The 142,793-nt window shown below is 43.2% G+C and overlaps 1 protein-coding gene across 10 annotated transcripts; it reads left to right on the top strand.

Annotated features, from left to right (window-relative positions):
* The first annotated feature begins 49,209 nt into the window (after positions 1 to 49,209).
* AGPAT3 (1-acylglycerol-3-phosphate O-acyltransferase 3) lies at positions 49,210 to 138,316 on the top strand. 10 transcript variants are annotated; one of them, XM_032100997.1, is made up of 10 exons: positions 49,542 to 49,818; positions 88,014 to 88,134; positions 118,597 to 118,823; positions 123,128 to 123,297; positions 123,480 to 123,641; positions 125,078 to 125,231; positions 125,639 to 125,741; positions 128,311 to 128,386; positions 130,538 to 130,736; positions 131,372 to 138,316. In XM_032100997.1, the coding sequence occupies exons 3-10, from the start codon at positions 118,646 to 118,648 to the stop codon at positions 131,458 to 131,460; spliced, it is 1,131 nt and encodes a 376-aa protein (XP_031956888.1). In that variant the 5' UTR covers positions 49,542 to 49,818; positions 88,014 to 88,134; positions 118,597 to 118,645; the 3' UTR covers positions 131,461 to 138,316. The 10 variants fall into 10 exon arrangements, with proteins under 10 accessions (XP_031956896.1, XP_031956888.1, XP_031956893.1 ...); XM_032100996.1 differs by lacking the exon at positions 49,542 to 49,818 and adding an exon at positions 66,503 to 66,888; XM_032101000.1 differs by lacking the exons at positions 49,542 to 49,818; positions 88,014 to 88,134 and adding exons at positions 66,503 to 66,888; positions 68,133 to 68,248.
* The last annotated feature ends 4,477 nt before the right edge of the window (positions 138,317 to 142,793 follow it).

Here is a 142,793-nt window from a genome sequence, read left to right as displayed (position 1 = left end):
GCACTTCACAGCTGGGTCCCAGGTGCTGCAGGCAGTGATGCAGCATCAACACACCCAGGTGCCTTCTTCAGCCTGGGCTCCTGCAACTGGGGGTTTGAGCTGTGCTGTTGACCAACAAGGCTGTTTGAGTGCAAAAACCAACTTTACTAATGCTAGTAAAGGTTGAGCTTTGTGTATAATATTTAAACATGGTTTGCTAAATCACTACTACAAAAAAAACCCCAGGTGCCCTTGCCAGTAAGAGCAAACACAACCAAGTAATCTAAGGCACACTTTTAGAGGTCACCTGTGTTATTCCCTGGATCTGAATAATTCATCAGTATTGTTGAGGATTTTTTACCCCCTTGGCACAATTCAGGTTCTTGCAGCAGAGAGTTAAACAGCAGCATTGGCTGCAACAGAGGTTCTTTGGATGGGTCAGGGTGACAGGGGTAGGGAGAGACGAGGTTTTCAGGCATGTGGTGAAATTTTCAAGTGCTCTGCTGGTTAAATACATACAGTTCAAAGCAGCTGGGGGGTGTGGATCCAGTGCAGGGCACCCCAGAGTCCTCCCTTCAGCTGGCAAGGAAGCCTATGGGGAGCTGTTTCAAGGAGCTGATGTTGCTGGAAACCACAACTAGCCAAAAACGGGATTGCTTTTCACCTGTATCAGTGCCCTGAGTCACCAGGCTGCCAGGAGCAGTGCAGGGGCAAAGGGCTGAAAGGAGGGCGTAGATATTCAAGAAATAGCTTAGGACCTTGTAAAGACAGATAGTGAGGTTCTCGCTTCATATAGACAGCTAAATGGGGTTAAGAAGTTGGTTGTTCCTGCCCTTCCCTTGGGACCAGGGACATGGTGATTTTGGGATAATTCTGGAGGAGGGAGCTGACTTGTCCCCCAGGCCCTGCCTTTGCAGAATATTCTTAGAGAGCCTGGGTGGAGCTGACTTACCCCACCACACTCCACAGGGACTGTTTTATCGCCTGTTAAATGATTTCCTGCAGAGCAGAGGAAGGCATGAAATAATAATGATGCAATAGCTGAGAAATAGTGCAGCTGCTGATTTGTTAGAGAAGTAGGAAATGTTTGACTTCACCTTTGCCATGCTAAAGTGCTCTGATGGTGGCCAAACCTGGGCTAACCAGCCCTGCAAAGCACCCTGGCAGGTGGATGGATTCCCTGTTTTGGTCCCAGTGCTCCAGGGAGAGGGAACTTCTCCCTCTGTGTTTCCCTCTTCCCAGAGACACCCCAGGAACCCCCCAAATACTGGGCTGCTCTTCTCTCTGAGGTGAGGGGTGCTCCTCACTGTCTGAGCTGGAGGGTTGTGGATAACCCCAAGAGGCGCCCACCTGGAAACTCAGAATTGTTGAAGGTGAGCAGGAAAAACCTTTTGAAACAAGGGCATGGTGCACTGGAAATGTGCAGGAAAATATCCACAGTGTTAACTGGACAAAAATGCAAAGAGAGGAAAAAAAGGCAGTTTTAAATGGAAAGAAAAGTCTGAGCTTCTTTCCCAAATGTTCAAAATAAAATTACCTTTATTGTGGTGTGTTTAACAGCTGTGGAAAATGTAGCAGGGGAGTTATTTGCATTTTCCTGGTCTATCGTGGTAGTGCTGCTCTTGTACCCGGGCTCAGAGCTGCCATCACTCCCTCCAGGCACCCCAGCTGGGCAACTCTTCCAAAGCAAAGCAGGACAGTGGAATTCTTCCCTCTGTGCTAAAAACTGTGTGTCCAGGCCATCCCCACCTACCCCTTCTCGGCTCCCTCCCAAAGCCTCTGACAAACCCTTGAACTGAAGCTGGTGAGTTTCCCAGCTCAGAGTGAATGACTCTCCCCAGCCATATGAGGAAACTGCCCCAGACTAAACAAAATTAATCTAAAAATGGCCAATTGTCACTATAATAGAGATGCAGAAACACAGGACAAAACAGAATAAAGTAAAAGGCTCCCCTCCTTTTGAGAAAGCTCCCTTGAGTCTGTGTCAAATATGACCTTGCTGTGTAAAGCTTGCACGTAGTTGTCTAAATCTTCAGCCCCCATGGGAAATCCCAATTCCTGGATGGTGCTGCTATGGCAGGCTGGGAATGCACATGTCTCCCCAGGGTGCTGTGTAGTCAAGAATTTCAGGTTGTACTTCAGCGATTAATGGGCCTTATCCCAAAGTGCTGATTTTGAGGACACAGGAGGGTCCTGGGTGCTGTCCTGAGCACAGGAGCTGCAGTGTAGAATGAGGGCTCTGGGGAGGAAGAGAGCAGCTGGCTCTTGGAAAGCCCTTTTATCCTTTTTGCAGCCCTAAGTGACAATTTTAATCAGCTGCTACACAGCCTGTGGGGGCTTGTAAAAGGCCAAGGAAAGGCTGAGAGAGAAGATCTGTAAAGTGGTTCCCATTCTAAAATTTGGAGACTCAATCCAGAGCATTAACTTATGACCTCAATGATTATAAATTGATTTTGCTCTTAATTTATTATTAAATTACTAGGGTTGTCTTCATCTTTTTTCTTGAAGGCTCTTACCCCACCTCCGAACTGTGAGGTCAGCCTGGGGAAATCTTTTATAAGCCCTGGGGAGGGAAGAGGGAGCAGCCAGAAATGATCCCAATTTACTTCATCTTGCCAGTGCCTGTGTGTGCCCATGGGAGTTTCTTCACAGGCTCTTGTCGTTGTTTTGATCGTGAAATCACCCACACCTTAGGTTTGCCAAAACTAACCCTGACAAGCTTCAATAAACAAAGCCAAAGGGAGTTGAAGATTGGATATCTGGGATATCAGATGTATGACCCTTCAGGAATGCTGGAGTAACCAGAAGACACAGAGGAGGGTAAAGGCCTGGAAAGCTGGAAACTCCCTGTTTGAGAGAAAGATGATAAAAGGACTAAAGAAGGTGGGCCAGATTAGCATGAAGAACAAGAGATCAGGACACCTTCTGGAGGTCTCCAGCCCTCAGGTTTTCCATACTCAGAGGATGGTCATCAAAAGCTGATGACAAGGCCTGGGATGAAATTCCTCACTCCTCAAGGTTCCACCCTCCCCTGTTCAGAAATTCCAAGACATTTGAAGTATATCACTGAATTCAAGGGGAATTTTTAACATGAATATCTTTACATATTTAATCCTTCATACATATATTTCTCTTTTTTTTCCTTTGTGTGTGTGCATCTGTTAATTGATTTAAATCCATGTAGCAAATATAGTATTAGCATTGAGATCTCAGATCTATAATTAAATCACTATTGTGACTGCAGTAAATCCTATTGATTCACTCCATAAATGTTTAGTCAATGATTAAGTGCTGCTAAATCCTTTAGATATAAACTGTTGATGAAGTCTGAGACTAAGATTGGACCTAGCTCACCTAAGCTTTATCAGGGGTTTGGAAAGCAAGAGGGTCCTCTCTGATCAGTGGGAGGATTGCCCTTAACCTTTTGCATCTTCAGTCTGTGTGTAAATCATTCTCAATCAATTTTAACTTGATTTTCCTTTGTGTGCTTCATCGGTATAGTAAGCAATGGAGTCACCCTTGCCACTGAATTTTGTTAAGTCCCACTTTTACAAATTCATATTTAGCCTGCTTCTGCTAATACCTTTGATGGTGAAACGTTGAGCAACCTGAAACCAATAATGCATAAAAAATTGGCAGAGTGGGCAGGATGGCAGGTGATATCCCTGAGTCCTTAAAAAGCATGGAAGGAATCCAAGTCCTGAACCCTCAGAAGGGTGGACTTGTGATGCTGGCATGATTGGAAAGCTGTGGAAGAACATCTGAAGGTGGCCAGGGACCACATAAAGAAAGGAGGGAAACAGATTTGTAAAATGTTAGGCAGCCACCTAACAGCTGCTTGTCAGTTCATGAAGAATGATACTAAAAGGGAACAGGACCTAAAGGAAGAAATAGAAGGCAGGAAAGCAGCTGAGTTATCAGTCTTTGAAAATTGGGCAGCTGCAGAAACAGAGGAAGAAAAGGAGAAAAAACGAAAAGTTGGAATGGAAGCTTGAGGTGATGAATATGGGGCTTCCTGATCCCCCAGACACTGCACAGATCAGAGAAATAACATCCCCTGAAGAACGGGGTGGAAACATGCAGGGTGACCCTGAGAATAATAAAATGGGGGAAGACTGAATATAAAGGCAAACTCAGTACAAAGACAGAAGAAACAGCTGGAGCTCGGGGTGGAGTGGGGGATCACACCCAGAGCCCCACCCCATTCGATCTGATAGCCATCAGGGTGATTTCCTGGGCTGGCAGAACAGATAAACTGGAGAGAAGAGAGCCTCTGCCCATGCACATGAAATCCTTGAGTGAGCTCTCCACAGCTGGTACAAATGCTGCCTGGATCCAGGCTGTGCATGATATTCCCTCTTGATATTCCTGTCTCAGCAAATGTGGATCGTGACATGCTAAAGGCGTTAATTAACAGCCCCTGCTGCGTTCAAACCTTCACTCCGGGGCCTCTGCTGGCTTCTTTCTCATCCTTTGTGGGATACTTGGCAGCAAAAAACTCCAGTCCGTTGTTCAGCACAGCCTTTCCCTCATTCCTGAAATTCCCTAGGTTTGTTACCTTCTCCAGTAGTAGCCCCCAATGATATAATAACATCCCAGAGGGGTCTCAGCAGTATTAGACAGTGTCATGGAATTGGGAAAACAATTACCAGTCATGTTCCCTGGGTTTTGCTTTTATCTGTCAACAGAGAGCAGCATTAATGCTGTTCTTTGTCCTTGTAATGTTGATATATTCTGAATTTAAATCTGAATTTTTATATTCCTGCTCTCCCATGGCCACCCTCCAGCTTTACCAGAGCAAGTGTGTATTTTGGGGCAGGGATTTGAAACCCTGTCACCAAGCAGGTGCCCTGATGTGTATTGCAGCTTCTCCAGCCTCAGAGGGGTCCCTGACTTTTCTCCTTGTGCCATCACCTTTACCCGTTGAGGATGCATTTGTTGGCAGGCACTGGTAATTCCTATAAGGAGCATTTGATCTTGTTATCCTTGAGTCACCACCACCCAATTTACTGTAATTCTTTAGTATTTCCTGAAATCTCTTATTTGATCTTCTCCACATACTCCTCTCTGTGTCCCAGTACTCATCCCTTCATCCCTTCACTTCTAATTCAGTGATATTTGTCTTCCCTCCTTTCCCTGCTTTGGATCCACAATGAAAACAGAGAGAAGTAGAGGCTTTGTGAGTTGCTATATTTTTTTGCCCGTTGTCATTTTGAGTTAAAAAATAGCCACAGCAAAGAAATGGCAGTTTCTAATTTAGAGGTAATTTGCTAAGGAAAAAAAATAGTCATTGGTGCTGTTAAATGTTAGATTTGTTATCTGTTTAATTACTGTTAGCTGGGTTTCTCGAGGACCTCATTATCTAAACATCTGGTTTTAGAGATGCAGTTCTTCAGATGCTTCCTGCAATTATCTAGCTATGACAGAGAACTTACTAACATATCCCAATAATCAGTGCAAGGAAAGTAAATTCCTTCTGTTCTGTAAAGCCTGAATGATTATCTGGGTAAAAGACCACAGGATGGGAGCACTCCCTGCCTGCCATGGGACATATATTGCTGTTTGCTCCTTCCTTAACATAACGCTGGGCTGCAACTCAGGCAGGCTCCCAGCCTCTCCCAGGGTAACCAGAATCTATCCTGCAATGTAAGATTAACTACTTTCATCAAATCTCTAAAAATCTAGGCATTTTAATCACCTTTCCCTCAAATCTCAAACATAAATGATGGATGAGCTTAATTTCTGGAGTCTGTAACAACTCATCTCACCCTTTTATACCTGGAGAAGATGGGGCTGTGTTGGGGAATGAAAGGACAGTTTTAGTTCCTGCTTTTCCATCATTTCACCCTGGGAAGAAAAAGGCCCTTTCTCAGCCACATCCTTCATATGCTGAGAGCCCTGTGGCTGCAGACAGTGTCAGGTCTGCAGCTCCTTACCATTCCAAGGCTCTTATTTTTGCATTGCTGTGGTCACCCCAAGGAGCTGGTGAGTGCTGTGAGCCCAAATCAGCTCTGGGAGGCTTCTGGCAGCCTGAGTGTTACTGATAGGCTTTGAAGCAAGAAGCCCGTGGTAACCTGAGCAGACACAGCCCAGCTGTCAGTGCTGGCTCCCCTTCTGCTGGTGTGAGTGTTTGTGTGCTGGTCTCCCTGCTCCATCTTCACAAGCGGGGCTGCTAATTGCCTCCTGCCACTTGTTACCCAGTGAATCCTGACACCTTTCTCACCTGTCTCTTGGAAGTGTAGTTTTGGGGGCTATAGTGAGAGACCATTTTGACATCCCAGGGACTATCTGACCCTAAATTAATTAAAAGTACTTTCAACTCTACCCCCATTTTAGCAGATTTCCAATATACTTTAATGACCTACACCCTCTAACAATCATCTCACTTAAGATTTAATTTACTAGAGGAACTTCCTTCAGAATGCTAATATGGACAGAAGAGAACAGCTTTTAATCAGAGCTGTTCATTAGCAGCAGTCAGTGTGGCAGGTAGCACAGGCCACTGCTCTGCCTCTTGATGCATGTGCTCATTAACAGGGGAGAGCTTAGACCTTTTGTCTTCAGAGTCTTGTTACAGACTGGATGGCTTCCTGACTTAGCATTCAAACCCCGTTATCCAGGGTTTACTGGCCCAGCTGGGTTTGGTCCACTTGATGGGCTTAGTTAAGGTAAACACTGAGGATTCTAACTTGCTTTCTGCAGACCTTTTTTTAGCTGAGTATTTCTTGGAGGTTGGGATGTGTAAGTGTATGTACGTGAAGGTGTGAAAAGAGGTTGAACAAGGCTTTGTGACCCAAAGAACAAGCCTCCTGAGAGGGGCAGGAATGCCAGCTAGAAGATATTTAGCATGGCTAGCAGGAAAACTTGATGACTTCTCCATCGAAGCAGGACTTTGTGTGGTTTTGTTAAGAAATAAACTGATATCAAAGTAATCTGATGCTGGCCTGCCTGCCTCTCTCCTCACACCTAGAATAACCTGAGCATCTCATTTGATCAAAAAGGACAGCAGATGGGAAAAAAACCTGGAGTGTTGGTTCTATCCAGGAGCCTAATAGCAGTCTGCTTTATTCCCTGATGAAACCCCAAGCCTCTCCCATGGTACCAGTCAGGGAAATGATGCAGAGGCAATGATACACCCACATCCAGGAGGGGTTCTTCAGCCAGCTGAGGATGGTGACTGCCACTAAGTGATTCAGGGTTCAGCTGGGGGAAAGGCTGCCTTTTACAAAAAAATTATCTTTTCCAACCAAAGATTGCCTCCTCCCCCACAAGTCTGCAGGAGATTTTTTTTCAATGTGCTCTAAACTCTTACTGTGAGAGCACAGACTGGGCACTGTGTGCCTGCAGGGGGACAAGGGGAATCCAGGTGTCACTGGAAATTTTCTTTCCTTGTAAGAAATTACCTGGGCTTAAATACCCAATGAAGCTGCCATGAAATCTGAAGCATTTATCAGAAGAGCTCAATTTTTTACCCCAGGCACTTCGAAATGAGGAGATTAAAGTAAAAGGTTTTGTTACATAAAATGAAGAGTGCTTTCAGAACTAGTTTCAAGGTACATCAGCTACTTTGGAAGAGTCCTGTTGTGTTTCTCTTTTTTTTTTTTGGCCTCATAAGAACTCTTGATGACCTAGCCCTGGCTCCATGGAGAGTGGATGTCTCACCCTGCTCCTGCTGGCATCCCTGCCAACCTCCTCAGGGGAGCAGCTCTGCTCCACCACAGGGTGACCTGCAGCTCATCTGCAAGCACAGACCAGTGACTTCAGCTGATCCAAAACCATCCTTCTTTTTATATCCCCTGCTTCCACAGTCTCGATAGAGGCCTGCCAACCACCAGAGCTTTGTTCACCTGCCAGAAACCTCCCGTCACTGCCAAGTTGCCCACAATGATCTTCGAAGGCTCAGCCTGCCAGTGGTGCCTCAGGCACAGTCGCAGAGGCAGCACTGCAAAAACCTGGCAGCTCTTACAACAGGACAGCCTGGGCAGCTTCAAAATGCCTTTTTCTGTGACCTCTGGTACACTTAACAACAGGTCCTCTCATCAGTGTGCCCAAACGTGGGGTTTTTTTCTTGTTTTGTTTTTTTTAAAAAACCCAGCCCATGTGTTTTCTCTCAGAGCAAACCATAAAGACACAGAAACCCATGGACGGCTGTTCACTAGGAAATAAAAAAGCTTCATCAAAACTGCTTCTGCTTCTGCCCCCATCCCCTCCCCAGCCCACCCTTCTCCCCTTCTGTGCCCCAGTGCTACTGAGGCTGCCAAAGTTGTGAAGCTCAGGGTTGAGCCCAGCCCTGCTCTGAATAATGCCCAAAGAATGGCATTTCCAAGAGCTTCCCCCGGAGCCTGCACTGCACCTCACTGCATTTCACCTGGTTATGTTATATAAACATGGATTATTCTCTGTCCTCTGGAGTAAAAGGGGCAATTCCCTTCCCTCACTGCCAGGCCATACTTTAAACACCTGTGGGGTTTTACATTTCTGCTTGGCCAGGTTAGATACCTAGGAGAGGTCCCTCCTCATCAACCCCTGCCTACTCCTCTGACCTTTCTTTGCTTATTTCTGCATTTTCACACTATCTGCCTTCCTAATAATGGGGTGCCTCTGGAGAAGGAGGTGTCATCACCAGGCCATTCACACAGGGACACTCTTCCCTCCTCCTCTCCCATGGGATGCCCCTGCAGAGCATCTCCAGTGGATGTGAACGAGCAGAGTTTATGGCAGTTCAATCCCCAGCCTCAGACACAACAGGCTTAGTTCATCACCTTGCCACATGGCATAAATCTGATGAACTAGTATTCCCTCACCTTCCCCCCCGCCCCATCTTCTGGGTCCCTAAAAGCATCTGACTGAAAACAGAGGTGCTTTTAGCTTGCTAAAGGCTGGCTGGATTTTTTTTCCTACTTGGAAATGAAATATTGGTGCTATTATAATCTGGCATGGAAATCTGCCATTGGATTTAGTGGGGCCAGAATGTTGAGCTGTATTTTAATATGGTTGAATTGTTTCAATGTACAAAATTATTTTTCTTTTGGAGGAGAGCTAGCTAAGTGAAACAAATCTTGTGCTTTAAGAAGTGAACTGGTCCTGTGTGCATATGTGGTGCATATTGGACAGCTGGTCTTTCAAGTGTACTGTAACTATAAGCTGATATCAAATCTCTTATACTATTCTTATAAATTCACCTTCAGCTCTCCTGAGGGATACCCAGAACAAAAGGTAACTGTTCTCCTAAGATTAAAAGTGTGTATCTTAGGAGAGGTTTTTGCAATACACTTAAAAGAAGAAAAAAAGAATGTCAAAACAAAACAAAAAAATCAAATTACCCTTTCAAAACCATTTCCTAACTTCTGATTTAACAGCAGCACTTTCTTGTCTTTTGAAGGAGAGGGTTTCTCCCCTGACTTGACCAGGAAACTCTGCATGAGTGTCTGTAGCCACAGCTGCACAAAACTGACTTGTTTCAATGGATGCTGGTCTAAACAATGAAAGAGCAAAACTGACTGATCAGGTACAGGAATCTTCGTATAATTAACTGAGAAAATTCTACAAAATGTAAGAATGAGCTATTTTCTGATACTCCTTTCCATTACTAAAATATTTGGCAAGGTGAACGGAAGCCACATGCATTTCAAGTGACTTCCAGAAAATTCCTACGTGGTTGTTGGAAAAAACCCATGAGAGCTTCCTTGACTGCCAAAAGCAAACCTGGGCCCAGATTCCCTGGAGCAAACAGCAAGCTCCAGCAGCTGAGCTTCTTGCATGTAGCTATCAGCAAACAAGGCATGAGAAAATAACCTGTTTGCCAGACTTTCTCTAAGATTCTTCTTTTTAATCTCAGGTAGGAAGTCAAGGAACATGTGAGCAGAGTGAGTGAGTCACCCTCATTGACCTTGGTGGTTCTCATCCATCCTTTGGGGTACTCATTGATCTTGCTCTGAGAGAAAGGCTACACAAGTAGTGCTCTCCAATTTATTAGAGCTATTCCTCTGACACCTTTCCCCAGCACCAAAATCAATGGAGTAGCCACAGATAAACATGCCTGAAGAAACTTAAAAGGCAGGACTAAAGAGGAGGGCTGCAGAATATATTTAAAGAAGCTATTTTTTGCCATTAAACCTTGAGGGCAAGGAAACAATTATTTGGCATCCTGTTTTTCCCTGCTGTGCTCCTTGGTGGGCAGCATGCAGGAGGAATAAGGTTGTTTTTTCATCAGCATAGAGCTCAGCAAGTGTTGAGCCAAGCTTTGATTAAAATAGCTGCGAGTTATTTTCCACACAGATCCTTTCTCCAGTCTTGGGCCTGCACTGGCTTCCTATAAATGAATGAATTATTCCCTCTGTCCCATGCCAGGAGGCCATGGCTGTGCACAGAGAGTCAGGTCACGCACGCCTTTTAATCATCTGTGACTGCCAGCATTGTCCTGCTTCCTTGGGAAATGATATCTCACTATGAGCACGATACATTTGCTATGGCTGTGCTGGTTTTGGCCGGGGTAGAGTTAATTTTCTTTGCAGTGGCTGGTGGGGGGCTGTGTTTGGGTTTGTGCTGAGGCACTGTTGATAGCACAGGGGTGTTTCAGCTGTTGCTGAGCAGCTCTCACACAGGGCTGAGGCCTTTTCTGCCCCTCAGCCCAAGGGGGGACACAGCCAGGACCCCAGGGGTGTCCCACACCATATGGGGCCATGGGGGAACTCATGCCTTCTGATCAACAAATCAGTGTGATTACACAAAAGCTTCTTATTGTTTAAAATACATTCCACTCACACATCTCACAACTTTGACATCATACCCTACTTGTACACTTTGCTTACTTATACATTCTACCTACTTATACATTCTATAACTTCCACATATCACTCTACTTATACATTTTCTTACTTACAACTTTTACCTAATACAGTACTTATGCATTTTACTTATACTACCTATACCTGTTACTCTACCTATACATTTTACAACTTATCCATAATACAGTACATACACATTTTGCAACTGCTGTGCATGAGATTTCACAGTGCTTGATTGGTTTCTCTATTTTGTCCAATGAGCTCTGCACACACTTTTCTGACAATATGATTGGTTTTAATCCAGTGTGGCACAATCTTTTTTTATCTATTCCTTGCTCTCTTGGTATTTAGTTTTTCAGCTTCTTTCCCAACTCAGCACAGTTTACCTTTCAGTCCTTGATGAATTCCTGAGGGTTCTAACAGGTGGGGCTCCTGATCCAGGCAAGCAACATCAAGATGATGACAGCAATAAAACCCATCCAGTGATCAGCAGTCAAGTTAGTCCAGGAAATCCAAACAGCAAAGGACAAGAAACATATAGAAACCTATCCCACCTCTCTCCTCAAACCTTCAGACTGGAGCTTAAAAACCCTCTTGGGGCTGATGTGCTGCAGCTGAAGGTGGAAGGCCAGGTGAAGCCAGTGAGGGTAATTCCAGCCCACTCTGAGGGCTCTGGTAAAAATAACTAAAAATGCTTTGGCTGGGGCTCACAATCAAGGTTCAAATACTTTACAACAGTGCCATGCTCAGGATATAGAGCTGGGGGGAGAAGGAGGAAGGGGGGGATGTTTGGAGTGATTAATTTGTCTTCCCAAGTCACTGTTAGCTGTGATAGAGCCCTGCTGGCCTGGGAATGGCTGAACTCCTGCCTGCCCATGGCAAGTGGGGAACGAATTTTGTGTTTTGTTTTGTTTTCATGAGCAGCTTTTCCTGTTAAACTGTCTTTATCTCAACCCAGGAGTTTTCCCACTGTTACCCCTCCAGTTTTCTCCCCCATCCCAACACAGGGGGAGTGAGCAGGCCACTGTTTTGGGACTGCAACAGACTCCACAACTCCTCCTCACTGTGACTTTTGTCCCTGGTAAGGCACAATGAAGCTACCCTCGACATTTAAATCCCAGCATCTGGGAGAGCCTGGCACACACTGCAAGCCCATGGCCTTACAGTGTAGCTCACACTATTTTAAATCACTGAATACTGACTACAACACTTAAAAATAGGGAGAAAAACATGGGAGTATCATCTTTTTTGTCCTTGCAGTGCCTAGTGGTTTTTTGCCCTAATGGTACCCACCTTCAGATCCTCTCTCTCCTACCCAAATTTTGAGGCATTTAGGCAGGGTTCCCACCATGACAAATGTAACAGGTGTGTTCCTAAAGAGCAACCTGCTTGTCTGCATTTACACTACCTCGTGTAGTGGTCACCGGTAAATTCCAAATCATTGTTTTTTCTTTCTTTTCCTTCTGCCTTCTGTTCTACCTCCTGATGCAGCACAGAGGGCCTGGGACAGGAACTAGTCACAATTCAATCTCCATCCCCTGCTGTTCATACCTTGCCTTTGTGGCAGGGAACTTGTAATGGACGAGAGGGAAGGGAAAGGAATTTGTCCCGTTGGAGAAAATAAAGGAAAAAGACAAATAAGGAAAGCACAGACTGGGGCTTTGACTGTCCTGGCTGTGGGGCATCTGGGAATGTCCTTTCAGAGGAAACCTGTTTCCCAATGGGGGAAACTGTAGAGGTGTGTGGGAGTAACTACCTCCAGAAGTAGTACTGATTTCATTTGATAAACCTCTTCGTTTTTGGCAATTTTGGGAGGGAGGATGAGGAGGTGTATTCCTTGTGCTGATAGGATGGTTTTCAATATCTGCACTGTACAATTTCTGACAGGTGAGGACAACATTATGGTCATGGCATGCAAGCCAAGCAGTCAGGGGCTGACCAGCAGATTCCTGCTGCAGATGCTGGACGTGTCTGTTTGCATTCCTTGGAGGATCATAGTCAGTCCCTCAGTGACAGTCCTCCAGTGAGAGCTAGAGAATGTCAGTAACATATTGCTAAAAATCACTTGTGCTCTAGTAAAAAGTATTTCCTTGGCTCTTTGTCTTTCTGAGACATTCTTCCCCCTTCATTTTGTCTTATTTTTTTTCCTAGATTGGTTGGTTTGCCAATTTTCTGTTAAAAAAAAAAAAAAAAAAAGAAGTTGAAAGCAAAAGCTGTTAGTTCCAGAGTCAGTTAACTGGACAAAAAATTGTTTGTCCCTACTCTTTAGGAAGGTGAATACAATATTCCAAGAACTGAGTGAGAAGGGCATTAAGTGAGGTATGTGGAGACGATGAGTAGACGGTTTCTCACTTTTTTCTTTTCTTTTTAGTTATTAAAATGCACCTGGAATACCAATATTCCAAAGGAATGTCTCGGGAAATGACCTTGGGAAATTTGAGATGGGCACAGGTACATTCAATAACGAATGAAAATTCATGCTTTTACTTATGCTCTTTCTTGGGAATTGAGATGGGAAGGCATCTGTAGAAATAGCTGGAATACAGATAACACTGGTAGCTTGTTTAACCAACTTCAAGCAGGCATGGAATGTGAAGGCATTGGATTTCAAAATTTTATAGTTGAAATCATCACATCTTTGCATATGTTTTGTATCCCCTGAGTCACTCCTATTTTTCAAACACACTATGAAATTAAAAATCCTCCAAATCTGTGCAAAGTCTGCTTCAGTCTGGGGACGATGTAGGGAAGAAGGGGAATGAGGAAGGGAGAGGAAAAGGCCTGGGATAACATCCAGAACTATTTGGCTACAGGATTCTCCATCTGCAAAAAGAAGAAAAATGTGTTTCCAAAGTGAATAGCACACAAAATGCTGAATGAAGTGAGCATAAGAGGCTCTCTCAAATTAACAGTTATTTGGTGAAAGGAGTCAGATTTTTCTGGGCTGAAGTGAGCTGGAATGCTAAAAAAGCCTGTTGCCAAATATTACATCTGGAGAACTGCTGCTGCATATTTTGTGGTGATCTTTACTAAGGTTCCATGGCAAGCTGCCTCCTGCTGTGAAGACTGGGATGCTGCCCCAAAAACTGACTATAAAAAGATGAATTCCAATGCTCACAGTCAGGTTTTGGGGTGCTCTGGGCACTGAAAGCAGAAGAAAAATAGTAGTTGCCCTCATAGTCAAAATATGGGTGTATTTTATCCTCCAAGACGTGCTGGACACAGTGCTGCTGAGCAACCGGTTTTCACAGGTCTGCAGAATGGGGGTGTTTATGTGGACATTTCCCACCCTAGAAAAGATCAACATTGCAAAAAAAAAATAGTGAATATACCCTAAATCACAGAGTCTACAGCAAAGCTCATTGCTTTTGAGATACAGAGGTCAGTTCTAGAGATGCAAAAGTCAGAAGAAGTAAGTTATGTTTCTCCTTGGGAAGTGTTACTGCTCCTAATCGCTATCTGCTGCTTTTCTCTGAGGGGCAAGAGGCTCATAAAATGAGGCTGTCCCCCAGGCTTTTATTCATAAAGCTCTGTACTGTCTTCGGTTTTGTCTCAAGATACTTTCCAACTTCTGGCCCGGGGGTATGGATAAGAAACAATTCCTGCCTTTCTCAGAGCTCTCTATAGTTTTATTTTAACAATGAAGCTTCAAGCACTGCCACAGCAGCTGCCCTGCCACCCCACACCATCTCCAGGGCTGTGCAAGGAGGTGAAGGGGGAAATGGGGAGGAAAAGGAGATTTCTGGAGCAGCTGCCTTGGCGTGGCTCCCTATCAGCTGCGCTTGGCAGCCTTCGGATGGGCTCAGCCGCAGACAGCAAGAACTGGAGAGCACAGTCTGAGCTAAAACCAAGGGGACAGGTATCCTTCTCATTGCAGGGTTTGGACAAAGCATTATTTATCTCAGGAAAGTGCTGGGATGAAGCATGCCCCCCACTAATGGGGCCAGGCAGAGCAAAGGCTGCAGGATTCATGAGGCTGTGTTTTGGCCAGCTTCCCCTCGTGGCTCCGCTGAAAGACAGAGGCCGTGGCAGAGCTGCTGTAATTGGTGCACTCTTGAAAATGGAGAGGCTATAAATAGCCAAACAGAGCTGGAAGTGGAGGACATGTCAGAGTTGGGGTTTTTTCTTCAGTGCTACTTGTGATGAATAGAATACTAATTAGTTTGGAAAAAGTATTATTTGGTTAGAGAGTTCAACAATTGTAGTGTACTGCCTTACTTTTATTTATCTCCATCCAAAAGTCTCTTTGTCCCCCTTTTCCCTGATTTCCTGATCTGTTGGTATGGATCAGCTGCCTATTCCAGGTGAAGTGTCTATTTTAATTGCCCTGGGTTTGTCTCCTGTGTCCCAAGTGGGTCCTTCCCTTGCCTCTTCCTTTGTTGGTGCTGTGATTCTGTGTCACTTGGGGTGATTTTAATGGTTTATGCTCCCCTCACAACCACAGCTTTATGATGCAAAGCTTAAGATGTGAGACTTAAAAATATATATAAGTTTTGGTGTGTGGGGGGGGGCATTTTTATTTAATCAGCCTCCTTATTTTTATTTCCTCAAAGGGTTGTAACATTTTTTCCAGGTTTTCATCATTCATTTCAGTAAAGTGAAGGTTTGGCCAGTCCCTGGCTTCTCTCTTTCCCTTTTTTGTGTTCATGGTGCCTCCCACCTGTCGTTGATGGACTCTCAAAAGTACATGCTAAGAGCCATGAGGTGCCTCAAACAACTCCCTTGGTGGCCCCAGAACTGCTTTGTCTTCTTCTAGCCTGGCTTCTCTCTCCTCTGCCAGCACATTCATCCTGCTACCCACCAATCCCAGTTAATCTTTTTACTCCTGTATTAGAGTAATACAATGAAAGGGCAAAGAAAAATCAATAAGAAGGTCCTCACAACCCATCAGTAAATCAGATGAGAGTCTCAGCAAGGCAGTGAGTAAAGCGTTTAACAGACTGTATGAACTTCTTCTCCGGAATTAAAAACTAATGGGAAATAATAACTGGAAGACTCTAAATTATCTGTACTTACGTCTGGCCATAAAAATGAAGATGTGAAGGAGACTCTTTACAAGGCACTTGGGAGGATGATGGCTTGGGGAGGGAAGTTAAACATCTTCCTACAATTAAGCAACCCCCTCACTGCCAGGGCGGGGACAAGCGCCTCTCTGGGGTTAAAATTTCACCACAGGAGAGAGGAAAGCTCAAAAGCCTGGAGAAAGTCCTGCTTCTTGTGGTCTCCAGGAGGTCCCTTAGCAGATTTCTTCTGTGCTGACAGAAAGTTCAGCCTGTCCCTCCACACCCAAAGCCATGGCTGAGCTGTGGATAACACAGATCCATGAGAGCTCTGAGCTGGAATCCTCACAGGGAGTGTTTTTTCTTCGTGGAGGTATTTCTGTTATAGGATGGGTGGGATGAGAAAAACTCACCTCAGCTCAGCTCCTTTATTTCTCCCCCTTCTTCCCTCTTTCCTCCCCTGCCTTTTTTTACTCTATAAAAGGCAGTCATTTCGCAAGCTGTGGAGGTCACACAAGTGTCTGGACCTGAAGGATGAATCACTTCATTATTGGACAGTGAAAAAAAGTGTTAAGGTGCAGGTTCAGCTCCTCTGTCTCCATAGAAAACTGTCTTATTGCCAACTTTTGAGATTTTTAATGAAATTTTATGAGTCATGATACTTGCTGGCAGACATGACCTAATCTCAGTCGTTTATAAACACACATCCCTTCATGTGTTTTTTCCCCCATACCTCTCCTCACAATAAGGAATCATTCAGAGGAAACACACAAAAATGGATTCCATGTTCTGCAAAGTCTCTTTTGCCAAAAATGAACTGGACAACGAGCAGATGACTGGCCTTCAGGGACAACTGTCAGATGTGTTTGGTGGCCTTCTCTCATCCTGTGTGTGGCCATGGAGCGTCACCTGCCTGGAGGGATGTTGCGCTCTCAGCCAGGTGCGATGTGACCACAGCAGCGCCAGCTCTGAGCTGGTAGTGCTGCTCCTCGAGCACAACAACCACATCACTCGTGTGGTTCAACCACTCTGAGCTCTTGCTGAGTTTCTCAGGGCCTTCTGCATCCCAGGCTGAGTTTGGTCAAGGCCAGCTAAGAAGCCACATAATTTAAAGGGCGTTACGTGCTGCAGTACACTGACCCGTAAAAAAGCCTGAATTCTTCACAGTTTGCAAACTTGGCTGGGGGAGGAGAAGGGGGAGGCTGACATTATAATTTTGTGTTTATTCAGCCCCTATTGTGGTGGGCTTGGGTCAGTGGGAGGGTCACTGCTGTGGTGGTGACATGGAAGGTGAATAATGGTAACGTGCTCATGACGGCATGAGCAGGCTGACACACAGGCGAGAGGCGACAGATGGTGCACAAAACAAGTTCCTGCTGCTGGAGAGAGAGTAATCTGTTAAAATCTGTAGGGTTTGCCGTCTAAGGGTAAATAATATGTTTTTACCTTGGGGCAATGAGATCTGGCAGGATAGCAAGTGCTGTGTGATCATGTCTCTGGTGTTAAGTGGGGTTCCTTGGCTGTTTAATTCTTTTTATTTTTCACTGACCCAACTCCAGGGAGATTTTCTGACTGAGCAAGCACTCTGACTCCTGTTTAGGATAAAGACCTGTCAAACCATCAGCTCTCCAGCTCTGCTTGTGTCCCTGTCATGCAGCTGCCCGTTTTCCAAGGCTCTGTTGCTGGGAGCACAGACCTTGGGGGTACAGCTCTGCTTTGTGGGCTGGTGGTTTTCATTCGCAGCCCATTTTAAGGATACAGCATGAGCTGTATCCTTGCTCTGCTTCTCGAAGTGACTGATTTTGCCCAGGTCTGTGCTACTAACTAATAAGTAACAGCACAGAATTGTAACAGCTCACACTGCAGGAGCCAGGCACTGGCAGAATGCTCCCCAGTTTTTTTTAGATATCGGTGAGCAAACATCCTGTAGCTCTCTCCATTTACCTGAAGACCTTTCCTGACCATATACAGTGCTCAATAACATCCCTATTTGAAAAAAGGAAACCAGAAGCAACTAAAAAAGATGGGTCTGAAGCTGATTAATTTAATGAGGGCCACAGCAAGGAGCAGTCACAAATAAAAAAACCCCAAATCTTAATTATCAAAACCACGAACAGATAAGTGCTGGCTTTTCTATAAAGCTGGAAGTACAAAATTTAAATGGCTAGAGGCTCAAAATTAAAATGGGTGGATTTTTAAATTAAGATATTGATGCAATGGACATACCACAAACTTGGAAAACAAGCTGAGCCATGGGATAGCACAGTCACAGGCTGCAACTAATAAAGAAAATGCAGATTACTTTGTGCTGTTCTGTGTTTAAAAAAAACTTGGCGTCAAACCAGGTAAATAAGTCATCTGTGGCACACAGGTAACGAAGAATCCCTGTGGTTTGAAATACTGTGCCTAAGAGGGAAGACAGAGGGATGCTCTCAGCCACCTGACCGGGCTGGTGACCTTGACTGAGAAATGGCAAGGGCAATGAGAAAGTGGGAAATGGCAGAAAACAAAGGAGGTTGGAGGTCTCAATGATGTCCTGCAGCATGGGTGAAGGTTATGAGAAAGGATGAGGCAGAGATTATATTTGCAGATGTCATAAAAAAGTGCTTTTTGCAGCACCTAAACAGGGAACACAGCTGAGAAAAACCAGTGCCTGGTTCTGACTGAGCCATGAGCAGAGAATTGTTGTGGACAAATGTCACCCAAACATTTTAGCAAGGTGACTGCAGCACACTCAAATGCAGCACATCCACAGGAAACAAAAAACCCCACAAAGACCCCAGTGCAGAGCTTCAGAAATGACAAAAATGTGCAAATGAGAAAATATTTTAGAGATCAACAGCACATTTAGAAAAGGTAACATGCATGCAGGTGTCATAGACACATTTAATGACATTGGAAATACAGAGTAGGGATATATTTTGTGTTCAAAAAATACTTTCAAAGTTAGGACAGGTAAAAAGCAAAGTAAAAGAAACCACAGGAAAAGAGTTATTTTACAAAACAGAGGGGAAGGTACAAATGACAAAAATAGAAGAGAGTACATGTTCTGGGAAAGGAAATGTAAAACCATTAAAAAGCAATGAGTAATGAAAAGGTTCTTGCTAGCAGCACATTAAATGCATATAAGCAATAATAAAATTTTCAAACATGTCAGAAACAGAAGGTCACAGTCAGAAACTCAGTATAGCTGATAAATGAACAAAGTGTAAAAGAAAAGCAAAGCAATAACAGGAATGCCAAATGGCTTGTTTGTCCTGGTGTTTGTTCCCATCTAGGAGGTCAATGGAGTTGCCATACTGAAAACTTTAATTGGGCAAGTCTGATGAAAGGTCTCAAACTGAAGTGACATTAAAAGCCTTTCTGAAGCAAACCACTAAAACAGATAACAACAGATCAACAGGACCAGATGGCACTCACACAGGAGCTTCAGAGCAGCTCTGATATGAAATTGCCAAACTATTAACTGTGGAGAATAACCCACTGCTGAAATTGGCTTTGCTTAAATTAGCCTCAAGGTCAGAGGAAGTGGGACACATGATGCCCACCCCTGGAAAGGTCCCCAGAAGAACCCAAAGAACTTCATACACATAACCTTGGTTTTCATTTTAGGGGGATTTGTGAGGAGCATTATGAAAATGAAAATTAGTGGGCATATGGAGAAATACAAGATAATGGAGAAGAGTCAGCACAGCTTGGAAACCACGGCTCATAAATCTGTTTTTAAGGTGTTTTTGAGAATCAGCATGCACACAGATAAAGTTGATCCAGTAAAGTTCATGTACTTGGATTCCTCAAAGCTTCTGGGGAAGTCTCTTCCTTAAATAAACTAAGTTTTCATAAGGATGAAGGTTGTCTTGTGAACTAGCAACCAATTTAAAGACAAGAAACTAAGGGCAGGAAGACCTGCCAGTCTGCACAATAGGACAAGGTCACCACCCAGGGTCACTCAGGGATGTGTGGTGGCCACATGGCAGCTCCATGGACTCATAACTGACCTGAAAAAATTATTGGAGGTGACAAAACTTGCCCAAAATTTCAGTGACTTGGAGTAATCAAAATGAAAACTAATTGTGAAGAGTTACAGAAAGATCTCATGGTGCTGAATAGCTTGAGAATAAAATAATGGATGACAGTGTTACCAAGTGCAGAGGAGTAGACTTAATTTTAGTGCACATAACTCTACATGCACAGTGGTGGGCTCTGAAGAATTGCCACTGAAGGAAATGATCTTGGTGTTCAAGAAAGTTTCAGCTAAACCCACAGCAGCTGTCAAAAAGGTAAATGGATAATTAAAAACCAGCAGGAAAGAAATGAGGGAATGAAGTGGGATGTTTTGCTGTTCTGTAGACCCACGATGTGCTATCATTTTGAAAGGTTCATGTTGGGCTGCTCATGGCGCTACGGGAAAGATGTCAGGAGAACCAGAAAAATCAGAGAAAAAAGGTGCAAAGCTGGTGAGAGCTTTGAAGCAATTGCTGTGTGAGTAGAAATGAAAAATACAAGGAGAATTCAGTCTGATAGAGACAGCTGGAGAGGGAAGGTATGACAGGGGATGTGAAATCAAACACACCACGGAGGAAACAATAAGGAGTGATTACTTGCTCTGCCTGTACTTGGCAGCTGCTGAATCATTCAGTGCTGCTGCCCCTTCACAGAGGAGTGGGTGAATTTGTCAGCCCTTTGCCCTGAACAAGGGGGAGCAGCCACTCACATCCCTGCTGTTGGAACCCAAAGTGCAGGGAATGTTTCTCTGCCTGTTCTGAGGGATCCATCCCCCCAGGAAAACAGTGTTTTTAACCTTTGTCCATGGAGAAAGCTGCCAAGGCTTTGGGATGAATTAGAATCTACAAGAGTGTGAGTTAGGTGGTAGTATAATATATGGTTTGTTACAGGGTGAAAAATTTAGAGTTTTAGGTTTATTAATATGGTAAGTAGGTGAAGGCAAGATGGAGGATCCCTGTGGTTTTTCAAGTCTCTTCCTTCTTCTTCACCTACTCCATTTTCTGCCGTGTTGGTAGCACAGAATGATTGGTTAGGAAATGCTGCAGGACAGGGCTATGTGAATGGACAGTTCATTTGGCATTGGTAGGAAAGCAATAATAATGTACATTCCTAATGACAATTGGGTAGTTTACCTTTAAAAGGGCCTTGAGTTTCCTGCTTTTTGTCTTTTGGTACTTGCTCTGCTTCATGCTATGTCGGTGGCATATGAATTACTGATAAGATACAATAAACAACCTGAAGACCAAGGAGATCCAAAAGTCCCATTCGTCTCTTACTCCTGGCAAGGACTTTCTCCCCCATCCAGGGAGGACATGTGGGGGTTGAGAACCCAGACACCTGCACTCAGAGCATCCCACCCAGACAAATTTACACCGTTATTCCCAGCAGGAGTGCAAAGGTCATTTTTGTTCTCTGGTTTTTTTTTTTCCTCTTCTTGCTTTCACTGGGGCTGTTGAGTTATGAAGAGCACTGTGACCACCACAAAGTCATGGTTCACAGGGTCACCACTGATTTTCCTGCATATTTTCAGTGTGATTTCTACCCAGTGAGGAGAGAACACAATTTCTAAGGAAAAGATTTCATCTGCTCAAAGTATTTCCATTACAATATGTGCTGGAGATTGCCTCCAGAATAGCAGATCTTTTTGTTTGTTTTGTTACAGTTTAGTGGTTTATGACTCTTATTAAGCAAGAACAGTAATCTGAAACCCTGTTTGAGCAGAGTGTCTGATGGCATTTGTGGTCATTGGATGCTATCTTGTGTAGTTGTGAAATCAATGTTTCTTTTTTCACAGTTTGGGGGGGGGGGGGGTTCATGCTGCAGGTTTTTTTCCCCATTCAGGAACATTTTATTTGTGCTGCTTCAACCTCCTGAAATCAGATGAAGATTTCCATAGCTGGAAGGGATGAAGCATTGTTGTGTGAACAAAACAGAGATTTGAGCAACTTGGTCTAGTGGAAGGTGTCCCTGCCCATGGCAGGGGGGTTGGAACGAGATGATCTTTAAGGTCCCTTCTAGCCTAAGTCATCCTCTCTCTGTCCTTATTTTTCTTTACTCTGAAAAGTGCCTTACTCATTCAGGACTCTATTCAGATCAGATCAGCACGACTCTGTGGGGGCTGAGGCTCTGTTCAGCTCAAGGGAAGGCAGACTTGTGCCATTCAGTGCTGCAAACACTTGGGAGTCATGTCCAGGTCCAAACTCAAATTTTCAGGCATTGACTGATGCTCACGATGTCTGACTGAGGATAATCTTGGGCACACAGAATGCTGTGTGCATGATGACAGGAGTAAAGAGCAGTCAGAAACAGGTGGGTTCCCAAGATACACTGCAGGTTATCATTTAAACCAAGTTTGGTTTGAAATCTCAAATTTCAGTGCTGGCTCTTAAGAGCTCTGTGACTTCAGATGTATCCAGGGTAAAAACTGTGGGAAGCTCAGAATCAAAAATAAGTTTGACAAGGAGATTTTCCTCCAACAATTCTGTGAGTGTTTGTAGCCACACTGATTTTTGGTTTTTGTATGTTTTTTTCCTCAGAGAAGTTATAGAACTCATATAGTAATATGATAAGAAATTAGCAAAGCTGTATGAATGAGAAGTAGGGGACCTTAAGTCTAATATGTAAAACATAGAGAATTCTCAATAAAAAGTAGTTGTAGAGAGAAGAGAGAAACAATTCAGTTTCAGATGAGGTTTAGAGCCTTTATCCAGAGCTTTATCTAGGCCAGATTTTCTTCACAGCAAATACCAACACAATTACAGCAGTACAGAAAAATCTCTTTAGAATGCCCATTGACAAGGAGAATTGACACTGATTGTGCAGTAATCAAATCTCTCCTGATGGGAGAGAGTTTTTAAAGTCCTTGCCAGGAGTTCCAGAGACAAACGGGACTCTCTTCAGAGAGTCTTCAGAGAGTCTTTGCTGCTTCCTGATAGTTGTTTATTAAGTCTTATCAGAGAAAAAGAGTCACTAGCGTGATCCAGACATGGCACAAAGCAGAGAATGCAGGAGAAAGCCCAATTATCAAGATTTACACAGCCTTTTAAAGATAAATTAACCAATGGTTACTAAAAATGTACATTATTTTTACTTTTCTACCAATTATTCAGTAACACAGCCAGGAACTGTGGAATTCTTTGTCCAATCATCCCAAACTACTTTTACTGCAGAATATGGAGCAGTATAAGAAGAAGAAGAAGGAGGTTTGGAGAACAACAACAATCCTCCATTTTGATGGGGTTTGCTTTTATCTATTTACTACATTAACAAACCCAAAACCTCTAAATTTTTAACCCTGTGACAATCTTACATAGTAGTCTATCACCTAATTTACACTAGTGCAGTTTCCAGTTCTCCTCTAAGAATAGGCAGTTTTTTCCAAGGACAGAGGTCAAAAGCTGTGTTGTTCAGGGGGGGGTGAAACCCCTCAAAACAGGCAGAGAAATATTCTCTGCATTCTGGGTTCCCACAGAGAATCTTTCCAGCTTTGCAAACTTCACACACAGTAAACCACTGGTTTTCACTACAGTTCATTATAAGAGGACTACAGACCAAAGTGACCCTCAGAAGATGCACTCCTAGGCCTGGTAAAGGACCTTAACCTGAAGAAAAAATCTCCATATGTGAGGCAAGAATTAGGGTTTCTCGCAAAAAAAGAACAACAAGGAAGGTGCTGTCTATGTAGGTGCCATGTACTTGTAAAGTGAGCACAGGAAGAAAATAGTTCCTCTGCTACAGGGCAGAAAGGACAGCAGTGGGAAATTATGCTGTGCATGAAGCCAAATCACCCTAGGGATGCAGGGAAATGTTAGAGTGAGTTCTGGGGCTTCGCTAGAGAAGTTCCAAGGAATAAATATCCCCAGGTTTAGACCTGGATGAAGACAATTGTCTCTCTAGCTTTGTATGGATTAACACTACTAAGATCTGTTGTTAACCTGACAGATTTAGGTACATGTTGGTAATTGTAGTAGGATCCAGATATTCTGGGAAGTGCAAATGAACCTATTATTTCCAACACAGCTACTGAACAAATTGTGTGGATACATTGAAGTTTTGATTTGGTAAAAAATGAGAATATTGTAATACACTAGTTTTAGAAATTAACTTGGGATCAAATTATTTCTTCAAACTAAATGAAAGGAACAACAGAATTATCAACAGTGCTTTTGATTTTAACGGACAAATCTTTGTGAGGTTGGCTGTTGTGGCATGCTTAAAAGCTTAATTGGAGGGTGGCCTTTGAAAGTTTTTGCATCTTTTATTTCATGACAATGAGGAGTTTGGATCTGGGTAAATGGGGAAGGGTGTTTAGGAAAAGGCTAAGGTCAGCAGGAGAGAATAACATGCCCAAATGGCCAAGAATCAGGCTGAGATAGATGTTGCAAAGGATATTAACAGAAATAGTAAAAGAACCCAAACAAACAACAAACCAACCAAACCAAACCCAGAAAAAAACCCCAATATTAAATACTTTTGGCATCAGGAAAGTGAAGAAGTGGGTCTGTCACATGGTGAGGGCAGGATGGAAATAAATACGGCCACTTTGTCACCAAAATGATACAAATATTTTGCTTTTGTTCTCAGAAGAACCAGTGAGGTATACAAACAAGAATAAAGCAGGGTGACTGGTGGGAATGGGAGCAGAAGACTGTCATTTCTCACATGAAAGCCAGTTAGAAGTTGTTCAGCATGCTTATTTCCAGGAAATGTTGGGAACAGTGGTGTCCGAGGTAGGTGAAGAAATTACACACAAACTCTGAACATCCCACCTCAAGGCAAAGGCAAAACAAAAAGAAATTATCTGACCTTGAAGTGCACAGGACTTGAGGTGGTTCAATCCAGCAGTGGGCCAGGTTGAAGGAGGAACTGGGATGCTTTTAGAAGTGTTTTTAGAAGGCTGGAAGAATTTCTTCCAAGAGTCTTAGTTTTTGAGAACATAGTGCTTCAGGAATCCTCCATGCAAGAGACTAAAAGCTTTGCAGAAATGTTTTACCATTGCTTCACATTTGACTTCTTTTTTTCACCAGTTTGAGACAGCTCTGGAGAATAAATAGCTGTCAGAACAGGGGCCACACCACAGAGATCACCACTGATCTGTAAGAGCATTTACAGCATGAGGTTTTATGGTTTGCATTCACATGTTGGCAAATGTGATAACACAGCTTTTTCCTCTTCTAGAAGGGAGGAAAGCAGTCCTACTGTTTTGCTTACCTGACTGTATCAGGCTGGTCCTGCTGGGTCTCAAGGTTCCTGCCTCGTGTCTCTCTCACTGGGTGTTATCCAGCTCAGCAGGATCTTGAAATGGTTCTGCTTTTCCATAATATGCAGCAATGCCATCTATGATTTGCCTCTGCTCTGTTCTTTGGGGTTTTTTTAAAATCTAAATAAGGCTATTCCCCCTGCCCCACACCAAAGTTGTTCATTTTCTAGGCTTTAATTAATTCCTGATGCATTTTAAAGAAGACAAATTATCTGTAATGGAGAAAACACTCTGAGGTTATGTAATGAGTCTCTCTCAATTTTCCTTTACCTGAAAAAAAAACCCTTATCTTCTCCACAGAGAAGATAATTTTACAAATAATAGTGACTTTTCTGAGGTGCCAGTTTGATCACAGATGAAACCCAGCGGGTATAAAGGGAAGTTTTCTGTAATGGTGATGAGAGCTGGAGCAGCCAAGTACTCATTTTCTTCAGAGAACTGTGTGTGGCTTGCACAGATTCTTTCTGAGCAGTATTCTGATAGTCTTAATGTTCAAACTGTGAAATGGCCAAATTGTATAAATCAGTGGTTTCAGACCAGGTCACTGGTGGCTGTTAAAAGGTGTTGAGATTGAATGGGTTTGGTTTATTTAAAGTAAAATAAAACATGCACACACCAATGTCTTTTAGTAAGTGGAAAAAATCAGCAGGGGAAAGGGAAATAGGTGCATTTTAGTTTTGCTGGAAATAAAAGACCCTGCCCAGGTGCTTGTTTGGTTTTCTGTTGTTTGGTTGGGGTTTTTTCTTCCCAGAAGGTGAAGAAGCCTTTTAATTAAAAAATACTGAGCAACACCTGTGTGAATCTCCACTGAGAGAAAACTGATTTGGGTTGCAAATTAATGTGGGATATTCTGTTGCTCTGTGTAGCACAGGGAGAGGAGGGAGGCAGAGCATGTTTTGTTCTGGATCTTTAAAGTCACTGATCCTCTGCCATACAGATTTTCCTGCAGATCAACTGTGATTTCTACAACAGCAAAGCTACCAACAATTCAGCTGCAGAAAACATTCTGTCCAGATTTCTCCCATTTAGCATCCAAACGTTGCTTGGCAGCTTAAAAAAAAAAAAAAAAAAAACCAAGAAGAAAGAAAGAAAGAAACAAAAAACAACCCCTCAGACACAGAAGATGTGTCTCTCATTGTATCAGCAAGCCCACATCATGTCTCTGGTATTTTGAACAAGCAACTTCCTCTTGTGTGGGTTTGCTAACACATGGTGTAAAACAGTTGCAAGAAATAATATATCTGTGCTATTATTCCAGAAATGTGAGTGCTGAAAGGATGATTCTGTCTTTCGTGGCTCAGAGAAGTTCTCACCTTCTAAAAGTTATTGGAGAAGCACAAAGGTTTTCTTTTTTCCTTCCATACAACATGAATAATATGTATGGGGAAAAGATCTCAGTTTAGCCAGACAGGTAAGAGCTGCCACAGGTGACTGCCTGGTCCAGAGTAATAATAGGGATTATGAGGACTCAGTCCCTTTATTGTGTAGCTGAACTATTCCATAATTTACACAGGTTCAGATAAAAGGAGGTAGAAAAGCCTTCAGTTTGCAGAGGCATTATTGGCCAAGTTGAGCCGTGTCTGTAGCCCGTTTTTAATAATACATACCAATATTTTCTACTGAAGTGACATATTATCACACATACATTATAAATATTTGAGATGAAATTTGAAAGTCACCATGTTTTTCAGGGAGGCCCATGACAGTTGTGATAGGAATACTCCTTCTCAGCAGAGACAGGAATTTTCAAGGCCAGAACTTGTTTCTGCAAAGCCCCTGGCAAGTAAAGCCATAAACCATTTCTTGCTGACTACTGTGAACTGTAAGTTTGCACTTACACAACCTTTCCCTTAACCAGGCTGCTCACATTTCTGCAAGCTTATGCTGGTTGCAGACCAAATAGCAGCTGAATTATTTGTCTCTTCTTACCAAAGGGGTGGCAGATGGGTTGGATTCTACACAGTCACAAAGCAAACCTGGGAAAAAGTTGGGGTCAAATCAGGAGGCTTTTTCCCTGTTCCTAGTATTTTTATTTTAATGAAGCTGCAGCACAGATATAAAGCTTAACATCCCCCAGCAGCCACACAAATAAGGATTTGCACAGGTGATTTTCTGCCTGCACTTTGGCTCAGCTCCTCACTGCTTTACACCACTGGGCAGCAAGGAGATCCCTCAACTTAGGTTTACAGGAAGGGCAGGAAACTGCAAGGTCCCAAACCAGTCATGGAAGTCTTCAAGGGGACAGGGAGGGATGGGGAGATGGCACAGTTCCAGCAAAAAGAGGAGAAAGATGGTTAATTCTGGATCATCCAAAGGCAGGAGGGAAGAGGGGAAGAGCTGTGAAGAACCCAGGGAGCTGTGGGTCACTCTGGTGAGCAGCAGGGCGTAGCACAGTGGATTTTGACAGTTCTGAGCTCTGCTAAATACCTTTGCCCTGCTCCAGCTATGCCTTGACTCTGCTTTAACTCCTTCATAATAAAAGCTCTTTCATGCCTTGCATTCACATATGGGAGGATGCCCAGGAAGATGGTAGTTGTGTCTCTAACAGCTCTGAATTTCAGCTTCCTGAAGAACAGAGAAGAGCCACTGAATCTATGATTACTTTGTACCTATTAAGTGGAGAAAAATGACTGATAGCCAAATAAAATGAGGTTCATGTCTGATATGAATGGGATATCGGAAATGACATTAAGCATTAGTAAGAATCAGGCCAAAACAGAGTAGGCACTGAACACCAGAAGGGACTCTGCAGAAATGCTCGTTTTGAAGACAATAAAAGAAGGTTTCAGAGGGATTTGACAGGTCACAGCCTGATGCTTCAGTCATCTTGATGGAACTCTGGCTTCTTGCTGATCTGTTTTTTGCTGCTGTCAGCAGAGGAAGGCAGGAAGGGGAAGTGCTTGGGAGAAAAGGATCACTCACCTCATTGCTGTGACACTTCCCAAACATGGTGGTCTATAGCTGGGATCAGGGAGAAGAAGTAGGAACAAGGGACACAGCTCACCCGTTCCAGTAAAGCAGCAGGAGGAGGAAGAGAAGACCTGGAAGATGAGAGGGATGGATTTGGGAAGCCGCCAATCATTAAACCCTTTCCACCTGTTCAGCTACTTCAGATAAAGATAAGTGCTAATAAAAAAAAATCAGCTGGTAAGTGCAATCCTTTCAGGAGCGCATAAAACTATGAGTGAGGGGCAAGCTGTGAATAGATTATGTCTCAGAGCTATGAACCTTTTTATTTGTTTGTCTCTACGCTTTTGGACGAAAGCAGGTTTTGCAGGAAACCAGAGCAGCAGAACTCAAAGTGATGTCTGAGGGAGATTCAAGGGATTTTTGCACGGCAGATTTTGCCCTCTACACTCACAGCCTGTTACAGTCATGCACAGGGAAGCAGAAGTGTGAGTTCAAGCAGTTTGGCCAAGGATCAATTGTGTGTAACGTGGAGAATAAGAGGCACAGGCGGCTCCTCTTCATTGGTGATGGCCAGTTGGGTTTGGATTGGCCTTTAACACCTTTTGGAAGCCAACAATTATGGTATGACCCATTTGCCTCAGAATTTTGTTAATTTCCTTCTTCATGACTGCTAGCAAACCTTGCTGTGCTTTGTCTGTGCATCCACGTTTGGGGATCCTTAGAGGTACCTGTAATACTGCTGCCCTCATCCTGTGGGATCTGCTGTTGAGGAACCATCTCAGCTGTGCTTTTATCTGAGCACAGACGTTCTGGTCTTGGCATAAACACCTTCATTAGTGTGTCATAGCCGTCTGCTGGACCTTGGGTACTGGCAGAGGCTTTTCTTTTAACCCTTCTTTTGCTGGGGTTTTTTTCTGGTGATTTCAAAAACACATTTCCATTCACGCTTTGTTCCAACCAGACTTACTTATGTTACAAATCTCCATGTAGGAATAACTTCTCCTTGGTGGTAGAGATGCTGTGTACATTTGGTTTCCCTACCACTTCCCAGTAGATGTTTTAAGACGTCCCTGGGCTTTTTGTATTTTGTGGAGGTTTTTTTTGGTTTTGCGTTTTGGTTGGTTGGTTTGTTTTGTTTGTTTTGTTGGTTCACTGGTTGATTTTTTTTCCCCTGGTCAAGGGTAATCACTTCAGTTTCAACCAGTGATTGCAGTGGCTCTGCAAGCCAAGCCCTCTCAGCCTTTCTGCAGACTCTGTGAGGAGAGTTTGCTCGTGCTCTGAGCTGTAGTGCTGAGCCTGAGGTCAGGCTCAGCCTCTCAGTTAGGATTATTAGCTTGGACACAGCATAATGCTGACAAAGGCTCTGCAGTTTGTCTGCCTTTGTGCACAAAACCCTTGGTGGGAAAATTCCTTGAAAATGGGCAGGAATAAGGAAAGTTCAGGGTTTGCAAAAGGACAGCTGTAGTGAGGGATTTTTGTATCTTTCCAGGGCCTGAGATGTGTAGTTGTGTCTTTGCCTTTGTCTGAGAGGGCTTTGCTGTGGTTGTACGTGGAGGGGGCAGATGGGCTCTGCCACTGCTTCTGCTCAGGGCTGCTTTGCCCCTGCCTCTCACAGCTCAGGGGCTGCAGCTGTGAAGGAATTCTTGCATCTTCATTTTCCCTTCTTTTTTGTAGGAAGTGACCTGTGCCTGTATTAGGCTGGTGTTTACCTCTCTGAGCTCTGAATTCAGGGCGTATCAGACACTTCCTAGCAGTGGTGCTGGTTTAAGCATTACTGCCATGAACTCTAATGTTCCCATGCCTACCCCCATTTTGCCTTTTTTTTTTTGCCATTTCTTTTCCCTGCAGTCAGATCAGCTTCCAGTTTCTGTCTCTCACAAGGCTGTGAGGACACTTGAGTCAGCCCTGCCTGAGGGGCTGTTACAAAGGGACAGACATCACATCGAGGGCAGCTTGTGCAACCATGGCCTCAGAGATCTGGCAGTTTTGGACCCTGCAGCTTTAAAACAAAGAGGAGAGCAAGAGAGCCAAAAGAAAGCCAGAGATACTTGCTACATGATGTCCCATAGGCTTGGGCCTTGGTGTTGCCTGGTTGTACCACCATAACTGCGAAAACCCCACTGCCTTCTCCACAGGTCTCCCAAAGACCATGAGATCACACTTTGTTGGGATATGGTTAGAGGATCAGGGGCATGGATCATTGATAGAATTATGGGATCAATAAAAGAACTGTACAAGCAAGAGCCTGCAAGCAAAAGGCCTGTGTGAGAAAAACCCTCCATGAGAAAATCCCTGTGTGAAAAACAGGCCTGGGAACAAGAAGGGAGTTTGAGAAGGTGCAGCTGTGGAGATAAGACCTGGAGGGAGGAGGGTGAACACTGAATTCTTTTAATCATAACATAACTGTAGAAGCTTGCCAATGTAAGTCCAATTATGCAGAAGCAGAAATGCACTTTGATAAGTTTTAAGCCACTTAAGAGTTAACAAGCTGGTATACTATATAAGTGCCTTTGGATTGCTAATAAAGGGAGCTTGCTTTTATCAACCACATTGGTTTGGACTGCAATTTCTCCTCCCACTGGAGTCCATGGACTTTTTTTTCCGACATCACTTGTCTGCCAATTTCCCCCTCAAAACCAACCAGTTTCACCCAAATTTGAGAGGTGACTTGAAGGCACAGAGATAGTGAAGTTCCTATGTGTGTCCTCCTCTGGGAAAGACTGCAGCCTGTGCTGGCAGTCACTGGGTGTGTTTGACCTGTGGGAGGGTCAGTCTGTGGTCAGATGCCCAAACAATCAGCACATCTGTGGCTTGGGACTGGCCACAACAGAAACTGCCCCTCACTTAGTACATGGGAAGAGGTTGGAGGCAGGATGTGCACGTGCATGGGATGCAATAGTGAGGAGATGCGAGGGGTGCTGGAGAAATCAGAGAAAAAGGGTGAATTGCAGGAGACAAAGGAAGGTAGAAGGGGATACTGTGTGAAGAGCAGAGATGTAAGATGCAAGACCATAGAAGACTGAGCTTCCTCAGCTCTGCTTCTCTCAGAGCAGTGTTTATTTTCCTTCATGTCAGCTCAGGGAACTGCAGCCACACAGCCTGTACCTCATGGGGATGATGACTCAGAGGCGTATTAAAATGGAGGTGTTTGGTCTCTAGCACTGCCAAGATTTGCTACATGTGTGGAGGCACCATCCTAGCTCTTGCAGAGTAGTGCTTGCCTTGCTTGCAGTGGAACGGCAGATTTGGAGCTAGAAGCAGGTGCCTGCATTTTCATCTTTCTTAGGACACTTTGCTACATTAGGAAAAAGAGATTGACTTGTCAGGGCTTGGGCAGGACAGTGTGGGTATAGAACTACCACTGACACAACTTCATAAGAAGGGAGTGATGAGATTCTGTTGTCTGTTGGAGAACACAAATTATATTTAGGAGAGCAGCCTTAGAGAAGCCTTCTAAAGGCCTTACAAGAAAGCTGGAGAGGAGTTTTTCACAAGGACATGGAGTGATAGAACAAGTGGGAAAGAGGGAAGTTTAGGTTAGGTATTAGGAAGAAATTCTTTGCTGTGAGGGTGGTGAGGCCCTGGCACAGGTTGCCCAGAGAGGTTGTGGACAGGTCATTTTTGAAAAGACTGAGTGTCACTGTGGGTCGTTACCCAGTCTCCACTCCAATATTTCCTGTTGATAGCTCTTTTCTTCAACGAGTTATTACTCACTATAAGCAGTACAAATTAACGCTGCAGTTTTGACAATGAGTGACCTGCTGAGAGTCAGAGTCAAGTTTTTTGCAGTATAAAGGTTCTTGCAGCCAACAGGATGCGCAGAGAGAAATATTACAAATGTATAGAATATGATACATTGCCTGCACAGATTAACTGGTCTCCAGGTAGCAAAGATATTTACATTTCTTATCGCCACTGTTGTGTTTTTATGACATCCTGCTCAATCTTTATAGCCTTACAGCAATTACTGCCACTGCTTTAGAGCTGAGGCTAATGAAATTCTTGTGGTGACTTCCACCACACATAACTCACCACAAAATTAAGCTGGACATTTATGGAGTTATAGAATCAGTGCTGTAAATAAGCAGAATTTGGAATGTGCACGTGTATTTTGCCAAACTAGGTGAACTTACTCATTAGAAAAAGAAAAAAGCAGTTAACCAGTCAGAGAAATTACTTGAATGCAAAATGATTTCGATGCCAAACAGGCAAAGTGTAGAAATATAATCTTGCTCATTACAGCTGCAGTCCTTGCAGTTCAGTATGATTTTCTAGCATGATTACTCAAATTTGGGAATATCTGCCACCAGAAAGTCATCAGCACAGGTATGCAAAAGACGAACATATATCATCCTGACATCCATCAGTTTTGCAGTTTGATAACTTTGGTGCCCTCTGGGGTCCTCTGATTTCAACAGTACTTCAGTATCTCCTGGCAGGAGGATGGCCTGTGCTGCCTTCTCGGGGTATTTTATTTATAGTCTTAGTGCAAGATCTTTTTGAATTAACAAATTCATGTATGGCTTTTACTCTCAGTATATTACAAAACCTCATTCTTAACACAGCAGTGTGATAGTAGGGGGGAAGCTCGTTTCCTGGACATCAGAGCGAAGGCACCAGATGTACTTGTGGGAAGAGTCCACTGTTTTTAGAAGCAGGTCCATGTGCAGCCTAAAAAAAACTGAGACTTGTGACCCTCAAGCATAAAACCAAAAGTCAAGCCAAGGTTTGTTTAGATTCGAGTTGAGTGTTACCTCTGGAAAAGAGGAGACACCAACAATATCCCACCATTGGATTGCTTTCCCTTCACTCAGCCCCACAAAGGCAGTGGAGAGATATTACTGGCTTCTGTAAGGCTATGGTTGCACCTGGGAAATTTATCCAAGCCATAAGCTCTCTGCAGTAAATAAAAATAAATGTTCTCTGCCCCTTTTAGCCTGTGTATTTCAAAGCTACTTTGCAAAGGAGGGAAACAATATACATCTATAGCAAAATGAAGGAAAATAATCCCACAACAGTGAAATTTTTCAGATACATTTTTCCTTTCCTCTTGTGACTGCATTTGAAAAGCAAAGCAGGGAAATTCTCTGAAGAGCCTTGAATAAAAGCCAGTTTTAAGGCAAAATCCTCCATATGGATCTACTGGGTTGTAGGCAGCGCAACCCATATTACCCTCAGAAGAAATGTCAGAGTAACCCCTTCATAGCTATTTAGCCCTCCCAATTAAACCCTCTGCAAGAATATGCATGAGCAACCTTGTGCCAGGCATGTTAAACTCTAATGTGTGATGCTGCAATCCAACAACAGGCTTACATGAATATTATGGAATTATTATTTACATTGCAGTAATTCCCAGGTACTCCAGTTGAGAGCAGAGCCCCCATAGTGCTGCTCAACTGTAGATTGAAGTTCAATTTGGGCCCTGGAGAGCAGATTTCTGAAGCTAAAAAAAGAGTCCCTGCTGCTGTACAGAAGGAAGTTTAATTGCCTTCTGCTTGGGTGTGCTGCATTGTCCCTGCCGAGGGTACAGCCCAGAGGAGCTGGGACAGAACAGGGATAAATGCCAAGGGCTTGGGCTGCCTCTGTGCACAAGCCATGTGCAGTTCCCCACCCTTTTTAATATGCTACAGCAATCTTGTCCCACATCACCCACCGATTCCTCTGTGTCCTCTTTGAGCCTCCCTTCTAGGGGTTTGGACTGGTTGATCTTTAAAGGTCCCTTCCAACCCAAATTGTTCTGTGATTCTGCAGCTGCCCCATGTGTGTTCATGGGTTACCCTCTCTTTATCCATCAGCTCCCAAATGCAAGCTCTCCTACCAAGGCCTCCTCCAAATAGGACTCTGTGCCTTGCCCACAGTGGGAACCCTCTCCAGCTGATCCCTTTCCCATCAGAACTCCTTGCAGTCAGGATTTTCTGGCAGCTGGGGCAGGGGTTCCCATATCCCTGGGAAAGAATGGCTCATACCCTAACAGCAGCATGCCCTAGGGGCTAAGCATCTAAGAGACAGGGTTGGTGCCTGGGGCAAGATTTGGGGCAGTGAGCACGGAGGAACTTGCCCTCATCAGCACGGACAGCTGCCAATCACCTATTAATTGTGCAGAATGAAAAGCAAATACCACGAAGGTATTGCCCAACAGGGCCTCACCCTGGGAATCACAGCATTTTTAATTGAGACAGAAAAAGGGGAGTTTGACTTCACTTTTTTCCCCCCCTCAAATTCCAGAGAGCTCAGACATGATTGCTGACACAAGCAGTAACCCCACTGTTTAAATGATAAGTTAAAGCTCCAGGGTTCAGCAGTCAGGGCTGCTTAGAAGCACCACAGTGCTTGATTTTGATTCATGTGAGCTTTGCAAATGGAGCTGGTAGAAATGTCTTATTCCCTCTCCTCTCCTTGGCTGTTGATGTGTAATGCTGTAAGCAGATTGGTTTGATGCAATCCTGGGAGATGAGAAAAAAAGATATGTTAGAAAACATCCCAAAATACATCAGAGTGTAGGGTAGACAACGAGCTCCAGTTTGATACAATGGATGGAAATGTTCCTTCTCAAAATCTGACTGCGGTCACATCTTTGTCTGAATTTGTGAAAAGTGCATCATTTTTATCTTCCTAGGTGACATGATAGCAGTTTCACTACTGTCCCAGCAACCCAGAAAAATCCTAGCTATGCTTTTGGCACTGCTGCTGCTTGCTGTGGCTCACACAAGAGCTGTTCCACCAGTGTTCTTCACAATCAAAGTTAGAAATAATTCTCTCTAAAGAGAAAAAAATGTTGTCACATAGAAAGAGATTTAATTAAGCAATGGGGGTTTATTTATTTTTGTTTCACCCTTTTTTTCCTTATTTTTCCTTTTTTTTTTCTCCTTTAGGAGATTTTCTTGGAGAAACATTTTCTTTTTTTTGTACACAATTTTCCTGGGGGCAAATTGCTGCATTTAATTTGATTTTAAACCTGCTACACAATCAATAATGCCTCAAGTCTGGAAGCAAATCTCATGGAGAGTGACTTCAATCTGAGATTTCAGATCAGTATCCCTAAAATTCAGATGTGAAATCCCTTCTTCAAAAAAAACCCCAAACAAAAGCAATTAGCTTTTGACCTAAACCATGTTAAGAAGAAGGCTATTTAGGTTAGTTAAGAGTGGCCAAACTCTGCTGCTGTTCTGAAAAGCTACAAAAATAAGGTGTGGAAATAACCTAAGGAATTCTCTCCTTGTCTTGGTAATCTATTTTTATATGTGGACATATAATTTATATCCCAGTGATGGTCACTCATATTTGCCCAAACCCTTGGGCTCCAGACTCTGTAGCAAAGTTCTTCTATGTGCCTTGGATGGAGAGGGAGAATAGGGGCAGAAATGTTCTTTTATTGGATCTCTGCTCTGATTTTTTAAAAATTAAGGCAGATCCCAGAGAGGTTCACCCTGTGACTTTGCAGTGCTATTGGTCCATCTCAGTGTGTGGCTTCATCACCCACAGGAGGCCAGAGGTGTGTTCACTTATACCAGGTCTGGATTAAGCGACTCTCTGCTAAAACTTCTCTTTTTCTAAACCACCAGATGTGGAGCTTTTGGAATTCTCTTCACCCTTTGTCCAATTTCATCAAAATTCTCTTAGTGCTCACATTATGGTCTGTTTAGCCCAGACTGTCAATTTGTGACTGGTGGAAATCTGGAAGCAATTCTTGCTTAGTGTAAAGTGCCAGGCTTAAATCCAACATTTGATGGATGTGACAGTTAATTTCAACTGCAGATATTTCCCTTTGTATTTTGAATCATTTCAGTTTCTTTCTGTTTAGGTATTCTTGAGAAAAATCTCTCCAGAACATTGCCATTTTACTGGTGCTGCTCTGCATAGCTCTGGGTCATTTTCTCACACACATTTGTGATTTCAAAGTGAGGATCCCATGAGGATGCCATGCTAGGGGGCTACCAATATTTTGACAAGCAGTTCCCACCAAAATTTACTCCTTTAACTTTCTGATAAACCCTGCTAAGCACCTTGAAAAGATGAGTTTGCACAAAAGAGGGATTTGCAGATTATAAATCACATGGAGTTTTGATTATGTAGGGTGAACATGTCTACAACACTTTCCCAAAAATCTTGTTAAAACCACGTATTTTAGGGGGGAAAAGACCCCAACAAAACAACAAACAAACATAACTTTTCGTTTTTTAGTTTTAATTTTATCAGAAGTAGGAAATCCACCATAGCCATTGATACAGCTTTCTAATGGATTCAAGAAATGGGAAGTTCAACATTAGTGTAGCTTGGTAATAGTCACCTACCCTCACGTTTCAGACTTCGCATGTCATTTTTAGTTTGAGTTTACAGCTTCATCTAGACAATTGGACTTTTTTGTTTGGTAGGTGGAAGAGCCCTCACTAATCAGATTTCTGGTCCCCTGTAGATAGATATTTACAACCTATCATGTAATTATCACTCTTTCCTTATTAAGCTAAACAGGCTGAGCTACTTAAGAAATCCCAAATCTCATTTATTACCCAGTCCATCAAGTGCTGATTTATAGAAAAAAAGACATTCTTCCTGTCATGCCCTTGGTGCCTTGGTTAAATTTCTCTTCAGACATGAATTTTTGCTAAACCAATGTTTATTTGGTGGTTCTTCTTTGCCATTAGTTGTTACCACGTTGCCCTCCTGAACAATTCAGTCAGGTTTACTTCCTCTGGGGACAGGTTCTCCTTCAGCTGCAACGAAGCCACTCTGACTGCACAGGTTTCTGTCTACATGCAAGTTGGAGCATCAAAACTGAGTCCCTCATTTGCTAGGTGTGCATGGCTTCCAGAGCTTGTGGCTGTCTGCACTCCTGTTCCTAACTCAGAAATTATTTTCATTCAGTAGCCTCCAAATTCCTCAAAACTCCTGAAATTTTGCAAATGTCATGTGAGGCTGATGTTGGTATGCATCAGTGGAGCTGAGTGGCCTTGGAAGTCTGTGTGATCTGAATTACACCACGAGGCTCAGCCCCAGGAGATGGAGAGCAGGACTTCTGTGGTCCCTGTGTTTGTCTTGGGAAGGATATTGGTTTCACCGAGTGAACTCTGCAACACCAGTCACCTCTCTTGGGTGGTCAGATTGCTGGTTTGAAAGGAGATGTCACTATCTCACAGTTTCTTGCAATCATCAACACTTCTATCCCACACCACTTTCCTCTGTTTTTGATCAAGTGTCTCATCAGTTATTATTTGCTTCCTGATAATGACTTCTGGCTGTGCAGAATTCCCCAGACCACCTTCCCTCAGCATGTGGGCCTCTGGTCACCCCCACAAGACAAAACACCAACTTATCCCTTTGGCTGCTGAGGCCACTTCCCTGCCCTCCTCTCCTTGTAACTCATTCCTCTGCACCTTGAATTTAGGAGGACATTGGCGCTCAGAAAGCATCCTCTGCCCTTGCATTTAATGTGGACTTTATCTTGATTTTAACTAGTGGGTGAATTTAGGGAAATGGCAACAAAACTGCCATATACCGTGTGGATTTACTGTAAATATTTTTGCATATTTTCTGACAAATTATAGGATACAACACTACCATGAAAAGTGCTTAGTGTAGGCAAAATGGAGAAGAAAGAAAGGGAGAAGGGGGGAAATTTTCTGTGGAGGGAGTTGTACTGGAGAGCTCCTTGGAGCTGCCTCCTGCACAGCCTGTGCTGTGTCATGGCAAGGCAGAGATTAGAGCTGCCACTGCTTGACACAGCTGCACAACCACAGCCAAATCAGAGCTCTGATTGCATCAGCTTCACTTAATTCCACTTCTTGATTTAGGGGAAGAGGAAGCAACATGAACATGACATTCCCTTCCGCTCCCTGACAAGGCAATTACACTGTATTAAGATTTCTTAAGACCTGTCTTAATTGTTTCTGGTTTTCTGGCTGTAGTGCTGGGTTTTGGTTGTTTGTTTGTTTGTTTTAAGAGAAGCTACCCTTAAACCCTTGACTTAATAAATTCAGACTACTTTGAACAGCAGATTTTGCAAGCAGCAGCTGTAAAATTTAATGCTGCAAAGGCAATAGTTAAGTGTGTCTATCAATTACGATCATAAATGCTTATGGTCTCGAGACAGTAAGTGTAAAAAACCTTTAATTCAAGACTGCAGGAATTTTCCCTTATCTTGGTGGCATTTAAAAGCATAACTTAAGGAAAACTCTCTTCTGCATCATCTGATGGTGATGGCCCTAAACTCCCTACACAGGTACAGCACTTGATAGTCCAACATTGCTGGTGAAGCTTTGAAAACCTATTAAAAACCCAAACCCAAGCCACCCAAGCCTGCTGCACCTCCTAATCACAGTCAATGCCAAGGAGCAAGTTTGAGTAAAAACCAGCTAAAGGAAGGTAAAAAATCCCCTTCATGCAGACATCCATGGTTAGATTGTCTGTTTTCCCCCCTTCCCAAAAAACAAGGGCTGTCTGTAAGGACTGTGGCCAGGGCCGTGGGGCACTGCTTGGTGAGAGAAGCCAGTTGGCAGCAGCTAGAAATGAAGGGCAGGGTGGGTTCAGTACACTGAACATCCTTGAGTGAATTTAGGATTGCCTTTCCACTTAACTGGTGAGGCTGCCCCACTGGGGAGAAGTGGGAGGATTTACTTAGAAGCCACTCGAAAGGCACAGGAGCCATTTTTTCAGGCACAGATGCCTCACTGTGCTTTACAATCAAATAATTAACACCTACTAAAACCTAGAAAGCCTGTTTACCTACCTTTAACCAAATCCAGAGGTAGGTAAATAAACACTGAGATGTTGATGCATCAGTCGCTGATTTAATGACTGCTACCACGGCAGAACCCAGGAGTCCTGAGCAATTAAAACCAAGGAAAAATTACAGAAAGCAGAGTAGATTTATTTTTAAAGTCTCCAGGGAGTAACAGAAAACATCCCCTTTGTTAAATATGCCTTAAATTTAAAGCAAGGCAAATAATCTATACTTATAACAGCCTACCTTGGGATCTTTTTGCCTTCTTGTTTCTCCCTCTTGGCATAATTTGAGTTGATCTCATGCCTTCTAATGAGCTGCCTCCCAGTTGGAAATGGCAACTTTTATAGCTTTTCCCAAAAACCCATGTTCAGACTGTCTTATGAAACACTCTAATCATCAGTACTTGTTCTGTAAGCTGTGTGGTGGATGGAATACATTGTAAGGAGGTAATATCTTGTTGAATGGAAAAAAAGAAAATCCAGATATTAATTTCTGCTCTCTTCCTTTCTCATACTTTCAGTTAGTCCTGTGACTGGAAAGCTGGTCTGTGCACTCAAGCAACAAAAGCAGCCTGATCTGTGACATTAGGATTTGTTTGTTTGTTTGTTTTTTTCGGGTTCCAAGCCAGAAGGATTTGTTTCTCCTTTGTGTTTTGTTGCCACTTAAATACATGTTTTTTCTCTCTTGAACAGTAACTGGGCAGCTGCAAGCCAGGCAAAATGTACCTGCATATTCTCAGGGCTGTGTGTGTGCCTGTATCCCATATTTACATTTCAACAGCTAGAGTTTTAAAAGCTCTGCTACGAGGAATATTCCTATTTCAAATTTTGCATGAGGAAAGAATCCCTTTCTTAGAGGAAAAAGCTTTTCATGGATTGGAAATTGTAGTACCCAAGAATTCTAATTTCGAATCCATAGTCACTTCAATCATGGTTTAAGGCATAGTTGGATATTCACTGATTTATATAATCAATCTTAAGCTTTTTTTTTTTGGCCCTTCATCCTTTTGCTATTTTCATTTGGAGAAGTTGGTTATTGTTGCATTAAAGCCATTAAAACAGGTTGTTTTGCAATCATATATAATTTTACACTGTCAGATTTTTTCTTGCAAACAAGATCTGTGTATATACTTACTAAATTAACTACCTGCTCTAACATACATCTATCCAAATGCTTAATTTTTGCATTCCTAATGTGCTGAGTGATATAATGACAGTAAAACAAAAAAAGGAACTTAATTTGATATGAATTCCTGCCAAGTACTTTTGATAAAGAATGAAACTGAAAAATATGTGGGAAGTCAGTATTTCACATCTGTTATGTATTTGCCTAGAACCTTCTCTGGAACCTGTCTGCATTTAAAGTATTAGACAAACAAATGACTATTCACTCCTTTCCTCTAACTTAAAAGCTTCAGAAAGTATTTTTCAGATGTTCTGATTCCTCAAGTAATTGGACTTCTTAATATTTTTAGAATTTGCCAAGGCTTTATTCAATCACTGGGTAAGAAAATCTTTCAAATGCACTTATTCTAGTACTGAACAGCTGCTGATTTTAATATTTTGCAGGTATTCACTTTTTTTACCTGTTTCATGTTTTGATGATATGGAATTCTGTTGAGATGACAATACAATTGCAGCAAAGCCATAGCACACTGCTTCTTTCACTCTTTGAGGGTCATGTAGCCAGTGAGACAAGTGTGGAAATTTCAGCTCTTGGTATCACTGAAGGCAGCAAATTCTAAAGATGCTTTGTTGGAGACATCTATATTTCTAGGCTTGTTTTAGATATAACCACCTTCTCTTTGTAGCAGTCTATCAGTTAGTAATTAATGTATTTATGGCAACCTCCTCCCATCAGTGACAAATGTATTTGGTGCAAAAATGCTTGAACTTCTCATAGCTATAGTTAGAAGATAAAGTTGCAATACAAGTACAAATATTCATTGCTTAAATGCACCACAAACAAATGGAATATTCCTCTTTCTTGATGAATGCCCATAATGCTTACTGCAAGGCAATACTATGATACAAGATGCATAATTGAAGCAGTATTGTTATTTTCCTTCTCCTCCAAACCTTAACTGAAAATAAATAGTGCACACACTACGTGGCTGTCTCCAGTTTCTCAATTCCAAGCACCCATTCCAGGCACACTGGTGACTGCTGTGTGGCAGTAAGTGTCTGGAGTTAACCCCTGTCTCCTGGCTCTACCTGCACCCACATTTGGCACAGCCCAGTGTCTCCCAGTGCCCAGAGGCACCAGCCCCTGCACTTCACACTGCGACATGGGAATGCTGCAGCTCCTGGTGGGAAGTCCCCTGATATCCAAGCCTGCAAAAAGTCTGTAAGCAGCAGGGCTCCTGAGGCTCTGCTGATGGCAGAAACATGTACAAGCCATGTCTCATCCCAAAAGCCACTCATCAGGGAATATGTGTTATTGTTGTTGTTGTTATTGTTGTCAGGGAGTCTTGCCCAAGACTGTGTTTCAGAAAAAATAAGATGCAAGCAGCAGCAGTTTTCCAATACTCCAGTGCAGCACAGCATTGCTGAATCCAAGGTTTCTGTGCCTTTAGTGAGGTTGATCTGGTCCCTCATCCTGGAGAACGTGTGAAGCAGCACATCTGTGTGTATCTCCTGTGCTGATTTCAGAAGCTCAGTTTCCTCTCAGTGGTTTTTGGTGAGGCTGATTGAGGTTCCATGTCTGGGACAGTGAACTTTGTCATGCAGCTTCTCACTAGAAACTTCTCCGTTCTCAAGTGATAATTTGATGAATCCTGGTTTGTAAATAGAACTATACAAAAAGGGTCTCTGTTCTTAGATTGTGTGTCTTGCAGGTGTGTTACAGAAGAGGAATTTCCTTTGCTCCTTGCAGTGCCTTTATTGGCACCTCCTGGCAAATACCAAATGCCATGTCAAATCTACCACTTCCCTTCTGGAGTGCTAATACACTTCTGGAAGGTCTGCACATATCCACTCGTCCCTTGGATTTGATTCAGTTTGTACTTCACAGCGATTTCCTGGGATGGTTTCAGCTGGCCTCCTGTTCCCTTCTGCCTGTCCTTGCCCTCACAGTGATTCACAGGGTGTTACTAGAGAAGTCAGATCTTTGCTGTGATGCTTCTCTGCTCAAAATCTGTTGCCTCCGTGTTGCTTTGGATTTGCTTGGTTTGAGCTCTGAAATGTCATCTATGTTTTTACCAACAGATTATCCATAGCAAACATTTTACAAACAAGCTACCTGAAGGTAACTTTTTTTCTGTCTTGACAAGAGTGTTTTGTAGTTCCTCAAATTCATTCTCTCATTTACAATGGGAAGTGTTTCTTCCATGAATCCTCTAAATACTGACATATATGTATGTGATTTCACAGAGGTATAAATCTCACTGTGAAGTCAGTCACAGTTCTTGCACTTGGATTAATGGATATCCTATTTCCAACCAGAAAATGTTTGCATTAAGGGGCATTTTCTAATCCAGACTCCAGACTAGCAGTCCCACTCTTAGTTTGCTATAATGACCTCCTCATTCTCAGTGTATACATAGGAGCAAGTACAATGATAACAGGGTTTTGCAGCCCCAATCTCCCATAGGAAAGTTGGGAAGTACCAGTTGTCCATTTCCTTTCCAGCAGATTCCTTTACTTGGGCATTTAGTTACTGTGCCTTACACTTACCAGTGCTTGAAGAATCCCTGGTTCTTTCAAATATGGTTGCTTTGGGGTTTTTGGTTGGTCTTTTTTCATCTGAGAGGAGACAGTCTGCTTCATGTGATGATGCACTTGGATGTGCCTCAGAGACTCCCTATCAGTAATTGCTGATTTCTCTTCTGACACAAATACATCCAGACATTTCTTCCCAACTGTAGATATGCTGAAGCACTGCTGATGACACCAAATCTGCCATGCCCTACTATCATTCCCAGCTCTGGCAAGTCCAGGCTGTGACACAACCGTGGAACTGGCATTTCTCCAAGCTTGTGTTTTGTGAATGTAGATTGTGAAGCAGCAATTCATCAGCCGTGGGATTTCTACGGCTGTGGGAATTACAAATGCCTTTCACACTCTTGCAGGGAGGGATGTCCATTGGCTCCTTTCTCTTCTCCACTTAGCCTCAGAAATGTGGCAATGACACTGAAATCTGCAAAAAAATATGTATGTACTCTAAACTGCACAAAAATTCACCACTATTATGCAAACCAAAGCACCAGTAACAGATGTACAGACCAAACAGATAGCGTGACATTCAATTTTCATTTCACTGTCTGGGGAAGATTACTCATGTCTAGCAATTAACACATACAGAAAACCATACAAATAAGCCTGACTAACACAAATGTTGCCACCACCTGCTTACCTGTTCCCACCTGAGCTTGGGGGCTTATCTTGCACCTGTACCTACAACATTAACTGATGGCACAAACAGGGCGTGGTTTTCCTCTCAGATATATTGTCACAATGCCAGTCTGACTCCACAAGCGTCACCAAACCACACCTGAGAAAACAAGGAGTCAGTCCATAAATCAGGGATTGTGAACAATGATGACAGATAATATTGGATGATCATTTCTGGCCTCATCCATTCATTAGTAAATCAACAGAGATTTATGGCACAGACTGCAGCACCACTAAATCTTTGCCCTTTTAAAACCATGCTTATTGAGTTTCAAGCCGGCAAAGCAATCAATTACTCCAGAAAAGCATTTTGAAGTAAATCAAAACCATTGTGGGAAGCACATCCCCTTCCATGTAACAGCAGCTTAATGAACTGCAAATGCTTCCAAAGCCAGGAAAAGGCAACTTCTTCCACACAGAGGTAAAAATCAAGTTTTCATCTATATTAGGGATCTGGCACACTGCAGTCTTTTATCTTTTTGTGGTTTACATGTTTATACACAACAGGGCAGCCTGCCAGCAGCTCTGGCCAAAACCAGAAGAGACAGCTTATCTCTGAGAGGTTTTTGCTGGAGCAGTGCATGGAATAGGCACGTTGGTTTGTCAACCCTCAGCTGTAAATCTGGAGGCGCTGCCTGCAGCGCTGACCGCCACCATAAACACAGCAAAACCGAGCAGTGTCAGAGTGCCTCTAGAGAGCAAGGTACTGTGGCTGGCAGAGAACCTCTCCTGATGCATTCCCAAAGCTGAGGGACTTCATTTGTGTCCACATTTTGGCGCAGATCCACCATTCCAGCAATGCAAAGGGAAATCGATTGCCTAAGCTTCCAGAATTACTTTAGAGACTCAAACACTGACAAATCAATTTCCTGTGTCTGTGGCAAACACCAGGAAATTCAGAATTAAGAATCCCCAGTGAACTCAGCTCTGTTTCCTTGACCATGTGTGTTTAGTAGGATTTTCATTACCCCATTCTTCTTTTCCATATAGATGTTTTCTATAGGTGAACTCTGTGATCTGGGGACTGTGCACACCTCATAATCTGTCAGAAGGTGGTTGATGGACATGAAAACTCAGGATCAAACCTACATACATGCAAGCAAGAAAATCAGTTCATTAAAGGAAACCAAGTAAAGAGTCACTCAAAGCTGAACCCAAGGATTTCCGCTGGAAAATGGAAACCTGCATGGGTGCATTTCAAAACCCCTTAATTTTATCTGAAGTGCTTATGCAGCACTTGGACCAGATAAATGAGCACTGGGCTAAGTGATCTCCAGGGTCCCTTCCAGATCCACACTTCTGCAGCCACACAACGCAGCACGTGCTGGATTCATTTCCCACTCGGCATCTAAAGTACAGATGTTTACACTCACTGGGCTGCCTGTGTTATCAGTGGGATACAGGCCTGGCTGGGACAGTGAGCCATGCTCAGGCTGCTGAGGCTGAAAACAAACTGCAAAGAGAGGGAGTGAATATATACTGCTATGAGGGGTTGCACCAAAACAGTATTTTTCCAGCATTTCCTCCGATTCAATTATGTATAGGACTGTGATTCTGCTTTCTTTGTACAGAAGAACTCCCACTAACATTAATAGTACTTTTTTCCTTAAAAAGATGTACAAAATAAAGCTCCTAGACGACAGGCAAAATTATGCAATTTCAGTATAAATCAAGGGTGTTTGGTTTAGCTCCAAGTGCTGTGTGAGAAGAACAGAACTAAAATTCACCTCAGGGCATCCAAAGACAACAAATGAAATTTTGAGAAAAAGTGTAGGGATTGTAGTTACAGCAAAATGTGCATTGTGTGTTTGTATTGTGCAAGGTTTTGTTCTTTGCTGAGCGGCATGACCTATTTCCCAGCATCATGTGATTTTTGTATTGGAAGACTCTTCTGTAAAGACATAGAATTAATTTTCCAGTGGAAAAGAGACATTACTGATTTTCCTTACTTCTGCCCAATGAAACAGCTTAACATTACCTTACATTTTATTTATTTTTTTAAACTTCATCACCCTTTTAAAAGATGCAGACAAGTACAGCATATACACATACTTATCTGTTGCTGGCAATATGTAGTTTTGTTGGGATTTCATTCAAAGAAATGTACAAGGCATCAGGAAAATCCAAATTAAACTACACTAGGATTTAATATGATTTAAAGTCCATTTCCAACCACAACAGCAGCTAAGCACTTAGGCGTCTAAAGCGCACAAAAGGAGTTTAAGCTGCCTTCTATGCCTCCCAACTCACAGAGGTGCCTACATTTCCTGCTTAAATTCTGCTTAGTTGCCTGAAGTTTCTTAAACAATGCACATGGAGATGAAAATCTAGGGATGTCACCTCTGGATAAAATCATCTGGCTTTCCTAAAACGGGAATTCCTGTGTCCCAGTCTCATAAGCAACTCTGTCTATCAGACTTTCTGAGTTCATTCCTAATTGAGCCAACGCTAAATCTGAGAGGGGAGAAAGAGAAAAATAACAAGCATATATATAACAGAGACATCTGGAAGGGAACTGTTTATACAAACTCAACAGCTTTAGAAAAGCTGGGCCCTTGAAGTACACATAGGCACTCCAAATCAGCAGTCCCTTCTGAAATGCCCTCTATATATGTATTTATAGCTTGCAGCATCTTTGTTTCTAATCATTTCTTCCACCATACTGGAAGTCTTTGTAATTATGGTGATAGGAATTTTTTTAATGCTTGTGTAACTCAGAAATGACCAAATGAAAGCTGACTACACTTCCCCATAGGAAAGAAAAAGTTTTATACATTAAGAAATTTCAGCTCTAACAGCAATTAGTTTTCAGGTAACTGGTAGAAAGCTGTGCTCATAGTACAGGTTTCTGTTCCTTTGTCATTATCAACAGCACAACACTGCCAAGAACACGGCAAAGCAGGGAATATTGCAGTAATGAGTATAAGGCACCGCTGAACATTTGGTAAGCTAAGCGGATGTTCAGTTAGGTTGGATTTAAAGTATTAACCACTTTGGGGGATGAATTCTGGCTTTCTCCATCTTTTGTATCACATGGACCTTAATGCATTGTGTCAGCATGTGTTTTTTGTTAAGACCTCCAATTAATTAGAGCTGAAATTTAGGACAGCGTGTGTCAACACCAGAAAATGACAGTATTGTTGCTGTTGTGCTTTCACACGTGACCAAAGCTGTGTATCTGCGCTTGCTGGAGCGCCCCTGAATTTTTAAGAACAGATGAGCCCCAGTTCAGTGTCAGCTTCAAGTCTCCCTGACCTTTCAGCAGCTCGTGCAGGACCTGCTGTACCAACATGCAAGTGGTTGCCTGCATTCTGCTCAGTCCAGAAGGGAACTGGGGCTTCTCCGCACTTAACTGGAAACAATGAGGAGCTGCCTTTGCACCCGGGTGTTGAACATGCCATAGACACAGCTCAGTACTGAAATCTAACATGGAAACATTCTCCAGTGAGTTCTAACCAATGGTTTGAGAAGCCAGAATGAGATCTGGGGAAGGAGGGGCTATGGCAGGTGAGATGGGTACAAAGGGGTACATCTGAAAAACTAAGAGAGTCTCTTCAGGTGCAGAGAAAATCTGCTTCTGATTATATTCATGCTTTCAGAAAAATTGACAAGAGAAGATCAATGCAGGAGACTTTCTTTCCAGGATACCCTGCAGACCTGTTGGGGTTCTCTGAAATAGCTGCTCTTAAGTAGATTTCAACTGCTTTGATGTGTTAAGTGGATTTTGCTCAACTGAAAAGGTTAGTAGTGCTTTATTTGAAATCTTCCTTCACGCACACAGCAAACTTTTCCATGGAAGAGCTCATTTTAAGCCTGGGGATGATAATGGATAAATATCAGGAGAGCTGCTCTCAGTTTCATTCCAGAGGTAATGGCCAGAACTTCACAGAGCTCTCTTAAGTGCTGAGAAAGAGAAGATGTAATTTGCAGAAGATGTGAGAACACAGCTTAGCAGGAAGGTGCGAACTCACTTCTTGGCAAACTTCGTAAGCGCTGCCTTTGGGGATTTTTTAAAATGCTGTTTCTGTATTCACCATTTTTATTTCTAAACTTTAAATGTATTTCCTTTTCTTTCTTTCATCTGTCTCATGCTAAAATACCCCATGAATGCACCATCCTTCCAGATTTTAGTCTGGATCATTTGATCTTTACATGCCCAACACTCACTGCACACAATAAGCACTGCAAAGTAGGACTGCCAGTATATAATAATACAGGGAATTTACACTTTGCTGTAGTTAAAATTTGGGTAGGCCAGAAACAGGTCAGGCAAGCTTAACTGTCCTCCTGTTGGTGATAGCATCTGAGTATTTTTCTGACTGAAGAATGACATCATGCTCTGTTTCTGCAGTCAAACTGCCATGAGCTACTTCTATGAGGTAATTTCTCTGAATGAGCTATTTCTTATCTAGAAAACGACTTGTGAGGTACACTAAAGTTCACACAGAGAAAAAAATTGAAGCGCTATTCTATGAGCATCCTTGTCCAAACCCAGAAGTTGCAGAAAAAAATGAGCTGCAAATACCTGTGTGCTACCTGTGTGGCAAATGAAGACAAACAGGAGGCTCAGCACTGGGACCCTCAGAGGAAGGCTAAAGTGCCTTTGTCCAATCTCCATTCCATGGGAGGACTGAAATACACCTGGGATGTTCTTCAGGAAGCCAGGGTGGCTGCTGAAATTTATGGCAGCCTCCTGTAAAGCTACATCAGCACAGGAGACCAGCCAAAGGTTTTGTGGTTGGCCAAGCCAGTGTGGGCTGAGCATCATTAGATGGGGCTGATCAGAACTGCCAGGAACAGGCTGTGCTGGAGGAGAGAGAGGTAAGGAAAAGCAACACACCCACCTGACCTAAGGGCAGAATCTCTGCCTCCTACTACAACTGGAAACCAGCTGAGAGTTCTGTGATGGTAGTAAAAGCACAGCAATAAAGGGATTTAATGGCACTTCAACTAAACACAGAACATAAATATTTAGATATTCCTTGTGTTTACTTTTCTAAAGTAGATCGAGTTATGTTCTGAATGTCATATATCACAGGCAAAAGAGGGAGGACATTTGAAACCTAAACCACAGTTAAACACACTTTTTTTTATATAGGTCTACCATAGCTGCTGAGGGCAATATTTGCCTTATTGTGAAGATTCAGAGAGCACTAAGACCCTCTCTTTCCACATTACTGCCTAATGTTAGTCTCCTCAAAATCTATATTTTGGAACTATCTTTCAGACATAATGAACATATGTAATCTTGAAGAAAAAGCTTTAAGAGCTGCAAGCATTCACCATCTTGGAGATTATGCCTAATTATTTAGTGGCATCAGTAAGGTGTTTGAAGGATAACGTCAGACACTGGTATTTTAAAATGTTGTTCCGATTTAACTAGTTTTATTCTTTTTTTTAAGAAAAGGTTTTGACTTCCAAGCTTTGACACTTCCCATGCTGCATCCAACAAAGGAGACTAAAACCTGCCTATACCAACTCATCGCCCATAAAAGCCTCACCATGTTGAATTTCTCCAGCCAGGACAGACCCTGCATGCAGTCCTGTCACACCCTGAAGAGAACGAATAAGATTACAAACGAAATCATCATCTTTTAAAACTTATTCTGAAAAACGGACCGAACTTGTACTACCTTTGATGTGTTCTGACCTGCTCCTTTATATGTAGGAACACAAAGACACTGTCAGACTGTTGGTGTCACATTTGTACCAATCAAATAACAATCAATAGCCCAGGTGAGATTCTGCTCCTTTCACGGAGCGCTTCCACCACGTGGGGTCCTTGGCAGGGCATGGATTTACAGCGCATGGAGCGTCTGCAGCCGGGCCCCCGCTCCCTCCATCGCTTCTCCTCCATCCCGCCCCGGGACTGTGCCATTTATTTACACCGTTACGTGCCCGTTTCCTGCCTTACTTAGAGTTTCCGTCATCGAGCCCCCACGGCTCCATCTCCGCCTTTCTCCCACACAGATCCCCCGTGCCCGGGAGCTTCGCTCAGCCCTGCGGCGGCCGCCCGCTCCTTCCCAGCCCCGCGGGGCGGCTGCGGCGGGGCCGGGCCCGCGGGCACCTCCCTCCCTGCATCCCTCCCTCCCTCCCTGCGTGCCGCGGGATGCGCTGCCGGGCGGCCACACGGACCGCGCTCCCCGGGGGCAGCGGCGGGAGCCAGAAACATGTCTCCGGTGAGCGGCCCCGGGCGAGCGGTGGGGCTGCGGGGGAGCCGCACTCCCGTCTCCGGGCTGGGTAATCTCCCCACGGCCACCACCGGGCACACCAGAGCGCAGGGTGATGGGCGCTGGGGCGGGAGCGGTGCGGGCGTAGGGGGGCGGCTCCGCCGCATCGCGTCCCGCTGCGGCGCGGGCAGCGCGGAGCCCCGACCGTGCGCTGCGGGGCGGAGCCGCGCCCGGCGGGAGGAGCGGCGGCGGCGGCCGCTGCCGCCCCCGCTATCTGACCCGACCTTCCCCCTCTCCTCCTCCTCCGCCCCCCGGCTCTCCTGCCCCCAGCGGCCCGGGAGGAACTGAACCATCGCCGCACAGGAAGTAGCGGCTGCGGGGAGCGGCGGCGGCGGCAGCCGGGGCTGCCGCACTCAATGAGCGACGCTCCCGCAGCCGCCCGCCCCGCTCGCCCCTTCCCCGCCTCCCGAGGGCAGCGGCGCCGAGCCAGCCCGCCGCCGCCGGGGGCTGGAGGCTGAAGCGGGCAGAGGCAGCTCCGGCTCTTGCCGAGGAAGAGGAGGAGGAGGAGGAGGAGGCGGCGGCGGCGGGGACTGCAGGTTGGTGCCGCTCCGCCGGCGAGGCGCGGGTACCGGGATGCGGGGGGGAGGCGGGCGGCGGAGCCTGGGCGGCCGGGGCAGCATCCCCCGCCCGGCGCTGCCGCACGCCGGGGGCTCGGCCGGGAGCCCCTTCGGAAAGGCCCCGGCGCGCCGCCCCCGCTGCGGCGGCTCGGGAGGAGCCGCGCCGGGCCCAGTCCGGCTCGGTCCGGCGGTGCCGGTGCCGCCGGCGGGGGCAGCGCTTTGTGCGCCGGCGGGTGGTACCCGGGGCGGGGGCACGGCGGCGGTGCGGGGAAGGGCACAATGCTCCCGGCTGGAACGCATCCTGCCCATCCCGGGTGAGATGGACGCCGTCCCGGGAGGCGCAGGCTGGCGGCTCGCTGCCGTGAGGAGGGCGGCTGGGCTCCCCGCCGACTGCGAGGGGAGGATGGATGGATGGATGCATGGATGGATGGGTAAAAAGTGGGGGAGCGGCTTAAAACAAAAAGAAAGAAAGCAAGCCCATTTCGGAAGAGCCGGGCTGTACCTGGGTGCACGGCTTGCGAGTGCAAAATGGAGAAGAGCAAACCCTATTGATCTGAGAGAGGCAACCAAATAGAATGTTGTTGTGCCTGGATCTGTTCAGAGGATGCTCATGGATATATTAAGGCGTTAGCCTAATGTGTAGGCATCTAAATAAATAAGCACGCTGATTATCCCCTTAGAGCTTTTAATACACTGTATTCTGATGGAAATTTTTGTGTTGAGATTGTTACCTGTTCGATGCCACACTTATATGTTCTTCCCCTCCAATATTTTTTCTTCCTTGAATCTTCATATTTCCTCATTGATTAGGCAGAGAGCAGGTGTGGTATGAGAAAGGAAAGTGTCAGAGTTTCCAGTAATCTTGCTGCTCATTCTTCAAAGCAGTAATAATCTTATTAGTTCATCATGTTATCTTACTCATTAATTTCAAGTCCAAAATAAACTTCATGCCCTTTCCCCTTCTCCCGCTCTAAGGGAAGTAGGCTGGAGTCCAAGATGGCATGTTTGCTCTCAATGAATTGCTGATGTGACAAGCGTGTTTGGGAGCAGAGCAGTAAAGCTCTCCACTTGTGTTGGCAGCTGTTTCTTTTGTGGTGACGCTCTTCACCTGAGACTCTTACTTGACCCACAGGTCTTTTGGGTGGAGTTCAATGTAATCTCAGATATATGCTTTTTTTTTTTTTAAGTTTGATTCTACAAGCAGTAGGACTCATATGTTTTCCATTCATTTTCCTGCAAGACTGCAGCTGTGTAGGAGATGATGAAGTTAAATGGAGTTGGAGTTAAGCATTGGGCTGTTACAGAGCTCCTTGCGCTGCGAACAGTTCTGACCCTTGGATTTTAAACATAAATGTTCTAATGTTTTCTGTAACTTTCACAGGAGCCTTGGCTTTTGGTTCCCTTCTGTGTACTGTAGTCTTCTTCCCTTTCACATCTATTGTTACTGAGCCTTCATGACTAAAATGATGCTCATTACTTTCAGTATGTTTTTCAGCCTTTTTTCAGAGCTCTTTTATGTACTCTTAAGAAAGTCTCATTATGTCTTTCTCTCCTAATTCCCACCTTCACCTCTCCACCCTTATACACACAGTGAATTGGAGAAAGCAGGACAGAGAACAGTTGGTCTCCAAATATAGCTGGAATTCAACAAGCACAGGAAAGACACCTGACCAGATTGTCCCTGCTGAGCATGATTAAAATGGCAGGACCATTTACCAAAACTTTGTAGTGCAGTTTAACAATGCAGTGCAGATAGCTCCACTGAGAGTGCTCAAGTTGTGCCTGACAAGGGCTGAAATCAGAATGGGCTTTAGTTGAGGTAATGTTGCACAGAAAAAAAGAATGTTGTTTCCTCTTCCCCTTGTGGTTTCTTTTGTCTCTGAAGAGGTGCATTAACAAACCAGACAAAATTGCACTTACAATTACAGGGAACTCTACCAGCACAAAGTATATGTTCTTTTCCCAGCCAGAGCTAAAGCTTTCTGCTCTGTTTTAATCTTCTTACAAAATGAAATTATTGCATAGTCTTGTGCTAGCTTCCTTTTTTTTTTTTCCTTTCTGCCTCTGTTAGCAGAAAGATGCATTGTTTTCAAATCCTAAATGGTGTTTTGTTTATTTACAAAACTATTACAGAGTAATTGGATTTGAGGCTTACATTTTGTGGGGAACCAGTGTGAATAAAGTATTGCTGTTAACTGTAATGTGTTCACCTATTCTAAATTTATGATAGCCATAAATTTTGGGAAGCTGCTTCTACACTCTATGCAAATTAAAAAGGAAAAAAAAAAGACCAGGAAAGCTTGCATTCAGTCTTGCTTCTTTGGCTTATGAGAACATAGTTCTTGATAGGAATGGCCAAGGTACTGATGAAGAAACTTAATTATCATCTGCAGTGGCTAAAAATGTCCTGTTCTTTCAGTGGGTGTTTTTAGTGTTCATACTGAGTTGGTGCATGCATAGCCTGGTTATAGTTGGTGCCTCACCAAAGACCAGGTGACTTGGCAGTTGGTACCTGGGGTGCTGCGAGATAAAGAACTAAAGAAATGGCAGAACCCAAAGAGAATCTGAGGTTTCATTGTTTCTCAGACTGCTCTACTACCTTCTGGTGCAGAGCCATCAGTAATAAGTATTCTTTGTCTATGCTTGCATTCCGCGTTAGGGCCAGGGAGCTTTTGCTTGTGGGTAGCTCCTAACAAGTAATTGATAACATCTTTTTTTACCAAAACCAAAAGGAATAGAGAGATATTTGAAGGCGTTATCCAAATTTCTTCTTTACCCATGATATTAACCAAGATAAAATAAGAAAAAGGAACACTAATCCCCAGGCCTCTGCTGCATGCTTGATGAGGATACTCTTAAATGTGTTGCATGAAAATCAGTTTGCCATCTGATGCATGATCTTGGTAGGATTCCAGGCATGAGTCAGCACCTAAGTTGGGGACTGATTATCACCAGCACACAGGCACCTGTAGGCAAAATCAAGATAATCTAGGAAGTGTTTAATTTGCTGGTGTATCCAACTTAGTTTATTAATTGCAGAGGTCCAAATTTCAAATGGTTGAAAAGGAAGCGAACCCTAGCTTACATATTTTTGTTGATGCTTCCAAAATCGGTATATACTTATGATTTACCTGTAACATTTCCTTGTGCCTGTGAGTCTGGACACATTTAGGAGTATGCAAGACATGGCAGTGATGAGATGAACGCTTAGGAGTGTTACACACAAGTCAAAGCAAAGATGAAAGAAATGTTTGTCTTTTTTCTGAAGACCAGTCTACAACTGCTGCCTTTGGATTCAGTCCTTTGCAGCAGGTCCTCCTTCTGTTGTGCATGTACCTGTAGCTGTCTGAACAGTATAGTTATACTGTGCTGGATGGGACATTTGTCTTGGGAAGCAGGAGACTTGGGTTGTTGTCCTTGTCCAAGTGAGTATTCAGTGTTATAAGAAGGAACGGAGTGCCACAGGAGCTGTTTTTTGCATGTAAACCCAAGTAAAACACAAATAGTTTTAGGACAGCGCAGTGACCGAGGAAGTGCTGGGTGGCAATTATGAAAAAGCTTTCCTGGCCTTTTCCCTGGAAGGTATCAAAATAATGCACAGCTCAGGTTACATGAAGATACATCCCACTGGACTGATGGGCAGAGGAGACAATCAAGAGTGTCCTTTCTGTTTCATGCCTGTTTTGTGAGGGGGTCAGTGTCTTCTTGGCACCTTCAACTTTAGAAAGTTGTTGATCTCTATGAGACAAACCTGGGGAAAACAGGAATTGGTAGTACATCTCCTTGCTCTTGGTAAAATAGCCCAGTTGTTCCTGTTGCTTTTTTCTATCTCTCTTTTTTTTTTAAATTTTTTTTCTTTCTCCCCTGCCCTTGTGGCTATCCTAAGGCATACTAAAGACAGAACAAGCATGTAATTTTGGGCTCATGCCTTCCCTGGGAATTGGGGAACTTGGGACCTAGGCTCTGTGAGGCTTGCTGCTGCAATGCTGCATTTTTTGTGCACCCATAGGTGCCAGTTCCTCTGTAGAGAGCCAGGATGAAATAAAGAGAATGAGCTTTCTGTTCCCTCTTGGATGGGGAATGAAAGCTGGTATGCTGACTAGTCTTAATACTGTCATTTATCTTGCAGTAGTATCAATAATATGTTGTTTATTTTCCAAACAAAAGATGTGGTTTATGTCCAAAAGAGTTTAAAGACATGTTTGAAGCTTGGTGTAGTGGAAATGGTGGTGTTCTCTGCCAAATCAGCTTTGCCCTGGATTGCAACCTTGTTGCCTAATTGTGCGATTACTGCGGGAGTTTAAGGCTGTTCAGGAACAAAAAAAAAAAAAGAAAATGCTTATCCTTGAAGTAAGTGTTGATTTCCCTGTATTTTATGAGAAAGAGGAGGCATATAGATTCCTTATACATTTGAACTGAAACAGTAGTAGTTTTCTATACCAATGAGGTGGATCCAAGTGTATTGCAAGAACGTTTAGAATCCTACGGCTCCTGTGTATTCAGGGAAAAAAGAAACTATTTAAACTGGTACAATGTTCTGCATCAATGCTAAGAGCTGTTTAATGGTCAGGCGTAAGCAGTATGACATTGGACTCTTTCTGTGTGTAGCAGCTTTTCTCCATGCAGACTTTCTCATTTGCTGTAAATGAAATGAGATTTCAGTGACATTTTTGGTTCCTTTTTTTCTCCTCTTGTTGTTCTTGTGTGTTAGCATTGCTTAGGTAATTACAGTGTGCTCGCTAGAAGCCCTGACAGCCTAAACTGAGTTCTTTGTAAAAAACGTGGTGTTTCCCTTAATTAAGAGAGACTAGAAACAGCACCTGAATCTTTTAATTAAACAGTCAAAGTTGATCTCTGTTTAGGATATATTAACAAGCAAAACAAAATACATTTCTAACTAAAATGTTGCCCTGAGTTAATGAGCTGCTGTGAGGCTTTTTTTTTTTTTGTGAAGAAAAATAATGTATTGGTGCCGCAACTGTCACACATGCACAGTCATGCAAAATTCATGTGAGATAGTTCCCAATTCTATGGTACTGAGAACAATAGCCACTATTTCTTCTTCAGAGCTCTTCAGAGATGTTAAATAATCCTTGTGACAACCCTATGAAGTGAGTATTGTAGTAATTTTGTATGGATGGCGAAACAATTAATCGGCATTGTCTCCAGCCGTACTGAGAAAGTGGGATTTGCAGCTTGGCCTGCTGCTGGAACTCCTGCTCGTGTGAGCAAGGGGTGGGTGAGCCTGTCCTGCTGCCTCTTCTTCTGTCTGTATCTGTGCTGATGAAAACATTCTGCAGATGCCATGGTCATCTGTGGTGTGAGGGTATGTAGGTCAAGGTGGAACCTACATGTCCTGATAAAGGATGCATTTAGCTCATTCTGAATTATTCTGACTATGTCACTGGCATTGCTTCTTGGAGGAGAGATGTGTGGAGCTGTCGGCTGTGCTGGGATCTGGAATGTCCATCTGAATGTGAAAGCTGAGTTGCTCAGACTGACTCCAGAGCACCAGTTTGCTCATTTGTGGGATGAGGTCCTGGTCAGACCTTTCCCACTGGAACCTTGCCAGCCTGGGCTTGCTTAGTTTGACTTGAGGTTGGTCTCCTAATTGCCTGTTATCTGAAAAGGATGCAGATCCCACTGTTTCCTCTGCTACATGAACAGCAGCTGCATCTGCCAGCTGAAGGAGGTCTGGATAACCAGGACGTAAGTTCCTGTTTGGGTCAGACCAGTGTCACAGCTTTCCTGTGCAGCCTGGCTTTGGCTGCTGAGATACTTGTGTCTCCTCTTCTCCACCAGTTCTGCCTGCTGCCCTTCCAGGAGTTATAAATGCCACAGCAGATGGCTTGGGGAGGCAGTGTCTGTAGTTACTGCTGCAAGATTTGCCGAAGCTTGACTCTGCACAAAGAACGCTTCTTTTTCCCCTGGAGATTGAAAGTTGTTGGTACTTTAAATGCAGATTTGGTCTTTTCAGGGGAACATGATGGAGGAAATGTGTGATTTACATGCTGGTTCAGAAGCAGCCTCTCTTGCCTCTTGACATAATTCATATCATGCTTTAGTGTTACCAGTCTTCAGTCTTCTCTTGCTAGGTCAACTTTCATGTTCCTGGTAGTGATGTAAGTTAGACTGCTTATGGACCCAAGTTTTGATAGCAGCTGACATACTGCTAAATAACGCAACCATTATCAGTTTGTTTGATAAAGGTAGGTAACCTTCCAGCAGGTTTCGCTGTGAATGTTGTTCTGCCATGTGAGCAGAGATGAGAAGCTCTAGGTTTGACACATCTTTAATGCCTAATGCAAGAGCTCATCTCCCAGTGGCAGCTGTGATTGATTGACCCAAGGTTATGCTGCATAGTGTCTTCTTTTCTGTGGGCCCCTTGCTCCAGTACCTTTCTGAAGTCTTGATCTCCTTACCAGCATGTCTGAGCTAAATTTTTTCCTCTTGCATCTCTTTGATGCTGATGGCCCTTGGGTTATTAACCATGTAGCCAGCCAGGTTTGAATTACAAGAGGACTGAAGCCAAAGGGAAAGAAAGGTTTTCATTTCCTGAGGTCAGTGAAGAGGCTATGACCCAAATTACCCCCTGAGCAGTGTTTTTCCCTTCTGGTGGTCACAGCAGAGGTGACGCTTCTGGTTCCTCAGACAACTTCCTGAGGTTAGTCATGTTACAGAATGTTGGAGCCCCTCTCTTCTTAGGGATCAGAGGAGTCTTCTCTCTATTTGAAGGATTTTTATTTTTTAAAAAAATTCGCTTTGCTTGTAAAGTACATTTGGCTAAAAGTGTTAAATAGCAATGGGACTTTGGGCCAGATTGCAGATTGTTATTGATCTGCATTTCCAGTGAAATATCACCACTGGGATCATTGTATTGAGATGGCTTTTGGACTTTTGTGTTTTGAGGTTTTATCTTGTCTTTTGCTTTCCTGACCACCCCATGGCAAGGGGACAGGGCCATGCCTTTTTGCAGTCTCTGCTCATAACTAACTTGTCTGAAACTTGTTAATGGTTTTCATGTTGAATTTGCCTGTGGTACTGTTCTTATTTGTGGAGAGGACAACTACTTGAAAACAGATGTATTTTATATTTAGCTAGCACTGTGGCAAGGATGTTGTTTGTATGATCTTTTAGGAGTTGAGATGGCTTAATCTGAAGTAGGATGTACTTTGAGTAGCTCAGTTTACTTTTTATTGTCTCAAGTTGTTTCTGTCGATGGAAGCTGAACTGGCTGGCTTAACGCTCCAGCTGCATTTTTCCCAAGCGTCTTCTGTGATGGTACAAGACCTATTGCTGCCAAGCACTGCTGGATGCCTTTCAAGCTTTCCTGCCCAAATATTCACTGGAAAACACTCAGTGAGCCCTCTCCCTCCGCCTGCTCTGAAAGGTCTGAGTGCATTTACCTGACAGCAGTGGTGCCTTAAGATGAACTTAGAAGGAGGCAGCAGCAGAGAAGTGCCTTGGCTGCAGATCACTGGGATGTTAGGCAGTAGCAGCAGGGTCACAATGTGCTTGCCCTGGTCCTCTGCTCTTCTGGCCATCATTTGCTGTCTACTGCCAGGGATGTGTCGTGAGATGGAGCAGACCTTGGCTCTGAGCTGGTACAGACGTGCTTGTTGCTGCCTGGGTCCTGCTCAGCCCCTAGAAAAGGCACTTAGCCTTGCCTTTGAAAACTGTGGTTAAAAATGGCATTGCTTTATCTTGCTTGTTGCAGCTGGAGCTGTGGCTGTGAACTGAGGACCATAACTTACGGTAAAGGTTTTTGGAGCATATAGTCTAAGAATGAAGACATGTCCATTAAATATGTATGTTTATGGTGTTAAGTGTATACTGCTGGCAAGCTCTCCTGAGTGCAGCTGTGCTTATACCAAAGTCCTCTTGATGGTACTTCTCTGTTTTTTTTTAACTATGAAGCTTTTGCCAACAACTTTCCAATAAGGAAAAGTTTAATTTTTTGTCTGTGTACTGTAGTTTTTTTCTGGTGTGTTCCAGTGCACTGCTGGAGTGGTGTATTGGCTTTTCAGAAGCAATATCATGCTGGAGAACAAGTGGTGGTGATGAGTCTTGTGGTGTTCACAGCATCACCTCAGTTATACTTCACAGTAGAAGCCAGGTAGACAGTGTTCATCTTTGAAATAACAGAACCTGCTGTTTGCAACCTGCTATGAGCCTTACCTCGTTCAGGTAATGAGCCTGTACCTTTCTCTACAGCAAAAGAAAGTGGTATAATCCTTTCTTATCTTTCTTTTTTCCTGCGCTGTTTGTATGTCATCAAATTTTTAATGTCCTAAACCTTAAACATTTTCTACAAGTGCAGTCATCTCAATGTTTGTCAAGAACCCAAATGGTAGATCTGATCTGGAAGTTGAACCTTTGGTTTTCCTTCAAGGCATTATGGGTGGAAAGACTGTACTTCACATCCATCTGCACTAACTCTTCCATCACGAATTTTAAACCTGTCTTCTTGGATCCCAAAGGAAGCCATGAACTGCTGTGAGGGGTTATCTATGGGTAATTTGGCTTGCTGGGCCTGAGAGAGGAGGAGGATGTGTTTTTGTACAAGGGAAGCCAGCAGAAGCTTTACTGCACTTGGCATTGTGTGAAATGAGTGCTGGTTGCTCTTCGTGCCACTGCTGCTGTGAAGGAAGGCACATCCTTTGAGAACATGATTGGGTTGATACTGGCAGAGTGAAGACTTCCTTCTCAGTGAAAGAAGGTCTAAAAGAATGTGGTTTCAGATTGGTTTGACAGGCATTTCCTCAGCTGATTTATTTTAATAAAATTTTGCCTAGATGGCTTTTTTAATTGAATATTTAAGCAAGCTGAAAGCAGGCATTTTACTGTCTCTCTTTAATTTGTGCTGATACGTGGTTTAGCATAATTATTTTTTAATGCCCTTTTTTAAAGTGTAGTGCCCTCATCCTCCTGACCCTCTTCCTTCAAGAAGTGGATTTAATTTGGAGAGAAATGTCTGTCGTATCACTGCCCTGTGGCAGGGAGGTATGTGGGAGGGGTGGGCTTGGTAAAAAAAAAAAAAAATTGCTGGCTTTTAAAGTGATGGGTTCAGGCCAAAAAGCATTAAGAATGGTCTGAAGCATACTGTGGCATTTGTAAGCTGCCTTTCTGAACCTCATGAATTTGGTTCTAAGTATGAACCTTGCAGCATTGCACAGATGCCTTGGTTTTACTGGGTGACCTAAAATAAACAACTTACAGTTTTTCTCCTTTCCCTCTCTCCCCCCCTTCCTCTTGCAGGCCTGTCCTTTCTTGTTGGCCAGCATTAACTGTCCTGGATCCCTAAAGAGGAAACAGAGCTGTGTTCTTCTGTTTTATAGGTTTCTGCCTGATCCAGTATGGGGAATGGTGGAGTACTCCTGGGTAGGAGCGTTTTGTCACTGAGCAGATAAAACTGGCTACTTACTATCCTATGTAGTTGGCTCCTTGCTCTTCCCCAGAGAAGTAGGAGTACCAACACTGGAAAAAAAAGGTTGGCACCATCATTTATGGTGGGATTGCAGTTTAGTCTGGAACAGAGGAGTCTGCTGGTACTCTTGAACCCTCCCTTTGAATAAGATTAATCACAACAGCCTCAGTTTTTGGTGATAGCATTGCCTACATTCATTTGTGCCTCTGTGTTCACTCTGGAGGCTTTTCTTTAATGCTATTCATTAACACGGTAAGGTTGGCAAAACTTCTAAAGGGGAAGAAAAGCTCTAGGCTTTCTTGTATTCCTACCAAATACGTGTTTTGATACTAGCCAAAAATGTAGTGCTTCCACTTAGCAGTTTGAAACCTGAATGTGAATCAGTCTTAGGTGATTGCAGAAAAACCCCCAAGAACCCCAAACCCTTCCTTTCTCTCTGACTCCAGAAGAAAAAAATCAAGCACCCTAGATGAGGATGCACACACACCTGCAAAATGGTTCTCCTTGGCATGAGCTGGACTGTGGCATGCAGCTGAAGGCACCTTTTTGTGTGGACCAAGCTGTAAGAAAAACTGAGTGGGAAGAAATTCACAGGGATGTCTAGAAAGCATTAATAAAGGGAAGGTTTAAAGAATCAAGATGGTTCTACACAGAGAACACACCTAAAAGCCTTCTGTGGGAGAAGAAGGGAGTGAACTGCTGTCTGTGCCTGCTGTAGAGAGGACAGCAAGTTAGGGATTTAAGATGCAGAATGGAGAGCTGCAAAACTTTGGGAAAAGCTTTCTATTGCCAAGCAGGAGTTGTAAAATCGATGTTGCTGGAAGGAACTCAGAAAGAAAAGATCCTGGCAGATGCTGGAGAAGAGTTGGGGTTTGGTGTTTCTGCACTGGGGACTGGAGTGCCTGGTCCCTACTGGGAAATGAACCCTTATGAGATGTGGACAAGGGGCAGGGGAGATCCAAAGAATGTAAGTTCTGGCCTTCCCTGTTCATCCCTTATGTTGCTGTACAAAAAAAAAAAAAAAGCTAGGGAGGGGGTGGGGAATATGAAATTAGTGGTCGTGGTGAAGAGAAGTAAAAGGTGATGGAGAAGCGTTGCTGTCAAAGGTGGGGGGCAGCTGGGTTAGGTGACTTATGGAAATCTCCTTCAACTGTGCACGCTGCAATTTTATATTGGGAGAGACTCATGTTCCAACCCTGCTCCACTCTTGGAGCCTCACATGCTGTGAATTCTAGCACAGGGCAGCACTGATCTGAGTGTGAGATCAAATGACCTTGGGAAGGATATTGGTATTTTTGCTTCTCTGTCAAGGGGTCCTTTTAGATAGGGGCTGCTTCTTATCTTCCTCTTTGAGCATGTGAAACAATTCACTTGTAATCCTTGTGTGTTCCATGGAGAAGGTTAAGCAAAGCCTTGAAGGTGGTGACCTTAGAGATCAGCCTCAAAACTGGTGCCTGAACCCAGCTACCAGAAAGATCATGGTGCCTTCAGTTTGCTATTTTTTTCAGCCTTTGGGCTCTCAGTTTCTGTGGCACAGTTAATTCCTGATGGCCAGCCAAAGTAGAGTGTAACTACCAGGAATGCATGGAGGGCACTAAACAAAAGCTGAAAGGCCGGGTAAGTGCCTGCAGAATTTAAATGCAGGTGCTGGTTCTCTCTATAGCACAGTCCTGCTTGCCTTTTTGGTATTGCAGCCACTGCACGAAGCTGGTGGGTGCTGAAGTAGTTCTGCAGAACCATAAGCACTGAATTAAAATCTGAGTCAAGTTCCTGGCTCCTTGTACCAGCGAACGCTTCACTAGCAAGTAACTGAGACAAAGTACCAGAAAATTTATGGACTGTGATGGTCTGTCACTCTGTGTGAGCAGAAAAGAAATGCCATCCAGCTTCCTGAATTGATTTCTTTGGTGCGTGGTGAGCCTAAAATTATTTGGCAGGACATATGGTCTTGGTGTGTTGGTAAAACACAGGCGATCTGGGATGCTCCACGCAAGGAAGTGTGGAGCATCTTGTTCTTGGAGTTCTCTTCCCAGCAATGGCCAGCGTGTGACCTTGGCAGTGCTGAGCTCTCATTGGCTGTGTCTTAAAAATGCCTCAAAAATGTGTGTATTTGTAATGTAAATGAGGCACAACTTGCCTGCTGACCACAAGGAAATTCAGTCTTTCTGTCGCTCCCTATGGAGCCTGTGCCTAGATGAGGCAGACAGAGCTAAGATAAACTGAGCCTCCACTGAGTAACTCAATAGCTGTTGGGGGAATCTATAATTTGCTGGTTTTCAAGGTACCAGATGCTCTTCTGAGAGGGCAGCCCCGATGTGTTTCTGCCTTAATTCCAGGACAAAGTTAAGATGGGATTCTTTCCACTGGAAGCATTTTGGATGTTATTGTGAGTAAATGGACCCTCTATCTTGGAAGACTGTCTTTTGCAGATAATGTGGTGTTTGGAGTTCACAAATCTGGTGGAATTACACATATGAGAGAGGGTATGAGCAGCAGAAGGCCAGTTACCTGCACTCCATGGTATATATTTGCTCTGGATAGCTAACAAGGCCTCATTAGCTGTGTGCTTCTGAACCTGCAAATAGCTGTTACACAAATTAAAAGCCCCACTGCACTGATACAGGTCCTCTCTGCAGGGGTGTCTGGCTGGCAGCAGTAGTGTTTAACAGGTTCCAGCAGCATCAAGCACATACACCCTGGTTACAAACTGGGGATTTTTTCCCCTGCACTGAGTTTTTTTGCTTGAAATTTTAACTTGCCTGTCTTCTCTAGAAGAGGTTGGGTCTTCTCAGACAGGTGAAATTGTGCATCTCCAACTTATCTTGGTATAATTTTCTCTTGTTCTCCTCCTCCTCCTCTTCCTTGTTTCATCCCACTTTTTGTGGGTTTTGTCAGGGCCCTTTTTTAGGCATTTAGAATCAGTTGCCAAATCACAGTAATGAGCGGGTAGTTTAATGCTGCACAGTGTGATAGATGCAGCAATTGTACTAGCAATACTTCATCTTTGTGGTTTTTGTTTTTGTGCTTCCTGTGTAGTCAGATCAGGTTTTCTTTCCTGTATCTCTAACCATTTTTTGGTACAAGATGTAGGTGGGGGAAAGAGGAGGAGCATGAAGGGAGTGGAAATGGCCTTTATTCCCGTGTTCTCTTGGGTTTAATGCTTATGTTGCCATGGGGTGGGGGGCTGCTGTTCTCTCCCAAATCCATCTGTAGGCAACCAGCAGACCTGAATGTAACAGGTCCACATTTGGATAGATAATGCCATTATTTCAGCTATGAACTAAGCCAGTGGGTCTAGGGGTTGGTCTGGGTTGGAAGAGAGGAGTGTGTAGGGAGAGATGCTGGAGGGGCTGTGCAGCTTCATCTGTTCAGCCTGTTCCTTTCTGGGACTCCTGTTGCCTGTTCTAAATTCCTGTGGCACATTCTCCTGGCCTCACTTACTGCTCCTTGGGGTCTGTCACATATTGACTGTGCTGTTTGTCAAATTCCTTTATTTTCTCCACTAGGAACTTTTGGAGTTGTTTCTGCTGCTTCTTCTCCCGTGTCCCACTGAGGCACTTTGTGCTGCTTTGTCAGAGGCCAAGAGGCTCAGACTACTCTCTGGAGGGCTCTTACAGCCATTTAAGAGCTGCTGCCTGTTTTCTTAGGATGCATTATCTCTTCCTTTTCTTGGGAGTCCTAGTTTTCTGCCTTGGGTCTGGACACAGTCCTAATTTATGTAGAAATCCTATCTTGAAATTTGTTCAGTTGTTAACTTAGCACAGACAGTTTTGCAGTTCTTGTGATGGAAGTGAGAGTTTCTGTGTGTGGAGGGGGCTGTGCTAACTCACTAAAGATTCTGGTTATGTTGGCCAGTTCTTGACTGCAACCTTTTTAGTTCTTTAATGAGAGGTTATTTTGGGAGGAAGAATGTAATCGGGTCAAAAATCAAATTTCAGTCAGGGCTGATTCATTTTGTATGGGCATGTTTTGGTTGCTGGGCATTGCTCACAATAGAAGTTGAAAGAATTGGAGTGTTCAAACTAATTTTTACTAGGTCTTTCCCATTGGCAGTGACTGGCTTTCCTGACATGGTTTCATTTCAGACTTCTGAACGCTAATTTCTGTTTTGTATTAAATGTACTTTTGACTAACAGAAATGTGTTGGGGAAAGTAATAAAACCCAAAGGGGAACACAACCATTTCCTCTTGGCATAGTGTTTTTTTCTGTAGATCAGCTATGGATATATTTTGCTTTGACCTGTTTCATTGCTAGTATGAACTTGAAATTTAAAGTCTTGCCACCAAGCAGAGTAAACTTACAAAAGACTCAAGTAAATTAAGGCAGAGGACTTGGAGTCTTAAAAGGCGACTGTCACCTTTGTTCACTATATCGTGGTGGTTCCTATTAGTAATTACAGTATCCTTGGAGAACAGGATGGCTCTGTGCAGTTAGAAAACACTTCCCAAAAGCGTGAAGTGTGTATATCAGGTGGTTTATATATATAATGTCTGGTATCTAAAACCTGGGGGGGAGGGGGGGGTTGAGTTCATAATGTATGCTTTTTCATATTGGAGCTTGATTTTTTTTTTTTTTTCTTTTTAAGAGAAAGAGAGAAACTGCCATGATCTCTCACAAAGTAATAGAGGGAAATAGTGTTATAAATCCCTTGATGTGTTGTGAAAGCCTAGAGCTTTCCTGTTGCTACCTTCTATTTGCCTCCTGTGCAGCTCAGGTTTTTTATTATGTGTTCTTTCTCTCATAGTCACTATTCTCAAAAATTTCTTGAGACAGACTGATACCATGCAAAGTATTCAAAATATTTAATACACTGAAAGAGCAGCTTTTTTTCTGCACACTGAAATCATGTGTCTGTCCACCAAAAGAACTGGCTGGAAGGGGACAGGATGGAGGGACCAGGCTGGTTCTAAACTTGGTTATAATTATCTCTGCTTTAATTAAACATTGTAGAGACTTGTGGTTGGCAACTCGGGTGCCTGAACGTCCCTTTAGGTAATTTAGGGTATTTCTCCTGGCCTGGAGCCACCACTCTCGAAAGGGCATTGGCTTCCCAATGGTCTGGTGTGGCATCTGCCAGTCCTGTGTGGATGTTGTGGATGTGTCTTGGAAACATCTAAAAACATCTCTTGGTGCTATGTTTAGAAACCCAGATCTCTGCTGTAAGTGTTGGTAAGAATTTCCAGAATTTTCTCAGCTTGTTAATTTGGAAGGCTTCTCCTCAAACCTCAGTCATCTTTTTCTCTCCCTGCCTCCCTGTCTTGTGTGTTTAAAGCCAAAAGCTTTAAGTGCCAATATGCAAATACACACATAGGTCAGTGCATGATGAGATTATTTGACTCTCTTGAAGATGTAATTTCATGGCTATAAGACTCTAAGATCACTAGAGTGATCTGAAATTAAGGTCTCTGACTTATCTATAATAAAGGAGCATTGCCAAAATGCACATGCATAGGAATAGGAATACTCTGCCTTGAAAGATACTTATGGAGCTGCAAGTGCTGTAAGCCTTAATACTTTCATTATTGTTGAGATCAAGTTTTTTATTATGCATTAAATAGGTTATAGGCAGCTGAGCTATGTAGTGTCTGCTTGCTTGCTGTCTCCTCTATTTCTGGCCCCCGGTGTTATCCCCATTTCAATGAAATACAACTCCTGTGCTATGATCAAGGCAGAAGGAGTAAGGCAGTGATGGGTATGGTGAGAAGTTTTTTTTTTTTCTCCTAGTTCTCCGCTGTCATTTAACACAGTACTTCCAAACTAAACACTGTGTGATATCTTTGTGGTAGCTCTGATGGTCTAAAGAAACAAAATAAAACAACTCCAGTGATTAGCAGCTTTGGAAAAATATTTGCCATGTGAAGAGAGAAGTCATTCCCTAGGAAAAATTACTTGCACCTCTATGCTTTCCAATCCTCTGTTATACAGAGGATAATACTCTGATAAATGTTTAAGTCCTTTTGATTTCAAGATTCTCATCTGTCCTGAATGAAGCTGTTTTTTCATTTTTATCATCATCATTCCTAAAGAGTGGTTTGGGCTTACAAAAGTTGTTGCAAACTGCCTTAGAACAAAAAATATGACAACCATCCTGAGCTGTGGAAAGATGAGTGTAGGTAGTAGGAGAAAGTCCAGTCTCTGAAAAGCAGCCACATCAATGGTGCAAATTGGGGTAAGGTTCAAGGAGTCTCTGAATGTTGTTGTTCTTGTTGTCTGAATACCTCTCAGATATTAAGGTGGTGCAGGTTACTTGGTCACTAAGACTCTGGTTTTATTATGCCTCCTTTTATATAGGTCTATATAGATTCAGTTGTTTAGTATTTTGGGTATTTCCTATTTTTAAATACCCTTCTGGGAGGGAAGGCATAGAATGGAAGGGGAGAAGTTGGTGGGGGGGAGTTTACATATATATTCCTTTTCTCTTAGTTTTTTTCCATGTCCAAGAGAAAGGAGTAGAGTTGGCTGTTTTTAAGAATCAAGCAATAAGCAGAGCTTTAAACCTAGAAATTAATAACTAGAAAACTTCCCTCTAGATCAGTAACTTGTGCCCATCTCTCTAGTGAGCAGCATTTAAAATGATGTTTCATCCAGGTTATTGCACTGCTGAAAGCAAACATTCTTTCCTTTGAAGTGTATCAAATGCTTGTTGCAGTAGTAGTTAATAGGTCTGATTTCAGAAGGTATTCTGTTTATTTTTACCTGTTTGTCTAAAATTCAGCTGCTACTTTGAATATGAGTCAGAATATATTCTGTTCACTAGTATGTACACTGAAAAGCAAAGAGTCTCACAATGGTGTGCTACAGAATTGTAATGGACAAGTAATACTATAGTCTGTGCTTTCTAAACGTTTCAAATTATGTTTGAGGATTGTCATGAACTGGTGCTTTGTGGTGTGACAAACCACTGGTCACAGGGCTGGTAAAGTTTGCAGGAGATGGATTTAGCTTGGGAAGGAGGAGACAGCAGAGCCTGCAGCACTGCAGTCAGGGCTGGGCAGTGGGGCAGGACCCGGGGTTGAAAAGCCAATTCTGGCTCTTGGCAAAATGCACTCGTGAGGAATCACAACCCCTCCTTGTGACCATAAAAAAAAAAAAACCGGTCAGAGGTCCAGAGGGCAGCTGTGTGTTTGCTTTACCTTTGCTCTTTACCCTGGTTGTGTGCCTTTTCCAAGGGGTATTTATATTTTCAGGAACATGAGATTGCAGCTGGACCCGTGAAGGACGTGAGGGGTGGTTTGCACGTGTGGGTCGGCGTGTACTGGCTGTTCCTCTCCGAGCCTGCTCGGCAGCAGCACGGGCCATTTAGGCAGTGCCTTCCTAATCTGTGCAGCTGGACACATCTGGAGGCAGCAGGGTGTGCAAGCACACAGGCATCTGGCCAGCCGTGCCTCGTGCTGGGGATACTGTGGGGCAGGCACTTTGTCAGTGAAAGATCCCTGGATTAAGGAGAAGGCAAGAAGGTGGAGCTGGCTGTCCCTTTGGGGCACTGAACCTGGACTCTGGTGAGCTGTGCGAGCAGAAGGTGTTGGTGAAGTCAGGGAAGCTGCTCCTCTGGCTGTGCCTGAATTCCTCACGTGGATGGTGTGTGGTTCCTCTGTTCCTGGAGCAGCTTTCCCTGCAGTGGGTAAGGCTTCCTGTGGATATCTGCCAGGCAGTTCTTTGGTGCTGCAGGGTTACCAGTTGTGTAAGAGCAATGGGGCTACCTCGGTTATCAGTTTGTTAAAAGTGGTTTGGGATTTGATATTTCAAAGTGATGATTGTGCTGGGGGGCAAGGTGAAGCTGGGAACTTGTTAAAGAAAAGCAGTAATCACAGAATCATAGAATGTCAAGGGGTTGGAGGGGACCTTAACAATCATCTTGTTCCAAACCCTCCTGCCATGGGCAGGGACACTTCCACTGGACCATGTTGCTCCAAGCCCTGGCCCACGTGGCTTTTAACACTGCCGAGGTTGGGGCATTCACAACTTCCCTGGGCAACCTGTTCCAGTGTCTGACCACCCTCACAGTAATGAATTTCTGCCTAGTATCTAACCTAAATTTCTCCTCTTTCAATTTGTACTCATTACTCCTTGTCCTATCACTACAATTGCCCTACATGTCACCTCTGGAGTGTGTAGGAAGTCTTAATCTATTTACCACTGAATGTGCTATACTTGGAATGCTCTGTAAGCGTGGAATTCTATTTTCCATGTGCCAGTAAATATTTTAACCTCTAGTTACTAATACTGTTTTATGGGTTCCATATTCCTGAAACAGCAATTACTTTTTTAATTTCTCATCCACTTAGGAAAAGTTGTTTTTACTTATGTATTTCTGTTTCCTCTGAGGATAATAAGGAGACATCTTTTGCTTCCCATGATAAAATGAATGTGATGGATGTAGAGAGGCATCTCACTTCTTTTTAATGTCTTTGGGTAGGAAGTGGCTCTACTGTTCCATTTTAGCCTCCTGTGGCACCTGGAAAATAAGAATCAGGGAAAGCCTAACCCTGTGCTCAGGCTGACAAGGAGGTGTGAAAACAGACTTCTGACATGTAGATGAAATTGAGTCTTTTTGGAGGAGCTTGAAGACAGTCTTACTGCAGGACCCAGATCTGTCAAATTTAAATGAAAAGGAGAAATCAGGTTTCTCAGGATTTGTCTGTTCATTTATCTTTCTTTCCATTGCCTTTCTTTGTGTTTAGAAATTTTATACAGAGAAAGAAAAAAAAAATACCAACTTGCTTATTTGGGCAGTGTTAGTTTCCTGTAGTCAAATGTTGTGATTTCTTTTTTTTTTCCCTTTGATTTTAAAATTTTAAAAAAACTTGCTGTGAAATGAATCTGGAAAGCAGTAGGTAGATTAAAAAGGAATATACTTTAACACAGATAATGGAGCTCCCAGGAGCAGAGAGACTGGAAGCACAGGGAGAGAGGCACATGGAAGAAGGAATAAATCTCTTTGACTGTGCTGCTGTGAATGCTCAAGTCTTTCTGCATGTGATGTGAGTAAATTGCCAGCTGTCTTTAGTGCTCAGGAATAATTACTCCCTTGTCCTTGAGTCATTATGGAGTTGTTCAAGTCTATCTATACATGAGCAGGGTTTTTTCTGTTTCTTCTGATACCTCCAGAGTGAGCACTGCTTGGGAGCACCCCGTGGGGAGTGAGGATCACTGAGCTGATCCAGTGTAGTATTGCACGAGTTGTAAAGAGACTCTGTAGGATCGATGGGAGGGGAAACGTATTTTTGAATATCTGTGCTTATTGTGGGGGTTTTTGTCTTTTGGGGTTGTTGGTTGGTTGGGTTTTTTTGGGGGGGGTGGGTTTTGTGTGTTTTGTTTTTCTCAGTCTCAGGTAGAAGTTGTGTGGATGAATCATATCAGTGGAAGCAAAAGAGGATTTAGTAAAGCTGCCTGGTTTTACTTCCCTAAGACTTTTAACAGACTTACTGTCCCTAAGTTAGTTTTTGTCTATGGCTTTTTGTGTGCTATTGCTGTGTGCATTTTCTGCCTTTTTCTGCCTAAGATAGAGCTCAGCTGTGGTAAGTGTAGCTTTTATGCAGTGTTTATCCACTTGGAAGTTTCTGTTTGTGTGTTTTGCTGGATATGATTTTTAGAGCAGAGAAAACTTGGATCTGGTGAGGGAATTGATCCCTCTGTCCAGCATCCCTTAGAAGTTGTCATCCTGTGCCTAGCAGAGGTGAGAGAAGCCTGCTGTGCTGCCCTAAATAAACTTCCTTGCTGTGTTCAGAGAGGCTGATTGGTTTCATTGATAGAGCTGTAAACGAGACAAACCAGCCTGCTTTAAAGCCTCTGTGGCTAATGAATCAGTCAGGATGTTTTGATCTGTCCTATACAGTTTTCCACCTCAGCTATTCTTGACTATAAGGATCTGAACTTACACCATTATATGGCACACCCTTTTAATTTGGTTGTTGTTGCTTGATCCTGTAGCTGTTGCTTAAAGAAGCCAGCAGAAAGAGCCTGGCTGGGCAGTCCCTTGCTTTGTGTCCCTGTACCTGGTGTCCGGGTGTCCCCTTTCCTTCTGCATAGATCACAATGCCTGCACACATCTGATCCCCCCCAGAGCTGGTGTCCAGGTAAAGTTTCGCTGCTGTCCCTTGTCATGGAGTTCAAAACAAGTAAATGAACAGCAGCTGTATGGATCAGGGCAGCATGGAAAGGAATAAAGCGAGTTTAGAAGAGCATCTGTGTTGCTATGACCCAGCCTTGGCATCTGCTCCCATATTTCACTTGGGACAGGGGGTCACTAGGGATTTGTCACCTGGAAGAGTCAGACTGAGGGTGAATGTGTAGCATTTTTCTGGTTTATTGTCATGTGGCATTGTGTACTGATGGCACAGCTCAACACTGGTCAGAGTGTTGCATGGCCAGCTGGACCCAGGCGCCCTGTCTCTGATACAGGAAATTTTGTGCTTGGAAAAGTCATCCTTTGTAATCCTTGAAATTCTCAGTGACCTGAGAGAACAAAGAAAGTTGTCATCTTTTCCTCATAGCCCCGACTGCCCCTCTCCAGCCCCAGAATTGTTTCCTGCACAGAATTGTTTTTTTCTTACTCTATTTATTTTCTTCCACACATCTTCCACTAAAAGAAATCCACTTACTACGTACATGCTTTTACTTTATCTTTTTAGGCTGCTTTTACACGTTGTTCTTCATTATCGGTATGGTTTCTTTGTTTCCCTCTGTATCTTTTTCTGTACTTTCTCTTACTTTCTTTTCCTTCCCTTCCTCTTTTTCATTCCCCGGTCCCTTTGCACAGCCACCTCTTGGCTTCTCAAGTCACAAGCCAAAAGCAGAGGGTGTACGAATTACCCCAGGGATAAACCCATGTCTTATAAATCTGGGTGCAAACTGTAATTTGCCTCCAAGGAAAACTTGCAAACTTGATTTTAAAAAATGATTAGTTACTAAGACTGTCCTGGCCTTTGGTAAGTTGTTCCAGGGTGTGCTGGTCTTTGCTGAAGTGTGTGGCTTGTGACCTCTTTGTTTTTTGGTTTCATCCAGCATCTCTGTTTACTCATGTTGCTTCTCCTGCCTCTTCTATGGAGTTTTCTCTATCTGCTCTGTTTCCCCTAGCTCAAGAACTGTCCCAAAATCTGATGTGCGTGTTTTCCTCTTCACTATTTCTTCAGGACGTAATTTTTGTGCCTTTTGGGTAGAGTTACTGGCTGGTTTGAAAGCCACTGAGTGAATACTAGAAGACTGTTAGTATGGTTCTACTCTTCAGGCTGACTTTGGAGGAAGCAATGATCTCAAGTCATGAGTCTCACCAGGCTCAGGAATTTGCTGTGTACGTAGAGCCCTCCTTTGGTTTTCAGTGGCTCAGCATTTCGAATTAAAAAAAAAAAAAAAAAAATGCTGCTTTGCTTTTCCAGGTTCCTGTCAAGGCTTTTGTGAGGGAAAGTAGACCTTTTGGTCACCTGGAAAAATCTTCAACAGGACGCCTTTACAGGACTCTGTATTTTTATAATCTTCATAGATAGGCATAGTGTCATAGTTTTATTTGTATAACAGCAGTAAGGCCCTATTTGCTTTAAGCCTTGTTTTTTTGCAGGACTGGAAATAAGTCCTTGAGGCTGTTGGTTTTTCAGTTCATTAAGGTAGTGCTGGAAGATATATGAGGAGAACAAGTGCTTTTTTACCACCCTTCAGTTTGACAGTCACACCAAGCCTTTTCTGTGGAAAATTGGCGTTTGCCTTGGAAAGGTCATTCATGTGTTCAAATAACAGCATGCAGGAACAGAAAACCCTTTCAGAGCAGGCGTCCAGAGATGCAATAGAAGTTATCTGCTTGTCTCTTATTATACCTGTCACCAGAGAAATCTGGTGAATGAGTCTCCAGTTGCCAGCAGGAAAAAGAAGTTACAGTGAACAATAAGAGGCCCATGGGGAGTGCCCAAGGCATCGTCTTTCACACAGACTGAAAGCTCTTTTCTTCTGTGCAGGAAAAGAACAAACAAGTAAAACATTAGTCTGCTACTGATGGGACACATGTGAAGCATTAGGAAAAATTAAAAGGTCGGGTTACTTGCAGTTCTCTGAAGTTAGATACTTATCTCTGTGCTGACAGAATTGAGAGAAGGTTTTATTTACTTCCAAGAAAAAGGAGAAGACCAGTCAGTCTGGCATAGGAATATAAACCCACTTCTGTTCCTCAAAGTATAAAAATTGCTTGGTGGAACAGATTGTGTTGTGTGAAGAGCCCTTGGAGCATATGTACGTTTGCAATTGTAGTTTTTTGTTACATGGTTCATAGAATCATCATGGGAATGGGATGGGTTGCAAGAGGACCTTGAAGATCATCTTGCTCCAACCCCCTGCCACAGGCAGGGACATGTTCCACTAGACCAGGTTGCTCAGGGCCCCATTCAACCTGGCCTTGAACACTTCCAGGGATGGTTCTTTGCCTTTGCAGAGAGAGGAATAAAATTGAACTGCTGATTCTGCATCCCTTACCTGCAGCAGCCTCTCCTGGAGATGTTTTTGCCTATGGAAGTGAGCATGTATAGGGTATGGAGGTCCTACCTGGTGTGTTGTACTCTTATTTTATTCTGAGGATTTTTAAGGGTTGGATAAAGTAATTTTACAGAAAACAATTGAAGTTAATTTTGCATTTAATCTTTTGTAAGTTTAGTGAGTGAAGTTAACAATACAGACTTAAGGCCAGTGGACCTCAAGGTGCTGTAAAAACTATCCTCAGACTTGTTCAGGTTTCATGAAATACAGATGTGGGCGTGTGACAAGCACATCGCTTTTGGGTGCACATGGTTGCAGTTCTCTCAAGTATAGTACCATGGATATGTTTCCCTTGATATTTGCCATGTGTTACAGAATACTTTCTGTCTTGCTGTTACTTGCATGTGCAGTACCAAGAGCCCTGGGTTTTGCTGTGCCAGCATTTTGGAGTTGGAACGCCTGTGAATTTCGTAAGGGAATGTGCTTGTTCCTTTCATGCTGGAGGATGTGCTTGGCTGGGAATGAGGATTTTGGCCAAGAACACTGCACCAAAATGTTGCCACATGATGGGCTGCTCCTGCATCAAATTCAGCAGCTGTTTCCTCCTATTGCTGTCTTCTGCAGTGCTGTCCTCTGCCAATTCTCCCTTTTCTCCCTAAGGGGAATGCACACTGGAAAGCTGATTCATCAGCCCAGTGAAGGGCTGTGCTCAAATTAGTCCTTTCCCCAGGCTTCAGAGTACTGTCCAGACATGAACAGGAATGGATGGCACTAGGTATTAGTGTACAGCTCTGGTAAGGATTTATCCTGCGCGTTTTCTGAGGGTCCTGTTATCCCATTTGGAAGTAGAATAATTTCTGTCCCATTTTGCAATCAGCTGCCAGATCTGCTTAGTCTGTTCCTTTTTTTATTCCTTTCATCCCTGTTCCCCCAGTTTGGCTGTCCCCTGTTGTCCAGCCCCTATAAGAGAAGTGAACTGCCTGATAAAGAGATGTATTCCTTTTGTTCTGCAGCTGGTTCTTCTCTATTGGGGAGCCAACACTGAGGATTTACATCTAGGTGGTGATAATGTGAGTGCATGTGAGATCTGCTTTCTCTCAGATTTCAGTGGCCCAGTGCTTATGGCTGGAGAACAGGCCAGCCTGTACATATAGAGCAGGAGCAGAGAAAGCAAAGAAACAGAACAAGAAATTACTGAAAATTTATTTCAGTCTCTAATATAATCATAAAGGTTTGGGATTTCCCCCACACACTTGACTTAAGATACTGCTCCTCACATCCCTCATGTCAGGGGTGAGCCTGGATGTGAGGAGACCTTTCCTCTCTCCTTTGATATCTCCTTTCTGTAGGTTCTGGGTACTCATCCAGAGTAGTGAAGGACAGGAAGGGTCAGAGTAGGAGACATCTTCAGTGCATGTCTGAAGCAGAGCCCTTGTGTGGGAGCTGGTGATGCTTCATGGCAAGCTGGAAAAGGGAAATGTTTGGAAAGCAGTGGTTCAACAAAGCACTTGGTGGTGTTACTTGCTGTAGTGCTCTGACTGATGTGGGACCCAAGAGGACAATTCTGTTTAAAAAAAAAAGTCAAAAAAATGATCGTGAGGACTGGACCCTTGTCGTCCACCCTCCTTAGACCCTATTAGGTTACCCTCTGACTTGTTTTGGACCAGACTTGGCCTTCTGGCCTTTCTTTTAGCAGCACTGGTCAAGCTTAAGAGTAGACCTTCAAGTAGCAGTGGCTGCATTGCCTGACAGGGTGCATGCAAAGTGGAGTCCTGTCTCTTTGCCTTGAGCTCTTCGTGTGGCTTGTGAATCAGCACAGAGTCCACTGAAGAAGAAACAGGCTTCTACAGCAATTTGCCCTGAGCCCATGGGATTCATATCCTGAGAGGCTGGTTAATACTGTTACTCTGTGTTTGATAACCTCTGGGTGTTTGGATGTCATGTTTGGAGGAGGAAGGGGGGAAAACACACCCATGTGAAATGTTCAGACTCAGGATATTGCTCAAACTGGAAATCAAAGGACTGTATGGTGTGCTTTTCTGTCTTTATCAGTAGTTCAAATAGACATGCTAATCCCTGTTTTTTTCTAGTAGCTGTGGGGATTATAGCCACAGTGAGAAAGGTACATATTGTAAGCAAGATTGAAAATTTACCTGTCCATCAGATAGCTGAAGCAAAAGTTTATAAAGACAAACAAACCCCCAAGCAATAGAACTCTACTACAGTATGGCACATAATTCTCATAATGCTTTTTAGCAGAAGTCCTCTCTTCCCCTCAGTGCCAATGCTGGGCTATGGCTGGGATTTTGGAGCTGTTCTCTGTGGATTCTTCTCCACACAGGAGAAAATCCCTTTGCCAGGGAAGTTGGCTGGCTGCATCTGCTTTAACCCCATGTAGAGTGCAGTAAGAACAGACCAGGAGAGCAGATTTCAGTTTCATTTGCTTTGTCCACTTCATGTTCTTTACATCTGAGGTATCCTACTCCCTCGACTGGCTGCCTTTCCTGTGCATGTGCTGCAGAGCTCTCTGGAGGAAACCTGTCCCCTGGATCTCTGCTCCTTGGACTGTTGCTCCAGGAAGTGTCAAATTACCCTCTTCCCTGTTTCACAGGGATGATGCTAGAGTGTCATTTCCTTGTCAGTGGTGTCTGTGTAAGCCTCTTGTGGGAACAAACTTTATTTCTCTTCCTGCTCATTTGAGTGACCTATGCAACCTGCTGCCTGATTCCCTGCTTGATTCCCGAGATCAGGGTGATGTCGGGGGGGTGCGTGTTTTTCACCATCAGCTTTCCAGGAGCACACCCGAAATACCAGGTTCTCACCTTTCTGCACATCCTGTTGTTTGGGGAAGACAGAAAAGGAGCTTTCTCTCAAGTTTTGCAGCTGCTTTTTCTCTGGCCCGGTGAAGAAGCTTGGCCCAGTTGGATGCCATTCCTTTCATTATCTGAAATGATAAGGAATAGGCACAGAGTTTTGCTCTGACAAGAGGCACAGTCAAAGCCTTCTTCCACCCTGTGGTACAGCATCTCAGCTGTCCCTGAATGGAATTTCAGCAGCTCAGGCCTTGCTCAAAAGAGCGACTGTCACCTGTAAAGTCTCATGAACCTCAGTCCCTACAAGTGGTGAACTGATGTGGGCTGAGCAAATCTGGGTGTAGTTATGGTCAGGGTTTCCAAGGATGTCTTTCAAACCTTTTACCTCCATGCAGTGGGAGTTATCAACAAGGTAATCTGGGCCTGTGCCCTCTGTGGATCCCCAGGCAGCATGAGCAGTATTGATTCCAGACTGGTGCCTTGAGCAGGACCGCTGTTAAATAAACAGTGGGGGCAGTTCTTTGCTAGTCCTGCTGACTTCAGGCCATGGAAAGGTATTGCCAGGCCAGAACCTCGTATCTGGCCTGACTGAGGTGGAACATGCTGCCTGGGTCCGCCTGCACAAAAGGCTGGATGCAACTATCTGCAGGGCCTTGTGAGTCACAGGTGGCTGCTGTGGACACTGAGGATGTAATTTCAGCCTCCCACATCTGCCTCAGAAAGTTGCAGCCCCCAGCATGGGTCTCATCTAAGACGCTTGTCAACAGAGAAAGGCTGCTGTGATCAGTGTCTTGGAACAGACATAGTGGAACAGGGGAACAAAGCTTCGTGCCGTGACTTATGCACATGAGAACACTACTGAATAAAAAGCAAGAGATTCCTGATGGACTCTGAATCTGGTTAACTTGCCCTCCCCATGTTTTCATGCCTGTGCATGCACACATGTGTGCACTCTGTTCCTGGTGGCACTCAAACCAACCAACCTTTTGTCCCTGTTGATTATCCTGGGCAGCATTTTTGCTGGGCCTCCAACCCTTTGGATCTTGCTCATGTCCAGGTTTGTGCCTCTGACTCCTGTCACATTCCTTGAGGAGGCCTTAGGGGGAGTGGGCTTGAGGGAATTGGGACACTGCACTTGGAGTGGTGTCTGTGCTTTGCTGGGCTGGGGAAGGGAAGGCAAATTTAGCAAAACCTCTGTTAGCTGTTGCCATCTCAAGGCAGGAAGTTGTTGAGGGAAGGCAGTGGTGCCTAGAATTTTTAGGATGAGGATAGCCCCACTAGATAGAGTGAATATAACAAACCACCCAGGTGTCCCATATCCCAAGTGTGCCTATGGGGGATTTAGGCCAGGCTTTTTTGGAAGGCAGTATAAACCAACAGACCCATGCTTTTGTGCTCATAAAGGGGATTGATCTTTGTCTTGGGAAAGGACATTTTGTAGCAGAATGATACAAAATAAAGCTGAAGACAGTGGTGGTGTTCAGCAATGATGAGGAAGATGACAGAAGGCAGGGCAAATATTGAGTAAAGAGAAATGGCACAGAGGCTGGAGAGGCCTCGGTGGAAGGCAAAGCAGATTGCAAAGGATTGAGAGCTGCAGAACTGGTGGTTAATATAAAACATAAAAGTGCATGTCCTGGGTTGCAGTGTATTCTATTACCATGCTCATGAGCTGTTGAAACCAGGTGGGGCAGTGTTTCCTTGCCTCCTCCCCCCAGACTATCTTGCTGTTAATGGCCCATCATTGTCCTGCCGCCTGACTCAGAGATAACTCCCTCCGGACTATCTTCTGTTAATGAGCCTAATCAACACTTGGCCTCATGACTCGTTACCCCATTGTGAGATGCTCCACCCAGAGGGAGGAACCAAGCATCCCATCGTGGATATAATCTGAGACTCTGACCACCAGAGACAACCCTTCCCACTGGATTTCCAGAGGACAGGAGCTACACAGCCACCACTGGACTTCCTGAGGAAGAGCAGACTGTTTTACTACAGGATCACCGCTTCAGAGGACTGCAGCCACCATTCTACCAGACTGCTACCACCACCCTGCCTAACAGGGTGTCAGGTTGTACCTTGACTCTGTCAGTTTGACAGTGTTTTCTTTTACTTTTTTTTTCCTTTTCTTTAATTTCCATTAAATTGTTATTCTGACTTGGTGCCTCCCACTGGTTTGTTTTCAAACTAGTACAGTGCATTACTTAGAAAAGTGCGAAGGGTGCTGCTTAGCCCTCTGTTTAGCTACCACCTTTGATGCTGGCTATGGCTGGGACTTGGATGTGTTCTTGCTGGACTTCCCTTGTTGCTTTTTCCACCTTCTTATGGCAGGGGCAGATACTGGAGGTCGTATTGCAGTCTTAATTCCTCTGAAAGAAGCTATTTTTGTCCCTCATGTGTTCTTGATTACAGCATGGCTGTCCAAGGAGTGACCCCCTCGGTTGTTTGTATCCTTGGGAGCTTTGTGTTTGTGGCCTGTGTTGAGGAACCAGCTGGGGTCTGCAAGGTGTCTGCTCAGAGGAGCACAGAAGGGCACGTGAGCAACTGTAATTACAAATGGGTTACACCTGGCTGTGTGTTGGTCTTTCAGTGCACAGGTTGTATGTGGTCAGTCTGACACCCAAGTACTAAAAACATCCATAAAACAGCTGCATTTGGGCATTAAGTAGTAGAGGAAATGTGAAGATTTGCCAAAAGGCAAAACCCATTTGATTCACAGTGCACGTTTCTGAACAAACTTCTCTTGATGTGCTTATTCTGAAATTTAATCAATTTTGAAAAAGGGATTATCCAATTCACAAAAGATAGACAAACTGCCTCAGAATTTTCATGTGAACTAAACAGCTTTTAATCTAGGAAGTAAGAATAAAGTGGATGTGCTCCTTCTGCCACAGATGAACTTTTCTTAAGCAAATCCAACTTCATTTTGCTTAGTGTATGTGTTTTGTTGTTTGTTTTTAATAATCAGGATAAAAAGCATCTGATTTCTCACTAAGATTTTGCTGTCTTGCTTTGGGGTACTTTACAGTGATAAATAAACTATTTTTTTGTTAGTAGAGGAGGAGCAACAGTGAGAGAATTCCCTTTTTTGGTGAATTTTATGTGGCTATGATTAAGGGGTTCCTTGAATTCAAACTAGATATTTTCTTGTCTTCAGTTTTCTGCAGAAGACTAAAATGAAATCACAGCTGCATGGGAAACATTTTAGTCAGTAGGGAAAAGTATTTCACAACAAGATACGAGGATTAGGTGGGTTTGCTCAGTTAAAAGCTTTCAGAATAGCTTGTTTTAAAATTAACCTGGAAGTCATTCTGGCTTCCACAGTGCAGCAGTGATACAAGGTCTTTGAAGACAAATATACAAAGGTCAGTCTGAGATTGAGGTAATTAGCGCATGTCTGTTTTAAATTTTGAAAGTCTATAATTTTTTGAAGATCCATACTTTTACCTTGTGGAAAATCTCAGACTTGGATGATTTGCACTGTATGAAGGTAATAATAACCTGTCACTGACCAAACCTATTCATCTGATATCAGTGTGTGTGCTGAGCGTGGTTTCATACTCTGGAGTCCCTCAACCATCTGCTGTTTGCCTTGGGATCAGAGAGCTGCCCATGTGTAGGCAATGCCAGTCAGTAAAATACTTGGAGGGTATGGCTGAGTGATGGGACATGTTTGTCTTGTAGGTAGGGGATACCTGGAAGGAAGACAGAGTCCTTCAAGGTCAAAGGAGAGAGGTTTCAAGTTAATACCCAGAGGTCTGTATTGTCTTTCCCCACCCCATCCCTACTGCTTTTTCAATGAAGTATGTTGAGAGATCTAGCATAATACAAAAATTAAAATAACTGTGGGTAGATAACAGCAACCTTTCTAGAGCAGGAAATTAAAATACTGTTTGCTTCAAAATGCAAGTTTTCTTCCCAATTTTGTCAGTGTCTTAAACCCTGTCTTAAACTACTTTATTTTCTTTTTTCTAATGAAAGTTTACTGCAACTAGCAGAAGCTTTTGACACAATTCTGCTTTTCCTATTTATTTGACGTATCTCTTCCCACACAAATAAGCCACACCACACCTTTGATTAACTGTATCTTGTCCTTGAAAATAAATCTTCAGATAATTTGCATAAGTCAGAGGCACAAGGTTATTGGGGTAAATATATGGGAGGTAGAGGGCCAGGAGTCTTAGGGGCAAGAAGGTAACAGCTATAAGGAAAGAGAATAAGGAAGAGGTAAGTAGTCTCTTATAGTCTGAGTATCTGTTCCTGCTGACTTGAGGGTCTGTTGCAGTATGGTGTGTCCTGGAGATTGGGGTAGTGGTTTGTGTTCTTTTTAACAAGTAACTCACAAGGTGTCTTGAGGGTTTTTTGGGGGGTTTAGACAATTAGAAATACTTTAAAGTGGCAGTTTTTAAGCTTGAGTCTGAAGAGTGGCATCTAAGCAGAATGACAGATTATACTGAGGAGTTTGCTTTCTGTGTGGATTGGGTTTTTTATTGAGTTTGGGTTGTTTTAAGCACTTCTTTGGAACCGAGGAAGCATTGTTCTATGTGCACCCTTAAACCTGTGTGGTTGAATGGGTGGTGTGATGTACTTGTTGCAGTGCTCAGTAGCCAGGAGTCATAAAGGAGACTTCCCAGTAGAGTGTATTTTATGGTAATGCTTCGTCAGAGATTGTGCTTTTGTTAGAAAGACATAAAGGAATAAATATAGAACAACTCAGGTGCTAAAAATAAGCACTTGCATTGATGTCTACTTTTTTTTTTTCCCCCCTTTAAAAGAGACCTTTTGGGTATTTAGAAAGATGCATCATATCTGCTCAGAATCCTTTTGGCTGCAGTGATGTCTTGAGGGACAGACAAGTCAGCTGATCTTAGAAAATAGCTTATCTTGGTTTGATTGAAGAGTGCAGTGTGGGAATAGAGCAGATGCCGAGGAAGAGACTTGCTGTGGGTAATGGAATGAGAAGTTGGTTTAATTACTGCAGCTGTAGAAGCTGGGCATTTACGATCTTGAAGATTAGAAGACTGCTCAGCTCTTGTGTTTATGGAGAAAAAAAGGATACTAAATACTTCAGTCAAACCCTGAGATATATCATGAATCTCACTGAAAAGATGGTCCCTTGATAGGAAAGCTGCTTTCACTGAATGGCTTCAGTTACAGTCCAGGATATAGTAATTCTGGCATCCTTTTAACTGTGAGATGAGGGAATGAATAATCTTCCAAAAAGTCTCTAATCCTAGAAGCTGAGATTTTCGTAGTGGGAGAATGACTTGCTTGAAGTGGATTTTGAAATAATTCTCAATTTGCAGATGATCTGCTGTAGACACGATTCCTTGCACATACTTGGCCACTTGATTCCATTCCAAATAGTCCTCTGAGATCTCTAGTGTGAGAGTGAACTGGTGAATCAGTTAACACTTCTAAATCAGTTTAAGATTAGATTATTACTTCAGTGCTCTTCAAAATGTATGAATTCAGTGTCACACTCCTTTATTTACAAACTGTGCACGTGTTTCAGTATCCAGAAACACCGAGATCAGCCCAATCTCATCCCCATCGCCTGGTGCTGCCAGGGGTGGGTGGTGTGGTGCGTGGGGGATGAGGGGTCAGGCCTTCTGGGCATCTCACAGATTGTACAGCATCAGACAGATGCTGGTTTACCATGGTTGGAGGAAACCATTCCTGCAGACCATTCCAGGGCCATAATCTGTTCATCTATGGCCACCCTTTCGCCACGGATGAGCCAGGAGCACATCCCTCTGCCTTCGCAGAGGGGTTGCTGTGGCTGCTTCTCCCTTTGAACTTGAAAACAGCTCAGATGTAAACCGCAGTTTAGGCTTTAAAAGAGCTGGCACCTGCTTCAGTCACACTGGGCTGGGGTGAGCTGTGGCTCCATGCCAGCCCTGGCTGGATGCGAGAGTGCTCTGGTGAGGTTTTCTCCGCCTGTCACAGGTGGAGCAGCCCCAGCTGTGGGGAGGAGCATGGACAGACCCTTGGCAAGGCTGCTCCATGGGCTCCTGCAAGACTAATAAAACACCCATGCCGTGTCACCCTTTGATCACAAGCACTTTTGTCTCCTCAGCTGCATGCTCTTCTGTTTGACTTGGTTTCTTTTCCCCCTCCCCTCTGCTTTTAATGAAATTTACCTCTCGCTGTGTTTGACCAAGGTAGGACAGTGTAAAGATAATGCTTCCTCTTAGGAATTAATTATATTGTTATTTCAGATTGCAAGCCTCGTCAGGCTTCTGGAAATCTATTATTTGTGTATATTTCTGATTAATCATAAATGCTATTAATATGGTATTAAAAAACTGTCGTTGTGTAAACAAGGGGAAAAAAGACAGTTCAAAAGTCCAGTGTACAGGTTCTCCTAGAGAGGATGAGCTAGGCTTTCTCTGTCTCCACTGTTAGCTCTGTTGAAGATTGTATTTTTAATTTTTTTTATCATTATTTTATAATTAGACACAGTTCCCTTGTATGAGTATGAATATCTATAGTATGAGTATGCAAATCTACAATTTTTCTGAGAGCCTGAAGAGGTGATGCATTCAAAATTATCAACTCATTCACTATGAAATGCCTTCACCCATAACAAAGAATAATATTATTTTTCTCAGGATGCAGATGCATTTAACTGTTCTTTCCTTGTTTTGTTTTGGAATGAGATATGGTTGCAAATGTAGCTTGTTTCACTGTTGCCTCTTCAGATCTTACCTGCAGCAGTTCAGAATTTTAAAGGTTTCTTTAAAAGACTTTTACTTCCTTAGTGCAGAATGCTAAGGATTTTGGACAGGGAGCAAACTTCATTAGTTCAAGTGCTTTATAATAGATTTTATTTCTGAAGTGCTCTTCATTAAAGTTCTTAACTAGATTGCCATTCTACAGCCTTTTAATTTTGCTCGAATTTGAATCATGAATAGCGAATAAACAGAAATATTGGTAGTTTGTTTAATCTAACCCAGGGGAGTAAAATAACTCCTGAGGAGGAGGATCCCTGAGCTACAAACAGGTTTGTACCTAGTGTTGGGATGTGACTGTTTCTTGGATGATGTCCAGGGTGAGGTGGACGACAGTGAGGCAGGCCAGGGACAGTGTTGGGGGATATTTTTAGCCAAGCCTGCTTGACTTGTGACTCTGGTGACAGCCTCTTGCTAAAGGGGGCTTAAAGTAGACTGGGAAGGTGTGTGGGTGAGCTCAAATTGACCTGAGTCTGGAGTTTTAATCCTGTTGTCACTAATGCTTCACCTGCAAGTTTTTGTTTTGGAACCTTATGGATTCGAGGCTGATAAAGGAAAGGTCCGAAGACTCGCTGCAATTCTCAAATCCTACGAGGTAGCTCCTTCCTGCTACCTTTGCCTGAGAGTTCCTAAGGAAATGATTAATTTGGAGAAACTGGGAAGTCTGCTTGTGGAACATCAGAGCATGAGAGTTAATGATCGATTGCTGCTCATTACTGGGTTATTATGAAGAATTGTGTTTAGAATTTCCTTTTTTTCTGACTGAAGTCCACTTAAGGACCTGCAGCTCTAAAAGCTACCTATAAATCTATTGCACACCAAAGAAAATGTCACAGCAACAGGAGAAAAGCTGGTGCAGCACCTGGGGGCAGTTCAGCCCCAGGGTTTGGGGCAGGGCACAAAATGAAGGTGGCAGAGGACCACTGTAGTGAAAGGGATGTGCTGTTACAAAGGGCAGCCAAAGAAAATGAGTGAAGGATGTTTGCAAATGATTTTTTTGTTTGTTTTTAAGACTTGAAAAGAGAAAGAGCAGGAGAAATTAGGAAGTTAAGCTTATCCCTTACACAAGAATGATCTGCAGGGTATGAGTCTCACACTCACTCCACTCAGGTCCCTCTGTAGCATTTAAGTGCTGATTACAGCACCTCTCCTTGTTTCTGTGAAAGGCTGCACTTTACATAGCTCTGTGTTCTGCTGTTGCCATAAACATTTTCTATAATGGGCTTATTGTAAGCAGAAGAGTATTCCAGTGTTTAAAAGAAAAAAGCAATCCCTAGAATTAATCTGAACATGACAGACTGACATGATACATGGCAATAAGAAAAAAAAAAGTGTACAATTAATGGTCATTTACAAAATATTTTAGGTCCTTTTTCAGAGCCTACTTCTTCCCAGGAGTCAGCTTAGGCAATTCTTGTGTAAAGTATGGATGAGCTTGCATCAACATTCAAGATGTATTCACAGTTTAAATTTCATTAATAAACCCAACTAAACCCCCAAGCATTCCCAAACACAAGAAAATGCAAAAACCTTGCCTAAGCCTGCTCAAATTCCCCTCTAACACTTACTCTCTCATGCTGTTTTTCATGTAGGCCTTTAATCAAGGATAAGTCATGGGAAAACCTCAGAGGTAACCAGGCTGTAAAAAATTGCAAGGCTGTAAGAATTTACTCTTGGGAGTGAACCTGTCTGGACTGTATCTGGGATTACATTTCCCAGGACAGGGCACACTTCACTTGGTTCAAAGATGTTCTGCCCTGGTTGTTTAGGGCAGCTGTGTCTTTCCCAGCTCCATTTTCACATGGCCATGGTTTTCTGACCTGTATTTGAAATTCTGTCTCAGGGTGAGATAGCGCTCGGTATCTCACTGCATCTCACTGTAGTGCTGTACCAAGTTAACTTGCTGAGGACCTACCCTGTTTCTGGTCTCTATCAGCAGGAGAATTAGAGCCTCTTTGAGTTATTCAAATTTGAGTTTGAATAACTCAACCTCTTCAAATCTGCCCAGGGTTGTGTAGCAACCCTGCTGCGATGACCTCAGACATCACCTCCTTCTCCAGGTGTTGCCGGCCACTGTAGAAAGGACCATGTGCAGCTGCTTCAGCCCCAGCAGTACACAGCTGGAAAATTACAGTGCACTTTGCCTATAAAAATAAATGAGAGTCATGATAAGAACCCACCTTCATCAGGGGGTTAAAGTAACACTCTGTGCTGTGGATTGGAGCAGCTGAGGTGCAGGCTATGGAACAGTGATCTCTGGCAGAAGGCTGGGATGGACAAGAGGGGGCAGTAATGTTTTAGGCTGTCGCAGCTGACCGTGCTCCAGGATGTTTTATCCATCAGAACCCTGGCTCCACAGGTTAGAGACAGGGTTAGATGAAACTGATGGGCTGCTGGTGCTCAAGCTCTCCTGATGAGTGAACACAGAACTTTGTGGAATTATGAGGCCACAGGTGCATTCACCCATTTCATTCTTGCTTATCTTGTCTTAGAGTTCCCTCTAAGGCTCAAAACTGAAGAGTTTGGTTGCAAGTTGCAATGGAAAATGAATTGCTTTGTTTGCTGAAGAAGTCTAATTTCCATCTTGGAAAGGAAAGAATTTGTCATTGGTCTATCTAGGTCAGTAGTCTGGCTTATACTGGATTTCCTTACTAAAGGATCTACAGTCAACACAGTGACTGGTATTTTCTCTGTCATTTCTGTGTCATTCAGGATTCCAGTTCTCTTTTCAGTCTACTTACACCACTTCTGACAGCTGTGGCAAGAAGGTTCACAGGTCAGTTATGGATTATGAGGAGGGAAACTGCTCTGACTGATTGTTGTGCATCCATCAAAACTTAATGACGGCTTCTCTGGTTTTCCTACTCTGAGTGAAGACTTCTTTTTCTGAAAATGCCTCCAAGTCAATAATTTCCAATTGTCTTTAGGGAAGTGTTCAGTTTTTAGAGGCTCACCTTCTCAGAGCTGATGGTCACAGTTGTAGGATGGTAGCAAGAAGGAATTTCGTGAAGTCATTCTGTCGGTGATGGATGATTCCATAAGACACTGAGAGAGGGGCATGCCATGAAATCAGCTTCTTTATCTAGGGAGAAATTTAACTTGTGATTAAAAATACATTATCATTTCCCCCCCCCTTTTTTTTCTTGACAATATTCTGTCAACATCAGGTTATTATATAGAAAGTGGCCTTTAGAGAGGGAACCAAACTGTGGAACCAGGGGAGCCAAGGATTCAAAGATACTGGTACTTCCTATAGTGAGGAAGAAAGCTGACTAGAAAATACTTTCAGTAGTTTTAATAAATTATTTAAGAAAAGAGAAAGAAGGGGTGGAGGAAATAAAAAGGAATGAAATGTTCTCCTTGTGAGATGATGCTGAAGACAGAATTGTGTGTGGCCACTTCTGTGTCTTGAGTGTTGGAGCACTGAGAATGTTTTCAGAGCTGTGGTATCACAAGGTAGCTAATGGAAACATGGGTTTGAAGGTTATATTGAACTCAGTGCAAGGTACTGTGCAAGAGAGAAACTCTGTAAGGGTTTAAGTGCGTGCACATTTATATTTAATTATGGGACCATTTTGAAATGGAAAAATACTTGTATGTGTATGCTTAAATGGGACTCTCATCCTCAATGTACTGTCTAAATCTGTTTGTTCCATTTTAGAAGACATCAGAAAAGCAATTTGGTACAGCTTGCAGTGTCCAGTACATGGTGTGTTTTATATATATATAAATACTTTTTTTTTCAAGTGAGAAAGATGAGGATCCTAAGTGGGAAGAGCTTCTCTCCCATTCTTTGAGGCTCAAGTACCTCTTAGCAGGCACCAATAAACAGTGCCAGACCAAAGCTTGCTTTCAAATCCTGTTCTCTTGCATAACACTGCTGTGCTCAGTCTTGAACCAGAAATTATTCTCTGACCAGTTGCACTCTTTCATTCTGAGAACTTTGACCTCAGTTTTAACAGTTTTAGTAAAATGTCTTCATGAGAATTGCTGTACACAGGCAGTGAAAAAGGCAAAGATCCCTTTGATAGCCCATGGAGGGAGTGTTCAAGAATTGCTTCAAGACCAGAGAATGTGCTTGTTCCAAGGAGCAGCTCAACTTGGGTCGCATTGGTTTTAAGGATTCCTTTGTTGTGGGATAATGAGAAGCAGGATGAGATAGTGCTCGTGACTTGCTGAGCTTTTTAATGAACACTTTTTATTGCCATAGTTGCATGTGCAGATTGTAATGAAAACAAAATGGCTAATGTTATTATTTTAAATTTAACATTATTTGTTTGTCATATAGGTATGGAGGAATGTTATGGTAATTTTTTATACTTTAGCCTATAGACCAGCTTCCCCCCGGCTGTGTAACTCTCAGTACCAGCCTCCCCCACCAGCACTGAGAACTGAGCCAGCTGCTTTTGGTGATACTTTCTTAGACCCTTTGATGAATATTTAGATGGACAGCTACAAAAATAGTTGGAGCTAAGGAAAGCAGGTAATGTGTCATAACAGGGCCTCCTTAAGCATGTAGATTTATTGTCACCAAAAACTCTCCCAGAGCTTTGCGGTTCTGAAAGGTTCAAGCCTGAACTTACTCTTGACCAGCTGATACCCGTTTGTTCTGGTTTCAGCAGCCTTTTTTGCCTGAAGTGGTTTATTTCCCTTCCTCATGGTTATCTCTACTGTCTTACAAGGAGCAATTGCATCCCTATCCTCTGGCTCCAGTCTTTATGGCCATGGTGCCTGTGGTGTTAACACCTCAATGCACCTTCATGTTCAGATTGCTTCCCAGCTTTGTCATCAGCTGCCGTAATTACTCTTTTTTTTTGTAGGTAAGCCATTAATCAGTTAAAAATGAACCAGAAGACTGATTTTTGGGGTTTGTGTTTTCCTCAGTAACTTCCAAGGAGACTGCAGCTTTTTCTTTCTGTGCTGTCAGGCACCATCTCTTTTGGGCAGAATCTTTACTGCTGTCAGAATTCCTCTGTCTCCAAGTTTACACTTTTAATATTGAAAAGTATGTTTGTTGAATATCCAGATAGCTGAGACTTACTTGTATTTATTTTGAGCAAACTCTCTGTAACCAATCTGTTCTATTATGATCTCTTTGTAGCTTCATGTTCTGATTCTTCTTGGTCAGTGTTTGCTGAAATCTCGTGCTGTGGATGAGCTCTGTAGCCTTTCTTATATGTGGCAAGTCAGACTGGTTCATAGAAGTACTGGCACTGAAGTCCTGAAATGAATCTAACTCTTCTGCATTTTTAGAGGTTTGAATACAGTTGACTTCTAATTGAGTGTGGAGCAGTTGCATGTGTTGGTCTTGTTGGATGACTTAGAAGACAAAATGTTGCCTAAAAAACAGTGTATATTTTTCAAATGTTTGCCTGGTCATCTGTTTTCCCTCTGTTTAGTGGCAGCAGTGGAAGATACCCTTTGTTCCAAAAGCCAGGAAATGTGTTTTGACATAAAACTGGCCTTGGAAAATGTCTCAGTCTGGATGGACTGGCATTAACTGTCTGCAGAACTAAAGCTGAGCTGGGTGGGTAGGAGCTACCAGGGTAACTGGTGTTTCCTAGTACAGTTTGGTTTCTACAACACAATTTTGGCTGAAGTAGGTTGGAATTGAGCAGTTTTCCAATGGCATCATGTCCAGGGTCAGTATGTACAGTATGAAACTACCTGCCTGGTCCCCATTTCTGTTCCTCTGATAACATTATCCACAGAAGTCTTTAAGTGTCTGAAGGTTTTATCACTGGTTACATCCCTTGGCAGGTACCTTCTGGGCTCTAAATAAAACATTTGTATTTGCAGACTTTGCATCTTGGTTAAAATAAGTTGTAAATTAAGTGATTTGTGTGAGAGGAGCACTCTTTGTTCTAACAACTTGCTAATGGAGTGGTGGGTTGTAGAAATGCTTTATGTTAGCTTTTGTGATACATTAATTTTCTGGGCACATGTTTGAAGAATATTTTTTTCATCTATTTTTTTAAGGAAAAACAGATAAATCTGAGTGTCTTTGGGGGTTTACTCATTTTTGAAGTTTGGGTTGTAGATTTCTGCATGAAACTTTCATGGTGTGAGGCTTGTGAAATTAGACAACATGCTTTTAAACAAGCCACCTCTGGGTAAAGTACATCTCTAATGACTGAGACTAAATTATGTGGCAAGTGAGCTTGTGTCTGAAGTAAATCTCCAGTTCAGTAATCTAAAATTAAATAATGATTAGCTTAATTGCTTCAGGATCATAAAAAACACTCTTAATAAAATATAGGGATTAAGTGTGTGTTCTGAGAGCAGATAATTGCTTCTGCTTCATTTTCAGTAACTTCTCTCAAGACAGGGTTTGGAGGTAAGAGAAGTAAAATAACCTTTTGTTATGCTGATTAGTAAAGCTAGGAAAAGTAGGCTAGTTGTTGTGTATGCAAGCCCTTTCTCCTTTCTGAATAGAAGCTGCAATTTCTCTATTAATGGTAAATTTAGAACACTTGCTTTTAATTTCATAGGTATGTGCCAGTTAGTTCCTCTGAAAGCAATAGCAGTTGGTACCTGTGGAGCTGAGTGTAGTAGTATATGTGTGAAGAAGGATCAAGTAGGTTTTTTTTTTCTCCAGGGAAAGGAAAAAGGCTCATAATTTTACTAAGAAGTGTTTGAGTTATTCATTACCTGGGTTGTTAGCTGCTTGTTTGCGTTGCATTTTGCTTCTAAACAAAGTATTTTTACCTTCATTCATTGGAGAATGTCTTTTTTGCTTATAGGCAAATGAGAAAGCAAATCTCTTGAGACATAAGCAGTGGTACTTCCCTGGAGGGAGGAGATGGGGATTCTCCTGTTGCTCTGAGTGTTGCCAGGTGCCAGAAGTGGTCCCCAGTGGTGGTGGTAAGAAAGAAATCTTCCCCCACGTTTCTGTATTTGCATTTTGTCTGTAGCAATATACTTTTGGGGAAAAAATGGGCGTGCAAATCCTGTTCTTTTCCTAGAGCTGCATGAACTGCTGGGAGAGGCGTCAGAAGTCTCCCACTCCGAGAATTTTAGTTTAGGAATGAAATCAGCACTTGAGGTTCTTGCTTCTGCTGTCTCATGTATGCTGTATCTGTTGGTAATCATTGCAGCAGAGATTTAACCATAAATAGACCTCCGTGGGACTCTAGAAATATTAATGTCTCCTCCTTCCTGTAATGTAGAAGAAGGGGAAATATGTGCTTAGAGTGCTTGAAGAACCTCTTTTATGGGGTTCATAGAAATCTCATCAGTGCTGACTGGGGTCATCTTAGGCTGCCCTTAATCTGAACATCTTTAAATTTTATCCAATAACGGGGTATGAAAATGTTAAGTATATCAGCAAACTTCCTACTTTTTGCCCTTTTTTTGTAGTCTGTCCTACAGGCAAAGTGGAAAGCTGCTGAGACCCCACTGACACAGCAGCTGAACAGTTTTTTTCAGGACAGGATCTTAAAACCTGTAGTTAGTGTCAGATGTTGACATTTTAATTATGATCTCTGATACTGTGCCCCTTCATGGGCTATTAGTAGATCTTTTGGTAAGAAAATAATTTAATCTTGGTGATTTTGCAAAGGCCTGGATTATTGCTTTATTATTCTATGACTTCTCAAGGACTATTGTAGGACAAGAAGTCTCCCTAAAAATCTTGATTTCTCAAAGCTGTGATTCATAAAGCAGCATGTACAGGATCAGCCACAATCTGTGTTCAGGGCATGTATTGACCCTGTGCAAAGTTACATCCGTTTAAGATGTACATTTTCCTGCTGCAGAAGTGAAAGGATTGATCCCAGCTCATTCGGTGGGCAAATAGACACTTCCTGCAAGCCCAAAATATGCCTGGGTCAAAAATTTTGCCCCCAAAAATTAGCTATTGCAGCTGAACCTGGCTGACTGCCTGCAGCTTTGGTGTGTGGAGGGAGACCCAGTAGGTTGATTCATTAATGTAGCCTTGTCCCAGTGTCATGGTGACCAGCTGCTTTCAAAACTGGTTGTGTAAAATGTTTTTGCCTGGGCTCATTGACACTGGTGTAGGAGCAATGCCCCAGAAACACAAGAAAGCCTTTTTTAATGCATTTGCTGTTTTGTAGGATACTTTTCAACTTACATGGCTGCAATTTTTGCTTTTCTTGTTTGTGTACAAGGCTTGAAAATGCCATTGATGAGTTACTGAGAAGCTAAAATATGGGGGGGGGGGGAGCAAGATTTTGAATTGTGGCAGCTCTTGAATTCTCAAGCTCTGCTGTTCAGAGAAGAGAAAATCTGAGTTTCTCATACCCTGCAGGGCTGCCAGGCCTGTTACCTGTGCCCTCGTGTGGTGCTGCCTGAGTGTCTTATCTTGGGTCACTAGAACCTGCAGCAAGGAATAATCTGGAAATTAAATGTTCTGAGTGAAGTGAATGGCCATGCTGGAAGCTGCATGTATTGAATAACCCCCTGAATAATTCCTTCAGCCTTTGCCTTCTTGATTGTCCAGGAGAGGCCACCAAGGTGGTGAGAGGGCTGGACCACCTCCCCTGTGAGGAAAGGTTGAGAGAATTGGGATTATTCAGTCTGGAAGAGAGAAGATGGCCTTATTGTGGCCTTCCAGTGCCTAAAGGAAGGCTGCAAGAAAGTTGGAGAGAGATTATTTACAAGGGTCTGGAGTGACAGGACAAGGGGGAATGGCTTCAAACTGAAAGAAAGTAGGGTTAGATCAGATATTGGGAAGAAATTCTTCCCTGTGAGGGTGATGAGACCCTGGCACAGGCTGTGCAGAGGAGTTGTTAATGTCCCATTCCTGGAAGTGTTTAAGGCCAGGTTGGATGGGGCTCTGAGCAACTTGGGATAGAAGCAGGTGTCCCTGCCCATGGCAGGGGGTTGGAACTGGATGATCTTCCAGCCCAAACCATCTTGTGATTCTGTGATCTGTCATCTGCTGCTGCTGTCCTTATTGTGTGTCTTCCTGGGGGGATTAATCTTTCTCAGACTTGTCAATGTTATAATTTGTAGAAATTTTTGGAAAAGTCAATTTTTGTATAAACTTAGTTGTGACCACAAAGAGGAAAACAAAATAATCTTTGGATTCATCAGGCTAGACCTGAAAGCAGCTCACAAAAGCAGGCATGGCAGTCACAGTTTCAAGAGTTTCTATAGTTCAGGCAATGAGAAATGTGAAGTATATTGGAAAACTAGTTGCAGTCCCTCTTTTCATACTTAATTTACCAGTGTGGAGGCTGTGGTTAGGGTTCAAAGCCTTAAGACAGAGGCCTCTTCACTGGCAGAGTGATGTTCTGAGAAGCTGCTCCCAGAGATACGATCCCTGCTGTTAGTCTGCTGTGGTCTGGTTTTTAGGCAGAGTCAGTTTTGCACAACTTGCAGAAGTAATGCTCTCCCCTATCTGTTTTTAATAGATAGGGCACTGAGTCGTTGTACCTTCTATTTGGAGGAAGGGAGCATGACAGTGGTTTTTTTCTGTAGCCCTCAGTTCTCCTGCTCTTCAAAAACTGCACCCCATTAAGCTTTGTGCCTCTTTCCCAGGGAAAGAGCAGCCTTTCCAAACAATGCTGGATACATTTATGGCTGGAACCCCACACTGTTCAGCCCTGCCAGGGTGGTCACTGCTCTGGGCCAGCACAGGATCCACTTCCAGCTGGGGGTATCTGCTGGAGGAACTCAAGGACCAGACTTCATGTCCTGGGGATGTTTATTTTGAGAAGAAAAAAATAATCCAAACTGAAAGTGCTTTCTTAGAAGCCATAATGGCATTTACTCTTTCATAATTGTTTTGAAAATGTCGATGTTGCTGTGGGAGCAATTGTTTTCGCATGTGTAAGTTGTGAAGGCCACACATTCAGGACCTTTGGCAGTACTTTCCAAAGCAGCAGAAAACACAGATTTAAATACAAATACTGTCACAGGATGTGTTTCAGGACAATATTGTTGTGCTTCAGCAGCAAGGCCACTTTTGATTCAAGGCTTCATTTGCCCAACCTCTGCACCTGTGCCTCCCTCTCCTGCTTGGTTGTGGTGTTCAAGTTTAATGGGATAAGCAATGCCCAAGAGTGAATCAGCCTGAGACTGAGGAGTTAAAGATTGCACAGCCAATATACTTGTGATTGAAAATGGCTGATAAAGGACACCCCTCTAAAAAGCAGAACAAGCCCTGTTCCTGTGGGATGTAAAGGATAAGGATGGAGGAAGAGGCTCAGTGCACTGTGAGCTGGTGATGGGGCTGCTGGGCCCCTGTGGCACTGCAGGACCTGGCTGTGCTGGAGCATTTTTCAGGTCACTTCTGGATACTCTTTGCCGTGGCTTTGTGAGCTTTCAACTTGTCTGGTACAAAGGTATCTGGGTACTTTGGATCTGTGTTGCAAGATGAGAGCAAAAGGCCTAAGCATCTCCTTGTGCAGTTCTTTTTCCTGTGCTGAAGGTAATAACAATGCCATTTATTACTGTCCTGTGTGGCCTGGGTTCCCCAGTGTCTACAGAAATTGTCTGCTTGATAAAGAGTTCTAAACCAAAATTGAAAAAAGAAACCCTCAAAACCCAACATAAACCTAAACAAAACCCCCAAACCCAACAGTTTAGCTTAAGATATATCCCGTTGGTACAGGTGTGGGATGGGTAATAACTGTGAAAGCAGTTACACAAGCAAACCTTGAGGACAAGCTGACCTTAAGCATGAGTTTAGAGCGAGCCCCTAGTAGTGCCTGGGAGCAGAGACTTGGGAGCAGTCAGACAAACCAGGCATAGAAAAAGCTCCCAGTTGCCTGGAAGTAATGAACTTACTTACATAAAAATACTTCTGATTAATGCAGTGAAGTTTCAATTATTCCAGTTATTCTGAAATCTGGTTTATTACAGTAAAAGTAAAAAGAATTTAAATAGAATTAATAAAAAGCAGTTCATGTTTAATGGGCTTAAAAGTGAACAAAATCTGCAGACTCAAGAGGCAATTGTACATTGCAGAGTACATAGCATGAAGGTTCATGTTACATGTCTTGATTGGAGAAATATTGATTCTTTTAGATTAATTCTGGTAATTAGACTAGGCTGCTTGTTTGTTTATTTTAAGTGAAGCTAGCCTGGTTTGCTAGAGTCATTGTCTATAAATGTGTCTTATATTAACACATTGCCCTGAACTGCAGGCAGTTTGTAATACCCTTTAATATCTGATTTTTTTTTTTTGGCATATAATTGCAGATGAGATGAGGGTTATTCTGGCAGATAAAAATGAATCATAAGAGCATAAATGCTGCTTCTCAAACCACTACTCAGCCTGACTGAGGAGCTTTTGAAGAGCAGTGCTAAGCCAGCAGTGGTGACATCCATAATTTTAGTTTGGCACATAGGGGTCTTTTGAATATGAAGCTTTGGTGCAGTGAACTCCTCTTTTTACTAATTAGCTTCTAATTTTTAAAGTGACGTGGAGCAGTTTTTGAGTTGGCAGTCAAACTATTCTGAAGTGCTACAAGCTCCATGAGAAATGGGTGCTCACTTCTATACCACTAATTTCACATTCTGCATTTCTTCCAGTGCTTTATAACTGTGCCAGCAGGAAACAATCTCTGCTTCGGTGACTTTTTGTGTCTCTGACAGAAGTGGAAGCAATACAGAGGAATGTATGGAGATGCAGAAATTTCCACTCAGGCAGCTGCCCACCTGGCTGGGGTTGGGATCACTAAGAGATCTCTTGGTCAGATTATTATCACTATTTGTGGCACTTGTAGGACTGAAAAAGTACTCACAGTGGCAGAATATTTTAATGTCTTTCTGTCTGGGTCTGGCAAAGCCAGTTTACATGAGACCATGACAGAGCAGAGAGCATCTGTGACAATTCTCAAAGTTTCAGTATCAGCTGTGGAACAGCCAGCCCCCGTGCAATGTTGCTGTCTGAATGTTGCTTGTGGAAGGCAAGCGTGTGTTTCTAGTGGGCCAGTCATTCCCAGGATTCCTGCAGCCCTCAGTAAAAGGGTATTTAGGTCATGTCTCTCTCAAACATTGCATTAAAAGGCCACTGTTCAGCAGAGGCTGAACAAGGGAAACTGAATCGTGACAGGGCTGACCAGTCCTGGATTTGTGATCTTTGTTGGCAGCATCTTTCGAAGACTCTGCGTGTTACCACAGAAGGGTCCCCTGCTCTGCACAATCCAGAATGGCTTAAATTAACTATATATGCTGCTAGAGGCCTACTTAGCAATAGAATGCCAAAGCCACCCAGGAGATGGGAGATCTTAAGAAAAGGTGAGAGCTGTAGATGTTTCTTTCAGGTTTTTGTCCAACGTGGATTTTAAAGACAGATGGGATGTTTATAGACTGGCTGCTGTTTAGTTTCCCAGCTGAGTGGCCAACAAAAGCCTTAACTTTAACAATGTACAGCCTTCCCACTTCTAAGTTAATTTTTTTTAATTGTGGGAAATTTCATTTGTAAAGAGTTCTGGTTGTAATTTATAAAGATTTCACCACGTGCAGAAGTGCACATTTATGTGCATACAGTTCAGCTTTGTATTCAAAATGTGATCTTTAAATTTGCACAGGAGAAGGGTTTTTTCTTCTTGTGGTGACTTGTTTTGGGGGTTTGAGTGTTTTTTATTGTTGGGTGGGGAGGTCACTGTAAGGTTGTATGGTGTGTGGCTGCTGCCAGTATTGGTATTGAGACCAGAAGGGGCTGGTGTGGTCTTGACAGAAAACACAGAACAATAAAACTTTGTTCAGCATGTATTTGTTTTTGCTATCAGTCTGCTTGATAAGTCTGGTCTGTCTTCTTAGGAAGATAGCTGCTTTTGTGTATATGCAAAAAGAGATCTGACCACAGGGGTAATTATGGATTCAGGCTGGTAACAGCCTTGTGAAATATTTGTCAGTGAAATAACCCAAAAGAAGAATAGATGTCTTGTTCAGGAATGAACAAGCTGCTGATGGCAGTCAGAGGGACATCAAAGAGAGTAGAAGTTGGATCCCATACAAGGAGGAAGAGGGCGATTTGGGTCTCTGCCCTCCTGTACAGCTCTTCCTTTCTTGCCTTTTTCCTCTTTGGGCCATAAACAGCTGCTGCACAGCCATGTGTGAGCAGTGTGAATGCAGTGAGCAGGATCCAGCTCCCTACCCACTGTAATTCAGGCTGCCAGTTCAGCTCACTGAACTTACTGAGAAACCGTTTGCTTGTGTACCTGCTGCGTTTTCAGGTCTAATTTTTCACCTCTTATTTGCTCTTGACTGCAAATCAGTGGGTTTTATCTGAGGCTGCCCTGGTGACACTGACTCAGCAGAACACCTGCTTTTGGTGTTAGTATTTTTGCTTCTCTGTCTCCCCTGTGATGAAGATCTGAAACATTTAGATTTGGAAGAATGGTGGCTTTTGCCTTCAGTCCCTCTCCACATGGCCTCTGTCTCCTTCCAGGCCCAAACCATAGAAAGTTTGATGCTTAAAGCATAGTCTTCCTATACAGAAATGTATTGATGAGATATATTTGTCCATGTGACAAATGTCAGCCTGGTGACAGAAGTCTAGTTGGTCTTTCTCACTTGTCACAGATGTGTCAGAAAGACCGGGGACTGTAAAGTCAAAATTACATGGCATTATATTCTGCTTCTCAGTTTTAGGGCTGCCTTTCTCCATTGCTGGTAAGTTGTGAACAGTTCCCACTTTGGAGGTACATTTGTAGGTGAGATCATGCAAATGCTCTTCTGGAGATTTTTTTAGGCTTAGTATAGCAGGGCACTGGCAGGGGAAAACTTTCCTGATGTCTCTCTTGGGTCTTGCAGCTGTGATTCCCACAGCATGTGGATAGCTCTGGTGTCACCTGAGGCCTTTGCTTTACCCTGTTCATCTTATTTTTTTAATAATCATAAAAATAATAAATAGTCCTATTTAATCTTTTCCATCTTGGCAGTACAGCTCGTGGTAGCAAACTCTGGAGCAGAGGCACGAGGTATAAATGAATGAAGGGGATGTGCCGAGCCCTGTGTTTGTGCCCAAGCTGGCTCTTAGGAGCTGGTGGCTTTGCCTCTGGTCACACTGGCTCAGGAGGTTGTGTGTTTGCCTCTGGTCACACTGATTCAGGAGATGGTGGCTTTGCCTCTGGTCACACTGATTCAGGACGTGGTGGCTTTGCCTCTGGTCACACTGATGCAGGAGGTTGTGTGTTTGTCTCTGGTCACACTGGCTCAGGAGGTGGTGGCTTTGTCTCTGGTCACACTGATTCAGGAGGTGGTGGCTTTGCCACCAGACAGCCTCAGGAGCTTTCCTGCCCCTGCCTGTTCACTTGCATCAGGGATCCTGCATTACTATGGATCAGAGAGCAAATCACACTGCTCCTCTTCTGCAGAAGATAGTGTTTTATACCTGAAATTTGAAGCAGCTCAGCACCTCTTGAAAGACAGCGTTTGCATTTCTTCCCAATTAGTGCTCAGTACTTCAAAGGAAAGCTTTGAACCTGGGCAGGGCCTCGAAGGCGTGAATACAGTGCTTGCTGAGACTCTGGGTAGCAGCAGTCAGAGGCTTCTCCTTGTTCAGCCACAGCACATTTGCATGCAGACAGATGTCTCCTGGCTGGCTCTTTCTGTCATATGTTTGAGGCTTAATTTTTTTTTCCTGCATAATTTTCCATCCAGAAAGCAAAGTATATCATTCTCCCTATAACGCTTATCTGCAGATGAGACTCTTTTGTTTATCCTTTATTTTGCATCCCTGTTTTAACAAGTGATGGGCCTGTGCCACAAAGCATTTTCCAGATTCACCCAATCTGTCTAGCAGGTGGCTCCCTAGGTTTCACAGCTTGGTGTGTAAATGCATTTAACACTCCTGAAGTTTCTTTTGTAGTTTATTTTTATCTGAATACAAAGGATGAATTCCCATTTGTCTTGAAAATTCAACCACTTGGAGTGAAGAGGAGCATTTTATGTCGTCTTAGAGATGAGTAGACAATACTGAGGTTTTTTCTTAATCATCAGAGACTAAGATTGGCAGCATTTTGTAATTATATAACATTGATCTATTTTATACGTTGCAAGAGGCCTATTACTCAAATAATTTTGTACTAATAGGGCTTCTGTTAGATAACTCCTTTTCTGTTTGTTATGTAAGGGCTGGTATTACAGAATTGCTGTTTGAATACCAGCACTATAATTTTGGGGTAGCTTTTATAATAGAAATACCAAGTAAGCCTTGTTCCAAATATAGGCAATTATTCTAATATCGTAATTATTTTTTTTTCCAAATGAGGCCTCTTGATAATTGCTACTTTGGGTTTTGTTTTCATTTAAAAAATCACGATGCTGTCCTGTGCCCAGTCATAATCCATTATGTGCATTTTCTGTAATGAATGTTGTGCATTGGGAAAGTATTGATCAGCAGTCCTGGAAACGGGTAATTGAGCTTCACCTACAAAAACATTGCAAGTGCCAGTTTAGTGACTCTGCATGTCCGAAACCCTCCTGTCTTCTTTGAATTGTGTGTATGTTTGTCTCTTGGGCTTTGGGATTTCTTTTGATGTAATTTGATATAACCTTATTTCTCCAGTTGAGAACAGAAGCAGTGTGAGCAGTCTTAAAATGAGATTGGGGAACACAATCAGTAAAAATTCCTTTGGAGCCCACAGAAACTGATTCTTCCTAAGCAAGGAATTTAGTTGCAAGCTATCTCCTTCACTGACAAAGATGTAGATGGTAGTAAGACTTTTATCTGTGTACTCACTTAAGAAATGCTGTTGAGCTATGGGTGAGGTTGCAAAAGGTTTTACAGCAGACCTGGACGGTGTGCAGGGTATAAGGGGGCAGGAGGACCTATTGACTTGGTGCATGGAGAGCACCTGAAATTTTCCTTTATTTCATGAATGCTGTGGTGCTTCTGTCCTGGTTTTCCACTGGACCCTTACTCACTGCACTTTCTGGAGTATGTTGTATTTAATTTGTGTGTGCTTTAAACTCAGAGGCGGTTTTCACATTGTTTTTCCACCCAGCTCTGCTAAACCAGATATAAGCTCCTATTTGTCTGTGACATTTAAATTCACAGCCTCCATTTTTTTTTTTCCTTTTTGGCCAAATTATTCTAAGCATTGTCTGTTTCTTTGAATGTAAAAACTTTCTATCTGTTGCATCTTAAGTGGTTTTGTGCTGCCTCTTTCAACCTCTTTGATGTCTTCTTCTAATGTGACTCTACTTCCAGGGCAGCCAGGGGTTTAAGAGGCATTTATACCATGCCTTAACTCTCTGTAGTGCTAAGTTTGGTCAAAAAATGGGAGTGTCAGGGGCCTGTGACTACCACTTGAGTATTATCTTTGGCATTTAAGCTAGATTTTGTTAGGATTTTATTTCTTTAGAGGCCTGACTCTGACCAGGTGAGTTATGCCAGTTAAAGCTGCGTCTTCACAGAGGGCTATGTTGATGAATGCGAATCACTCTTCAGTCTGACTGTTGTGTCCCTGTACAGATGTGCCCTCAAGTCTCTTTATCTGAACTGTCCAGTTTATGGTGCACAGCATCTGGATGGGCCCCTGAGCCTTACCCACCCCATCAGTACTGTGTTCCTGCACAGGTTGTAGATGCTGTCACCTCATTTCCTCCTCTCCAGGCTCCGATATCTCCTTTTTCACCAAACTCCTGGACTGTGCCTGCTCAGTGCCCTCCCAAAGCCCTGATTTTGGAGCAGGGAGAAGGGAGAGGAAATGCCATTGTCATCTGTTGGGTGCTGTGGTGGGAGGCTCCTTGGTGCTAAAATCTAGGTTTTGTTAAAACAAAAAGTGTCGAGTGGCAGTGCTGAGCACACGCACAACCACACGAGCGAATCTGGTCGATTGTAGCCTGGTAATTTCCTGTAAGGAGCTTACTGGATTAGAGCAAAAGCTTGGTTTGTCAGCAACACCACCTGACTGTAATATTTATTGAGCAGTATTATCTGTTTTAAATATTAGTCCACTTCTGCCCCATTCATGCCTTCATTCTCGAGGTAAGAGGGGCTTTTTTAGTTCAGTGTTTTACAAAGCCGTGTAATGGAGAGGACACTCAGCTGTTTTTTTGGGCCTCTGAGCAGGCAGTTTTAGTAGCTGAAGCACTTCCAGATTTACCTCGATGTGCTTTTGTCACCATAATCCCTTCTCCATGTCAAGACTGATTTGCTTTCCTAGCCAAGGCTCACATCGTGCGTTTTTGCCGTTCCATTCCTCCTCCTCTTTTTTTGTTTGTTTGTTTGTTAATAACAAATTGGGAAGATGTTGGTAAACCAGTCAGGTGCCTGCTTATTGGCTGGAGTCTGCGCTACGCTCATTGCCCTGGCTTTAGCCTATTACTTGTATTGGTAAGTTGGAGTTTCGTGCTGCGACTGTGCTGGTGGTGGCTTGTCCTTTGAAATGCTTCCTTGGGGCGAGTGGTGATCCTTTTTGAGGTGCTCTGGAAGGCTGATGTGTACTTACTAACGTGTGGCTGGGGTAGATACCTTCCCTGAATTGCTCTGGTGCCCTTGTTACTTGTTTGGGACTCGATTTTGTTGCTGTTTGAACTTTTGCATGTTTTTATTCAGCTGAGAGCAGTGGCTAAGGATGCCACTTGGGCAAGATGGTGATCGTGTATTTCCATTTTTTTCTGCAAGCCCTTATAGATTTCTTTCACTCTGACTTTGTGCTCTTAGTCTTCTCATAGGTGTCTCTCAGCACATAACACGGAAATTAGGCTGACAGGCTCACCATGTATTAGGGTGTTTGTGAGACACTCACGTCTTCAGCGTGGAAAAGGGATGTTTCAGGCAGGTGAAAATTACGATTCTACCCCTTGGGGGTGAGCTGGGCCTGGGAGGGTGGTGACTGGCAGCAGCAGAGCCCGGAGACCCCACGTGCCTGGGTGTTTTGACTGGGTTTGGGAAGGGTAGAAGCAGGGCAGGGCTGCCCTATGTTTCTGGGCTGGCCTTGTTTCTCTGTGTCTCCACATATGTCCAAGACTTTCAGCCGAAAGAAATCTTGAAACTTTTTAGAGCCGTGTCTGAAGCAAACAGCGACTTTTAGAAACCGAAGTGCGATCTGTTGACTGATTTTAGTGAAAAAATACACATCCCTTCAACTGTAAAAGGAAAAGCTTGGAGTTGGAATTAATATGGCTGTGGCTGGAAAACTTTCCAAGGGGTGTGACATTGCTGTGAACAAGTTTCCAGCCTGACACATGAATTTGTTTGTTTGTTTGTTTTATAAGTTGTTTAAAAAACGAAAGAAATAAAAATCTGTGTTGGATCATCATGGTTTTGTTTTGCCAAGTATTTCCTCCAGGCAGTTATGCCTGTACTATTTACAAACCTACGATCCTCTCTGCATATGTGTATGCACACACTTGTAATATTAATGAGTTTATTTACATTTAAGCTTTATAGTGTATCTCTGCAGAGACGTAAACTCTCAGCTATACAGTGTGGCAGCTCAAATTAAAATGTGTGTGATTAATAGCCTCTGTAGTCATCAAAGTGTTCCAAGAAAACAGGCATATGTGATTTCACAGTTTTAATGTTAAAAATCAGGAAATCTAGAGCTTAAAGACATTTACAGCTGTCTTGCTAAATATTCTTTTTGACAGAAGAAAGTACATGTAATAGATATATACATGAACACGGTGTAGTTTTAAATTCATTCTTCATGTCCTAGCTCAATATTGGGGTGTGATGTGTATATCTGGTATCAGTTAGATTTTGTACTGATGCAAATACAAATTTGTGTGCATTATGCATAGAGCATAACATGCACACATCTCTTGTAATTCTTTTTTTCCCCTTATTCTGTTCACTCTTAAAATTCTTGGCTTGAATCCAGGTCAAATCTGGTTTGCAGGAGAGCTTACAATTCTGCACACAGCAGGAATTAGCTGGTATTAGGTCAGATCCTCTTCTTCGACAACCTCAAGGTTCAGGAGAAAATTAATTATGTCACCTGCTTGTTTGTGAAACGAGAGCTCATTCAAACCTCTTTGATTAGATATAGATGAGACTTAATGTGAGTACCTCAGAGTGCTTTTTTGGCTTTGTTGGTTTGCGTATTTTTAACTCTTTAGTTTGTCGTTGCTTGAAGAAAGCTGACTTTGATAAATATTTTAGTTTATTAATTTTTTAGCACAAGCCTGCCCTGTAGGAAGTAACTAGAAAGACTAATTATTTCCTTTTTCATCTTAAATATGTTAGTTTGGCTGCTGCAATTCCCTTAGAATATTCTCAGACAGAGCTGGGGTGATTAAGATCAGAGATCACCAGTTCAGCAGGGAATCAACTTTGCATATTGAGAGATTAACTCGGGGTTGGTTTTTTTTCTGTAATTCCATCTGATCTTTTGCTTCTCCTGGGTTGGAGCACCCTCATTATCTTGCTGGACCTGACGTATTTTCTTCACTTTCTGGGCCAAATTTAGTTTGTACTCTCTAAGGAATTAATCTAAGGAAGTGAAGATTCTTTGTTCCTCTGGGACTTGTGGCATCCTCCAGGCCTGATGCTTGCTGTGTTTCTGATGCAGTATCACCCCAAGCCTTGGAAATCAGCATGTCCCTTCCACTTCCCCCTGCCCCACCCCCCAAAAAAAAACCAAAAAAAAACCACAACCAAAAAACCAGAAAGAGAAAGATAAATAGGCATTTCTTAGATATGTGAAGGCTGGTGCTCAGGCAGCAGTGAAGGGGTGAGGGACCACCACAGTCTTAAAGTTACAGGCAGCTGTATAGAGAATAACCCAGAGGGTTCCCCCATTAACCAGCCACATCTCCTCACGTAGGCTCGTTCTGATAGCAGGTGTGAATCCTCCCAGGTACACTCAGCAATCCAGTAGTGCAAAGCCAAAGTACACAGAAATTGTAAGAGCACGAGACATCAAATTTTCTTCTTTGCGCAGTCGTTGCTGCTCCGTAGAGTTTGTTTGGTTAAATTCTCATCACAACATGAGACTCTAAAAGAATTGTCCATTTTCACCAATCAACAAATCTCTTAGCCCATACATAATGGATTTATCACTCTGTGTAGGCTTGTCATCACTTAATAACATAGGATAAACTCATAAGAATTCTCTGCACTTTTTTGGTGGGTTTTAATTGACCATTTCCAAGCTACAAAATATTTGAAACAAATGCTTTTCCTTTCTTTTTCCCCTGCTGCCGAATCTGCCTTCTGTTTCAGCTTCTGGCCATCAAAGGAGCCTGGAATACTAACATGTATTTAGTGTGATTAATTGGTGTACTTTGTATTAGAAGTGAAGGTAATTTGACACTGATTTTACCTCTTCCTAGAGCTGCCTTGTGGCTTGAGTGATGTGCCCAAATGCCTGAACTGGCCGTAAATGCTTTGATTTCATTAATGTGCCTTAAGAGCACAATAGTTCAGATCATGTTTTGGCTACTGTTGTATTTTGTGCTGCAATAGTTTAGCGTTTTTTGAGGGGGGAGACCTGTGCTAGACTTAGAGTTTTAATGAACTACATAATTTCACTGCCCCGTGTATTTTATTTGCTTATTGACTGTAACGGTGCTTTGCTCTCTCTGTTTCAAGTGTTTGAAGCAATAGTTCAGCACATGATCTCTAATGATGTCTATCTTCACTTGGATTTTATTAGCAATTCCCATAGTCGTGGTTTTGGACTGAATGTATTGTCTGTTATTTCACTCACAATAACCTGGAGGTTCCTAATTTGTACATGCTGGGGGATGATTCACAATGGGGCCAGGCTGTTTCCATGGGAAGGCCCTGGGAATGGTTTGGTGCTTTGGGAAGTGCGGTGTAAACTCTAAACTGGTGAAACATGAGCACTGAGCCCTGTTCCTGTCACGTGAGGACTTGGTTTGTGTTATCTGTGGATAATGTGCCCATAATCTAGTGGGCTGTGCTTGAAATACCACCATGCTTGTGTAAAAGCCACTGTGTGCTCTGCTGCTTTATTCAGGCAGCTTAAAGCAAAGCACTGAGATGATAGGTGTCCTACATTGACTGAGTAGTTGTCTCTGAGATAAGTGCCTGGAGATTAAAACAGCCTGTGCCTTCCTAGCACACCCGTAGCACCAAACCACGCAATTTGAGGAGCATAGAGTATTCATCTAAATCAGGAGTTTGCAGAGAAGTTGGAGCTTTGATCAGTGTTCTCAGTGTGGGTTTCAGGGGGGTTGTTTCTGTGCTGTGGCTGCTGCTTGTGGAAAATACGGAAACCTTGACTATCTAAAAGCTCATTACCCAAAGAATTTTGTGACCATGCCCACGTGCCTAAACCATGAGTTTGTCTGGGCTAGCATAGCATTGCTGTGTCTTTAAATGTGATGAGCTGAAGAGGTTGAGCTTGGCAGATTTTTCAGCCTGCTTTGCTATGGGTATAAAACTTAGTGTTGTCCTGCTCAAATACATTTGTCTGTCTCTCTCGCTTCACTGGTCTGTTTTGAACCCATTGAAGAATTTCCAGACACACTTGGCTGGTGAATGTCTATGAGGGTGTCTCCAAAATAACTGGAATACCCCATGTTTCATGGAAGTAGCCAGGGAGAGGAGAAAGAGGGATGCTAAGAGCCTGTTATGACAAAGTTGGATGTTCTTTGCTACCCGTGTCTCTTCATGGATGTGAGCATTGTCAACACTAAAATCCAAGTTCATAAGGAACCAGGCTTTTGGAACTACACGCTAAATTCCTTTCTTTGGCAGGCAGCTGTCTAAGCTGCTTAAGCTCCTCTCTGCAACCAGAGCAATTGTTATCCAGGAAGTAAACAGAGATTCCTGTATGTGGGTCCAAGTTGGAGCTTAGATAAAACATGAGTATTAGAGGCTGGAGGAAAGACTGGAAGAGCAGCTGTCAATACTGCACAGGCTGTTTTTTACTTTTGAGCACAAACCGAGTTGACCTCAGGGACTTGGCTGATCCTGCTCCATGCAGTGGTTGCTCTGCCACAGACCTCTGGTCCGGAGAGGCAGCAGTTCCTATTCCCCTGAAGATGTGCAACAGCACGGTTCCCCAGGCACTTGGTCCCCCATGGCTGATTTGGTTGCCCTTTGCAAACAAATGATGTCAGACTTTGATGTGAGAGAGATGTGATTTAGCACTCTGAAATTTGGAAGACACTGCGAGAGAGACCCATCATTTCAATGCTAGCAAAGAGATTAAGAGGAGCAAAACAAATGTTGTAAGTAATACTTAAACTTAGATCTCTCTTAAGAAGGATGAAGGTGTTTCAAGTCACATCTTAGATTTAGCTGGTAGAGTTAAAAATGAATCTGTGGCTGAGTTACCTGGTAGAGTGTGTCTGTAGTGCAGCTGTGATGTGATTAGTTTTAAAGGAGGGGTGAAATGCTTCTTGTAAGAATAGCCATGACAGCATAAAGCTCACTGCAGGCTGCAAAAAACACCTGGGAAGTGGAGTGAAAACTCAGTTTGGACTTAATTATTATTGTTTCATGTGCAATGTCTGCCTTCCACTGAAATGGCATTTCAAGGAGAGAGGTCTCAGGATAGCTTCACGTGGTCAAATAAGTGATCAGCATCTTTCTATCTATGGAGATTGTCATTTTGGGCTTGTCATTAAAAAAAAATACATAGAATATAGTTGGGTGTGTGTATCATTTGAGTGTGAGGCAGCTTTCAGCCGGGCTCATTTCAGAAACAGGTTGGTTTGCTCAGGGCTTTTTCCAGTTGGGTTTTGAAAATGTGGAAGGATGGCATTTCCTCAGCCTCTTTGCAGCTGCACTCAACTTCCTGCAGTGCTGAACCACTGCTCCTGTGTTGTTAATGTAGCTGGCAATAATATAAATTGGTGTCATCTTTTAATAAGATGCTAATTAGTCTGTGTCCAAAAGTGAGCAATGAGTCACTTTTTCCAGAGGTGGCTGCTTGGGAGAGGCCAGTTGACAAGGCAAAGCAAACATCGGAAGTTTGGTCGACTTTGAAACCGAAATAAACCTGGAAGAAGCCTGTGGGTTTTCTTTTTTGGTGGCCTTTTTTGCCTGGAAAGGAGAGACTCAAGCTAATGCAGGTGTCTGTGTTTTGGCCTCATCTGTGTGAAGTGCTGGTTTCTCATCCTGCAGTAGGAGTCTGCCAGGGAAACAGATGCTATCAGCAGCTGGAGTCACTCCCCTTCTCCTGTTTGTCCTATAGTCTGAAATATATATTCATCTGTAATTGTTTGAAGATGCTTTCCCTCACATCCCTGCCCTACATGTATTCTGTTTGCTTTCACACAGTCCAATATATTTATAAAACCAGAAACAGAAAGCAAAACTTTTGAGATGTGTAGCAAAGATCATAAAGTGCTCTTAGGAACTGTCATCCAGGGAAGGACTGAGGAGAAAAACTGTATACATGAGAGCAGGTAGGATGACAAAAATGCCATCAGAGTGCTGCTACCAAGAATACATTAACACAGAGGAGAGAGAGAAGCTTTGCAGAGAAAACTAACTAGAAATGATGGTATGAAATGAAAAAGTGGCTTGTAATGTCAGAAAAATTAATGGGTACTTGAGTTCTTGTGAAATTACTGTAAAAATAAAGCTTGCAAAGCATTAGGATACTGTTTTGTATCTTAAGTTCCGAAATAGCATCAAATGCACTTTGCTAAATAGACCATATTTCTGCTTGGTGCGTGTATTGCCATGGTGAGGGGAGAATTAAAAACAAATCATTTGTTCTCAAGAGATCACTAATAGAAGCTACACTTCTGAAAATAGATGTTTACGTGGAGAAGGAGACGAAGCAAGGATATTTTAGGTTTACTACCCTCTTGATACATCTGGGAAGTTTTTGGATTAGCTCGTGATTGCTTTGCTCGTCCAGTGGGAGCGGGTCTGGTGGAAGGAAGCTGATGAGCAGGGCAGAGCTGCACCAGGGTGATGTGTGTGTGGATGGATGCAGCTTCCTTCTGTGCCCAGTGGGTTGGAAAACAAAAAGCCCAGTTCAGAGGGTTTTTTGTGGCAATTAGTAAGCTCCTCTTGCCTGACTAAATCCAAGTGTTGTAGTGGTTATGGTTATTAATGTAATACCATGTGTCTGTGGCATGGTAGTACCTAGCATCAGACTGATGTCAGGACACCAGATTGTCACTTTACTCCATGGATTCAGCAGGTAGGGGAGAAAAAAGATGAGGGTTTCTTCTGACATGTAAATAACTCTCCTGTAGTTGAATGTAGTGAGGGGAGGGAAATAACAAGCTAAATATTCTGGCATGGAGGTGCAGAGTGATGGATGGAAGACTGGTTCATGTTGTGGATTCAGGGGGGAGCATGGTCTGTTATGTTCTCAGTTTCTCAGCTCTTAAGCTATCTTCATTTTTCTACCTGAGCAATTACGAATCAGGTTTGGGCCCCTTGCTCCACAGGGGTGTGGGGGAAAGCTGCTGTTTTGCAGGAGGTTTGGCTCTCCCTGTGCACTCCTTGGATTTAACTTCCTGTTGAAGTCAGTAGTGGCAGCCCCTTAGGTCAGGATTTCTGTTCAGCAGTTGTGAGGCTCACTTTGGAAATTGTTCCTCCATCCAGGGGAGTGACTCTGGGGCACACCTGGAGCTGTGCACTCTCATCTTTGGGGAAGCCCTCTGGAGACAGGCAACATTTTCTAAAAGATTCTTTTTTACACAATATTTAACTTCTTTAAAGGCATTTTTATGGCTTTCTGGTGTTACAAAGTTTATTGGGGCAATCTAGAAAAAAAGTCCAGTATAATTTACTGTGTCTAATTTATTACATTCCAGTTCATCTGGTTGCTGCATGGCTCTGCTCTGGCCACTTGCTGTCAGTGAAACTCTGTCTTCAGTGAGAGTGGAGGAACTCTGAAATTTTTTACAGCTTGGGAGCTGTACAAAGCAGAGCAGGTGACTCAGGAAAGGGCACTTCAGAAAATCTACTGTAACATTATAAATCCCTGCATAGAAATACAGAAACACTAAAGCTAGAAATGCTAAAGTTTCTCTCAGAAATAGTTATATACTGTTAGGGGTTGGTTGATTGGTTTGTTTGGGTTTTTTTGACAAAACAAACTTTTTTCACCTAATCAAACTTCAGAATTTGGGACCTAATGAGAGGTTTGATTACAAGATACAAAGCAGGTAGTTATCTCAAGTTAGAAATTAGGAGTCAGGGGGATGACATATTATCTAAGCATGTTATGCTTGAACTATTCATTAGTATTTTCCCCACAGTGTTCAATTCATGCTTAAAAAGTGTCACTATCAGTGTCTAGACATAAATCTGACTAAATCCTGTTTTGTGGTGCCAGTTGTAATTGTGGTAGCTTCAGGTTTTTGTATTCATAAAAATGCATTTTCACCTGTGCAGTCAAACTATCTGTCTTAATAACTTCAGAAAGAATGAAAGGCTTTGGAAAGGTATTGAATTACTATGAAAATCCGCTCTGGATAGTATTCTTCTCACTAAAGAGTAACCACAGCCAGAATGTAAGGGAGAAAACAAGACCTAAGTGCCAAGGGAAGTCTGGCTCCTTTAAAATTCAGAGACCTCATTTTCTCCCACCTGCTTTTTATTCAGATTGCAAGAGGCTCTTTCCTTTTTCAGCTCCCAATTGGGTTTTCAACTTTGAATGAACTAGTTGAAATGAAGAAAATACTCACTACACCTGCTAGCTCTATCAAAAGCAGAAGTAATTAAGGCAGAAAGTCTTTCTTTGCAAGAGAAATGGAAAATGCTTACATTTGAGAGGAAAAATGTCAGTATCAGCATTTGCTCCATGGGAAAGGCTGAAAATAATAGAGCTGCTAGATGCAGAATGTGATTTCCTGGTGGTTAAATCTTGGCATGATTTCCAGTCAGGTGGTGCAGAAGTCCTGAGTTCTTCAAAATAATAAAAGTGCCCGGTTTTCAGCTACATGAGAAGAACTTGCAGAGGTAACTTACAGCTCCAACTATTTCTGTGAAATAATGTGTTTGTAAGTTTTGGTCTCAGTCCTCTTTCATCATTTTAAGCAGATAGTTTGTTTCACTTTTTTAATGTCTGGTGTGTTGTGTTGTTTTGTTTTTTAAGCACACTAAAATACTGGGTTGTGCTTTTTGACTGACAATACTGTTGGTTTTGCCCACCTTCATGTCGAGTGAAGGGGGAGGTTACAGCTCTTCCTAGCCTGTCTCAGACCTGGGAATTGTCAGCACCCAGCCTGGTCAGGGTTTCACAATATTCAAGGTGTTAGAGCAGAAATAACAGTAACCTGCATGGGGAGCAAAAGTGGAGGAACCAAATATGTGTCATGGTTTTAGTGTTTGGGAAGTTAAGCTCAGGGCAGGAGTCTGTTCCGAGCCAGTTAAGAACTAGGAAGAGCTACTTCTTTTTTTTTTTTTTTTTTTTTGTCTGTCCTTTTTGAAAAGAGTATAAAATGTTCATCTTAACTTTCTTACTACTCTCAATCAATTCATCTATGCGTTGACTTAACAGCAAAAATTCAACTGGCAGCAATCACTTTGGTGGGGAGAAAAGAAATTTGATGCTCTTGCCACATTGCCCGTAAAAAAGAAACATTAATGCTTCTGTCCAAATGCAACTTTTATCGCAGTTTTGGGGGGTTGCTGATACAGTGTAGCACTTACCTAGGTGTTCAAACTGCGGTGGGATGGAATAAATAATGAGCTGATGTGAGAAGTGCATTGGTTGTGGCCAGCCCAGCCTCGTGGCATTACTTTTCAATCATGAGATCCATGCTCTCCTGGTTTCTGCTTCCCACCCTGTCTCTGATTACAATGCTGGTTTTCTACAGACCATTTCTTACTAAATACCAGCATAACTACTGGGTTAAAATGAAGCTCCTTCAGGCCTACAACTACTATCCTAGAAATTGCTGCACCTCTGCATGTTTTTGTATCTGTGTGTATATTTATATATAAGCAAAGGGATTTTCAAATCTGGGGAATCCTGCCCAAATAGTGAGACCTGCCTTTGGCTGAGGGTCATTTTTTGGTGTGTCAGTACAGTGCTGCCTACTGGATGTATAAGACCCCCAGAGCACCCACACTGTGAGCACTAAACCTGGCTAAAATTGGTCATCCCCCTCCATCCTTCTGCTTCCAGGGAGAAACATTGCTTCCTGCTCCCTCACCCACAGTTCCATGAACCCTAAAGCCACATCTGTGTGGTGCTGAGCACAAACTGGTCAGTCATGGCTTAGCTGCAGAGAACACGAGCACCATGAGCAAGTGGACAATCAGCAGGTTCCTCTGGGGATGTGTTTTACATCTGCAACATCCTAAAGCTGTGTGTTGTCATTAGGGAAAGGATTTCCCATGCCTTGGGTATAACCTTGGGAGTAGGAAGCATGCAAAACTCTGTGGTTATTGGAGATTTGTTGGCTTATTTTCAGGATGAGCATTCAGAACTGCTTAAATGTCTTGTGGTGCTGGTGGCGATTTTGTTCACTACAAGTGCAGCGTTAAATTATGTGTGAGCTGCTGCTGGGCTGTGCATGGAGCTCCAGCTGGGTCCTGGCTCTCCCAAGTATCCCTCCCTTTGTGTACAGGGTTAAAGGGGTGCACTGTGTTTACCAAAGGTGCTCTGCTTGCTTCTCCAGCCAAGATTTTTCACCTGGAATACTGTGTACATTTCTTGTGCCCCCAGCATAAGGAGGATCTGGAGCACCTCCCCTATGGAGACTGGGTGAGAGAGTTGGGGCTGTTCAGCCTGGAGAAGAGAAGGTTGTGTGGAGACTTCAGAGCAGCTTCCAGAATCTGAAGGGGCCTGCAAGGAAGCCACACAGGAGCTGGAGTGACAGGACATGGGGGAATGACTTCAAACTGGAGGAGAGTAGGGTTAGATTAGATGTTAGGAAGAAATGCTTCCGTTTGAGGATGGTGAGACCCTCTGGTTGCCCAGAGAAGCTGTGGCTGCTCCTTCTTAGGAAATGTCCAATGCCAGGGTTGGATGGGGCTTGGAGCAACCTGCTCTGGTGGAAGGTGTCCCTGCCTATGGCAGGGGGTGGAATGAGATGAGCTTCAAGGTCCCTGCCAGCCCAAACCATCCTGTGATTCTGTGAAATCCTTTCTGAGATGTTGCTGATGAGTAAACCTGTGTGGGAAAAGCAAGGGAGTGTTTAACAGCAGGAGCATCCCAGTGCTGCTTGGCAGATACTGCATCCCAGTACTGCCCATAATTGGCCTGACTTGAACTCAGGCAGGACACCCTGCAGTGAGATTCCAGGGAGCAGTCAGCAGGACAGAAAATATTTGCCTGTCCTTTAAAGGACTGGAGTGGACCTGCTGGAGTGTGCTGAGTTCTCCAAGAGCTTCTCCCAGCCTGCTTTTGCTCTCAAAGCAAGCTGGAAACTTGACAGTGTTTTTCAGAACTTGGGGTTGACACACAAACTGAACACCAGGTGGGCAGGCAGTGCCTGCAGTGCTGTGCACTGTGATGGAATGGCATTAAATCCACTGTGGCACAAAGCAGGGCTCGTGCACAGGCCTGGGAAGCTGTTGGTTCCAAGCCAGTTAAGAAGAAAAAGGAGAGTATGCTGTGAGGGAAGGATTAGCATCCTGCTTCTCCCTCGAGGGAGTTTTAGCCAAAGTGGCAAAGTGGGGAGGATAGCTGCCACCAAGCAAACAAAAAAAGGCCAGGGAGAAGTTTAAAAGTTCCCAAGAGAAGGAACAAGACTGGTAGAAGGTGTTTGACAACCATTTCTGAGTGAGTCATGCTTAGCTGTCTGTCTGGAGCCAGGAAGAATTTGCAAAGCTGAATAATTGTTCCTATTTATTTCTTAAAATATACAGAATATGACAGTGTTCTAGCTTGCGTGTTTCAGTGTAAATGTCTTGCAGTGGGCTGGTATTTTCCCCTGGTTTTAATCCTTTTTTTCTTTGAAATTGCAGTCTTGCTCATCTTCTGCTGCTCCATCCTGCTATGTCTTGCTGTGCTGGTGGGAGCATGGATCCCCCTTGCCCTGGGTCAATGGCTCATGTCTCTGTGCCTCCCGCTAAAGATGAAGCCAAAAGTAATGTGTGTCTGCCTGATTTTGGCTTTCAAAATTAGGGTAATTGTATGATTGCATGCTTTGCAGAACAGCATAAGTTACGGGGTGTTTATTTTTCCTCTTGATAGCAAGCAGGTAAAAAACTTGAGCTCAAGGGCTTGCAGTCAGGTAAACCTTGGTGATCAGTAATATTCAAGTTTGGGACAAGGTTTGTTAAGGTTGAGTTCTACAAGAGCTCTCACAAGTATCTGTAAATATGCATACACCCACAAAACCCATTGGAACCTGTGAGAGAAGAGGCAAACTTGCCAAATTTGCAATTATTATCTAATCTGAATTTAAGATGCAATTAAGGTTTTGTAATTATAGTTCTAAGAAAACTTAATTTTGTGTTGCTCATACTGAAACAAAAGCGTGAGACTGCAGACTGAGGGATGGCAAATGTGTGTATCCAGGGGAGAAGCAGCACACAAACACCTACAAGCAGTTGTAAGTGACATACTCTAATAGAAGCTATTGTAAGTTTATTAAAACATAAGGCAGTGATTGTCTTCCTGAAAGAAAAAAAGGTTGGGTGCACAACCAAGTGCTGAAGTTGTGGGGTGCCTTCCCTGGAAAGCTCAGTGCAGAACCCTGTGATGTCTTGAGAGTATGGGAGGCTGTTCTGTGGGAGAAATCATGTCAGCCTGGTTTGGTGAGACTCAGCCTTGACATTGAAGTTGTCTGGGCTGGTTTTTCCCAGGGAACTCGTGACAGAATCTCTCTAGTTTCCCTGTTGTGAACAGAAAATCCTTATGAAGATACCATTATTTTCTTTGTCAATAAAGAGGTGCTCGCTGTGAGAGAAATTCTGCAAGGAGTTCTGCTTCCTCGTGGGGGTTGTCTTGCAGCCAGCAGATTTCTGAGCAAGTCAGGGTTCATTTTGGTTATCCAATCCATTTGTTCAAATAGAAGCAATGTTAACTGAGTGTGTATGCTGAGGAGAAATTGAATGTGTGTGCACTTGCTCTCTCTTTTTTCTGTGCCAAGTGTGATAAAAGGAATTGATTGAAATTAAATCCGGAAAACAGCCATTTTAATATTGCTGGTGTTTTCAGCTGTAATATTGCAGCAACAAGTTAGAGAAAATACAGTTTCATCCCTAGTGGTGGCATAAGCACAGTGCTCTCTGCAGCTGTTGAGGAGGCTTAGTCATGTCAGTAACATTGCATTTAGGGCAGGGAAGAGGGAAAGCTGCCCCTCAAGTGCAGTGATGTGTAGTATTGAGGGCTGGTTTATTTTCCCTTCTGGTTGCACTGAGTTGTTTGAATGCTTTGCTTTGCTTTGTTATTATATTCTGTGGTCTTCTCTCTACCAAATACAAGTTAAACAACTGGTTATCTTGGTATTTTTTTCTTAGAGCAACTTGGATCTTGAAGATAAGAAGAAAATGTAATAACTTCTCACTACCTCTCATTCTGTATGCTTATGAAATGATCATGAATGTCAGAGCCATGTGCACAGCTTTTTTTCTCTTTTTTTTTGTTTACCTCCAAAGTATTGGCATCTCATTAGGATGATGAGTCAAATCAAAGGCTTTTTATTTGGTGGAAATAGTCTTATCAAAAATCTCTACAGATACTGAGCCAAACCTATTGACACGAGTGGAAATTTTTGTGGTTTGATCAAGCCCAAAGTAAGGAATATATTTCAGACAGATAGTGGTGATAATCTTTCACTCTTGACCTTTTCTGGAAACTGGCTGTGGTACTGTTTCAAGGCCAAGATGGACAAAATTTTGAGGAATGAGTTTTCATCTGATTTCATGATGGTGACTCAGTAACATTTTTTTCTTTTTGAGCTCTTATTCCTAGTTCTTACAACTCAGAAACAAATTTTTATCTGTGACCTCAGTTTAGCTTAAGGTTCTTTTCCATACTCTTCAGTTTTAAAAATTCATGACAAGCAGGATTTTTAATGAACTCTGAACCAGCCTTGCATCTCACTGAGGCACGTTCAAGGAAATTAGACCTATTTTGTGTGAGAAAGGAAGATAATCTTTCTGTCGTGCTTAGGTTTAAAAGGCTGGGTCTGTAGTAGACAGTTTGTAATGCTGTGTGGGATGCAATTGAGTGGCTGTCTATTTTTACAGCTTATCTGGAGAATCCCTAGTACAGACTGTTCAAATGGATACCAAAACTGTTGTTATGCCTTACTTGCTTATTCTCTGTACTGACTCACTGCTGTTGATCTAAGCTCTGTTTTCCAGCCTACTTAGACACCTGTGGTTGCCAATGGTGGCTCTAAAATAAGTGAGGCCTGAGTGGAGATTGCTTTTAGGGGTGCCGTGGCAGAGTGGGCAGGAGTCTTGGGATGCTTTTCTAAAGTCTGGGGCAAAGCCCTGGGTAAAGCCTCTCTCCATTGGTTTTGTGTGGTTTCTGCATGATGGGGGACAGGCTCCCAAATTCCTCATCCCAGAAAGAGATGTAGTACAGTACAGGAGTGGGAGTCCATCAATGACCTGCTGTCTTCCTGAACATTTTCCTGTTGTCGGGGTTGTTTGCTATGAATATATCGTTTCGCTTTTAAAAGCTGGATAGCCACTGCACTTTTGTCTTTCAGCTAGAAGAGCATGTGCATTCTGCAAGGGAAAATTATTTCTTGGCAGTAACTGATTACTTCTAAGCATTGGTCATAAGGTGATCAACATATTTTTGTGTGGTATGGCCCAGAAATGTCCAGGAGAGTAACCTGCTACCCCTGTGGCAATGTGGTATTTCTGAAGGATGCTAAAATAACAAGACTGGGAGCTGTACTTTTATTTATCTGCCAAAGAAGTATAGGCAGGGCTATTGGAAGCTTTCCTTCATACCTCTGCCTTGACTTTTGGGTAGCTGCTTAGTAATCTTGGGACTTCTGATCTCAGAAGGAGAGGTGAGGGAACAGACACTTATGCTAGTGATTTTCATGCTTTTGAAAGAGAAATAGCCTGGGTTGGGTCATCAGAGAGGTTTGGAGGGTAGAAAGTACACTGAGAAAAGAGCCATTTTCTTCAGCTCCTGGTTTCTGCTGCTTTTATCTGTCCCCGTACTCATGAAGCAGCTCATGGAACAGGTCAATCTCACTTTTGAATAAAAAAGGTTTTATTTTCTTTGTGTATTTTTGATGAGCAGAGTTTGTAAAATTCTGAAAAATTATCAGGAAACTCTTGATGGGCAGCAAAATGCATTTCATGTACTGCTGCTGACTTGCAACATCATTAACCCTTCTTCACAGACAGGGTTTGCCAAGTTTATATGGACATCAAGGAGGCTTAAAAAGCTTCCTCTGAAAAATACAATATTTTAGAATGTTGTGGTGAAAGGTAAAATTCAGTGATCTAAAAGTTTCGCTCATTTCTCAAATAGCAGAAGTAGGTAAAATACCAGGTTTCAGGGTGGGGGCAAGATGTTCAAGGCAAAAGATGTCTGTAATTAGTTTCATAGGTGGAGGTGAATATGGCACAGTAGAGATGGCAAAAGCACGTTCAGAAAAACTGAAGGCAAAGGTCTAGAGAGGTAAGTACTGCCTGCCACAGTTTTTGTTGTTCTTAAGCTCATTAATTCTGACTGGGTTGGAATATTAGGATTAGTGGACCAATTTCTAACTTCATGCTCATATTCATGCAAACATCATGAACTTAAGAAAGATTGCACACACATGACAGCAATAAATTAATTAAAATCTGGAGTTCAAACTGAATATACTGTATTATAGAATGATTAATGGCTTAATTTTTAATGTTGAGGTCATAAATAGCTATGTTTCATGAAATGCTGTAATGTGCTTGTCCATTTGGGGTTTTTTAAACCTGATTTCTTAATGAAATGGGGCTGATGCAATCACACTTCTGTCATTCTACCTTCTAATGGCCTTTGAACTTGGTGGCACATTCCAGTGACATTTGGCAGAGGTAGAAGTCTCCAGGAAATTTAATCATTAGGACTTCCATGAATGTAGAAAGCTGGGTAAAGGAGAAGGGTTGTATTCTGACTTCTACTGAGAGGCACATAGTTACCTTTTGGAAACCAGAGAATCCATGTGAGTGTGGGGCCTCATGACACAACTCTGTTCCCAAGTCCAGGACAGACCCACTGGCCAAGGCTGAGCCCATCAGAGATGGTGGTAGCTCCTCTGGATAATGCACTGAAGAAGGAAGGTGGGAAAGAACTGCACAGCAGCAATTGTAGCCAGAGAGAGGAGTGAGAATATGTGGGAGAAGCCCTGGGGACTCCAAGGTCAGTGTAGTGGGGGAGGAGGTGCTCCTGGCACTGGAGCAGAGATTCCCCTACAGACCCTGTAGGCAGCTGTGCTCCTGCAGCCCATGGAGGTCCATGGGGATGCAGAGATGCATCTGCAGCCTCTGGAGAAGCCCACGTGAGAGCCTGAAGAAGGCTGTGACCCTCTGGGAAGCCCAGGCTGGAGCAGGTTTGCTGGCAGGACCCTGCAAGGGACCCACTCTGGAGCAGCATGTTCCTGAAGGATTTCACCCCATGGAAGGGAACCAGGCTGGAGCAACTGGTGAAAAACTCACTTTGGAGAAGTTCATGGAGGACTGTCTCTTGTGGGAGGGACTCCCTGTGGCAGCGGGGAAGGGTGTGAGAAGTTCTCTCTGAAAAAGAAGGAGCAGAGATGAGTGATGGACTCGCATCACAGCCCCATTCCCTGTCCCTCTGCACTGCTGGGCAGGAGGAAATACTGAAAATCAGGAAGTTGAGCCCAAGAAAAAAGGGAGGGGTTAGGGGGGAAGGTGATTTAAGATTTGGTTTTATTTCTCGTTCACCTGGTCTGCTTTGATTAGTAATAAATTGAGCTGATTTCTCCACATGGAGTCTGTTCTGCCCATGATGGTGATTGGTGAGTGGTCTCTCCCTGTCCTGTCCTTACCCTCACCTCACCCACAAGCCTTTTGTTGTGTTTTCTCTTCCCTGTCCAGGTGAGGAGGGGAGTGATAGAGTTGCCTTGGTAGGCACCAGTCCTCCAGCCAGGGTCAGCCCACCACACCAAGACATTTGTCTCCTTGCCCTTTTCTTGAGAGGCATAGAAATAAGGGAGGGAGCCCTGAAGGATGCAAAGAATTTAGGAACTTTTTCATCAGAGCAGATAAAGGATCAAAACCAGGCTGGATGGGGCTCTGAGCAACCTGGTCTAGTGGGAGGTGTCCCTGGCTGTGGTGTGGAGGTTGGAAGTAGGTGATACTTAAGGTTTCTCCAACCCAGAGCATTCTATGATCCTGTGTTCAACACTGTGGGGAGAGGTCTCTGACTACAGAAGTCCAACAGCCCTGAAAGGTGAGGTTCTAAAAGGCAGTGAAAGTCCTCTTTGGTTTGAGCTGGGTTTTACCCTGGTGCTGTCTGGCAACGTGGCTGTGAAAAGCAGGCCCTTGGTGAGGATGTGAAAGCAGAGGGAGTACTAAAATTCCCTACAGTTCTCAGTGTGGCTGTATAGGAGGAAATGAAGGTTTTGTGGTGAAAGGTCAGGGCTGTGAAGTTACAAAGTGTTTTAGAAAAACAAGAGCAAAAACAAGAGTTTGCCAGCAGGTCTTTAAAAATGCAGATGATATGGGTAGACTTTAAAAAAAAGAAAAATGTAATAGTGCTGAGACTTGCTGTTGTAGACTAGGACAGATGTTTACTTCTTAGATACTTCACTAAGCTGATCTTAACACATATGTCAAATGCAGAAGTGGTGCTTTTCCTTGTTTCAGCAAATACTGATTTCCCTATCCTTCCCCCACCCTGACCATGGGATACAACAAGAACAGCTGCTGAGCACCTTTTTTTGGCCTGTTGCCCTGTCCCTGGTTTGCCTGGCAGTCCTACATGGGCAGGAATGCAGAAAATTAAAGAATTCCAGGATTAAGGTTAACTTCTAATTATCTTAAAAGTCAAATACAATTAAGTGAGGAATTTTCAAAACGGCGACTGGAAGGTTCTTTATCCAGCGGTGAAACTGGAAGAATCAGACAACAGCAACAGGATGAGAGGAAGTGGTCTCAAGCTGTGCCAGGAAGGCTCAGATTGGACATCAGGAGGAATTTCTTAATGGAAGGTGTTGTTAAGCATTGAAGCTGCCTGGGGAAATGGTGCAGTTACCATTCCTGGAGGTGTTCAAGAAGTGACTGGACTGGGGGGCTTTTCCAACCTTAGTGATTCTATGGTGCCCAGCATGTGGGGCTGGATGCCAGTGCAAGAGTGATAAATCTTGTTTGTCGTGTGCAACAAAGCTGGAGAAACCATCATGCTGCAGTGTAGTGTCCTTTGGGGTCTGTAAAACAGCAATGTCCTTAATGTAAGGGAGAAATACCAGAGTGCCATGGACATCCTCAAAGCTAAGAGGCTGTGGAAGTGGAGCCAAACCACTTTATTTCAGGATAGATAATACCTGATATTCCTGTTTCTGCTTGTGGCATTTGCATGTCCTTTGTGCCCCTGTCTGAAAGGGGCCAAGCTGTGCATCAAAAGGCTTTAAGTGCTGATGTGATGACTGCGACAGACAGAATCATGATGGAAAAGCTTCCAAGATCCTCAAGTCCAGCCTTTGAATGGTTTGACATTAGACACAGTCATCAGCAAAGCTGCTTGCACGTGGCTGTGCAGAGGGCAAGCAAGAACTCAAGAAATAGCTTGGGGGAGTGGAGGCAATTGTTCTTTCCTTGTTTGTTTGAACTGGCTTTTGAAATACACCAGATGAAGAGAATGACTCTGGTCTTGAAGTGAAGAACTTGGTTGTTTAATGCTTGGTAGTGTTTATTAGAGCATGCCAGTGGAAAAGACAAACAAGCCCAGTGCTAGGGAGTCACTGGATGCCACGGCTGCCTCCCACATGGCACTGTGTGAACACTGGTGTGGTGTTCTGGCTGTGTGAGACAACTGGAGCCTTTTGGGGAGGGAAGAGGAAGGAGAGCTCCACTTGTTCCTTTTCAAACAGAAGTCTCTGCTTCCCAACAGCTGTTCTTAAAGTAATTCATTAATGGAATGAAATGTTTCTTTCATCCTTACAGGAAAACACTGAGAGAATTTAGATTATTTTATCATAAGCTCCAACACTATTCATCTTGCTTTGCTTTGCTTTCTGTGGTAGGCACAATACTGGCTGTGTTCAACCAGGCTCTTTTTTTTGCCTCTCTAATGTGAAGTGGGTAGGTTACTAATGATGCAAATGGATGTTAATTGTGCAAAAAACTAGACACTCTGTGCCTTGAAAAGCAGTACATGATTGGTAGAAGAGAGGATAGAAAACAAGCTTTCACAATAAAATTGCTGTAGAGTTTTATAAATAGCAGCACACTGTAAGCAGGTGGTGAGTGAAAATGGTTTGATTCCTCACAGCTGGCAGGGACTTTATTTTTGGGCAGTGGGTCCACATCACCTTGGGACACGTGACTTGTCAAAAGTATTTGTTACCATTTGCTGCTTAATCTGGTCATCTGCCACACTTATAAAAGATGGGCACAAAAACCATCAGCAAGCTGTGGCTGTGGCAGAAAATCAGGGTCAAGCTTTTAGTTTCTGGGTGTGACCTCGAGGCTGTGGTTTGACAGCCTGGCTGGCCTTGCAGGGCTTTGAGTACCCAACAGGTCAAACAGGCCAGTGCTGGATAATGTGGGTTTTGCAATAAACTCAGTTTGGTGGCTTGGTAAATACAGTTTGCTGGGTTAACTTTGTGCTGACAGGAGTTGTAGTGGGTCAGGCTTGTCTAAGCTCCTGTGGCATTCTGCTGGTTCAGACGGTGCCAGTTTTTCTGCACCTGGTATAAATATGGCACGTGCTCAGAGTTAAGTGCTCTGGCTAATTTGGTGGAATCAAGATTCTATACACCAATGCCCTTTCCAGATCAAGTTTGTACTGCTACACAGCCTAAGGCTTTTTTATTACTTTACATTTTTCTCCATGTTAACTGGTGTATTTGATCATGGAACTGTGGCTTGACAAAGTGAGAAGTTATTAAACCTGCTCCAGCATGGGTTTTGAATGTGGGAACACCTGATTTCCATTTCCATGCCTCACTGTTTGCAGACTGATGCTGTGTGTGACCAGCCCTGCTCTTTCCAGGGTGAGGTTCCTGTTGCACAGAACAGCACCCCTGAAGGTACAGCCCCTGTTGGCCCATCAGGGCTCCACTGCTCACTGTGAGTTCAGGGCTCTGTGTTCCTCCCAGCGTTAACTCCCAATTATGTGGTATTTGTTTGAAGAGAGGTGTGAGATTAGTCTCTTCAGCAAACAATAATCTTCCTGGTGGGCTGTAAATTGTAAATAATGATTCCTTCCTATTTTGGGCAGGGATTTGCACCATCACCAGTTTATTATGTGAAGACCTGCATGAGGCAGGCTTGGAGAGCAGAGTGTTTATTGGGTTGGGTTCCTCTTGATGAATGAGCCTGGACTGTTTCAAGGTTTTTGCTTTGTCTTTCCTCACAGCTTGTAAATCCACTCTCCATTTGACTCTTTGTTGTTGTTCTTCCTTTTTCAGGACAGTTATTCTGAGTGACGGCCCTTGCACACGCTTCTGAGTGGTTATCATGGGCTTCATTGCCTTCCTGAAGACCCAGTTCATAGTTCACCTCCTCATTGGGTTCGTCTTTGTTGTGAGTGGACTGATCATTAACTTCATTCAACTATGCACGCTGGTCCTCTGGCCCATCAACAAGCAGCTTTATCGCCGAGTAAACTGTCGCCTTGCCTATTCCCTTTGGAGCCGTGAGTATGCTGGGATGAGGCTGGCGAGGGGTTTTCCTTGGCTTTGCTTTTGTTAACTGAAAAAAAAAATACATTTGCACACAGAGACGGGAGAAATGGTAAGCTGGATGTAGATTCTTTCAGAGCAGGTCAAAATAGCCTCTGTTTTTTCTGGAATACTGGGAAATCATACAGAAGTCAAGGATGTTGTTACTCTGGCATTCAAAAAAGTGGGGAGTAAAGCTCCTCTGCACCTCCAGCCTTATCTGGACTGAGGGGAGTTGTTAATTCTGTCTCAATGCCATCTTCATCCAGTATCAGCACCTATGCTAAGGGACAGTTCTGAGACTGGCTCAGCTACTGAGCAGATGAGCAATATTCACCCTGTAGGGGCTGAAGTTGATTGTGTGGGCTGCAGAGGGGGAGGTCGGTCTGAAAGTATCTCCTGTAGATGTCTCTGCAGCTGAACTGTGTGACAAACTTCAGAGTCCCCTTACACCCTGCAGTGCCTGTCTCTGAGGCCAGGGTCTTCTCTTGTGAGCAATTTGTCAGTGTTTTCTTCTGCCCATGGGCCAGCTGTGCACCGAGTGCAGCTTCTTTGTTCTCCTCTTTCAGACCTTTGCAAAACTTTATCCCTTCTTTTTCTCCTCACAGACCTTAACGGGGGGCTGGATTTCTGAAAATGTTTTTGAGTGTTTGGAAACCTCCTTAGCCCAAATGTCACCTCCTGTTTCAGCAGTGAATCATCTAATCGGTTTCCATTCTCCATCCCTTCCCAGTATGCATGGCTACTTACCTTAGTGCTCAGCTCAGCATCCAACTCCCACTTTGGCTAAATGAGTCACCAGTTCAGCTGTCCACTGACAGGCACCCACATTTTGTAAATCATTGATGTGAAGTACCACCAACAAAAACCCTCTGAGGTGTCTGGTTTGGTCTCTTCTTAAGCTTGTTGTCCCTGCTTTTACTGTGCTTTTTGTCCTGCCTACTGAGAAGCACAGGAGAAAGGAAATGAAATAGAGTAGCAGGCAAATTGTCAGGGAATAAAGGTATTGTAATAGAAGAACTTAGTAGAAATTCCAAAATTAGTTTGGTTGGATGAGAGTGGGGATATATAGGAGTTTTTATTTTTAATTTGCTTGTAAGAATTTCTTTGTGCATTTAATAATCTAGAATATGATCTCATGCTGAAAACTATTGTTGCATTATAGTTTGGATTTTCTGAGGATATGAACTGCTTGCTCCTGTAAGGCTTTAGGCTCAGCTCCTAGTTAGCATTGTTTAAATGCTAACATTTTAAATGCTGTTATCTTCTAAACACTGGAAATAGCACACCATTGTTCAAAGAGATTTGGAGAAGCTGGGTAGATAATTGGGTTGTACCTAGGATAACCCCTAGTGTATAGCCTGTTATAAATTAACACATTGGGAAATTAAACTATGAAAATTATTGTAAATGTTACATGGGATTGCAGAGAGCTGATGCCCTATAATGGAAGAGCTGACAGAATATGCACTTCAATTGTGATTTATTTATAGCAATTTAGGTAAGCTGTGTAAATGCAGCAGCCCCAGTGTTGTCATTCATAATGAAATATATCTCAGTATGGAGAAGCCTTTTGGCAAGGAACCTGTACATTGGTGCTCTGCTCTGGATGCTGCATTTTGCTCGCTTACTCCAAGCTGTTTGTGGTTTTAGGCTGAGGGTCTGTAAGAGAAGCTGCTCTGCCCAGCTGGCAGAGGATCAGTGTGCAGGGATGGATACACAGGTAATCGTGTTCCTGGCTCTGTACTGAAAACCAGGCTCTATTCTTATTGCATCTCCTCTCAAACACAAAAGCCCAGCTTCCAAAGGGGAGGGAGAGAGACTCTACCCAGTGTTCCTGACAGACATTTGGGGAAGAAAGTGTGTTGGGCTCTGGCCCCAACGTAGACCCGTAAATTCGTGACAGGTAGTCTGTGCTTCCAGCTCTCCCACGTCAGCTCCTTTCAGATGAATCACACCCTTGGAGAGTGCAGCGTGTTTGGGTTAGTCCGGTTGCAAAAATAACCTCTCAAATGTTGGTACTTTCAGCTGAGGGATGTGCTGTGCCCCTTGTTTGCTTTGTTCCTGGGGGGTTTATGAGGCTGTAAATGCACCTGCTTTGGAGTCTGGGAACCCCAGCCACAGGGGGTGGTTGAAGCCAGGTGTTGGTTATTCCCTACAGGAAATATCCTGGGCAGTGCAAGTGTTCCCATTCCTTCATTCAGAAGAATGTTCTTGCTGTAGCATTGGCAGGATCAGTGCCATGCAAAGCAGCTGTAACCCACACACCGAAAAAAGGAAACGAGCCCACTCCTGGTTATAATTACATCATTTGTCAGCACACTTGTAAAGGACAATCTGTTTCCTCGTGTTAATCCTTTGGCTTGTCAACCCTTCTCTCTCAGTATGGACTCTGGCAAATTCTCCACTGTTACAGGGAGAAAGGTGAGAGAAATGTTCTGCAGAAAGTCACCCACACTGGCCTCTGCAGATTTTTTTTTTTTTTTGAAAAGAAACACACCGAGTTGATTACAATTTTTCTAAGAAAATGCAGCAGTTGTAGCAGGTACTGGAGATGTTCCTCCTTGGTACATAGTCAGCAATGGAAAGGGAAAATTGCTCAGAGTACCGCTCTGTGTTCGGTACTACTGCTCAATTCTCCTGGCCACCTGCTTGGAAGGTGCTCTGAGGACATTCTTGCTGTCCTCTTTCTCCTTTTACTGAGCCAGGATAACCAGAGAAAGGAAGGTAAGTGATCACAAAGCATGCAAAGCTGGGAAGCAATGATAGGAACCTGTACGTGGTGTAAAGGAACAAGACAATTCTGTCCTTCCTCTGCCATATTTCCAGTTCACTGGGATTAAGCTCTGTTGGTCAGCAACGTGCATAACTTTGTTGTGCCTCCAAATGAGCAAGTGCAGAAAGTGATACAAGAGAATAACCTGGTGGGTGAGCAAGTGGTCATGAGTGAAAAAAACCAGTGCTAGGTAAGCGCTCTATCTTCAGCAGATCAGGACTGGTTTTCCCCTTTATTCACCTAGATACTGTGTTTACCTTCTCTCTGGTGTGGTGCAAGACTGGATCCTAAACTCTTGTTTAGCTGTATGGATAGGTGACCTTGTCTGATCCCACCGATCAGAAACCCTTGTGCAGGAAGGTGCTGCCCTGTTTGGCAAAACCAGGATCTCCCATTAGGAAGCTGGAAAAGCTCCTGGCAGAGCCTGACAGAGGGAACAGAGCGGGAACCCTGCAGGTGTAGTAACGTGGGAAGGGTTGGACTCTTTTTAACTGCCATATTTGTGCAACTAGATTTTTATTTCATCCATGTCTCATTGAAAAGAGAAAATACCAATGACTACACTTTGCAGGGAAGCAAATCTTCCTGCTGGGAGGATGTACTATTCTCATACTTTTTATAGTTGTCCCATGATGTAAGCAATGCCTTCCATCTGCCTCGATGTACTGAAATGAGGGAAATAAGCTAACCATAGCAACTACAGTCAGTGCGTGCTGAATTTAAGTGGAAGGGGGTTTTATGATGAAAAAAGGGGAGGTAGAAAATAAGAATGGGTAACAAATATTCAGGGTGGAATAAGAGTTGCTGTGATATTTTAAAGTTGGAGTAAGTGGAGGGAAAAGGACTCATTCTTTTGCAGTGAAAGAAAGACACAATTTACCATTCCTGTCTTTGCCCAGGTATTTTAATAAATTAGCTCAATTCTCTGCTGTTTTAAACTCTGGGTTGATGATCATAATGCAGAACAATTAGAGCCCTGTGTTGTAATATTAAAATCTTTCATAGAAGATCTATGTCACTGCATCCCTTTTAAAGACCTTTATTGGTCTGTTTACCTCCATAAGGCTTGTTTCATGTGGAGTAAAAACATTAGGCTGCATCTATGCATAATTTGTATTCCACCTGGGAGGAACTGTACTCATTTAGTGGAGCAATCAACGGCTCCACTGTCTGTTTCCAGGCACAAAAGTCTTCAGGCTTTTTTTCCAGTGATCATGAAATTTTGCATTTATAATGCAATGCCCAAACTTGTTGCTGTTAAAAACTTGCTAAATTATCCATAATGCATATGTCTGGTGCCTTGAATACTCCTTAGGGATGGTAATGTGGTTTGGTCTGTTCCCTTCTAAGCTTTTGTTTCATCTCTGCTGGGTGGGTTTGAGAAGGTGACAGTGTTGGGAGTTGGGAGAGACTGAGCACTGAATGGGGCTGAGGATGAAACACTAAATGCTTTCTGTAAGGGGCACCCCTAACTCCTCTCTCCACCTTCATCACATTTGCTAGAGTTGGTAATGCTGCTGGAATGGTGGTCAGGCACAGAGTGCACCCTGTTCTCAGATGAGGCCACGGTGAAAACCTTTGGGAAGGAACACGTCATCATCATCCTGAACCACAATTTTGAGATCGACTTCCTGTGTGGCTGGACGATGACAGAGCGTTTTGGAGTGCTGGGGGTACGTGGGCTGTGAGCTTTCCCTTCCTCTGCAGGGTGATAGTCTGTTTAAAACCCATATATAAATAGTTTCCTTGCATTTAAGTTCCCAGATCCAACTCCATCATCCTAGTGTGTTTGACCACGTTGCACAAATCAGCAAATGACGTTTTTGGATTGTCGCTTTTGTTTTTTTTCTCCAAGAGTTCCAAAGTTCTTGCTAAGAGAGAGCTGCTCTATGTGCCCCTAATCGGCTGGACGTGGTACTTCCTTGAGATTGTTTTCTGCAAAAGGAAATGGGAAGAGGACAGAGATACAGTTATTGAGGGATTGAAACGTTTGTCTGATTATCCTGAATATATGTGGGTAAGTGTTGAGTCCCTCCTCTGGTATTGGCTGCGAGAAGTGAAACAGTGACAGACTGGTGACTGTAGCCTGGTCTGTCAGGAGAAGGTGTGCTCACTTCCAAGTGTTGTCAGGGAAGAGCTATACTCTGTTTCAGGAGGTCTTTTGGCATATGCTGGTAGAAAACTGCTGTTTGCCTGTTGATAAGGGAAGTCCTTTGGGAAACAGATCAGAAGCTTGAGAATAATATATAAATCAGGCGTGTGTGATACTTAACGATTTTATCCAAACTTATTTTTACCTATTAAAAAAAAGCCTACATTTGATTACTACATCTGTATAACATTTTCTGAGGTAGGCTGAAAAGATGCATAAACAAAAAAGCTTTTTTGGAGAAGTGAGTGAATTAGACTGCACAGACCATAGACTTTGATAGAAAGTTCCTGTTAGTGTGTTCGTTGATACGTGAAATTACAGGTTTCCCAAAAAGTCTCTGTGAGAACATATGGCAAGCTTATACCTGCTTCTGCAGTTATATTTTTATTTTGACATTATTTAAAATCAAGGGTAAAACATCTCTGTTTCATTGTGTGCAATGCTGTTAGACTTCACTGCAACAGCACAGTGGTGTAATCAACCCATTAACCTTCTTAGAGCTTTGAATGCAAAGGTTTTGATAAATTCTCAGTTTTGCTTTTATAGCAGGATATGTAATGTACAATTATTTGGCTTATGAAACATAAAGAGGCTTTTTATGCATTTTAAGTGAGTTTTCAGTATTATCCAGTACAGCTTGTTAAAATGAATAGTGAAACATTAAGCCTTAACTAGAACATCGTGAATGGATTATAATTTTCTACCATTACAAAGATAAAAAAAGTAAGAATCTGGAGAATATATTTTAAGCTACTTAATTGCTTGAATATATGGATATGAATTATATTGAAGATACCTTCCTGATTAGTATGGGAGGAAAAAAGAAAAAACAGAAAAAACCCTACCAATTAGAAAATCTCAAGACTGAACTTGAGCTTCAAATCTATACATTTTAATGATTCTACAACTGAGAACCAAGGACTAGGCTCTAGGGAAAACAACTAGAAAATGTAAGTGCAAAATGTAGTTAGCATTGATTATTTAAATCAAGACTTCCTGCTTGGTAATTGAAATAATGATTAACATTTACTTGAGCGACTCAATTTCCTAATTTCTGTGCATTCTAAAGGCCACAATTAGGGCTGTCTTTTTGTCACCTCAAATTTGGTACAAGTGCTGTTAAATGTAAAGGTAATGGTAAATGAGTTGAGTTGGTGCTTATGCCTGATACTTGGTGAAGAGATGAGACAATCGAAGTGTGTGCACATGTATGTTCATCTTGGACAAATTTTCAGTATTCTGCTGGATTTCTTTTGATATCTCAAGATATCCTTGGGTTTTTTTGCTTTTGTCTGGCACAGTTTCTCCTGTACTGTGAAGGAACTCGTTTCACAGAGACCAAGCACCGCATCAGTATGGAAGTAGCTGAATCCAAGGGGTTGCCTAAACTGAAATACCACCTGTTGCCCAGAACCAAAGGTTTCACCACTGCTGTCCAGTGTCTCAGGGGAACAGGTAACTGCCAAGCTTTGCAGCACTTGTAACGTGTTATTTAATTGCACACTCTGTGTAGCCCAGTGTAGTCTACTCTGTTGTCCATTACAATTAGTGAGCTGGCAGTAACGGGGATCCAGGCTGTCAGCTGGTAATTTGTAAATTGCCACAGAACTGTCAGATACCGGTCTTTAAAAATACTAAAAACCTTTTTATGTTGCTTAGTTCACCAAGTCATCTGGTGTTTTACAGAGCTGGGAATGTCAGGGGGCTGGTGCAGATAAATGTGATGTGTAAACACAAAATAGTGAAGGACTCTGTGACATCATTAATGCACAAGGCTCTGTTGCTGTCTCAGGCCAGGATGCCAGAAGGTGCTTGCTAGAATTTTTGCTGTTATGGTTTTTTTTATTTTTTTTTCCCAACAGTTTCAGCAGTGTATGATGTAACACTAAATTTCAGAGGAAACAAGAACCCGTCTTTATTAGGAATTCTTTACGGAAAGAAATATGAAGCAGATATGTGTGTAAGGTGAGCATATACTGATGGAGGTGAGCCCTAAGATGCATACTTTGTCACATTGAAGTGTATTAGATTTTAGAGGGTAATTTCCCTTCTTGTAGTCCACTTTTCCTTGTCCTTCAGCTTCAGTGGTCCCTTGTAGTAGAGAGTGTAAAACTCCTTTACGTGCCGGTTTCTCTCCCTCACTCACATGGTTTGATCAGCAGATTAAAAATCAAATAATGCTGAAATTCAGACATCCTATGAATGAGGTGGGACATTGCTTACATTCCTCACTGTTCCTCTGCCTCAAAGAGTAGCTGCTAACACCTAACCCCATGGAGCACATACACATATGCATGCACAAACACACACCCCTTCTCTTTCTTGCTTTCTCCTTGCTGCCTTCTGCTTCAAAGGCTTCCTTGTGATCATAAAAACAACCAATCCTGTTGATCTTCTTTTCCCTCTTATGTTTGGACCTGAGAGATGACCTGATTGTTCTTTCCACAGTTCTTTGGACAGTTTGCTTCTGCTTCTCTGCGGGAGTCACCCACACTGTGGAAAACATTGCTGTATTCTGGTGATGAGGTTGATGCTTGGTTTTTAAAAGTTAAAAACAAAAAAAAAGCCTTTCTTCTTCCCCCCACACCTTTCCCCTCTGGCCTTGAGTCTGTGTGTTGCAGGTCAATGGCACTGGCTCTGTTCATTGTCCCATCTAATCGAAGCAGGTGTGTCTTGGCAGAGCCTCCAGGCTTTGTGATTCCCTACAGCCTTTGTAGGGAATCACAGTAATTACCCACTGTGCTGACGTGCAGCAGCACCAATTTCGAGGAAGAAATGCGATCCAAAGGGAAGCAGAATGCAGCCTTAATGTGCATAGGGAGGGCACTTGTTCAGTTCTGCTCTCAGATGCTGCAACATCCACAACATTTTAGTCTCTCAGCTGAAGAGGCGACTGGAGCTGTCCACAGAGAAATGGGGTTGCTCATTTGCAAGGGGTTTCATTTTCACTATTTATACTTGCCAAACACATTCCTGATGAGGAAAGTGAGCAGACAATTTGCCAGCCAGCAAAACAGCTGGTCAGGCAGTTCCACACTGATGGCAGATGCATGTAGGATATCCAGCTGGATCTGGGGTGCACATGCATGGATGTACATCTGTATAGTTATTAATTATACATTGAACAGTGGCAGCCTTCAGTTAAATATCCTATGGCTTGCTAACAGAGGTGCAATTTTATTTCTTGGAGGGGTAGTGGGAGGAAAGAAGAGAAATTTAGTTTTCGATAGTGTTAGAAGAGGTTTTGGTTTGTAAAACTGTTGAGGATGATATTGGCAGGTAAAATTACTAATTGTACCCTACACATGGCTGTGCTTAGATAATTTTGATTTAAAATATGTTTGTGGACAGAATGAATATTCTCAAGGTGCTTTTCTACACGTTTTCTCTGCTTTGGGGAAGAAGCTATGAGAGTAAGGAAACTATTTTTACAGAGTTATTTTGCTGAAAATAGAACACGTCCGTATTGTGCCAACAGACTTATTGTAGCTCAGAGAAGGGAAGCACATAAGCTCTTGTTCTCGGTATGTGCAGACATAGTTACCTGTGCAGAGGTAAGCAGCTTAGCTCTGCAGTGGATCCAGTCCTTATCTCGACTGCCCCCAGAGGAAATAATCAGGAAATCACCAAATGTTATTGCTGTGAGTCCCCTCTAGTGGTGACAGCAGCACCATGGCAATTTCACCAGAGAGCTTTCAGCAATTTCACTGAGCTTTTATTGAGCAGTTTCTCTTGTTAGTGCTCATGTAAGTAAATCTGCCAGATCTGGTGTTCAGTTTGTTTATGGGATGCAAAAATCATTTGAAAAATATAAGAACATATTCATAGAATCATAGAGTGGTTTGGGTTGGAAGGGTCTCAAAAAATAAAAGAATGCAGGGAAATGGTTGGCTCTTCACAACTAAAAAGAGGCTCTTACAGGGCACCTGTTCTCAGTGAGGTCAGGTGAGGGCTGGCACTGGGCATAATTGTCACACACCCCCAGAACTGTGTGCCTCAGTGAGGCTGCAGAGGCAAAGAGGGACAAGTGCAGTCACTGCAAAAGATGTTTTCCTTAGAGATGGTATGAAGTGAATTTTTAGTCGCCTCTCCCATTGCTTCCAATATGGGGTTTTCACTAACAAAATGTAACAACCAATTGTCCTCGGGTTTTCCACTTGCCTGTCTTTCCTCAGCTCTGAGTGCCTCAGTCTGAGCTCACTGGGAATCAGCCAGTGGTGGATGTGGTGAAGGAGGAACAGTGTTTGAATGGGAGATGGTTAATTTAGTGATGTGCTCTGAAACTGCCTGGAGCTTGTACAGTTTCTTTTGTCTTAAAGAGTCCCCAATTCTCAACCTAAAATCTCAGATTCTTAAGTCCTAGTTCTCTGTGTTTAAGACCTCTGCCATCGGTGACAGTATTGCCTATGATTTATGCCCTTTAGTGAGTGGATGATCTTCCCTAGCAGAGGGATAAAACCAAATACTTGGATTTTCCTTTAATTCTATTTTGGTTTTTTTTTCTTTCCATTTTTTAATCTCTCTGCTAAACTAGGAGATTTCCTCTGGAAGATATCCCTCAAGATGAAAAGGAAGCTGCAAACTGGCTTCATAAGCTTTACCAGGAAAAGGTAAATAGCTTTGCTTTCTTTTCTGTCTTTTGGGACTTACACAGGGGAGTGTATTAAGGCAGTGAGTAATACACACTCTTGCACTGGATGGAGAGGATATTATGTGTAATTACACAGCCATGCCTCAAAATGCTGGAAGGAGCAGGACAGAGGAGCCCCTTGGCAGCAGAGGGCTGAGTAGTGAAGTCTCAAATTGCCGGGAAGCACAATGGAATTCAGAGATTTTCCTTAGCTGTGGAAGACTAATAGCAATCCACTGTCTTTTTACATTTTTCAGAGCTTGGATCTCTGTCATGCATTGAAAAGCTCTGTTTTCCCTGTGGGTGTTTTTAGGCACTCGAGAAGAGTGATAACTGTCTGTCAGGGACAGCCGGTCCTGGCTTTCAGCTGCAATTGTTCTTTGCTTTCATTTTTCTTCCACTGTCACTTTCCTTCTGCCTCCTGGTAATACTTCTGCAGTGGTGTATGACGTGGGACAGACAGTCTGTGGGATTTGCTGCCAGGGACTGATAGAGCACTTGCCCAGAGTGCCTTCAGATGGCTCAGAGCTTTTCCTTATGTCATTTCTTTTTGTAAGCTTACATGGTTATTTTCTCGACCACAGATTTAACACTTCTGTGGAAGTAGGAGAGAACTGTAATTAATATTGTCCAGCTCTAATTGGTGGGTTATTGAACTTGAAAAGTGTACCTTGATTTCTGTGTTTCTTATCTTTGTGGGAAGACAGCAGAGCACAGAAAGTTTAAGTATCCTGGGCTTTCCCCAGCTGCGATGACCTGTGCTGCAGCATTGCCAGGCTTATGCTCAATCTCTAGGTAGGCAGTAAATTGTTCTGAGTTTCCTTTTATTTATTTCAACCTAATTTGTTTGAATACCTGAACTCTGATTCAGTTAAGGAGAGAGATTATCTTACAAAGAGCAGCAGCTCATCATCTTCTCCCTCCAGCTCCTCTCAGCAGGTCTATAGAACCACTGAGTCTTTGAGGTTGAAAAAGACTTCTGAGAACATCGAGTCCAACTGTAAACTCAGCACCACCACCATGTTCACCACTAAACCATGTCCTCAAGTGCCAAATCCATGTGTTTTTTTGAAAACTTCCAGGGATGATGATTCCATCAGTTCCCTGGACAGCTTGTCTTACTGCTTTACAACCTTTTCCATGAAAGTTGTTTTTTCCAATATCCAGTCTAAACCTCACCTGGTACAAGGTGACACCATTTCCCTTCATTCCTCCTGCTGTTGGCTGTACCTCTGTTCAACTTTGCTGTGAGATGTCACCAGGGAGGTGTTGCTTATAGGCATGGGTATTATACATATTGATCTTACAATGTTAGCAATACTTTTTAACTGGAATCCTCTCATTCCATTTATTCGAATGACTCTGTAACTGGAATCCTCTTCCTGCACAGAGGATGTGTCCTCAAAAGGCTGTTACTGGCAAGGAATGCCTCGCACTTCTCAGCCGTTTGTAAGGGAAATTAAAGCAAAACAAGAAATAAAGAAAAATGAGAAATAGCCAGACTTGAGCCATCCTTTGTAATGGCTTGGAAACCTTAAAAAACAATCTTACAGACGGAGGGAAGGTCGTGGGCACCTTGTTCTTCTGAGTGATGTGTTCCAGGATTACAACTCTGCAGGCTCAGCTCGGGATGCAGCAGCTCAGTTGGAGTGCTGGGATTAGGGCTGGTGTGGTGCTGTCTCTGCTCTTCAGCTCGTGCATTGCTCTCCCCTCCTGGCTCTACACACAGCATTTTTCTGCTGTGCTTTGCTGAATCATGCTGACCTTTCTGGAAGTAAAAATGAGAAGGAAAAGCACCCAGCTAAGAGGTGGTGTCTGAACTGATCTCTGGCCTGAAGTTGCCCTAAATTCCTAAGCAATTAACAGACAAGATGAAGGTATTTGGTAGTGGAGGGGACAATATGGTTTCAGTTTGTGATGGTGCCAAAATTGCCTTCAGATGGCTTAAAGGTCACTTGGGTGGTCAGCAGAAATGCCCAAATAAATGACAGCAGTGGAATTGGATGCCGTGCACTGTTGATGAGTTTGTACCACAGATACTGTCCTTGATGTTGTCCTGGAGCTGACTGATCTTGGGCTGCTTGGTGCAAACATTATGAATCTGTTTTCTTTTCTCTTCTCTTTCCCTCAGGATGCTTTGCAAGAGATGTATAATCAGGAAGGTATATTTCCTGGCAAGCAGTTTAAACCTCCTAGGAGACCATGGACCCTCCTAAACTTTCTTTTTTGGGCCACAGTTCTCCTCTCTCCCCTCTTCACATTTGGCTTTGGAGTTTTTGCAAGTGGATCACCTCTCCTTATCCTTGCATTCCTGGGACTTGTTGGAGCAGGTAATAAAAGCAAAGATGCTAAGCCCAGTGTGACATGTAACAAGATTCTTTACCTCCAATAAGTTCTGTGTATTAATTAATAAGAATGGGGCTCGCTTGGTAGTCTCTCTATTGTACAACATTTTTATTGTTTCAAAAGCTTTAATCCAGGCAAATTTGCCTTCATATCTCAAGCAAAATCTGTAACAGTAGCAGGTGAGTCTTGTAGCCCATTATTATGGTGCCTGAAGGAAAAAACACTTCTACTGGACACCTTGTCTATGAATTAAAAAAATCCAAACAAAACCACCACCAGAAACAAGAAATACATAAATACCACCAAATCCCCCCACCAACAAAAAAACCCTAACAATAAAAAAGAGCAAAGCAGGGGGAGGGCATATGCTTCAGTGTTCATGCCACATGTGCTGTTAACCAACAGAAGCAGTAATTATACTTTTAAATCTGGATTGTCCCCCTCTTTCAGTGTCATTTGACCTGTGATCCATGTGTAGCTTTATACAGTGCACTGTTGGTCGCTACTGACTTGGGGATTGGCTTAACTCATGTGGGTTCTGCTTATGTGTTTACATGTAACTTCCTAAATGCTTGGACTGGTTTTAATGTGCCTCTCATTTCTCTGTTATATTTTAAAGCTTCCTTTGGAGTTCGTAGACTGATAGGAGTAACTGAAATAGAAAAAGGCTCCAGCTATGGCAACCAGGAATTCAAGAAAAAGGAATAACTGACAGCTGCAGTTCAGCACATATAACCAGACTATGGTATCCGATTAACTTCAGTTAAAAAAAACAACAACAAACACTTAGAAACTATCTTTTTCTTAATAACTGATGACTAATATTAATGAATAAAACTTGAGCCAAGAATGAAGAAGTTGGAGGCATTGGCTGAAGAGAATGCACCAACCTTCTGCCTGTTCAAGGATTACTGTAGTCAAGCAGTGGGAGAAAATCTGGGGTGGGGTGGAAGAAGAAACTAATTTTTCTTGCTGTGTTGGGGGACTTGGGGTGGGGGAGAAAAGAGGGCATTGGCCATGGCCACATATATCTTCAGATGACTGAAAACTGGTTTCTGTCAAGAGCACTACACTCACTTTTAAAACAGGAGCCATTGAATGTTTCCTCTTGCTAAAGCCAACGTAACATTTTTTGATTTCCAACTTCTCTTACTAATGAGCCAGGACAAAACACCCTCCTTAAATTAATTGACAGGTGTTCATTGGGTTAGAATCTTTTCAGCTGTGTTGTCACGGCTACAGACGAAATCCTGTTTGTATGTTACACTGACACCTTTTATTTTCAGGCAATCTTAAGACTTCTGTAATGCAGGAGAACAGATAGTGGAGTTTGGAAGCAGCGTATTATCCATCAGCACATCCCATAGAACAGATCCAATAGTATAAAATTCTCATCCTATCTCCTGCTAACTGCTCGAGGCTGTTTAATTTCAAAATACTACTTCAGTCTTGAGTTTGCCCTGTTTCACATCAAACACGTGATAATTTTGAATCTGTTTTGGTTTGAGTTTTTTTGAATTAGTGGTTGACCGTGGGATTTAGAGTTGTGCAAATAAGGAAATTTTTTCAATTCTCCTTTTATTTCTGTTTGCATCTCTCATTACCAAAGTCCAGTTCAGCCAACCTCTCTCAGTAAACTGGGAGGCAGCACTAGAAATCAGCACAGTAATTTTCAAAATGTCTTCTTTTGCAAAAAAATGTGAAAAGGAGAGGTCTGTAGCAGTCAGATTTTGAATGCTGGCATCTCTTGAGCTTCTAATGAGAGTTTCAGCATTGATTCAGATGGGGCCAGGACCTTACCCTGTGTGTGTCAGGATAGGGTGTGCTGGTCTTTCGACTTGGGTCATGCTTTTGATGTTCATGTGAAGTTTTTTTGCAAGGTGAGCTGTGCTGTTAAGCATTAGAAAGAGTATAAGGTCTCTTCAGGGATTTTAAGTATCTTTAGTTTTGCTTGTTGACATTTTGGTCTTTTTCACTGAAAATTAAGAGTTCAGAATCATGTCTGTACCTGTTTCTTTCCTTTTTTTCCTTTCTTTTTCATACTTTCTTTCCTTTTCTTTTTTTTACAAACGCACATTCAGAGATTCCTATATGTTGCTGCTGTGTGCATAGCTGGAGAATTATTTGCAAACAGATGGTAACTATACCTGTATGTTCAAGTCTGAAGGTCACAATCTGCATTTGGCTGCTCTCAGAAGTGGGTGAAATGAGTTGCAGATCTACAGCAGAGGGCAGAAGCTGACCCTCAGGGTCTGTATCTTTAACCCAGCTGCCACTAGAATATTTATCTCACTTTCGTAAAGAGCAGATTTTATCAAAGCACTGGTTGTTGTTTTCATCTTTGCTCCAGTAACCAAGATAAGAGAGTAATAATTTACCTTCTTTCCGTATTTACTCTTAACTGTTGGAATGTAACCTCTTCTCCTACAGGTTTTTCTGTTTTCAAACACTGGAAGAGCAATTTTGTAACTTAGAAAAATATTTTACTTGGGGTCATTAATCACTTGTTCTGTCATGCACTTGATTTTTATTTGTCGTCTTTTCAACAAGAGCATTTGAAGGATGACCTGCGTTCTGTCTGTCTCCTGTTAGACTGCACCTCGCTGAGTCCTGTACCCAGACCCCCAACGTCAGTGTGTCATCTTTGCCCCCTCAATAAATCTTCCCTAAGAGAGGGGGTGCAAAACTGTTGCAAATGTTAGTGGAATTTGGAATATGCTTTGGGAACTGAGGAGATCAGAGCCTAGCCATAACTCTGTTTTCCTTGCTGGATGTTTTTGTACTTTGTCTTCAAATACAGTCAGACATCCAAATGCTGATAAAGTTAACTCTGGCTTTTCCCCTGTTTTTAACCAGAGGATTGAGAACAGTGGGGATTTCTTTCTTTTTCTTTATTTGTTTTTCTGAAGTAATTCAGTAATGGGTATAATTCTTGCTTCCTAGAAAGGTGTTACAAATGCTGTATACTTGCTTCCTGAAGATGATACTGAGTATGTATAAATTGTACTGGCTTAGCAGAAGAGGCTTGCAAAGCAGGCTGACCATTGACTGTTTTATACTTACATTTTTAGCAGTATATTAATGGGCATGACAAGAATTTCACAAAATAAATCCCTTCTTAATGCTGAGAAGAGGGGAGCTGCTTAGAGGAGAAAGGAATTAATAGCCTTTCTCTTTACAGGATCCTTTTCTCCTCTTAGTGCATGTAACTCCCTATTCAGGATCATGGGATTAGTGCTGTACATCAAGGGGAGAATAATCAACATTTCATATTTTCTTATCATAACTTATTGGTCATGCTTTCTTTTTGAAAATATAATAAATACATCATCGGATACATAAATTTTGCTCTTCTAAACAGACATATCAGTAACCACTTGAAAAACTGAAACCTACAGCAGTGCACAAAACAGTACAAAACCAACACAAATATCTTCATTTTGAATTTTTTCTCCTCAAATAGGGGTTTTTATACACGCGCGCGCACACGTACACAGAGTATGTATAAATTAAAATGACTGGAAATAGCTGAAGTTAATGTCACTAATGAAGATTAGCAGGTGGATTGGTTTGGAAAAGTGAGCATAGATTTTATATCTTATTTTCTTCTGGTTTAATAGAACATAGCTTGTATATTTGACTACCAAGCCCTTTAAGAGCAATAATAAAAAAAATACATCATGTTTTTTGTCTTTTGCTTTTCAACTGTGCTAGGTTTAATAAACTTACAGCTATGGGAGTGGTTTTTTCCTCCACCTTTCAGAATTTTCATTTATTGCTTAGTTCTTTGGAGTAAAAACAGAGTTTTCCAGTATGGACTTGCAAGCTGACTGCCATGGAGTTCAGCATTGACCCCGAAGAGGAATGGTTCTCAGACTGACATGGACAGATGTATGCTCTTGGCCTTGGCAGCACTCATCATTGTTGTGAACAGCAATGATGCTGCTCTCCAAGTGGGATTTGCAGTTCCAAAGTAGCATCACGTTGACCTGTGTCTGAGAACCTGGTGAGAGAGCTCGGGGACTGCTGGCCATGTGGCATCTCTCAGTTAGGAAGGCTCAAAGAGCTGATGCTGCAGAAGGATGTGGTATCCAGAGGCCTTGGTTCGGTAGGATTACAGTTCTCTCTTGCTCGTGGGCTGAATGTGCTCTTGCAATTGACTTTGCGTCACTGAGCAAAATACCTGTCTCCAGCACAAAGAGCATGGGCAACCTTCCTTTGTTCTGCTTTAACTTCTCTCGAAGGGCTCTACACCTAATTGCTGACCAATGAATCTGGCTGCTGCCTGTGTCCTAATTGCCTGATATTCACAGGAAAAGTGAGCGTGTCTGCTCACTTCCACATGGTACCACTTGTCTCCATTGCTGATGTCTGTATATTTGCTCACCTGTATCTTCTGCAGATGGTTTGGGTACAGCCTCTTAGCAGGAACTTGGAGCTTTCCAGTTCAACCAGTCCTACAGCAATTGTCTCACCTGGCTGGGGTTTTGTCTTCCTGAATTTTGGCACTGGTTGACAGCTCTAGGTCTGAAGTGACGTGATTGTGTTTGTGTTACGTGAAGCAGCAACTTTGCTGCTTCAAAGCACAACTTTTATCAGGGAAGAGAAGCCCTTCCCAGGTCTGTTCACACAGGCCATCCCTACCTGGCAACAAGTCCCTCTGGCACTGGTGAAAGGGAGTTGGGACAAGGTTTTTACTAGGAGTTGGAATAATGAGAAAGCAAGGGAGTCATGGTACATCAGATATTTGCTAAAAGTACTGTTTCTGTCTTGGGACCACCCCAAAACCTGGTTTTGCTTCATGTACAGTTTGAAGAAATGTGGGGTTGGAGGCTTTTAATAATGCTGACTTCATGCTTCACAAAGTGTTTCAGATTGAAGACAGACAACCTGATGTTTTTTGGCATCTTGGAGAAGTATGTGCTAAGAAATCTAAAGCCAAGCTTGGGCAGAGCTCGCTCGAGTGTTTCATGCAGATGCTGGAGGCCAACACAGATCAAAGTGAAGAATCCATTCCTTGATCTCCTTGGAAGATAGGATGCAGCAGGACAGCTCACAGCATCTCCTGGATCCCATGTGCTTCTGTCCCCTGGTGTGAAGGTTCTGATTCCCAGCAGATGATTGCTGCAAGTTCTGCTTTGTGCCTGCACAAAGAAGCTGATCCCTGTAATGGGAATGCTGGATTTGTACTCCCACCCAGTGTGTCACAGCTGCTTGTTCCCCTATTCCTGAACCTTCTGATCATAACGGGCAGCTGCAGGGCTGCTGGTGCTGGGTGAAGCTGGGATTTGAAGCAGGTGACAGCCGTGCTGGGAGCTGTGAGGGAGAAGGAACAACGCACGGTGCATCGCTGGGAAGAGCAGGAACACCGACAGGCCCAGCCAAATTCTTGCTCTGAGAAAACTGAGGGATCACCAGGAGCTTTGCAAAGCAGAGACAAGTATGTGAGAGGCAAGCTCTGACTCTGCGATATCTCCCTGTGACAACTTACAAAACAACCCTTGCTGTGTTCTTGTGATTTGGGTCAGAATTCCTCCCAAGGTCTTGTTACAGATGTGGACTCTTGTTCTGCCACACCTCCCCCTGTTTACCTTTAAGGCCTGGTTTATCCGATTGTCTCTGCAGCAAGATGCTTGCAGGCTGTTGGTTGTGTGTTATTTACCTGCTGTGGTTTGGAGTGAGAATGTTCTGGAGGTCAGCTTTACAGAGTCTGTGCCACGTGTGTTGGCCACCAGAAAACATCATGAAAGTATTTCATATTTCAGAATTGGGAAGATGTGGGATTGACATCTAAGACAAACGTGTTTCTCTAATCCTTGGCTTCTCTAGGCTTTTAGAAAGCTGTCTGTATTTCTTAAAATGTCATACCTGTAGTTACTGGCCACTCTTCAGTTTTTGAAAATGTAAAGAAAGATGATTTGTGCACTTTCACTGTTGAGAGCACTTGAGTGCAGATGACTGTCTATTTCTAAAAACCACTAGCAGAAGCAGCGTTTTATCTTTTTAGGAGAAAAATGTATTTTAAAATTAGACACTTCAGCAGAAACCAGAATATAACAGTACTTTTGAATTTTAAATTAGAAGTATTCTGTAGTGTGGGGGCTACCACTACCAATTCTACACAACTTCTATTTCTTTTTTATTTTGACCAGTGTGCATTCTTAAGGAAAACACACTGATTTACTAATTACTAAACTACAATTTGCGAAGGAGGGAGAGTAGGTAGCAGAGCCTAATCAGGAATTAAATTCCACTCCCCAAGGCATGAGTGGGTTCTGTGTACCTCCTTTATTACGTGCTTGTGCGTCTGTGCAGAGAGCCAAGCTGTGTCCCTTTGTGTCCCTTCGCTTCAGCTGTGTCCCAGCTGTCCCTTGTGACATCTGAATGCTGAACTTGCCCGAACGCCCGGCGGCCGCTGCTGGCCAGCACCTCGCTCACTCCTCAGATCACCAGCAAGTACTGTAGCTTTAATCAAAACCTTCTCTCCGAGGAAATTCATCCTCCTTAAGCTGATTGATGTGTTGCAAACCTGTCATTCGGAGGGAAGTGTAAGTTACCAGATGACCGTTATTAGCCAAATCTAATGAGTAATAAAACTGTATACAGGGTATGCATTTACTGTGCATGTGTATATATTTTTGTACATTTTTACGGTTATTTCCTACACTTGATTTTATGACGTTCAGAAGAGGTGTGTCTGAATCTGGTGATAAACAAGAAGCTATTAAGAAAACCCGACCCTGTCACCTACTGTAGTTTTTACTGAGAACTGTGCCCAAACAAATACGCAGATTTACAGTGCTATGCAAATATTACTTTGTAAGTTGTCTCTTAAATTTTGCTTAAGTAGTTTACGCTGTTTTTACTGGGCTTTCAGAAAAAAAGATGAACGCAAAAGCCTCGTCTTGTAAAATAAAATAGCTTTGGCTGTGTGAAAGTACTGTATATTAGAATCTCATTCACGCTTTCAGTTCTTATTTAACTGTATTTGATTTTGTACATACTGTGATGGAATAGAGGGGTTTAATTATGCTTGAATGAAAAAGGGTGACTGCCTAGCACCTGGGGTTTTTTCCAGTGTTTATAGAGCAGCCAATAATGTAACTGCGAGATCTGCATTCTTTTCCTACTTGCTACTCTGGCTTTTGTAACTAAACATGCACTAAGGGCTATTTTCTTTTTGCTTTGATTGGTTTTATTTCCACTTATGCTTTTTGATCTCAGTCCTACAGACTGATCCATGTGAGGGCCACATGTCTGCAGCAATAACCTGGGTGGATCGCTTTGTGGGGGTGGGAGGCAAGAACAAGATTAACTCTATGGGCATTCCCTGCATGAACCAGTCCTTAAGAACTGCAGAGGGATGGTTCACTACCAAGGCATTTATAGCACCAATATTTAAAGTTATGCATGGCTCCTCCAAAATATCAGAATGTGGAGGGAGGTATCTTCCTTTCCTGAAGAATCCGCCAAAGAAACCCCAAATCTGAGAACTTGAGATTGCAGCAGGGTATAGTGGCTGTACGGATAGATGCTGTAGATTAAACCAATTTGTCAAATCTGACATCTTTGAAGTTTGTTTTTTCACTAGGAGATAAAGCACTTCCTCATCTGTCCACCATCAGCATACACTGTACTTCTGTACCCCTGGGCCATCAGCTCTTCTTTAGCCTATATGATCCTGTAGCAAATGACATTTGTGTCATTATATCACATTTCTGGGTCATCTTTTTGCTACACTGCAAGCACTGGGCTCTTGGTTTCTCCTGTAGGTTTTCTCTTCCCTGATGTGTTCCCCTTTGGATAGTCTAGGTTAGGCTGAGCTGCCTTAAAATGACAGATGAGTGGTGTCATGTGTCACTGTGTGGCAGGACCTATTTTTTGTGGAGAGGATGGGCTTCCATTCTAAGAGTATGCAGGCAGAAACTTTTGTGTTACTTTTGAGTTTTCACAAAAACAGCTTTTTTAATCTTAGTGCTTCAGTTGGATCTCCTTGGATCCATAATTCATTTTTAAAGGACGATTATTTTGATCTAGAAGCAACCAGGGTCAGACATCACAACTATACCTCTAAAAGGCAGTCAGCAGTGGGGTTCATGGGCAAGGGTAGGTCCGTGGGGCTCTCTGTCGCCACAGTGATTGACAGCCAGCACTGTGTAGGGGAGCTGTGGAAAGGGAAGAACGTTTCCTCTTTGGATGGAGGCACAGGGAATGTTGTTAGGTGGTTTGTTTCTGTACTAAGCAGTCCACAGCACAGTGACCTTTAGGCTGTGGGAGCTTCTTACACATGCTCTCTTTAAGTTGCAAAGATGGTCAGAGGCTGCTTGTGGTGGTGGCATTTTCTGTACATACTTTCATCTCACTAATTCCGCTCTTCCAATACTGCATTAATATATTTGGGAAAACAGCCTGGAAGTCCATAAAAGCAATGCTGTGTTCTCAATACCAGATACAATCAGCAGCTGCACTGGGAGTGAGTTCGTGGTTCAGATGTGCCACCCTCTTGAGTGCTGCTATGTTGGGCAGAGGGCCTTTGGGCTGAGGAACAGGCTGATGCCCTTTCTACATGCTTCTCAAACTGGAATCTGTTCCTGAGAGGGTTGACAGAGTGCCTTTGTGAAACAAAACTTAGTATAGCAGGATTTTGTAGGTAGATAAAAGGTTAATAGCTGTGGTATGGGTTAATGAAGTACTCTCCTGGATTTCATCATATTCTATATTATATGTCAGAGTCCAATGCTCTCTGATGAGGTTCTTTTAGCCATCCCACATGTGGAGGGGATAATGTTTAATTGCCCCTCTCCATGTCTAACTTGGGGAGGTACTTAACACCACCAGTTGATCCACTCAGCTGGTGGCAGCTATTGATCTGAACCAAAGGCTGCCCTCTGGTCCCTGTTGTGCTGAGCTGAAGTCAGCTTGCTGTGCCACAGCTGTGGTCTGTCACACCCCACATCCAGGGTCCTTGGCAGGCCTGAGAGGTGGGGCCAGTGGGAACCTCACGAAGTTCAACAAAGGAAAGTACAAGGTCCTGCACCTGCGCTGGGGCAATCCCAGACACACCTATGGGTTGGGCAGAGAAGGGATTGAGAGCAGCCCTGTGGAGGAAGACTCGGAGGTGATGGTTGATGAAAAACTCTTAACATGAGCCAGCAGTGAGCACTCACAGCCCAGAAACCAACCCTGTCCTGGCCTCTGAAAGGAGCACAGGCAGCAGGTCCAAGGAGGAGATTCTCTACCTCTGCTCTGGTGAGACCCCACCTGCAGTGCTGTGTCCAGTTCTGGTGTCCCCAACATAAGAAGGATGTGGAATTGTTGGAACAAGTCCGGATAAGGCCACAGTGTTGGTAAGAGGACTGGAGCACCTCCCCTAGACAGGCTGGGAAAGATGTGGCTGTTCAGCTGGAGAAGAGAAGGTTGTGTGGAGATCTCACAGCACCCTCCAGTGTCTGAAGGGGCTACAGGGAAGCTGGAGAACGACTCTTTGTCAAGAACTGTAGTGACAGGACAGGGGGGAATGGTTACAAATTGAAACAAGGAAAATTTAGGTCAGACAGTAGGAAGAAGCTCTTTACTGTAAGGACACAAACAGGAAGGTTGTGGAAGCACCATCCTTGGTGCTGTTCAAAGCCAGGGGCGATAAGGCCTTGAGCGCCTGGTCTAGTGGGAGGTATCCCTGCCCACGGAGTGGAAGCTGGGACTAGATAATCTTCAAGGACCATTTCAACATCTTATAATTCTATGATTCTATTATTCATTCCCTGAGCTTCACACATGCATCAATCGCCCTCACTGATCTCCACTGAGCCTTCTCTCCTACTAGGGGGTTACAGGTCACCCACAGAAATAACATATGGTATCAATACAGTATATGAGATACATGCACATATAGGAGTCCCCTATACTGCCAACATCATTACGTTCTGCTGTGATAAAGGTTTGTGCCAAAGGCACAGGACTGCTATGATGAGGCTACTGGGGCTGGAGCTGGAATTGTGACATCTGAGCTGATGGGGCTGGAGCAGGCATTTCTGCTCCCTGCTGGAAAGGCAAAGCACGTTGCTTCCCGAGGCGTTTGCTAGAAAGCAGAGTGCCCAAAGCAGGTGCCCCCGAGCCATCTGTGGTCACTGCCTCTGTGCAGACATGGCACATGACTGATGGGATACAGAGCAGGGCACAGCTGACTCTGAAGGTGGGTTGTTTTACTTTCCTGTGACTTGAGTGAACTGCCTTTGTTTTTCATCTTTCTGATGTCGGGCAACATTTGCAAAAGCCAATCAGCACTGGCCTAGTTGTGACATCCCTTTTTTTTTCACTTCTCCAATGAAGTTACAAGTAGTTAAGTGCAGCGGTTGCTCCATTTATAAGGAAAATCACTAGAAGAAAAAACTAATCAGTTTAGGAACACATAGAAATCTCCTCCCACCTTTGCTGCAATGAAATACAAGTTCTACAGGTATTTTCAGGAAAATGCAATTTGTTGTATGCTTCCAATTAGCTCAGAGCTCCTTGTCAAAGGTAGGAGAATGCTACAGTCCCCTTCCCGCCCCCCCCCCCCCCCCCCAATCTTTTAATTCAGCTGCAGTAAAGTTATCCAGTCAAGATTAGAGCTGGAAGCTGCATGCATCATTTAGTTGTGGACCTCCACCGTGCAGATCCACTTCAGCATATTTACAGGCTGCTGCTTCCAATAGTCAGACTTTAAAGAAAAAAATTCTGTTATTTAAGAAATTGAATGTTTTCAGTACAGAGCATTTATTGGGGTTATAATGGCATAATCTGTCAGAAGGATGCATTGCTTCCTTTCCCTGCCAGCAGGTAGATTCAGAGCAAGACTCTCTAACTGAGCATGATGAAAGAGTTTACCTGGCAAATCCCGTATTTTTTTTCTGATTAGTTTGATGCTAATGGATCATTAAAGGATGGAGAAGACCTCAAGCTGCTAAGAAATGCTTTTATAAAAAGGATTTTGAATATTCTGCAGCTGTGAGGTGTGGACAAGACACAACCCTGTGCTGCAGACTGGAACTCTGTGTTTTTGGGGAGGGAAACTTGCTCACACCAGGGTTAGCTCCCTGTCAAATGGGAACAAAGAAACCACATCCCCCCAGCACCCCTGGCCCAGAACTCCAGTAAGATTAGAAAGGCAGGCAAGGGAAACCTGAAAACTTGTTATTTCCTGAGAGTGTGCACTCTCTTGCTGGCAGCCACACAAGAAAGCAGCTGGCCTATCTAAATTAAGTACTGCACATAATGGAACATAAATTATTGCTGTTAACTCCAAAGCGATAACGTGGTTAGGGAGAACAAATTGCACGGAAGCAATAGGAGGGGTTTTGCTTACTCCCAAAGGGATCTCTCGGTGGAGTAACCTCTGGAGCTAATGTTAGGTCTGGGAATTTTACAGGCACTAATGAGCATTAGGCACATGACTTCCTTTTCAGTCTGATGGGAGTCAGTGTTTAATTCCCTTGGGCTTCTCAGAGATTTCAGCACAGGTTCAGAAGTGTTGCCCAAACCATCAGTACACCCAGATTTTCCTCTCTGGCTGTCCCCCAGACAAGGAGATTTGCTATTCCACCCATCCAGAAGGGTATAGGGCCTTGCACTTGGTGTGCAACCTGTGACAAAACAGTACTCACTCCCCCTCAAGATACAAAACATAACCATACAGCACCTTTACAAAAATGAAGTATCAGAATTTTGCTATTCCGCTTGCAAGAGGAAACCTGTTCCCATTTTTCAACAGCTCACTGAAGAGGGTTCAGGCTCAGTTTTACTCAGCTTCAGTTTGGTGCTTAGGGCAAGGCTCTCAGTGCCTTCGTGTCTTCAGGCACAGCTGAAAAAACTGACAGGGTGCTAAAAGTAGTGAAGGGCTGTTTGCAGTGCTCATACAGGACTCTGGATCTAAGCAGCATCTTCTGTTTGAAATATTTGCTGCTGTATTATTTGGGGGGCAGTGGTGGTCAGACCAAGAATTGATGAGATTTCATTGTCCTTTCTTGCCCATCAATGATATATTTTGTTTTACAGCTGTCTCA

Source organism: Corvus moneduloides, chromosome 2 (genome assembly GCF_009650955.1).
Source record: "Corvus moneduloides isolate bCorMon1 chromosome 2, bCorMon1.pri, whole genome shotgun sequence".
Taxonomy (NCBI): Eukaryota; Metazoa; Chordata; class Aves; order Passeriformes; family Corvidae; genus Corvus; species Corvus moneduloides.
The sequence above is the reverse complement of the archived record's forward strand: the minus strand, read 5'-3'. Positions and strand labels throughout refer to the sequence as shown.

What these genes read in the sequence shown, in the direction of transcription:
- AGPAT3 (XM_032101005.1), top strand. Translation starts at nt 118,646, where the DNA reads ATGGGCTTCATTGCCTTCCTGAAGACCCAGTTCATAGTTCACCTCCTC. An exon ending in ATTATCCTGAATATATGTGG is followed by an intron (nt 123,642 to 125,077) that starts GTAAGTGTTGAG and finishes TGTCTGGCACAG; the next exon opens with TTTCTCCTGTACTGTGAAGG. An exon ending in GAAGCAGATATGTGTGTAAG is followed by an intron (nt 125,742 to 128,310) that starts GTGAGCATATAC and finishes CTGCTAAACTAG; the next exon opens with GAGATTTCCTCTGGAAGATA.